Source organism: Amphibalanus amphitrite, unplaced genomic scaffold (genome assembly GCF_019059575.1).
Source record: "Amphibalanus amphitrite isolate SeventyFive unplaced genomic scaffold, NRLGWU_Aamphi_draft 000319F_arrow, whole genome shotgun sequence".
In the NCBI taxonomy this organism is placed as follows: Eukaryota; Metazoa; Arthropoda; class Thecostraca; order Balanomorpha; family Balanidae; genus Amphibalanus; species Amphibalanus amphitrite.
In genome coordinates, this window is record NW_024881814.1 from 511627 (window position 1) to 655805 (window position 144179).

Genomic DNA, 144179 nt, shown 5'->3' on the forward strand with positions numbered 1-144179 from the left:
GTTAACACGTGACTATTTTTGCTAGGCCAAGACCGGTTGAAGGACCCTGGTTCGAAGGAAGACCCTTGGTTCGGAGAGGTCATGACCCCCGTCCCCCGCCGGTTTCTACGCCGACGCCTGTAGCGATATGTCAGTGATTGCGAAGAGACGGAAGAGACAAGACAAGAGACGGTCCCACCGACCATCCGATCGGTATCGGGTCAAATCTGGAGTTCCCGCTGCACTGAACGTAAAATGGTTGGATGGAACCTCAAATTGAAAATTATATAAGCGCCAGCAACGTTGATTGATGACAAGAGTCTGATCAACGATGATTATAGATCTGAGTACACTGACAACCAAAACGATTCTCTATTCCCTTTGATCATGGTGTGTCATGCTCCTATAACTCTGCCGTTTTCCTGGCGGAATGCCCTTAAGATACTCAAATGATTCCTCAAATGATTCCTTTTAAGCATATCAGGGGTTTTGGTCTAAAACAACACCCTGATCATTTTCTTCAAACATACCCAAACTATACCCTCATTCTTAAAATACCTCCCTTGAATTCTTCTAATATACCCTAGTGTACAGTCTCTGCCGCTACTGTCAGATACCGTACCTGTGCCGCTCGGCGCCTCCGGCGGTGACCGGTCGGCGGGCCGGGACTGGCCGGCCGGGCGGGCGAGGAGGACGGGCAGTCGCTCCCTGGACGTGTTGCTGACCACTAACCCGCGCCCCGCTGGGCTATTCAGCCATATGCGCCCTGCTGGGGATAGAACCTTAACCCTCGTTTTGGATGTGTTACGATATATAAAGGGAAATCGGACGAGGGAGCTGAGAGTAATGAGACAGTTTCTGAGCAAGTTCTACGACGAATATACCTAGGGCATTATTATTTTCCCTTCTGGGTCTATGTGGGGTCTAATGCAAGAATACATTGAGATCAGTGATGGAAATCACAGAATAATACGGGAGTGTTACGTGGTATAATGCGAGTATAGTTTGCAAAATATTATTTCCCCTTATACGCTTAGAAGGAATACTAGAGGTTTCGATGTAAGGGTATTTTGGTAGGTTAAAAGGAGTGTACTGTGGGTATCGAAGGGAATAGAACAGGAATCATACTCCTTTCCTCTTCGGTACTTACTAGGGTATATTAGAAGAATTCAAGGAAGCTATTTAAAGAACAAGGGTATAGTTTGGGTATATTCGAAGAAATGATCAGGGTGTTGTTTTAGACCAAAACCCCTAATATGCTCAAAAGGAATCAAAAAGGTTCTCAGTGTAGGGTATATTAGAAGAATTTCAGAGTGATATTCAAAGAAAGTGTATTTGGGGTATATTCGGAGAAATGATCAGGGTGTTGCTTTAGACCAATTCCCCTAATATGCTTAAAAGGAATCAAAACAGCTCTCAGTGTAGCGAATTGATTGAAAATGGGCTCAAAAATAAATTTGAAAGGGAGAAATTCCCCCTTCCCTCCCTAGCCGTTCACGCACAATTTGAAAGGGGGAGCGGAATTTTCGAAGGGGGGAAATTCCCCTTCCCCCCTTTAAAAGTTACCCTGCAGCTACGTGCATCTCATCACCGCTTGGAAACTGATGAATGGCTTTCCATGACCCCTCCATAATTTTAACGGACACTTAACCCTCGCCGGCACAGGCCATTTTGAGTCCTTCGATGGCACAAGGGGGGGGGGGGGTTGGTACGACCCCCCCTCGCGTTTGGCCCCTGATCGAGCTAGAGCTTCGCAGAAAAAACGAGCGTGTTGCCCGTCACGAGACGAAGCCGATGATACCCAATTTTAAGGTCCTAGGTCATCGGGTGACCTTCCAGGTCAGGTCAATGACCCGAAAACCGGGAAAATCGGGACCTGTTAGAAAGTCGTAAAGTGTGGCTGCTATGCGGTTTTTCGGGGTGCTGATCACGAATATCGTGTTAGTTTTGATGAGAGATGATGTCTTTAAGCATTTAGACCAGGTCGGGTCAGGTCAGGTCAGGTCAACCGGTAGGGGTTGTGACGGGTATTCGTAATACGTGTCAACCGCCTCGGACAGCTTCGTAACATGTTACGAAGGCACCAAAACTACTTCGTAAATGTTCAAATGGTTACTAAATTCGAATTCAGCTCCAAAAACTAGCCTAGAAACATGTAAAACTCGAAAAAGTGAACCGAGGTCACACGAGGTCACCAAAGGTCAATGACCTGACCTGACCTTCAGGTGACCTTGACACCCACCCTAATGCATGGGAGCAACATCAAATCACATGTTTGAACATTTGAAACCACGAAAAGCTTGCAAACGCGCGTCTAATGCGAGCCGACAAGCGCCGAACCGCGATTTCGGCCAAACATGGTCACAGAAAAGAGGTCACAGGTCAAAGGTCATTGGGGTCAGGGTCATGAAATTTTCAGGGTAGGTGTAAAATTGATCAATGCGAGGGTACTGAAAGTTTCGTCGCGATCGGCCGCTTTTTACGCGAGTTATTCGCGAAAAACCTTAGGGGGGGTGCATCAACCCCCCCCCCCCCCCTCTGTGCCGGCGAGGGTTAAGGGCGTCACATTTGCCAGTCGCCTCTCGTGTCGCGGATGGCGGCGTGAGGCGCTGATTCTGTATTCGTGTCATGCGATGTGGCTATTATGCTGTGAATGTTGGCGCTCACCCTCGCCCTCTGGCTCGCCGGACCATGACGGTCGCAGCACTGACCTCAGGCCGCCTATTTGGCTATTCATGGACATGTCTGGTGGCATGGCCATGTCCACGGCTCCTTTCTCTTTCCTCCATGGCCGGCGAGGCGGTCAGATTCATTCTGCGCGGTGTGTAATGAACGATGACCTTTCACCGCACAGCGGCTTCATACGCACCCGGCAGCCGCACCATTTAGAGGGACGTAATAATAACTGCACTGCATGGCAGCTGTCAGCGTCTGCAGAGCAGAATGGATTAGGATGAGAAAGTTTTATGCCATTTTCAATTTGTCAGCGATTTTCCAGAACTCTTTGACAGTTCCAGCGTGGTTATATAGGTAAGAAACCTTCATTATATTACACTATATGTATGTGTAAGCCCCATTCATTATATGTAGTGCAGCTATGTAGACCTGCATCGACGCGAGTATCCTCGGCCTTTTTGCAGGCTTAGTTAAATCGACTGTGAAAAGCGTATTTTTGCACCTCATTAGGCATTTACACAACTGCGAAGCGAATACATTTTTGCGTCCGTCACATATTCGGAATTGACCTCATGCGCAAAATGCCCAACTTCAATGGTGTGGCAGCAAAAACACTTGCAGCTTATTCTCGACCATTACCATCAATTTACCAATCTACGCCCATCAGCTTGGCCACTACTGATCTTTCAGCTCGACTCAATCTCTCTTAACTGTCAGGTCGATCCCAAATCGCCGATTCCGCGGACCAGCAGTCGACGTACGTCGCCACCGTCGCCGTCGACGCGACCGTCGCCGTCGCCGACACTCAGCCGTCGGCGACGGGCAAATCCCGCCAAAGTGAAAGTGTAGTGTTATGGTAGCTCGGAACTGGCTCGTAACTTTGCCAACGACCCTTTGCGACCCGGCGCGACTCGCTCAGCTGGCCTCTGCGCCAGATTTGCCACTGAACAGTAAAAATATGCCATGTTTGCCGCTGAAGAGGAGACTGTGACCGTGCTAACTCGTAATGTGGACTGTAAGTGTTTTCTTCGAATAACGATGTTAATAGTATGTAAAGTATGTAATAACAAACCAAATTAGAAGTTTTACCGAACGATGAATGGGATGAGATTAGGTGGAATATTTTACGTGATATTCATATGTAAAAATGTGTATATCGGTGCCCGGGCGCTGACTTTATTAAGCATCATGGAAGAATTGGAGTGACGTGCATCGCTCATTTCCCCGTTTGGCTACACGCACATTGATAAAACATCGCTAGCTGAGATGCTCATCACAAAATTGGAAGCATCTGAACGCTTTTGCAATTATTTGATTTGCCTAGGGTGGCTGCCCTCAACTCTGCGCTAATTAATTAGTGCTTTTCTATTCTTTTCTGCAAAGCTGGCTGAATAACGCTGGTGTGCTTACCACATGTGAAGATCTCACTTCCGACCAAGACAAAATGTCCGTCATGCACGGACCGTGCTGCATAGTGCACACAGCACAATACACTACCGCCCTGTAGGTATTAAAATAGTATAGTTATACAAGGACTCGCCGCTTCACTGCACAGTGTGAAGTGTGCGTGAACAAGCCTGAGGCCGAAGCTCTGTCATGGTTGCAGGCTTCCTGCATAGGATAGCTATACTAGATCTAAGTTAACATTAGGGGTATTGTTTTATTCCGAGGTAAAGACATGATTTTAAATGCGATAAGCACCGGACCAGGCGTACGAACTTGGTATTTCATTGCCATGGGAAGGAACTGCATGCTAACTTCTTGACAAAAATATTGTTATGAGGTACTTCATATTACTGAAGCCTCACAAGTTCTAAGCCGTAAGAATGGCTCCACGGTCCAGTGTTGCCCATAAAACACTCCTTTTCGATTATCCTGCTATCATAACTCCATCCCAACACCGCTCTTGATTACATCATAACGATTATGCTCCACGGTCCTCCCTAGCCTCCCATCACACAGCTGGTGCCTCTCCTCTCCCCTCCCCTCTGTCCCTCGTGGGTGACCCTCCCCTGTCCGTCCAGCCCAGTCATCCATCGCCCTAGGGGCGGAGGGGCGGCAGCCGCGCCGGAGTGGCCCGTCCGACCGGTCTCCCCGAGTCGTTGGACACTTTCTAACGCCCCCGGGCCACAGTAGTCTATCCTCTCGACTAGACAGGTCGGCGAGGGATTCATGAACGGGACAAGAGGTCTGAGCCAACCCGGAGGCCGCCAGGATGGACAGAACAGAGGCGCGACGTGGGGCAGGTCTTGTCCGAATTTCGAATCTTGTCTCGCCTATGTAGACGCGGTGGTGCGAGAAATAGGGTGTTGTAAATGACGTTATAACGTCCAGAGGTGTTGCGTTACGAATGAACCGTGTCTTTAATCAGTGGTTCGGTAGAGGCCAGGCGAAAATGACGTCATGCTGTAAGTGCGCAGGTATATTATGGACAACGTCGCAACGCATTGGTTCCATGGTGATATTTATAAACGTTCATCTTATAAATGCGCCTTTACAAAAAAGCAATTATGCCACAGCAAGTTCAGAACAATAAAGATAACAGTAAATCCCTCCTGCGCCAGGCCAGGACTTAGGACGCGGACGGCCAGAGGGGACAGTTAGGACACCCCCTTCCCCGTCCTGGCGTCTGGCTCATGTGACACTTCAAAACAAGGCGTGCAGTGAAACTCTTCAAAAATCAAAAGGCATTAATTCATGCAATTTACCATCGTTGCACTCTCTACGAAACCTTTCGCAATGTAAAAACGGACGCACACTTTTCTTCCAAAGATGGCACCTATTTGAATCGTTTTACGAACACGCCTCCATAAAAGCACTCATCATAATTCAGCTCGCGAGTGTAGGCACTAGTCGAAGGATCCACCCCCTCGGGCGGCAGAGGATTCGAAGTCTCTTCTCTCACCCACGTGCTAGCGGGCCGTTTTCACCGCTCCTTATGTGCGGAAGAGCGTCAGTTCGTTTACCAGCGTCTGGGAGCGGCCTGGGACGGCTAACCGGACGCGGGAGGTTTTCTAGGCGCCGTCTCCGCACCAACCGGGGGAAGGCGGTCACCAGGTCAGGGGTCAAAGGTGAGAGGTGCACCGCGCCAGCCGACAGGTCACGTGACCGTCTAGGCAGACGCACGGTACTCGGAGTCATCAGCTGTCAGACTGGGAAGGAGAGCGACACTGTATTCTTCTTTTTTGCATGAATTCAGATGTCTGTGTGTTCGCAGAAGGGTGTTGATGTAAATTTTGTTGCTGATGTTGCTGACAAAGCACTAACACCACGGGATTGTTTGAGCCCGTGAAAAGTCATTTCAAAGACCACCTTGTTCGCTTTGTATTGTTCGATGTATTAGTCCAACAGAGGTTTAGATAACACCGATTTCTGATTAGTCGAAAGACAGGCATTGTCTATCATCGCCGCCTCGAACGCACAAACACAGAGCGGTGCCCAAAGAACAGCAGACATTTGTACGCTGCTCTCTCGTGGCCTGTTTGCTCAGCGCTTCGATAATATTGACACAGCGTCAGGTGGGTACGCTGCGAGCCTCCCGGCCGGGGGATAGAGCTGCACCCACGCCACAATAAAGGCGTCGTCCCCACACCCCTCGCCCCACCCTCCTATCCCTCCAACACCGCCTACAGGACCAGGAAACGGTTTACGCCCAGGTAAACATCAAATACAGGCCGGTAATGGGAATCGCTGGGCGTTGTGCGTCTCTGCAAGCCTGAGTGTTGGGTACAATCGATGACTCGGTTCGTCTGAGGGACGGTTTCCGAGGCTGTGGCATACAGAGGGCTGGAAGGGTTGAGTCAGTGGCGGGGTTTGTGCGTGTGTCACGCGCGGTATTTACAGTTGAGGTGGACAGCGTAACTGTATGCTGCCTTTGATGATGTTGGTGTAATTTATGTGATGTTGATAAACCAGAAGTAAATACCAGCTGTATGAGCTTTGCAATCGCTTCAAATTTGTGATAATAATGAACCAATTGTGACGGAAAAGGAGACATAACTGGAAAAGCAGGCTGAAATGCACATATTTGGAACTAGACACACGGAACCGGAGACACGCAGAAACGGAAGCATTGAGATCTGAGACGGTAGAACCGATAAGGACCCAAAGGAGAAAAACTGGGGGACTCCGAGGTGGAGACGGAGCCGGGGATATGAAGACGACATAGAGCAAAAGACACTGAGACGCAGAATGGGAAAAACAAAGGTGCAGTTACATGAAGGTGAAATAACGACGGTGGTGGTCGGTAACAGATGTTGCACTCTTATTTTCCCTACTTTGCACTTTATTATGGTCAATGTATTCTACTGGGACACAACTAAAGCTGAACAGACCATGAGAACAGCCAGTGGCGAGACTGATGAGGATAATCACGCCATCAATCCCACCGCGTCAGCCCTGATTTCCCGCCGGCCATCTGTCCCCGTCCCTATGTCCAGTGCCTTCTCCGTGACCAGTCCAGGACCGCCCCCGTCTGTGCGCCTCTGAACAGCCGCGAGTGGGTGGTCACTCTAACAGGCTCATCAGGAAGATGGATGGCACGCGCGTGGGAGAGCGCTGAGGGAGGCGGGAGGAGGTGGGGAACCTTGGGAGGAACAGCAGAGGAGTGGCTGGAACTGCAGCTGCAGGCCATACTTACAGGAGGTGACTGTTTGCAGCCAGACCAGCGGTGTTTGTCTGGAGTTAGAGTTCGCTTTGTTCTTCGTATAACTATGCATTGAAAAAGTTTCTAATCTTCAGCTCTAAAAAAGCTGAGGCAGGCTTCTAAGAAGGAATTTAATTAGGAGAGTAAACACAAGCTGTGCAGAGGGTAGATACGGGCTTTGTTGTTTTCTTACCACATCCCTATAAATGTCAGCTTGCATCAGCTCTATCAATGTCGAAAATCGCTGAAAACCGCTAAATCCTGACCACTATTTTTACAACTTATCTGAGACGTCATTGCCGTTACCCCTTTCTCTAAGCCCCCTTCGAATCGAAACAAATCCAACAAGACAGCCGTCAGATTCAGTAGCTGAGGATATCAGCCCTCCAGAAAGCCGAGAGACAGCATAAATGTCGACAGCCAGCCGAAAAAGTGCAGTGTGCAGAGGAATAGATTGAGAAGATGTCTGGAATATCATTCCCTTGAACTTGTTCTTTCAGTGTGGGAGTGCCTATTTTATTGATTAATTTCCAAATTATCAATCGAATCTGACGTAAAACTCTACTGAAGCTACACTAACGTTCGCTCCTCTTCACGTCCTAACGGCTCAGGGACCATGTGACTTGGAGGCATGTGTCTCTGTTACGAACGCGGTCCATGGCGTTACGCCACCGATACTGGGCCCAAGACAAATCTACGAACCGGTTCGAACCCCAAACGAATCGTCCTTCGTGCCAGTGTACCCAAGCAGCGAGAGATTGCGCGAGCCGGCCACATAAATCTCCATGAGCGGGCTTCGACCGGCGCGCGGGCCGACCGAAAATGGTTATGCGATGCCCAGGCGGCTTATTTGAAAGATATTGAAACTTATCTCTCAGGAAGAAGCGTAGCCGCCCATCAACTGGCCGGGCTCAATTTATTGCAGATTTCGGCAAAGTATGATGGCATCTGGTCAAGATGAGGTGATTTTTCTCTCTGAGGCTCATGTGAGCTCGGACCTGGGACAATGCTGGTCAATCGAAAAACATTTGCCGGCCCGTTCAACGTCAGCAGAGACCGAATTCTTCTACCCCCCCCCCCCCCCAGCTGCCCCTGGTAGGTACACTGATTAGGATAGCACCATCCTTCTTCAGAGCCCTTACATCGTGGCCTGAATCGCCGCAATAGCTGGCGTGTGTGCGCATTGTGTAAGCATGCGATTCGGGAGCGCAAGCGATCCTACCTGATCGCACATCCCCGTCACGTCAAGGCCACGTGACTGACTGAGGACTTGCCCAAGGAGCGTCTGCCGCCCGCGTCGCCGTCACTAATTGTGACTTGTGACGCAGCTCTGAAAACAATAGCGTCGGCGTGTGAACTGAGCCGAGCGAAAGACGATAGAATGGACCATATGGCTGGTGTTATGCCACACCGGTAAACATTGGTTAACGTGACGTAATCATAAACAGATGTTTGCTGGGATGCGAGCACGTCACGGAAATGCAATGGACGAATGTATCTTTTAGGAGATCTGATGATGGGCTATGCCCGAAACTGTTATCTCTTTCTTCTCGGTCATAATTTAGAATACATTCATTATTATGAGGCTTCGGTTTTCTTTCATCATTATACAATGGAGTTACGTCTTAGTATGAATGAAAGATTTTTTTATACATTTACTTGAAAAGATTTTAAGTTCTCTACGATTAAACTAATCTCTCTCTCTCTCTCTCTCTCTCTCTCTCTCTCTCTCTCTCTCTCTCTCTCTCTCTCTCTCTCTCTCTCTCTCTCTCTCTCTCTCTCTCTCTCTCTCTCTCTCGTCTCTCTTTCTTTCTCTTCTCTCTCTTCCTCCCCCTCTCTCTCTCTCTCCCTCACTCTCTATCTCTATCTCCCTCTCTGAAATACTCTTATTTTTGATAATTTACAATCTATCCCTATTTTCTCATTCGCCGTTTCGTTACCTATCCCAAGGCCCTCCCATTTGCCCGGTGGATAACCTCGTGACCTCTCTGTCTGTGTTCCCCTGTCGTGAACCACGCCCTTGGGGACTCCTTAGACAGACGGTACTGAGAAAGCATGGACCGTCCAGAGTAATACCATCAGGGGTCGGAAGGGATGACCACCCCTACACGCCATCACGGTAGCACGCGCAGCAGGAGACCAACTGGTGGTAGACGGCCGGAGACGTTGCACTTGCGTCTGCCCTGTGAGAAATGAGATTAAATGAATTAACGTAGGTCAAAGCTGGTGCAGCTCTCGCCAGCCAGTGGCAAAATGATTAATTATTGGTTGCGGAGAGTTTCGGTAAGTATGTGCCTGAACCTTTACCTATTGATGAATCTATTGCCGTTGTCATGCGTGGGTTGATATGGAAGAATTAAAAATGTTTCGGTAGCAATGCGGCGAGAAACTGAATTGAGTCACAAACAGCATACGCTTGTCATACCACAACTTGCTTTGAAGAAGGAAGCTGAAGTTATTAGCAAAGCTCTCTGTGAATTAGTTATTACACATTCCACGATCAAAGGCAATTTTTGGTGGAAATTTTGACAGCTCCTTGATTGCTTTATATTGCAACTGTTCTGGTACAAACACGTCAGCACCAGGTAAAGGTACTTACATCATCTGCGTCAATAGTAGAATATAGATTGGGCTATTAGGTTACTGAGTGCCTGAGAGCCGTATTTGTCCGTCTGTCTGCGCGTATTAAATCCGTTAGTATTGCGCTTGCTCTTCCAAATGCAAATGCAGCTCAAACGCTATAAGCCAGACGAGTGTTCACTGGATAAATAGACTGATGATCAAAACTTCTTCTTAAATAAGATAAAACCAAACTTCTATTAGGATGGATTTCACCGATATTGGGAGTTCTCTACCTTGATATGCTAGCATTGAATTTAACCATCGCTATGCATGTGCCGAGGCCATCTGAAGTACGAAAGCTCGAGAACTTCTTTCAGTTTTCATCCCACCTTTGTGTAACAGTCCGAGCACTCATGCGTGTTGTGAAATGACTGCATATTGTTTGAAGCGTCAGTAACTACGTACATTCAATAACCTTAATGGTTTTGTGCACACGCGGAGTGGGCCCAACGAGCTAATTGGAGCACCTCAATAGACTTTTGTTTACTTTCTAGGTTTCTCTTCGATTGCGAAACTTTTGGAAGCCATGGTGATAGGCAGTTTTATTCATTCGAGATGTTGTATGTGCCACCCTCTCCCGTAATGACTAGAGAACGTTTCGTGATCTCTATTCGTGGCGCCCCAAGATTGTCATATTACTCAACTCTCACGAGTTTTGTCCACAATGGAGGCGGGACCTGCACCGGACCCGCAGCACTAGGCCCGGTTCCCATGGCGCTACTGCGCGTCACCCCATATCCCCACCTCGGCACAGAGTTGGCCTCCCCCTTTTACCACCAGCAATGACAATAACGCCACTTCTTGCCGGCTGTGCCGAGTGCGCAAAAACGGCAGAGAAGAATGGCCGTGCTCACTACGGGACAATAGCTGTCGGGGGTGGGCGTTTTTGCTCGTCCAGCTGACCACTTCCCAGTCCTGTGTGAGCTACCGGGTCACGGCTCGTAATTTACGGAGAGCCAGCATGGAGCCGACATCGGGACGCAAGATAGATGGCCATCTCGGGTTACTGCCTCTATAGTATACGGGGTATTCAGTGAACCATGGCGCGATGGCCCCCGATGAGATGTTCTCAAGGTCGTTGACCGATGAATGATGTCGTTATCTTACTCGAGAGGAAGAGAGGGACGCGAGACTGCATCCCGCAGGTCACAGTGCGACCCCAGGCGAGACGAAACGTGTTGAAGTTACTGTTCTGAGCATGAGTTATTGTTTTATCATCCATCTTAATGATTTCACTCGAGGCATCCTTGTCGCCTCTTACAGCACTTGAGGCAGGCTCTGAATTACTCGTAATTAGCAAGTGTTTCAGCTCATCTGCTCATCATTGAAAGTTAGAACCCATTCGAATGCAAAGTTGAAGAGATGGAAACCTGTACCACCAACCGTTTTCATTAGGTGCGATATTAGAACATCGCTCAACGTTATTGTAGCCGTGGTTTTATTTGCTAAACGGTGCTGTAAGTGTACAAGGCTAAATGTTTTAAAGTAATCAGTCCAAAGGACTAAGATGATATAAGGATAAGTAATACTAAAAGGACAGTACACACAGAAAAATATTAACACCGTTAGCGGTGTAATTGCACAGTACATATCTGAGCACTTGAGGAAAGTTAATTTAGTCCCTTCCCCGCTTAAATTACTCGCGCTTCCAAATGAACACCAGGAAGAAGGTAATAGAACACTGTTAGGAGGGTTGGGTGTTTTGCTACATGTAGTAAAACACCCAACCCTCCTAACAGTGTTCTATTACCTTCTTCCTGGTGTTCATTTGGAAGCGCGAGTAATTTAAGCGGGGAAGGGACTAAATTAACTTTCCTCAAGTGCTCAGATATGTACTGTGCAATTACACCGCTAACGGTGTCAATATTTTTCTGTGTGTATAGAAGACCCAGAGAACACCATCAGGAAACACACACGGTCACACACACGCACGAATCGACTATGAGACATGAAATGACTCTGTTACGTCCGGACCGGAACACATTACTGCAGTATTACCGTTATATCCTGGAAGACTGAGGCTGACAAAGGTTCTAAAAGATCGATACATTCGTTCACCATGTCGGATGCGGGGGTGTGAAGTTACATCTCAGAGTGGTACCCAAGTAATTCCGATATTTTTGGGATTATGTTCCTAACGTCAGCGACAAGTTTGGCATTTCCGAGATCTCAAGCTTCGGTGCTTTTGGAAATAGGAATAATGGTTACCCATAGCTTCATTGACGTAAGCCAGAACACATGAATAGCCACGCGAATTTCGGCACCAGTGATAAACGATAGTTCTCTTCGATTTTCTCGCATCATTTGCACACCGGCATTTCCTGAGGTGTAAATCAGCCTCCATGGTTGGCTGCGCTGCTCGCTTTATGATGCCAGTAGCACGCAAGTAACACAGAGCTGCGCTTTAATTGCTGCTTCACCTTTCACTCGGCGCCGCGAATGACGTGCATGTGATACCAAGCGTGTAGATTCCGTTGCCGGCGGGGTACCTGTTACCAAATCGGCACTGGGGGAAATGACGTCATTGGCCCAGTGATGCATCGCCCGGCTGATTATAGCGGCAATGGTGCTGAATGTTCGACATCAAATCTGCCGCTGAAATTTAGCTCAGAGAACTCCGAGTAATCATCGATCAAATGGATCGTCGGAAGGATTTATAAATTGCAGTGCTACTAAAATTGTAAGGACTATGCGAGTAAGTACCTACAAAGGCAGTTACAGGAAGCGTGCACTAGAGCTGCATTTTTTCGACAAAGAAGCAGCACCAGCATCGAATAAAAATGTTTCAAAGTTAATGCTGAAGGATACTGCATTTCGACTTGATTCTTATGGACATGTAGGTACATTGTAATGTACTAAGTCAAACGTCTACGCGCACTCTTACGAATCTATTTGTCGATATATGCATACAGCTTGCATTTGAAAAGGTGCATATATGATATAACTATCATACGCTGATTAGCTGTTCATGACGTGTTAGTAAGCGACAAGCCAGGAGCATGAAAGTGAAAGTTTGTGCACAGCTAATGCATATGATCATGCTACGCCGCACGTAGGTATTTACACAGTGCGCATGACTAATGTACGTTTAGCACATACCTGTTCGATGGATGAGCTGTCCGCACGCATCAGGTCAGGACCGTTAAACACCATTCAATCCACACCATTTAAACACTTAGTATTAGGAAATGACCGCTACCCGTTATATGCATGCGCCCAAACGAGATGATCAGCATTTTCTCTCTTATCTGTCTAACCATCCGCTTGATATCAAGATCTTCTGTGGCCAGTTCTCTGCAGAAATCTCAGCTGATAAGCCGAAAGCCAGTACGATAACGATCAAAACTTTGTCGTACTTACCTAACACTGCCGGCCAAACGGCGTCTGCGAGCAATCTACATACCTGATTGGCGAGCTCCACAGAAGCGCCACAGGTCTCGCTAAGTGCCGGTCCGAAGACCGTTGACCTTTGACATCACACTCGTGTTACCGGTGGTACTGGTGGCTGTGTGTGACGTCATTTGGAGAAATATATCAGTAGAAACCAGCTGGGCCGGCTTCGAGTAGGACTGACCGGACGGAGGGCTAAGTTAAGTTAGGAAAATGTGTCTAGTTGTTGAGTTGGGTTTTGTCTAGTTGACGAGCTGTGCGTCAAGTTCAGTTGAGTCAGGAGTCTAATCATTGAGAGGGATAACGGCTTAAGTGCAATCTCACGAATGTTAGCACCCGACCCAAGCCAGAACCAACATTCAACAACTTCAACCTTCTCCGTCATCATATCCCTCACCCCACCCCTTTAGGCTGCTTGTTGAGTGTGCTTGTAGTTAGTTCTCTCGGGGTCAGGTTGAATACTGCGGCCATGTGATTTGCTCTTTTTGACATTCCTCTTGGCCTAGGGTACCTTTGGTTGAGGTTGGGTTATGTGCATAACCCGGATAACACAGCGGGAGGCTCGATGATGATGCTGTTTTTTTTTTCTCTCCAGTCAGCTTTGTAAACTGTGTTGGCTTTATAATGTACAGCATGTCCCATGCCGTGGTGATGAATGATGTAGGTTTTGAGTCCGTGTTTCCAGCATTATGTGCGCATCCATGCTCGCCAGAGTCCACTCGCATTATGTAACGAAACTGCTGCCATTAACCTCGATGAGTTCCAAATGCGACTGCGCCCGTTATCACTGAAAACGTTTCGTATGAACTTTATGCACATTGCATTTATTTTAGTCACTTCGGGAACGTTTTTAACTTGCCACCTTGTGCAATATTGAACAAAGTGATTGCAATCATCTCGGTTGCACCGAACAGTGTCAATGTCACCTGTGAGCTCCAAGCATTGAAGCTCGTCGTACCATTTTAAATTTTAAACTTTAAATGCTTGGTCTGCCAAATTTATGCACGAGAATTGAAGCCCATGCTTCATGACCACATACATAAATAAAGATAAAACAAAAATGGTTCTGAATTCCTCATAATGAAACTTACTCAAGTGACCTAGCACCAAAAGTTAATGCATGCATGCCATGAAGTGAGGACATCGTATCGTCCATCTACCATCGAACCGACACATCGCTTTCAGCTATGGGGATCGAAAACATTGCTTCATACGGCTGATACATTTTAAAAGAACGAACCTCGTTCACCATTTATGCATTTTAGCCACCGGTTGATACTCATTTCGCGCGAAGTGCATTCCGGAGCAAAGAATGTGTTTCTTCGCAATGCTTCTCAGGAACAAAGGCTTTCTAACTAACGCATGTCTTCGACACTTCATGCAAAATATTATTAATAATTTTGATAAATTATCCATTCACAACTGGGGACAAATGTTTTGCTTGAAAACATAGCCATATGGTAAGCCACTTGAATGTGTTCCCCACAAAGAAAACTGTATATAGAGATGTGTCAGATTTGCCTGACTCGAGACAACGCCAGCAAGATGCACGAGATAGCGCACTGGCCTACACAGGCGGCTCGAGGAGTGGCGCTAGGAGTGGCGCGGCTGTGACCTATCTGGCGCAGCTGCACGGTCAGCTGACGGTCAGGGTCGTGTTGAATGCGTGACGATCTTACAGGGTCACAGTCCGCACTGTGCATTGTGCCCGACGGCCTGGTTTAGATGTACTGAAACGGCATGCTTGAGTTTGTCACGCCGATAGAGTTGTGCGGAGCTCAATAAGTAAATAATCCAGATTCACAACTGATCTTTTATAAAAAGAAGTCAACAGATGCACCTACTGGGCCAGCGCGCATCACCAGCTCGCCTGCTGTCCCGATAACACGGGTTCCGCTTTTCGTCCGCTGCTGTCATCATCCCCCAACGCTGTCCACGACGGTCACCATCATCCCGTCAATCCGCGCGTTGAAGCGCAGCGATCAATCACACCGTTCCATGCTTCCATCCTCAGGAATCTGAAATCCTTCTCCTCCACGCCGCAACCCCCTTCCGGGCTGGACAGGCAACTTTATCTCATGCGGGCTGCTCCCTTGGAGCGGCACCGCTGCTCCCGAGGGAGCGCACCCCGTAGCCGGGTGCAGTGAGTGCCTTGGGGCTGGGTGGCCTGTCCTCTGGACGGGCTCAGCCCCGGCGACTCACTAGGGTGCCTGCCCAGACCAATGTCTACCCCTATATCCTATCATCCTCCCGGCTCTGAAATGGACCGAAAGGGCCTAACCCAACAAAACAAACAAACAAACAAAAGCAGCGATCAATGACCTAATGGGAGACGCTGCCGGCCTCAGTCAACAAACAGCTGACCGCGTGACGTCACAGGTCGGCGGCGTGACGTCACGGGTCATCTGGGCAGGTGAGCGGCGCGTCCGGTACGCACGCGCCGCCGCCGCCACCGCCGCCGCCGGCGCGCAGTCAGTCGGTCGGTGCTGTTCGGAGGGGTACGGTGTGTCGACGGGCGCTCGAGTTGCACGCGCGTGAGACGGACTGGAGCGAGGAGAGACGCACTGAGCCGCCATGACGGCCACCAGCGATCTGGGTGGCGAGTACGTGGGCCAGCTGAGAGCCGAGATCGACTCGCTGGCGGGCACCGGACAGTTCCCGCACGCGCAGCGACTGCTTTATCAAGGTGAGCTGAAAACAGGGGGATGGACAGAGGGAAGTTCGGGGCTGGGGTGATTTGGATTTATACTACCTTCGACGCTGTCTTTGGAGAATAATTGCGGCGAACGATTGACATTGAGTGCAAGTCTAAAACGTGGAGTGGCCAAAACAAATAAAAGTGCAGCCAAGTTTCAAGAATATTTCACAGTCTTGTCACCACTGCGCATGCCTTGCATCAAAAGTTACCTGCCAGGCTAGTTATGATGAGGAAATAACTGCAGTGCAAGCTAAGCAAATGCTTATTTATTTTTTAACTCCAGGCACTTGTGACCTCTTGTGCGTCGCAGCGACCCAGCGCCCCGTCGCGTTGCCGAACAATACCAGGAACGTATTAGCATTGATTCCATCTCAGTGCTCCAGAGACCGGGTCGATCCATATAGACGGACGTGTGCCGATCTCAGGGGGCAGCCAGCTGCTCGGCAGCAAGCCCCCGGAAAATGGCTCAGATGGGGCCGCGATTGTGGATTGGAGATAATTGTGATCACCATGAAATTGTATGATGATGGTCATCATGATTGCACAATATCTCAATGAATGCTGCATCGTCACTAAGCGCCCAAAGCCACTAGAAAGGGATCCGCATAGTGCGCTGGCATTCGATGATGAGTTTCGTTTGCTTGATCGGCATCATCTGTGGTCTACTTCAAAGGCGGTCCCTTACCAGTCATATTTCCCATTTTTGGAAATATGCAAATAACATTTTATGACATTTTCCATTTTTTATGGAAATTATTTTTTTTAAAAAACTGCGATAAATATACACAATTAAGTTAACGACTTTACCCAAATGCAATTCGGAAACGAACAGCAAGTTTCTGATGTAAACTACAAAGAAACAACATAAATACCAACTCCATGTGTCTTGTCAACTGTTTTGGACATCCGGAAAACGTAAATCAGCCGTAGGATGTTGTGGCGGGGCAGTTTCCACTGAACCGGGACAGAACGACAGCAAAACACTGGCGGATCCGCCAAACAGACCCATTCGTCACCGCTCATGGTGAACACGGTAGACCGCTGCCGTCTCTCAACTGTTTGCCTTTTTGTCCACCTCTATTACCTGCCGTTATGTTCTTAAGAAAAACTGTTTCGCCATCCCAGATGCGTTCAAACTGGTCCAGACTAATGCATATTGCCCCAGACTAGCGGAGACTGGGTAGAGTTCGGCCCAGTTTCCCAGACACAGCCTGTTCTGACAACGCGCCGGTATCGTGGGCTCGGGCCGGGGGTCAGTAAAAACCGGCGGTGAGCGAGCCGGGCCGACCCAGACCCGACTCAGAGCGGCTGCCTCCTACCGCCGTGGTGTGAGGGAGCGTTCGGCACGCGGCGAGAGAGCCAGTTCGGCACGCCGAGCATATCTGGGTGATCCGGTTTTTCTCAGAGTACTGACAACGGATCAAGTGGTTGTGCAATCGCAGGTTGGCAAAAACCGACCCATTTTGGGCTGTTCTTTTTATGCCAGGATGATGAAGATGCTAGTTTCAGACCACAGAAAGATGAAACCGTGTTATTATGTGAAGACATGTTGTAATACGATTACGATGGTTAGTGAACAGTTTGGAAATGTTTCACGAAAACTATCCCTGTTGGTAAATACTCTTGAATGTTACTTTTATAGGTAAGCTTCTTCAGTGAATGTTGCTCCCCATGTAGCATTCTGTTGGTAAGAAACAATCTTTGAGTAGGCTACATAAGACGTGAAATGAGATACTTACCACGAGGGAGCATAGGCTAATCAACAGTGATATGAAAGTTCAATGGATTATTTCTTGAGCTCACCTTCGCTTTCAAGTGGTAATAAGCCCATACTTCGTATATTACAAGCGCTCACACAATAAAGCGCTTAATTATTTCCCTATTTAAAAAGAACACTTGAATGCCAGCCGTGTGAATTCATTCTGAGCATATTTTTGTTAGACGGCCCTATTAGTTGTGGTAACTGGCCACGTAGACATAAAGCTGAATAATAGACCTGTAACGATCCGACGCGGATCAGCGCCAACGTAAACTCGGCGAAAATTAGCACCTCGTCACCCCGAGGCTGAGCCCGAACTCGCCTCCACCGCTGCTCGAAATGATTCCGATCTAACATCAGACTGCATACAGCATCTTCACAGCCGCTGGGTCCCTCCATCTCGCTGAAGCGCTTGTTGAATTTCTACATCTACCTGCTGATAGCTTGGTTTATCAGCTCTATTCGACCTCAATCTGATATTTCCCACGTCATAGATGAACTGTTGAGAAAGCTCTGCTTTTCGCCTGTCCTCGTATCCTCTCTATGATTCTCTGTGCCTCTCCACATTTCTCTCTCCCCACATTTCCACTCGCAGCAAGGCTCGATAGTTCATTTTCGGAGAATCCTACAAGTAGGTATCTGGAGATGGGATCAAGTACTATCCTGGACTGGAGAAGAGCAACACTGCGTCTTCATTACAATGATGTGGGAGCCTGTTTTTCTTCTTCTCCCAAAGGCAATGAAATTGTTTCTGGTTAGGTGAACACCGCGCAAAAATCCCTTGAATGCTCTCCCGATGGAGTACGAAAACGAGAGCGTTCGGGCAGGGTTCGTTAGGCTGCCATAAATCTCGGGGAAACGTCAGCTGTTTTGGTCCTAACAGTTCCTCAGCGGCCGAGGCATCATTGATTTGCAATGGGGGCTGGTGGACCTGCCAGCACTCGAGCTAATTGGTATTTATGGCCGGCATGTTATCATCCTCGCTATGGATTTTGTGGAAGAAGCGCGAAATTGGACCGCTGTGTGGAGCTCATCATCCCTGGCGCCCGCCATTCCTTAGCATAAATGATGCATCGTTACCTGCAAACACTAAATATGTGAACGACGCCGATCCATGACCTCGTCGGTCTGTCGGTCTCTACCATGCATAACTTCTTCGTGATATTGAATTGGAGCCTGCAAGGATTCATGGTTCGTTTGCAGCAGCATGATAATGGCTTTGGTGGCACGACCCTGCTGGGAAATCTCGGTCAGTCTGTCCAGTCAGGGTCACCGGAAGCGGTGTCATGAGGCCTCAGACAGCCCAGTGGACAGCTACAATGGCGACCCGAGTCTACCCTGATTGCATTATCATCACCAGGCACGGATATAGTGTGCCACTTGCGCGGATATCGCCCCGCCTTTCATCGTCACATTCGGTGGCTCTCGTGCCAATCAGAGACCGTTTTTGTCGGCGTAATTCCGCAAATAAGAGCGATTGACGATATTTATTCGACCGCACTAACGCGATTTTGTCGCCTCTGCTCATCAGTTTGCCAGTCTGATCACCTTGCTTCCTCATGCTGCCTACAAGACCGCTCCAATGCAGCCCCCATCGCCATATTCTATGCATCTCGCGCCCCGACTCCGAATGCGCCCGGTATTTGTCATTCGACGCCGGTCACAAGAACCGCGCCGTCGCTTTCCCATTTTCCGCCCGGCTGCCGGTGACTGTCCGGTCGTCCGGGGCCCGTCGGGCATCCATTGCCGTCGCCCCCGAAAAACGCGCCGTTTCGACGGACGTCGTGTCGAACGTCAGTCGCCCGCGACAACTGCACGACACGACGGTCAGACCGCGACGGCTGCGACGATCTAACCGCGACGGCTGCGACGGGGTTAAAGATCGACGATACTCAGGGGATCGGCAACGTCACCGATTAACAATTAAAGAAAAAACAGTGTATGTGACAATGTGACATGTGACAATCAATGTCAAAGTGACGACGAATGACGACAAGGCTACAGTTACACCAAGCGGAGGTAACCGATAAAGGATTTCTGACAAGTGACGGCATTGAACGGCTGTGTATGCTATGCATGTCAGGTAGACACCGTCACCTCATGTTGAATTAATCAAGGGCACAGAGGTCAGCATGGTACGGCTGCCGACCGGAATCTATCCTCAAGCGGCGCCGGCCGACGACACGTCGACGGCGACACGACGACACGAAGGGGCGTCGACGGCGACACGACGACACCGGGCGGCGCGTCGTCCCCCGGGACGGCGCGAGCCTTTCACCGCCGTCGGCCGAAGAGCCCCGCGCGGCGCAGTGCGCACTGCGCGGCTACGAGCGGCGCTGTGATGGGCTCGGCCTTGAGGAACCCCGCCAGCTCGCCGGACGGGGTGGCTGTCCCTCGTGGGATTAGCGAGCTGCGCCAAACAAACGAGAGCCGCGGGAGGGTGCGCCGAACGAGACACAGTCCAACGCCGAAGGAGAGTCTAACACTGAGAGAGATATGCTTCGACAATCGACACCGAACGAGATACAGTCCAACACCGACCGAGATACAGTCCAACACCGAAGCAGGTATGTACGGTCCAACACCGGACGAGCGGCGGTGCAACACTGAACAAGACACATCCTTTCCTGGAGCTCTGGCATGAATATTCTCGAATGTTGCATCCATGAGAGGGACCCGACCTTCCTGGGAGCCCAGCAACTTCTGCTCACATTAAGCAATCGTCATTCAGGAGGGCTTCATATTGCATTTCATAATTTACTACGTGACCGGTGTAGATCTTCGGTCAATCCCCTGCGAGTAAAATGAGCCGGAATCCATCTGGAACTCTATCCGGCAGCAGGGGCAATATAGATGATCTTGGTTACTTATCTGGATGTCTATCTATGTCCATTTGGGTGTACCCCTATCGCAATCCCTTCTACGGCGAGAGGAAGAATCCCAGTTCATTGGCCACAGAGCTGTCAGTGGTGCCTCTCCTGAAGATTCCTTCGCTGCGAGCCAGCGGCGAAAGCAGCTCAGAGGGGCTATGACGTAACCTGGCCCACTGATGGCTCCTTCGCCGGCGGCTAATGTGTCTGAATAGCTCTGTCCATCAGCCGTAATACGGTGATCGTTCACGGAGGGCGTAGTATCCTCCCCAAAGCCTATGACGTCATCGGACAGTCGTCAGACGCCCCCGGCAGTATCGCGAGGTTTGTAAACTCTGACTGCGATCAGCTGTCGCCGTGTGTTACGTGTCCAGTCGCCGGTTCAGAGCGCCCGAGAGTGAAAACTGGTCACCGCCGCGCCGCCGGTAGTGAGCACCGGCCAGTGACGTCACAGCCTCTGGTGACGTCGCGGCGGCCAGCTGAGCCGAGGCGGTGACTGGATTTGAGGCCACCCTCAATGTTAGACAGCACAGGTGATCGGATCCAGGTGCTCCTCATTCAGGGCACGTCGTCGCGACTGAGCCTCAGCTCGACGCGCAGAAAGTTATCCGCCTGTTCCATTTGTCAGACTTAGAGCATGATAATGGCGACGATTGTTCCGGCGACACCGTTGGCTTCCTGCATCGAGCGGCGGATGGGAATTAGAGGCAGGTGAGTGAAGGCACGGAGAAAGGAAGGAGAAGGAATTATAAAGGGTAGAGGCATGCGAGCCATTGGGGAAAGAGGAGAGATGAAAGAGCTAGCGAGGACGTTTTCTATCTGGGAAAGGGAGAGAACAAAGAGATTACGAAGATACGAGAGATGAAGAAAGGGAGAGAGAGAGAGAGAGAGAGAGAGAGAGAGAGAGAGAGAGAGAGAGAGAGAGAGAGAGAGAGAGAGAGAGAGAGAGAGAGAGAGAGAGAGAAATAGAGAGAGAGGAGAGACCCGAGATCCTCTCAAGAGACTGAAATGAGTGAAACACATTTTCGACTCCCGAAAGCAGCCTGCCTCGGCTATTTGTTCATTCAAGTGACGCAAGCGGTTTTATTCGAGTGCTGACTGGCCGGTCCCCGAGTGTGTTTGGTCAGCAGAGCTGCCTCAGCCGGGTGAAAGGAGACCGTCTCCGGGGACGGTTTTCTATTTCGCAGAAGGGACACGGCTGCTCCCAGTGGCGGTTCGGAGCGGGTCACGACACGCGTGACGCAGCAAACAGCGCCGCTTTGGCGACAGATCTGAGGTCCGGCGAAACCGAAGGGAGGAGTTTCGTGCATGGGGCTGATTGGTGCCGTTGTGGGTGTGAGCTTTTGCCTGGTTGTTTTGCGTCTTTTTGCTTTCACGGAATAGCTCAAAATAGCATCACGGGACTTCAACTAAATAGGATTTAGTTGCAGCTGCGCAATAGCCGATGTCAAGGCGACTGCGGAAATTGCTTTGCTAAAATAATTGCTAGAATCATAAGCAAAACAAGAAGTACAAGGAAAGCTTAAAGATGTTTTATACAAACTATGTTTGACAAATTACCAAATCTTTTGCATAAGACCACAGATTTACCAGCGTCCTCGTTTTTTCCTGGGCTGTAATCGTCCAAGCACCAAATTTGTTTCTCTAAATGCCTCAGCTTGAAACGCTTCTGACCATATAACTTTTCATGGATACGACAAAACTGGTGACCCGAAGTGCCTTTGGAACGACCGCATATAAATAAACTTTGATCGAATTTCAAGGTCGCATATGGCCGTTGCTGGCTATTCGCGTATCGAAATAGATGTCCGGCTCAACTCGGTAGGACGCGATCCGGAACAGCACTGCCACAATCTGTCTGGGGGCCGTCGCTCCGACCCTCCGAAATAGGTCCGTCTGGCGTCTGTTCTCGGCGGCAGGCGGCGCCGACTCTGTCTGTCTGTCCCGAGTCACGGGTCAGTGGACGGTATCCTCCCGTACCGCGCGGCGAGAGGCGGTCAACTCGACCCCGGCCGGCGTCAGCTGGACTCCAAACTTGCGTTTCCGCCCGACCGCGTCCAGAGAAGGCGGCGTCTTAGCGGCCTGGCGGAGAAGCCTGTTGAATCTCAGCAGAGTTTGGTGCGCCCATCTTCAGCCCCAGTGAGCCAGGGTGCGCCCGTCCACCCCGTCGGCTGCCCGCGGCTCGTGGCCTTGTATCGCGCCAGTCGTGCGCTAGGAGCCCACGTTATTTTTCGACCTTCACCTCCGGAGCCCGGATGACGTGGCGGGGTTTGCAGGGATGAGCTGCACTCCCCATCTCCACACCCAGCATCCTCGCTCACCCGTGACCTCTAAAATACATACGCGCGCGCGCGCGCCCCTGTTGTTGTTGGGATTGTTAGTGATGTGGTGACCCTGATGTTTCCTTGTAGACATTTGTCGGGAGGTGTCGAGCAGTATTTCAGGCGTGACTCAGTAACAGCCGACCGCCTTAGTCCTGTAGCGTCACCCGAGCCCGCAAAAAAGCGTCGCACGTCTTTGGGGGAATAAGGGAACAAGGGGAAGGAAAATAGGGGAAGGTGCGGTCAGCGGTTATCATCGCATGCCATATTTTTCATTATATGGATGCGAGGTGATTTTTTTTTTTTTGCATTCGATCTGGTTAGCACGCGATTGTGATTACATGCATGAAGTGACTCGTGAAAAAAAAAATGCAACCATGGCTTTTAGCTTATTTTGCTCTAAAAAGGTACGATGTGATAATCAAATTAATAGCACCTCTGACTCCACATGAAAACTTACAAAATAAGCCCTCAACGGTATCGTTACTTTAGTTTGCCATCCGACCGAAGAACAGTATGCCTTTTTCCATTTCTTGGGTCTGTGCGGAATACACATCCGCTCCCCATTCGTTCTGCTCGGTTTCTAATTTGTAGCCACGTGTGCCGCTAACGGTCATTAGTAATGAGCGTTGTTAATTAGTACCAACGAGCGCATATCTCGCCGTGCCCGAAATTATCAGACACTCTCACGCTGGTGGGAGGAGCAGGAGAGCACGAGACTCACGCGGAGCCCTTCTGAACCACAATTCAGAACGGTGCACGAGAGCAGCAACGAGGTGCTGCTTCAAATGTGTGCTTAACGTCAACGAAAAAGCTTTGAAAGATTATATCTAGTTAATGCTGAGATTTAACATTACTGGATGAAGATGCGCGAACAAAGCTGAACAGATTTGTTTTTTCAAGAGGGTCCTGCGTGCCACGTTCCTTGGAGACATTTCTTGAATAGTTGCTACACTATGATGACAATTTATCCTCAGAGCGAAACGCTGGACGTTTTATTGGACTATGTAAGCTTTCCGGAACAACGGGAGAAATAAAACACTTAACAAAATGAAATATATTAGTGTAACTGAGCGTAGCTGGCACACAAATTGCAAAGTTATGGCAAAGCTTCATGCATTGTGCGATTTATAAACAACTTCAGTCAGTGTCTGCCATTGCAGAGTCGTTTCTGTGTGCTCAACTCAGCTGTTTGTGGGTTTGATCGATAGATGTATGTATATGGCTCCCCGCTTGGCAATTGAGCCAGTAAATCGACGACAGGCCTAACCGGCGCCTCAATACTGCTGGCCAGCGGAATTAGGCGCCTGTCAGAAATGGCCGGGGTCCAACGGAGTTCTTATGGTCCGAGGTCCAGCCTCCCGACCGACTGATGACTGTTATGTCTGTCAAGGCACTGAAATATCCACCTTTGGACATGAAAGTAGGCTGATATGCTTATTGCCCGATGATTTTCAGTTCATGCTTGCCTTAAATGTTAGTGCTTTGATGTAAAAACGTACTCGACATGGCTACCTAAATAGGAAAAGCATCTTAAACACAATATCCTGCGTGTTCTTTACGTTGAATCTGTTATAGCTGGTGAAATTGGGCCGATACTTGATGAGCTCCGTGTGAGTGATAAGACTAGCTGTTATCTTGCAAGTTGCAGCACCCCATCGCTTAGTAAATGCGCCGCAAAACAGATTCACATCAACCAGGATATCGTTTGCGAAGAGTTCCGTCTTTATCATGCTCCAAATCTGGCACATCAATTAGATCAGAAAACCTGCGTGCCTGCAGCATCATTTTTTCTCCTACATATCCTTCGCCGCGAGACAAAATGCAAATCATGTGAATGTTTATGAGCGTGCACCGTCGAGGCGACTGCTCCCGGCCGGTAATGTCACTTTCTGTGCACACCCGCACCAGCGTGCAGGGCATTGAATGCACCGTGCACACGTGTTGCACCGTGCACGACTCGCACCGCACGGTTTGTCGCGCTCGCGCAGACGGAGCAGACAATGGGCGTAGCGTTGGGCCCGTCTATCTCTTGGCATTACACTGACCTGAATCACGTGTCCGAATCCGGTTCTTCAAGATCCTCGTGCTTGGCTCGTGTTATAAATTTTTGCTGCAGCGTGTGCTGCAATAGCTGGTTTAAAAAAATCTTTACAACTGAGAAAAAGTACGTCCAAATAATATCATCACTGCCCGTGTTTTTATAAACACTTTGGGAATTCCTGGCCTTTTTATTCTTGAATTAAGGAAGTTTGTTTAATTCATTTCATTCAATTCCATTTTACCTCAATGAATTGATGCTTAATTTCATTCGCTATTGAAGTTTTGTTTTCGTTCAGCCAGGCCATCGTACAGGGATGGACTATCTCCCTGACTCTGAGAGCCTCAGGAGCGCTGGGAGGCGGATCTGATCGACCGAAATCGATCTCTGACTGGACCTGGCTCCCGCGGGTCGCCACTGAAATTGACCCGGGGTCGGGACGAAATGAGCCCATCGTTTCGCTGACGCAATACAAGCCCAAACCTCAGCGACAGGAGCAGATTGTCTGAACAGGTTTGATCGTATCTGGTCATTTGATACCAACAAACACAAACAAAAGCTATCGTTCGAATGTATTTTTCAAGCTCTGAAGGAATTGGAGCCTTCAGGTCGTTCCGTTATATGCGAACCAGCCGAGCAGCCGAACATTTTCGACAGATCAGACATCTAACTTCTCTACGGTTTAATATGACGGGTCTCGGCCGGTTCAGACCGGGATAGCCGGTATCGCGGTTCACGCGACTCGGGGCTGGTTCCGTCGCCGGCGCACATCTCATAATCACCATACCGCGGCGTGTCCGACTTTCGCCTGCCGACTGCAGCGGCGCGCCGCGAGGGCAGAGCCCCCGACACTCGCGCCCGGTCCGGCCCGGTTGGTCTGCTCGGCCCGGTCCGGCCCAGTCGGTCTGCTCGGGTCGGGTCGGTCGGATCGGTCGGCCAGACTCGCACGAGGTCGCTCCACGAGGTCCGCGCAGCGTCTCGCGCCGGAGAAAGCGACCCCGGAGCGCTCGGTGCGGCGCGGCGGCGGTAAAGGAATTCCCCCGCGCCGTCCCGTTCCCTCGACCGGTTGGCAGCGCTCAACAGTGCTGCCCCAGGCGCCGCGATGTGGGTCACGATGGCATGAGACTTTCGCTCTTATGCCTGCAGGCCATGCACGCTTGTATGGTCAAAGGTGCTGCGAAGTTGCCGGCGCGGTGGGGTGCTGACGGGGCCAGGGCGAGGGAGTTGATGACTCGATTGTGTGCGGATTGGAGACGGTGTTCTTGGTTGGGGGTAGATGGTGCATTTGTTCCCCGTTTATAAACAGTGGACTGTGATTGGTGGTAAGTCACTGCCTGGGATTCCTGGAAGAGATCTAACTGTCTTTGTTTAGGTCTGACGATCTTGGGAAAGAGTTACAATGAAAGCAACGCGGCATGTTCTTAGCGTGGGTCGTTAGGCTCATAAAGGTCTGAAAGAGTCCAGCATGATGCTGCTTATGTTAAGTAGCACTTACCGTTGCCATGTAACTTCAAATTATGCTGCCGTAACGTTCATGAAAAATAGTTGGATATTGGTGGGATGCTGCACGATAAGAGCGCAGCAGAACAAAACCGCAACCTTGGGAGGTGCTTAGCTCTGTGAGGTCATTCGCGTACTTGAAAGCATTAGATATGTGAGGGGTGTGGTCAAAGCCCCAATTACTCGCTTCGTGACGATGACACCGTGCAACGTTTTGCACAGACATGCTCAAATAACGATCATTGACAGTGCCTTGCAGTCTCGGGGTGCAAGGTTGGTGAAGAGCGTGATGGCTGTTTAGCCCCCATGTCGCACAATTGCCTATCTGAAATTATCTTCTGTGCACCAGGTTCCTGTGTTAGCTCAGCAGCAGGATTAAATATGCAAAGTTAATATATAATCGAATGAGCTCGGGTAAACTGACGATGACGGACGCGATGTTTTGGTCGGTCCTTCTCCGGTTATTTTCCTTTATTTTCAGTTCAGATACCCGTTGAGTATAGCAATAGCTTGTAGCCGATTGCTAAGAAAAACAAGTGAGTGGTCACTTTCCCTCTCGGTGCACTCCGCTCTGTACGGTAGCCACTGCTGTAAATGTATCGCCGATCAGTCGTGCACGGTATCCTCACCATCAGTGGGCCTGCTGATAGATTCAGGTCCCCGCCGCCACGACCGGGCTATGATGGAGCGTTCTCGGCGCGCTGGATACCATCTCGGCATGACGGAGCGACCGCAGTCGGTCGGCCGGGCTGGATCCATCCCTCACTCCTCTCTCTCGGGCTCTCAGCTCCCCCGCCGGCTCCAAATGGCTGATTTATGCTCGCACCAATGATGCGATCCCATCCGTCTGATCATCGGTCGATTCCTTCCGTCCAGTCGTATCTCGGCATCGGCCGGCTTCGATCTCCATTTGTCAGGCCGCTCCGCGACTGCTTGCCTCCCTCAGGGCGGCTGTCGGTTACTCTCATCACGCACTAGATGTGGTAAGATGGATCCCTCCCCGCAGCTCTGCATCCCACCTGCCGATTACCGCCCCACCCCTGCGTGTGATGCGTGAACTCACAGTACACACCAGGATGCCGGAGCTGGTGGCTATGGGACGCCCCAGCCTATACAGATGGAAGGGACGTCGCCCTTCGGTATGCTGCCGTCGAGCCGGGGGCAATTTCGGTCGGCATTGCCGCGCAGAGACAGATCACCGAGCGCATCCGGTCAGCGGAGTATTGAATTCCTGACGAGCTTTGCAAGCTCGTGGTCATTCCGAGAGAGGGACTCATATCAGCCTGCGCTGCTGCGGAGCCGCGGAGGCAGCGGCAGCGGCGGCGGGGGGGGGGGGGGGGGGCGGGGACGGAAGGGCAGCGATCTCACTTTCACACCTCTGGAGGCCGCAAACCGTGATGACTCCGCGGAATGCGACGGCGTGGTCCATGCGTCGACGCTATCTAGCTTTCAATCGTCACCGGCGGACGCGCTCACGCTTCCCGTGACCCAGCGAATATCGCCGGTGACCCGGACCACCTCTTCGTCACCTTCTTCTTCCGCAGCGACAGCAGCGAAGACAGCTGGCGCTCGCCTAGGGCCGTGACGTCTCTGTCTCTGCTACCCAGACCCTCAAGTCGCGTCATGTCTTAGTCGAGGGAGCACGAAAGCGAGAGCGCTCCGGCGCTGGCAGCTCACACGGTCGTTTGGTGTTTTCCGGAGCCGGAGGTTCTCACGGGTAGCGGGGCAGTGGTAATGGCTCTAAGTGACGGCGGAGACTAGCTGTACCCACGCCACGGAATGATGTTCGACGGTCACGTGCGTCTGTGGTTTGCAGTCAACTAGAGACAGTCCCGTATGTGTGTATTTAACGACCGAAATCGGCCGGGTCGTATCCAGACACCAGTCTCACGGCGTTCCGATGGCCGCGACTTTCTCCTGTCTGCCCGGAGCCAGAATGCCTTGGGAGCATGGACCTGTGACACGCACCGGCTCGGTAACAGGAAGGCAGGAATCCACGGCCGGGGGCAGCCGAGGCCACACGGTAATAGGTAATACGAGACTGACGAGCTGCGGCGGCATATCTGCGCCGGTGTCATAGCCTGCTAACCAGAATACTGAGGCCTGAGATAGGCTCAATATGAATATGCGTAGCCAGTGGTGCTTTTCATGGGATTCATTTCATGTGCTACAGCAAATGTCAAGCTAATTGACGCTGTCTGTCTGTCTGTCTGTCTGTCTGTCTGTCTGTCTGTCTGTCTGTCTGTCTGTCTGTCTGTCTGTCTGTATGTATGTCTGTCTGTCTGTCTGTCTGTCTTCCCTTCTCTCCATCTTCCCTTTATCGATGACGTCAGGCCCGGAAATTTCCGTAAAGTCTAAAAAACCAGAAGATGTGGAGCTGTGGAGCTTAAGTATCTGCCTACGTGCTAATAAACGTTGCAAATTTCGGTGCCTTCCCAAGTTTGCCCTTTGTTTGATCTTCTGTATATTTGGATAGGCTAGCAAAACAAACACTGTATATCATTCCTGATTAGTGATTATATAAGGGTGTTGTTCTGGATTTAAACCGTTTGAGCAATCAAGAGAAATGTTAGCTCTCATGCACTGCACTGATTCGCGAAGCCTTTGGGTTTATATAATACCTACAACTTTTGATTCCACGAGCGTGTGCAATTTAAACTTTAAAGGGTTGGTATATTTGATTTTCTTATTGCTGTCATGGAATAATTAACTAATTCAATCCAGACTAGAGCTGTGACGGGAAGGCCTGTCATCTTCGCTTATTTAAATGTTTTGCAGTTGACGTGTGAGACTGTTTTTGTTTGCTTGTTATTTATATAAACAATTTGATAATTTATCTTGGCGTGTAAAACATACTTACTTATCTAGCAGTTACAACTTACAACCATAAATAGATGTGTGAGGCTGTCCATAGTTTTATTGGATAAAGCTGCGAAGCGTAATGAACACAAACTATTTATTACATTACCATAGCTGATAACTTGACATGTCATACGCTTTAAACCAAGCATTGTCAAGTAAGGTATGATGGTCCATGTTGATAACCCCGTGGCGCTTAGACTGGAGGCAACTCTTGGTCACGATATGCAGGCATTCAGTTTTTGTTTCGTCTACAAATTAAAAACAAACAGGTGTCCGGAAGCAAAACATGAAGACGGAAGAGAAAGGGGCTGAGAGCTCGGCAAAAAGGTAGATGGGTGCGCTGTGGAGTGAACAGAGTGAAAAAGGGGAGGAAGAGAGAGAGAGAGAGAGAGAGAGAGAGAGAGAGAGAGAGAGAGCTGACAGGGGTGGGAGGCGAACCACCCAGCGCGCGGCATTGATCCCCGGCCCAATAGTACATTAGCGGATCAGTAATATGATGCTGCGTACACAGCGGCTAAATGGCTGCAGCTCCGTCTTCGCGGGACATTGGCCGGGGACGGCTAATGGAGTGACTGGCTCAACGGCAGGCGATTAAACCCTGCCGGGTACTCTTTTGGACCCAGTCCAGCTGATAAACGGCTTGGAGCCCTCGGGCGTCTAACTGAAGCCAGCGAGCCACGACCGACTAACTGCCAGTAGGATTAGCGATGAGTGATGAATTCAGCTCGAACTTTTTTGGTTTTATGTTTTGGATTTGTAGTTCGGAAATAATGTGAATGTTCATGTAAGATAGGAAAGCACCTGTTAGCAAAATCCCTGGTTTTGGGTAAATGCTCATGATTTTGAAGAAGTTCAATAGTACTATGTGCCGTCCATTTGCATGCATGGCCATGCGTGTTCATTCAGAAACGTCATATGACGTCACTTCCGCGGGCTTAGAGAAGCAAACAGATGATGGCTTTGTGATATAGCTGGCCAAAGGTTCGAGTTGGTGTTTTGCAGTCGATCAGCTCTTCCTCTTAGGACTAATTTTCGAGGACAAAAGCATGCGGTAGCGTGAAACGCTGAGTGTGCGTCGTCTTTAGAAATCGTACCAAGTTATATAAACTCTAAATGAGTTTAAATTCTCTATTGGCAGCTGCAAGCTTCGAGAGTCGATACTGCATCCAGACCGCCATTGAAGCGGCGAATCCAATCACTGCTCCGAAAGTTGGGTTGGAACTGCGACTAGAGTAATACGTTCATCCGTAAAGAGCACATGTTTTCTTAACCCGCGCCCCAGTGGCGGTCTCAACCAACTTCGCCCTAGTGAGGGGGGGCATATGTTACCACCCACCTCTAACTCAAAAACTAAGATGGATAGAAAGACGCGGCAAAAAGCAGTCGATAGCTCTCAATGCGTACGTTTGAAAGTATTTCAGTCATTTTTCATCTTAGAGCAATATTGGGGTCACCAGAGGTCATCAAAGGTCAAAATTTGCCAATGGTCATTATATTTTTCAGAAAACATGTCGTTTACCCCGTTTACATGAGTCATTCAGCCTAAACGGAAATATCCGATTAGCCAGGGAACGGAAAAATGCGTTTCGGTGGCCCCGTTTACATGAGCCTTATCGGAAAAATCCGTTCCGGAACGGATAATTCCCTTTACGCCGGCAGCCCGAAAAATACGGATATTTTGCGCATTTTTACATGTCTGGCGCAGCTCCTATCAAGCATTATTTGTGCTTGTTTTAGGCTTAATTTACTTGATTCTTAGGAGTTTTGTATGTAGAATTGGAAATAATCATGGCACAAGCCATTATTTTACTTGTGTGCTGTAAAAGAAGTGTGATTAACTGTCAGAAAGCAAGTAAACAATTGAGGTCTTGGACAACATTGAAGAGCACATCTATATTGAAAGTCTTTTTGGTTTCAGAAAAAGGCTAAGACAGCTCATAATAGTCATAGCTCATCATGATGGACCTCCAGTAAGTTGACAAAATGAAAATGCATGAAAGGATCACCACAATGGTGCCACACTTCAGAAAACATTGGTATGAAAGTGGGTGGTGCGGGACTGTGTATACATTTTCGGTTGACACATTTGAAGCACTTGAATGTTCCAGCATTTTATTTTCATTTTTTGCTTTTAGCTGCTCAGTTCTTCAAAGACAGGGGTCAGATCAGTACTAGGTGAATTATGGAGTACCTAGATGTGACCTGTGGGTGCATTGCTTGACTGTCGGCCGTCGGGTGCAACACAGTATCCATCATTTCCATGTGTTTTAGTCATAACAGAAATTACATCTACTCACCACCAAACTTTAAGACACTATCAGTGCAATTTTCAAAATGCATAGAATAATCCACTCTCAATCACACCAGGTAAGATGTGAAGATGAAGTCCGAGTGGTGTACCTAATTGTGGTTGGTTGACCTTGCAGATTGGTAGGAAGTAGTTTGGTATAATAGGTTGTAGGCATGTAGGTGTGTTTGTAGGATGGTAGGTTGAAAGTTAGGTTGGTAGGTAAGGTTAGGTATGATTCTACAAATTCCACAAAACTTGCCAGTTGCCTGCTTCCACCATCCGAGATTAACCAAACTTTCAGAGACCTTCCCACCACTGAAGAATCTACTTCTTTGGAATAATAAGGTGAACATTTAAATATTGGTGGGGGGGGGGGGCAGATGGCAGTGTCACTGAGTAAATTTGGCTGTGTGTCTTGTGTATATTTTGGCATGCAGCCAAGTTACTGTCCAACCAGCCTGCGTGCCCTGCCGTCTGGTGGCTGTTCGCTGAAGCATAAGTTATCTGAATCACTGCTAGGAAGTTTGAAGTACCTAGGTGGGGAAAATTTTTGGGAGCATGTACTAAAGCAAAATAAATCAAGCATCATATCCAGTGTACCAAGCACTAAATGGCACTAGCATGCTGTTCCAAGTGGCTATAGGGAGCGACTGGCTGGGAAGGCCATGTTGGTTGCCCTGGAATTGAACCCTGATTGTTGAATCTAAGAAATAAGGAAATTACCCCTAAACTAGAATGCTTCCCTTTTGAAGCATAGGACGTTCCTCTCAACACTTATGTAGGTACTTTATGAATCTGCCACAATGGCGCGAAATCAGGGGTAAAAAGTGGATTTCATTGTCATTAGACCTACCATTCAAGATAAATATGTATTTTGATGTGTAAACTAAAAAATTTCATCTATAAAACATGCATATTCATGTCATTTTCTGCTAGATGCGCAAAAAATCCGTTTAGGCCTGACATCCTAAACGGATATTTCCCATTAATTCATCGGATATTTCCGTTCCGCGTAATCGTCATTTTTGCGCGCCCAAACCAGTTTACATGAGTCGAAACTTGCGCACTTTTCGCTAAACGGAAATATCCGTTCTAAACGTCATTTTCGCTGACTCATGTAAACGGGGTAGTTATCTCAGGAACTATGGTAGGTAGAAAAACGCATGGAACAGCAATCGATAGCTTTTGAACTCTTCTTTTGATAAGGTCATTATTAAAATTGACCTCAGGTCAACGGTTTAGCCTCCAGAGGGCAAAATCTCCAAAAATAGCTGTTTTTACGAAAAGTGTTTTTCGACAATAACTTTCGACTACAAAAAGCCACAACATTTCTATTGCCAGAATCGTGTTCCTCTCGCCAAGACGCGTCGAATGAACTGTAATTTGACCTTGAAAAGTCAACTTGAAAATTTGACCTCAGGTCAAGGTCATGACCTGACCGGAAAAGGTCATGTTGCATATCAGTCGATGCGTCTCGGCAAGACAAACACAATGAGACCATCCCCAGTGTTCTAACTCTTTCCAATCTCGAGTTATTGGCAAAAAACTGTTTGTAGCCTCAAATGACCTCGGATGACCTTTCTAGAGGCTATCAGCAAAAAATGACACCTTGGTCATCACGGGTGGTCCAAATCATTATGATTCTGAAATATTTGGACTGTTCCTATGCGTACACACGGATCTAGAGGCATTTTCATTTTTCTCCATTGACTATTAACTCATTAACGACGATAATTCCGTGGGCAAATTTCGGCAGTTTTTCTTGATGCCCTGTGCTTCTACATGCACTAGAAATGCACATACGGTGTATTGAAAAATAAAAATATTTTTAGCATATATTTCTGGACTGGCAACTATAGTTGCCACTCGGCGTTGGCGTAGTCAAAAATTGCCGCTATCGTAACTTTTCATTAAACAAATACTAATCGCCGGGATGCATTGAATCTATTTATGTCCCAACTTATCCCCCACGAGCCTTAATCCAATTTCCAAACAGAAAAAAGTGGTTACGCCACTTCAATATAAATTTTTAATAAGATAATTACGTCTAAGTAGTGGAATCTACACTATGCCCTATGGTATAAGCCTGTAGCCTGTGCCCAAAGCAGCTGCAGTCCTTGGTATCCAGGAAACACAGTTCATTTATCCATCAATAAGTGTTTTTCTGTACCAAAGCAGATGCTCTTTACCAGTCCTTTTTAACCATTTATCTTGACATGCATAAATAAAATCTGCTCGAAAACAATTCAACAAAGAATGCATATTATCTCATACGTAGTTCTCACCAGATCCCTATTTACTCGTACATGGTTGATGGCAGGTATACCGTCCTATCACAAAACTTTCTACCGGGTATGATACATTTGTAAAAACTCGGGGTACAAAGCAACTCGATTATTCATGCCTATTTGCGAGCACGCTGATTACAGGCCTACCGGAGCCATGGAATTGTATAGTATATTTCTGATTCCAGCATACGTACGTACTTCTGCTGTCCTTACCTAACCAGTAAATCCGTTCGCCTTCGAATGTTTTTTAGACTGTTCGGACGAGAGTCTGGACAAATTGGATCCCTTTCGTGATCACGACTCGAGCACACACTGGCGGTTGTACTTCAGAATAAGAAGGGGGATATGTTGATTGACGAGTAAAAGTGGTGTAAGTACAAGGCGACCACCACTACTTGCACTTGAACACATTCCACGTGTCATTAAAATATAGTTCAATTTCATCTAGTTTAGGACAACTGAACAGGCCCACATATTTTCTACCACCTGAATCCCCATTTCCTCGTTTCCAGCTGGCAGTGCCAGGAATCAGCACTGCCCCAAGTCAGGCGATGTCTCGCCTTTGGTTCACAATTTTCATTCAGTCCCATGAGACAACATCAGCTACGTGATCGTAACCTAAAGTTTCGTGTGCTGTTATCCTCGCACGAAACCCAAAGCACAAAGCCGCCTCCACCGTCTCATTCAGCTGAATCACCAGCATCTGCTGTGAAAGTTCAGATAGCAAGCAGCTTCATCGGAATCAATTCGGTATCACGACTGTGTCAAGGTCATAATCGGCGTCAATGGGAGCTCAGCGGAGGAGGTGGGGGAGCTTTCGTTTATGGGTCCCTGTTTGTAAACGTCATACAGCGTCTTTACGATGCTAAAAACTTAATTTGTTGATGCAAATAGGCTTAATACCTACGTGCCCCTCCAAATTGAAACACGAGCTGGTCACACGATTTAGCATCATGGCACGGTGCCTGCAGATGAGCATGCCTGAGTTTGGTTATGCATACTGCAAGTGGCGCGACTAACGAACGCTAGGAAAAACCAGCAAAGCATAGTCTTCGACATAGAAAGCGAGAGCGACTCTGGTTTATCCAGAAAGGTGATAGGTGATATCACACGCAGCAGGGTTTGAAAATTCTCGTACCTAAACTTCTCGGATTTCGGTTTGTTATAAATGCATTACTGTGCAATCGTAGGCAATCTTTATCGTATAAATGCCGTTTTAGTTCTCTTTCTTTACAAAGAAAACGAAACAAAATCGGGCAAGTCGGACTCTGTGAGCTATGAATGTCCGTAATGTTTCCTGCATCCGCCAGTGGAGGAACAGGGAAAGAGAGCGAGAGAGAGAGAGAGAGAGAGAGAGAGAGAGAGAGAGAGAGAGAGAGAGAGAGAGAGAGAGAGAGAGAGAGAGAGGAAAGAGAAAGCGAGATTGCATCCCATTCCACAAAAATATCTTCAGTAGATGATAAACATAAACAGATTTAACAATGTCGAGAATAGACCAAGAAAACAATGGATGGGGGTAGGGTTCACTATGGTAATGTATAGACATGCATGTATTTTTTAATTAATTTCTGCCTTAATTGTTAATTTATTTGCAAAAGTCCATGTAACTATGTCCCAAGGTATACACGGGGACAGTCTGGTTGAATAACATATGTTTCGTTACAGTATATCCGTAAATACAACTATTTAACTATGAACCGCTCATATTTTTGACTACGCCAACGCCGAGTGGCAACTATAGTTGCCAAGTACAAATCTAGTACAAATAACTACAAATGAGTAGAGTGCTTTCAAGTTTTGAGACACTGGTAGCCTGCCTACATCCTTTCTGGATCAAAATAAGCCGAAAATGCTCGGAAATACCGGACACTCTGGAAAAACAGCGTCGTTTTCTTCGGGACCGTCAAGCCAATATGGCGGCCGTCTCTGCAACGTCTGACTATTTCTTGATTTGTGAAGCATGTTGCGCACAGGACGTGACTAAAACCGTCTGATCATGATGAGAAGGGACTATGCTGATTAGGCATCCCACAAATGCTGTTCTGACGTCATTAACTTGCCTTCAGCAGTAGGTTTTTGTAGATGGCAACTATAGTTGCCACTCGGCGTTAATGAGTTAATGGAAAGGTCACGCCACTGACCTTACCTTAGGTCATGGATATAAAAAATCCGAGATATACAAATTGTAGGGGCCCATAACATCATGCAATCCACCAAGTTTAAAACCTTTCCGACAAACACTGCAGGCTGGACATGATTGCAAACTTTTTTTAGGCTTGGTCAGTTAACTTGACCTGGTGACCTGACCTGACATGGCCTGGGGTCAAAAATTTCACACATTGTCCAAAATTAATGTACCAAAAGCTACCCCAAGCGGCGCGGCGCCACGCGCCGCGGTTTTTTATTTACACGCAAAAAAACGTGACAGGGTGGTAACATATGCCCCCCCCCCCACTGGGGCGAAGGTTAAATGATCTGAGATGCTGTAAGCTACATAAAATGCAATAATAGCTGACTCTTTACAAGAAAACCTGTTGTTTGCCACACGATTTAACTAACAAATAATTCGAAAAAGATGTAAAAACAGGCGAGTTAGGTGTAAAAATACGAAGTCGGGCGCCCGCCGTACCGCTCACAGTCCGTGACCTCTCGTACCCAGATCATTGAATATCGATGCAGATGGCCTGTCGTGGGTCAGTGGCGGTTATTGGTGACTGCTGGCCGATTGGTTGGCAAAGAATGGACCTCGGGCCCGCCGCCAGCACCGATGGCGATGCATTATTCACTGAGAGCGGCGTACAAATTAGCCACGTCCGACAGTCTGGCGCGAATATAATCTGACATCTGAAGAAGGCAACAGTCGGGTCACCGAGACGTGGTGGACAGTCCGTCACAGCTGCGCTCTCAGAGGGAATTGAGAGCTACGAGTGCTGGTACTGTGCTCCGTAGAATGCAACCGACCAGTCCCAAGCATGCGGCATGTGCATTGCGTAATAGAGTTACCTAGTGTTATATAAGAACTCGATACAAAGTGTTAGGAATCTGTTCCCTTATGATCATTTATCTATAAGCATCTTTGTTCAGAATTTCTCTCTTTTTAACATTGTTCTGTCTCATGCGCGGTAATTATTAAGGACCCATTTGTACCTACCCTGTTTGGATCTACGAGATAAGTACGAGTACAGTTCAGCATACCGCTGTTCCTCAGCGCCTATGCCATTACACTGCGAAGAAAACATGCCAAGACGTCCTTAAAAAGCATCATCTCGATCTCATGCATATGCTCATCAGGGTCTCTATCGTGCCCTTCCACTGCTACGGCACACGACAGCGGGCGGGCCGGGACAAAGGGTGGGGAAGGGGACGGCGGATGCTCAGCAGAAGGATCTAATGAATTCCCGATGAGGTGGCACGCTGGAAATGAAGCGCGCCTGCTGAGCACGCATCCACGCCGACACGCGGCCGGAACAATAATTCAATTATCTCTGCCTCATCCTGTCACCGTAGCCACGCCCCGTGACAGGGAAGGGGGCGGTCGGAAGGGGTGGAACCTACCCCTGCCCCGTGCGTTTACTGTCACGTGCTCCAAATGACAGGGAAGGGAGGCGAGACACGCTGACAGGCGTGCGCGCGGAACGCGCATTGATAAAACAATCTACCCTGAACTGACAGACTAATTGAATTAAAGAAAAACCCTGTTACGAAAGTCGAGTGTGGGCCGCCGGCCGTGCGTAGCCTAGCGTGACACGAGGCGCCTCCGTCCGCTGTCGCTGGGCACAAGTTTTCGGGGTTCGTTTCGAGGTCACGTTTCTTTTGGGAGAAGTAGCATGTCGTGTGCGAGGAGACGGTCCTGTCTCGTTTCCTAGGCTCACCCGTTTGTTCTTAACTGGTAGGCTGAAAATATAGTTCGAGTTAAACTAAACCACGATGCAGCCACGACGACGACGACTTTTACTACGATCTGCCTTGATATGTGTTTGGATGGGCGAGTGTGAGGCGATATGTGCAGACAGGGACACCGTTTGTGGACTCAGCCGCCGTGTTTCGCCTAAGGTTGAAACAACCCTGAACCGAGCCTTTCATGGTTTGTCTAGTCTGGCGCGACTGCTGCCTGGGGCGAGCAATCCACCACGTATGCAACGCCAGTGCGGGATGGCTGCTCACCTACTGGGCTGTGACATTTCGCGCTGAAGAACGTTGTTTTAGTCGCTGCTGGTTGATATTTCTAATGGAACGTTTCATACTTGATGGCTTGAATATGGCGTTCAATGTGGCATGCTGCATCCAGCATTGTTAACGCTTTGTAAAGCCTGGTATATTGCAATGAATAATAACATGAATTTTATTGCGTCTAGCGCTATAAGCCTTTCATGAAGCTCACGGGTAATGTATGATCTTGATTTATTCTTAGCCGTCATATAAGCCGCTTTACTCTTACCAGGACTCCAAGGCTTGTTTTGTGAGGCCCTTGGTAGCTTTCACATCCGTCCACCAAGCCCGAAGCGCCACCAGTGTTCTTGGCATTCTCCTTAGGGTTCATGATATGAGGTCATCATTCCGAAGTGCTTCTAACATGGACGTTGATGCTGAATAACACAGAAATTGCAAGGAACAGTTTTGTCAAGCAGTTGTAAATGACGCAGACGTTTCCTGATGTGCGTGTAGCGTAAACGATTTAGCGCAGAAATGTACTATCAATAAATATTGCTCACAAAATAAGCCGTGACGAATAGCTCATAAACTGCGAAATAGCTTTTTCACTACCAAAGGAGCGACAGGACTTAGAGTAGGTAGTGATTGTTGAATTTTAGCAACTTCATCTAGCACCAAGCATGTCAAAGCTGTAACATTTATGACAGTAAGCACTACTTATGACTACGACACACATCACCTTAACCCGCGCCCTGATGGGGGGGGCCATTTTGCCCCCCCCCCTGTGGTTTTTCTTAAATAGCGAGAAAACGGCGGCGCGCAGCGCCGCCAAATTTTGGGTACCTTACCGGGCATCAATTTGACACCTTCACACAAAATTTCAAGTCACAGGTCACCTCAGGTCAGGAGTTATTGAGGTCAAACTGAGGTCATGTTCGAGCAAAAATGAGCAAAAAACATGACATCTTGAAACGCTCACCAATTCTACAGTTAACAAGCAATTTTAAAGTTCTTTATGTGGTTGTGTAGAGAAAAGACGGCGCTACAAAACTGCTATCTCGGATTTTCGAAATTTTGGGATTTTGACCCCCAAAAATCAAAAAAAATTGATTTTTTTTAGAAAAACTCAAAAAATTTCCAGAAAATTTCGAATTTCGAAAAAACCGGAATATATGTGATAGTCCCTGCGCTCTTCGATATACATACCAAATTTTAGATCGATACCTCTTTTTTTGGCCAAGTTATAGGGAAAAAACTGTTAAAAATTGATGACGTCAAATTTTTGAACTCAATTTTTAGCAGTTCTAGACCTCGTAGCGCAAAACGGAGACCACCATTGAACTCCCCGTGACGAGCTGCATCGAATCGATACCCATTTTATGCAAAAATATCAACTTTGAAATTTGACCTAATTTGACCTGACCTTGACCTGACCTTGACCTGACCTTGACCAAAACGTGACCTAAGCTGGCCCTAAAGTCTGTCTGACCCACATAATCGCATTTGTCATGTAAAATGGACCATAAAACATGTATCACACGACACTTTCATATTGTGACCCCCCCAGTGACCTGACCTCTGTGACCTGACCTGGTATCAGTGACCTCAAATAGCAAAATATGTGTTTGAAGAACATTTCTCCATCGATGATTTTCAATGAAATGCATTTTACTCGATTTTACAACGCATTTCTTGAAATGCCTGTAAACGGTGAAAATTCGACCTTTGACCTGACCTGTGACGTCATCGGTTTGACCGAGGTCAATGAAATTGGGTCACAAGGTAGTTCCCCGCTGGGGCTATCCAACACCGTTTACCGCTTGTCGCTATGTTGCGTGGTTCTCGAGATCTGAGGGGGGGGCCAAAATGGCCCCCCCCCCATCAGACCGCGTTGCTCGGCAGACCCCATCTGGGCGCGGGTTAATAAATAAAACTCAACACAATCTACTACGAGCTTCACTACTACTCGCTTTAGCTCACTATTTTCTCACAGCAAGTCATCACACTTCTCACCACACAATACACATTGCATCAACCATAGACCTCTGTATACAAGGTCATAGACCTCTGTATACAGAGGTCTATGCATCAACACAGCTCACACTAAAGTACGACATACAGCTAATTAACAGTTCAACGTGCAACTCACAAATGTTGGCACACAACCTCACCCCAGCTCATCCTAACTCACCGCAGCTCACCAGCCACCTGTCATTTCTAGCCCGGGCAGAAACGAAAGCACTTTCCTCGAGCCATTGGACTCATGATTCGAGATGATGGCCCTTTCATCGCTAACCAGTTGCACTTTTACTTCCTGAGCTTCCTGTGTTTAGCTGGAGTGCGACTTTGCGCTGATTTCTCCATCGGCATGTGGTTTTTCATAGTTCAATGTGAGCAGAGCTGATTTTATGCCATGCCATTTCATATCATCTCATAATTGAACGTAAGTGTGCTGAAAGGATATCAAATTGATAAATAGGCGTCAAATCTACACGAAGGACGCATTGATAGAAAGTCTTTTCTAATTTAACCTGCCAAATAAGTGAGTGCGGCCAAGATGACTTTGCTTGAAGTACGCTTTGAAACAATTAGTCGTGTTTGGAGCTGAGGTCTTGGATGTTGCCGGAGCTGCCTATCCTGTCTGGCGATAAACCACTAGCAGCAGGGCGGCACCCATGTAATGAGTTGTCAGTTGGATGGAGAGGTACCATCTGCGTTATGACATCTTCAAATGGAGGCCTAGCAACGTAATTGCCGGGTAGGTAAATGTCGACTATTATGCACACAGCAATATAGATGACGTCAATTTTAAGAACGAGGAACCTCTGTTTCTGTGTTTCAATTGCTGTAGTTACGAAAGTCTGAATATATTATGTATCCACAGCTAATTGGGCTCTCTAGCCCGAACCTGAAACGAGGCCTCTGGGGTATGGCCCCGCACATGGGCCGAGCCGCCCTTGGCCGAGCCTATAATTCTCGACACTGTCTGAAGCACGTGCGACAGATTTCGCTGAATTCGCCCCTGTGAGAAATGAGCTAAGGAAGGCCAGCTTCTGTTGAATATTACCATGGAAACAACATTTATAATTTACATCAAGCCATAGCCACAACGGCTGCAACGATTTAAATAAAATATTGCATAACTTTTATTTTTGTAGTGTGTCACATCAGGGTTGTTACCATGTCTTTGAATGTCACTAGGTCATCCGTGGTATAGGAAGTGATGCAAGATTACAAAGTTCACATCATTAGATATAGTTCATTTAATGAGAGGTGAGACCTCAGCAATCGGAATAACTGTTCGAATAACAAATGAACAATGGTTTATAGCACTATTGTTCATTAGTCTTATCACGTGTCTGCCTATTCATTCAGTTGCTGCCTCACTCCGCCGCTCTTCCTCTCGCCATCACTTTCCTTCAGAAGAGGCTCATCTGAGATTTTCCTTAGCGAATACCTTCCTCCATACCACCACTCATTGAGCACCGAAAACTCGAGGTCGAGTTTTCTACAGAAAGTTACTAAGGAAACATTTGTTTCACCTCACTAGCTGTTTGCTCCTGCCAACAACGTCAAATATATCAATTAATCCATTGACATTAAAGGGACCCTCCCACCTTAACATTAGATTTGAGTTGAGATAGCCAAAATGGGGTCCCTGGCTCACAATTACCGGTTTCGGCACTCACAACATCGAGAAATGCCTTAAATCGGAAATATTGAATTTCAAAATTGCAGCATTTTGATTCAGAGGGGCTAATGCTTAGGAATACCCCTCTGAATGTGTGACGTCAGCGCAAATATCTACCGATTTTTAAATGTTTGACTAAAACGTTTTGTAGTACACGGTGGTATATGCTATTTGCGCGCAACATCTGCCGCAAACGCCGCACTTCTAAAATAAAGTCGCTAGAAACAGCGGAGATCCCAAAAAAGTAAACAAAAGTAAAAGTCTAATATCTTGAAAACCGGTGAATATTTTTCGGTGAAATTTGGTAGATATTCGTTTTCGCTCTTTCTGAACCGAGCAACATCACTTTCATGCCAATTCATAAACTTTTTTGAAGGTGGGAGGGTCCCTTTAATGTATGCGCTGCCAAAGGTTCGCCAACTAGCGCGGGTAAAGGTTAGTCTAATGATGAAGAGATCGTAGATACCAGAAGCAATTCAGCCCGAAATTCTTTTAGTGCGTTGAGGTAACGGGTGCTTCACTAAGCTCCAAATCCAATATAATAATCCCATTATGTGTAAGCACGTACCACATATTTTCCGTTTGTTCTCACTAAATCCTATCAAGTTTTATGTAAGATAGGAAGGATAAAACATTAATCAAATATGAAATAGTTCCACCTTGAATGTTCCACTATCGGCGAATCAGCTACAAAAGACCGAGCCGCCTCTTCTGAAGCTCTCAGAACCGCTGAGTTTGCATCAAAGCAGCCCAGAAACCATTATGGGCTTCCGCCAGAAATTACTTGAATGAAGAATAGAGAGAAGAATCAGGCCTGTAAGCAAATAAGCGATGTTTTCGAAAACGCCTGCGTATTTTCTCTGACGGGAAAGGAGGCCACATGAGCTGGGGAGGAAGAATGGCGGTGTGTTTTCTGACGACAGCGTCAACAGCTGGCACTGCGGGCTTTTATCGAATATGGATCTAATGCATAAGTGGCATTATTTTGCCAGCCAGTTGTTTGCAGCTGGCCAGGAGGCTTCCCCAGGCTCAGGCGCAATAGTGACGTCAAGGAAAGAATATATCAAATATGTTTTTAAAGCAATAGATAATGTATTGTTGTATTATCTATTCGCCTGCCTCATCCATATCATTATGTTCATCTGTCCTCAAAAATCATATGCTAGCTGATCGTTCGTAAGTACATAATTGTTAGCATCCCAGAGGCACTGATAGGTATAGACAATCAATTCCAAACCATAGGCGGAAGAACGGGGAGGGCACCGGGGCACCGTGCCCCCCTTTGATTTTGGCATTTAACCCGCGCGGGGCTGGGGGGGGGGGTAAATTTTACCCCCCCTCGCGAATTTTTGCGATATCTCAAAAACGGCGGCGCGCAGCGCCGCCAAACTTTCAGTACCTTTTCTTACATCAATTTGACACGTTCCCTGAAAATTTGAGCGAAATCCGTCGGAAAATTTTTGAGAAATTGACGTTTTAGTGACGTCATGTTCGCCATTTTCGCCTCAAAAACGGCAAAAGTTCAAACGCCGCTAACATCTTCATTTTTAAAGGAATCAAGACGTAACAAAAAAAAGGTTATACGTAATTTTACTTTGTCTATCAAATGGCTATCTCGGTTTTTTGAAAATTTTGGATTTTGACCTAAATTTTTTCAAAAAACTGACTTTTTTGGGAAAATCATTATAAAATCCAAAATTTTAAGTCTATCGAAAAAACCGGAATATATGTCAGAGAAGTGGTCTATGTGCACCTACATACCAAATTTTAGAAGAATCGTTTCAAAAATGTGGGAGTTATTCAAAATTTTATGACGTCACGACACACAAAATTTTTGAAAAATGACTTTTTTGGAAGTTCTAGACCTCGTACGGAAACAAAAATAGCACCATTCGATTCGCCGTGAAAAACTGCATCAGATAGACACCTTTTTAGGCCTTAACAACCAACTTCAAAATTTGACCTCACTTGACCTGACCTTGACCTGACCTCGACCTGAAATTCATCCAGAGGTGGTCCATATCACTTATTGAGTGTGCCTATTGAATTCTACGAGTAAAATGACCCATAAAACATGTGTGGCACATGCCCTTTTCTATATTTTGTTTTTTGGTGACCTGACCTGACCTGACCTGACCTTGACCTTGACCTCTGAATGATATTGTATGCAACGAATATTGTCTTGGTAGCCTAAGAACACGTTTTGGGCGATCAGTCTCAGTCCATGACTCCATTCTTCGGCAACTACGGTGCAAGGCCGATACTGTAGAAACTTGCAATTTGTACCCTTGACCTGACCTTGACCTTGACCTCAAACTTTAAATTAAGCACATGTTTTTAGTAGTTCGTGATGAGAGCTTTCGATTGGCGTTTGAATTTTCCAAATCGGACCATTAGTTCGGGAGATAACAGGGGGGGTAAAATTTACCCCCCCCCCCCAGCCCCGCGCGTTTGGCTGGAGACCCCAGCCCCGCGCGGGTTAACATTAGCCCTATGGGCGTTGCATGGAAAGAATGGGACCAAAAGTCGGCAGTGCCCTCCTTTAATTGAAGGTGTTCCGCCGCTACTGTTCCAAACCACTGATTTACCAATCTCAGGCGTTTCTCCGTTCGTCACCTACTACCACACAGCGAGCTCCTACTGCAGCTCAGATCGGCTTCCGCGGAGGCAGACGGCCCGGCGCTATGACGGCCTATCGTGTACACGCTTCATCGCCCCCCATCCAGGCGCCGGTCGCGACGGCTCCAAGCCGGCGCGACGCGCCAGACTCGCCACAGCGCTGCCAAATGCGCGTCAAGATCGCCGCCACGCAGATGGAATTCTGAGCGAGGAAATCGGACTGGCGAGAAATTTGCTCCCCGCGTCCGGGAGGTGATGATGCGTTTTCCGGTTATTGCTGAAGCGATTCAACTCTGAAAATTAGGAAAGTGAGCCATAAGGGCAAACTTTATCTGATTTCTCACCCGAGCTAAACGTCAGCTCCGGAGAAATGACGAGTTTCTAAAAAGACCATTTCTCTGAAGTCACTCAATCCTGGCAGGCTGCGCCGAACCGGAAAGAGCCGCCTTTCGTCAGACGACCTCTGGCTCCTTATTATGCTCAACGTGGGAGCTAGTTTACATGTTGATCAGGTCCGGTGGTGCGGTCTTATTTTAGTGAGCCTCTGAGAGTCCGCTGGGCCGTGCGCTGAAGACATCCGGGCCACCGGGGCGCCGACACGCATTGAATTCGGCGTTATTGGATCACGCATTTGCATCTCAAAGACAGCGGTGAAATTCGTCAACATGCTGTTTGTGGGCGGACGAAAATGCTGAGTGATGGGAAAGTATTTCGGAATGGTTTCGGTTTGGTATCCTTTGGAATCATCTGCGTTGCTCCAAGTTGTTTCAAAATGAAACTTTAGCAGGATTTTACTAGCAGCAGAAAAGTGAGTCATTCCGAGATCTTTCCGAGACGCACCTACAGAACGGCGCACCATGAATTAACGGCTTGAGAGCCCCTGAACTCATTCCTGTGTCCGCAGAGGCCACTTGCCTCTCACGCTGACAGCTCCCGTTCGTTTTCTTTGCTCTACTCAGAGCACGCTTCTTTCTGTGGGCTCCACTCGGTCTACGTCTGACGCCTCATTCGGGACAGAAACCAGGGCGGCTCGTGCGGTGGCGGCGCCGTCAAAACACGTCTCGGTGGGGTCCGCCCGCAGCACAAACAGTCCATTTGGTGCTGAGAGTTCGAGCTGACTCCTCCGAGTGCTGGCCGGGTTTGCAGAACACTTCTCCCTGCCCCAGACGTCCTCCGGCGCCCGCTGAGGCGTCCCGGGCCGGGCGGTTCAACTGGTGTCTTCTGTGACAGATCCGGCGGCTGGGCGGGGGCGGCGGGGGCGGGGGCGGGGGCGGCCAAACTCTCGGCCACTGGCGAGCACACCACCCGCCCACTCCATCGCGCTGATGGGCGCCGTTCGCCATCCGAGGGCGCCGCTCGTCGCACCGTTCCGGGCGAGCCGCCGTTAAATAAGGTGATGTTGTGGCTCGCGGACGAAACGTCACTAAGTAACGGACTGGTTATTTTGTTTTGAACATGGTTGGAGAGGAAGAGAACAGGCTTTCGGGAACAAAATGGATTGGCGGCTGCCAAGACTGAGCGAAAATGAAGTGTTTCATATGCTTTGCTTGAGGCTTTATAAAGCGTCATTTTCACTCACTTTGAATATAATGTTTATTGTATGGACTTAGCGGTTCCTGTCGTTAGTTTGCTAGGTTGTAAGCAGAAAAAAACATTTAAGCTTGATGCAAGCCGTGGCGCTAGCAAATAAACTGATCAACATAGTTATGTGTTACATCATTTTGCGAAGATTCCTTCCACTTCCCGGGCATGAATACCATATTTGAGCGTTCACTTGGTGATGGCTTTCCGATCGCGCACTTGAGCTTGGCGTCAGGTTATGGACTTTGACGGAAGACTGGCTAGACGACTTCGTCGTCATCCAGGGAAACTCGACTGAAACTTAGCGTCACTTTATGGGAGGCAGGGGATAATAAATCACACCTATGGAGGAGAGGATTGTCAAACTTCGCAATGGTCTTGATCGGGAAGTTCCCTATACCCGAGCTGGTAGACTCGATTGCCCAGTGACCAAGAGATGCTGCCTCATTTTCGCCTCGAATGGTGGCCCTGCAAAGATGACTGATGTGCGAATTAGAACATCATTAATCGCGCCATCGCCCGCTGAGATGCCAGAAGATAAATTCACGGCGATTTTGACAGCTGCGAACGGGCTCGGCTGAGCCAGATCGGAGCGGCCCAGCTCGGGCCGGGCGCGCCGTCAGCAGCTAATCTGCGTGGTTGGCCGCCGGTTCCGTCCCGGCGCGCTTCCTGATTCTAATTTAGTCGCCGCGACCTCCCATGCCCGGCGGCGCCCAGCCGACATTGCCCGGGCTGTTTACCTAGCGGATGACTTCAAACGGTCAGAATCACTAATCACGTGACAAACGCCTGTCAGGGCGCCACCGGGAGGCAAACACCGGCACACTGGCCAAATAAACAAGTCGTGTCGGCCCACCGTGCGCCCGTTCAGCAGTAAAATGAGCCTGATTGTCGCAAGTTTAGCGGCGATGACACGATAGCTGCGCGACCACCCCAAAGAACAAACAAGCAGACGCTCGCTAATGGAACGCCAGATATCGTATACAGGGGCAGAGGCAGCCCCGAGTCGTCAAATCCGTACAGAGCATGAGTTCAGAATTTGTCGGTTAACGCTAAAATATACATCAAAGGTCACCACGGTGGCAGATTAAGCGGCATCAGACAAAACGGCAAACGTCTGTCTGTCTGTCTGTCTGCCTGTCTGTCTGTCTGTCTGTCTGTCTGTCCTGTCTGTCTGTCTGTCTGTCTGTCTGTCTGTCTGTCTGTCTGTCTGTCTGTCCGTCTGTCTGTCTGTCTGTCTGTCTGTCTGTCTGTCTGTCTGTCTGTCTGTCTGTCTGTCCGTCTGTCCGTCTGTCCGTCTGTCCGTCTGTCTGTCTGTCTGTCTGTCTGTCTGTCTTTCTGCCTCTCTGTCTGTCTCGCGGCGCCTCTGGAGATGACATTCGATGACCTGGCGTCGATCCAGAGCTTATGTCACCGACCGGCCGCCGTCGGGATGTCTACCTCGACAGGAAATGACGTCGCACCGGCCCTGTTGACATTCGATTCGCGATTATTTTCTATCAACACCCACGTATGCTAATCATAGCTTCCCGCGAATCACCGGCGCTGCTGGCGCCGCAGCGCCGAGGCCGTGTCGCGACCTCGGGCGGGCGGTGTTTGCCTTCGATCGGGCCAATCAGTATGTCCAGGACGAGCGGTGATGTCGTCCTGTCCCGCTCGCTGGCGAACGAGCCACCCTGCGTCGTGGTAATGTTGACTCAGCCCATATTTTTAGGCTCGATCTGCGTGGGCACGGCCGAATGAAAAACAAACGCGAACGATCTCCAGGTGCTAAGCAAGCTCGCGAAATAAATCAAAATGTATAATTCTGATCAGGGCAGCTTTATTTTTATTTTTCATTTGCGTAGTTATTGGTATTTTGTCATTTTTCCACATTGCTTGACACAATTATCATGCTAATAAATTGTGAACGATGATTATGTTTTATCAAATGATATGTCAGTGTTCTAATTTTCGCATTAAAACATTATACTAGGTCGTTCAATAAGTAAGGTAAAATGTACCATAATTCATTTATATGAGGAATTCAAGCAAAATCAAATATGCCATCTGAATCTTTGAACAATTTTCTACACAACCTTCGAAACTGTTTTTGGGAGTTTGGCTCATTATCCGAACACGGTCGATATGAAAACATTGATGCAGCAGAGTTCCGTTCTGAAATTCCCCGGTTTGTCACGCGAGCCAAAATTCACCTCAAAATGAGTGAGTAGACCCTGATGACGCTATTGCCATTAGCAATGCTTGCTGGTGAACAGCTGGTACGATTTCAACAAGAACGCAGCAGTGTAAGAGACAAAGTTCTAGAGCAGGGTAGACTTTTGCCCGCAGGCCTCTCTGGACTTGGCACAATCTGTAAAGTCGGGGAGCTGGTTATGGAGACCCGAAGCATCTGTGTGACTGCTTTCATTAACAGGGTGAAGTGTTATGTCGGAACAGTTCTAGGCATCATCAGATGTAGGCATCATCAGATGATGCCTAGAACTGTTCCGACATAACACTTCACCCTGTTAATGAAAGCAGTCACACAGATGCTTCGGGTCTCCATAATCAGCTCCCCGACTTTACAGATTGTGCCAAGTCCAGAGAGGCCTGCGGGCAAAAGTCTACCCTGCTCTAGAACTTTGTCTCTTACACTGCTGCGTTCTTGTTGAAATCGTACCAGCTGTTCACCAGCAAGCATTGCTAATGGCAATAGCGTCATCAGGGTCTACTCACTCATTTTGAGGTGAATTTTGGCTCGCGTGACAAACCGGGGAATTTCAGAACGGAACTCTGCTGCATCAATGTTTTCATATCGACCGTGTTCGGATAATGAGCCAAACTCCCAAAAACAGTTTCGAAGGTTGTGTAGAAAATTGTTCAAAGATTCAGATGGCATATTTGATTTTGCTTGAATTCCTCATATAAATGAATTATGGTACATTTTACCTTACTTATTGAACGACCTAGTAATTGCAATGTTTATCAAACTGATGAATAGTCTTTAGACCTCAGTACCGTCGCTTCGAATTTAAAGCTCTATCCCGACTCCAGCGCGGTGGCTTGAGCTGTGGACTGAGCGACAGCTTTGATAAGGCGACCGGAAACGGGGGATTCATGGGATCCGTCAAATTCATATTCATATCTGCCGCCGGGGACCGTCGTCTGTTGACGCAGCGACTGGAAGATGACGCTCTCGCTCATCGTCCAGTTCAAATATGTCAGCGCCGGCCGCGACTTTTCCGGCCTGCGGGCAGATCTGTTATTGAAGCGGCTCGCGCGCCGGTCTAAAAAGGTCGCGGGAGGTCAGCGCAGACCGATCGACGGACATCGGCCGGAAATGGAAACTTCTTGGCTATTTCTAAATCGTTGCGGTTTAGTGTGGATTTAGCATCTACAGTTCACAGTCAGTGACTGTTACGCCGAAACAGCCTAAGCCGATAGGCTATCCAGATATGCAAGACTTCGTCGATGTGTTAAATGGCCTCTTTCTTTTTTATCTGTGAGAGAGTATTATGACGATGGGTGTCGTTAAGCTTTTACAGTCACCGCCACGAATGACAAGCAAAGTGTGATTATACGAAACAGCACGACCAAGTCTCACTAATTGACAAAACGTCAATAATAAAGCAACTATGACGTTAACAATGACGCGGCACCGACGCTGAACACTGGCCTCTCGTGTCGTTTCTGCCTGTCCCGTGTACCTTGTTCGATGGGAGGTCTCGTGGACAGCCGGTAGGGCCGCATCGAGAGCCCCCCACTCGTGATAACAGTCCATCCATGCTGGCCGTGGGTCGCCCGTTGTCATTAGCCGGCCTAACTACCGTCCGTAGCCGGTAACATTGACAGGCGTGTCTGGAGCCGGTGATTAGAGTCAGTTTCCCGCCGACACTCGGCCCTTTGAGATCGTGTTTAATTGACCATTGTGTGAGTGTGCGTCGGATAGTCGGGGGACTGCTATTGGACGTCAGGAAATGGGGTGTGTCAGGTACTGAGGTCTCACAGGAACTTCTTGCTACGCGATAGATGGTTGGAACTTGAGTGGTTGGCGATCTTACAACGTTTTACTCAAAGTTAACGACTGTCACGATTGGTATGGTGGTTGACAGCAAAACTTATTCTATTTCAGTGTAGGGATGAATCACTTAAGAAGTTTATAGATTACTGGGTAGTGACAAGGTTTTTGGCCACAGTGATTGGGTATTGTGCCACATCAGCTACTTCTCACGACTGCAGAGTTCGCTCTAGATAGGTTTTGTTAGAGCTTGAAATTCAGGAAGTGTTTAAATGTTATCAGTTAACTGACTCGAATGCTCAAACTAACACCTACCATTGAAAAGAAACAATACCCTCAAGCATCCTATAGCCTCTGTTCCAAAAGATCCTTAGCTGCGGCCTCTATCTCCATCACAATGTTGAAACGGGTTCGCACAAAGCACCGACTATCGAATGTAATGCTGCTTTAGCATAGTAGTCAGGGCTTATCTCCGAATTCGCGGACATTCGGAGTCACTGTTATCCAAATGGCCGCCGCCTATCGATAATGAGATCTCTGGACAGCTTCGGCGTCATCGCCAGAGATCACATCGCGCCCGAGAGGTTCATCTTCCGCGTCCAACGACCGCAGACGGCATGCTCGGGTGCACACGGCACCCTGCAGGCTGCCCAGGGAGGGGCTGTGGGCAGCAGCCCGCTGGGAAACTCAGTGCCAGGGAGTAATCAGCGCTGGGAGCACGGTTCAGTGGGCACAGGGCTGTGCGGAGCCGCGGCCGAGGGCGCCGGGCATGGCGGGCGGAAGCAGAGTGGTTTGTCGTGGGCACTGGGCATGAAGTCTTTGTTCGGTGCACAGCTGACACGCGAATGGGTAGATGGAGTTGCGCACTGTTTGCAAACAGAACTACCTGATTAGATAGCAGAAAGCTGCTTGTTATGGTGGGTTGAATATGTGCTCCGGTTTAGACTCCCTCATCCCGGGTATGTTCAATGTTGCATAGCGTCTGCTGAACTTTCGATGCGAGCATGGAGCGTACTTCCCGCAGTTCGGTGGAGAAAGTCCAGTGGCGCAACAACCACGGACATCCTGGCAACTGGTTGCGTTCACCATCGCCCCCAATAGAGCCTCTACCATTTCGCCAGCCCCTCGCCGCTCTGCGCAGCAGCCCCCTGTCTGTACAGAGGATACTGTGCCGCCGAGCACGGTTGCGAGGCGCACTGGCGGAGACTGCACTGCGGTGTTAGACACTAACACCGGCAGCGCATGGGGACATTTGACAAGTCGGCAAACTGACCTCTGTATGTCGCAGTAGAATGCGGTTTGGGGCAGGTCATGGGTGAATTGACAGGACATTAAATGTCCATTCAGGACATGAAATGTCCATTAGGACATTTCATGATAATTAACTTGTTTGACTGGCTGACACTTTTTATGATGTTATGAAATTTATTTTAACACAGTCTCCAGCAATGTTTTGTTGCATATTTATGACCACACATGACACAGCATACCTATTATGCTCACATTCCAAAAGGATTGCATATTTTCAGGTAAATAAATGACGCCATAGTCCAGAATATTGCACTACACCCTGCCGGATGCATTTGCAGCTTAATATAACGACTACATCATCCGTTCCATTATGCTATGACGTCACAGTCTGGTGAGTGATGTTCTCTTCGGTGAGGTCGCCGGCTGGTACGCAGATGTCTGCGCCATAGGTCGGCCAATCAAAATTTGGCACCGGTTCGACTTCCCCATGAAAACGACGGCCTCATCGTTCCTATTGACAACTCAGCGCGCGGAGGCGGATGACCGAACTAATCGGCGACAAAAGTATCGCCCGGTCGACATTTGAATAATGATGCACGAATCTCTAGCAAATAACGGGTGAATAATAAGAAAGCATTAGCTCATGTCTGATTGTAAGCGTAGTAGTTGTGTGATGTTAGCTCATATGCAATATTCATGAACAGCAAAATTCGTAGGCAAAGAAGTTGCAATACTCATCCACGAGAAGAATTTATTATAGAAATGAAATAAGAATTTACGCAGACCGCACTTATGCTCCACCCAGAGCAGGGTTGTATACCAATCAAGTCGATTGAATTGATTGATTTGATTCAACGCGTATTTTGAGTTGATTGGATTGAGTCGATTGACTTTTGGAGATGACTGGTTGACTGACTCGTTTGACTTTAGCGACTGGTTGACTGATTTGATTCCCGAAAATTAGAGTGACTCGTATGATTGAGTCGATTGAATGGAAAGTTTAAATAAGTTTTAGTTGACGAAAAATAATGACACCAATTGATGACATCAAAGATCACAAAACTACACTGAAAACTGCTTGTCATCACAACTGCAATATGGGGTAGATGACCAAATAAAGAGCAGGGCCTAAACATGAACAGCCAACTTTGACTTTCAACTGCAATAACTGCTCCAATCCTGTGATAGAACCTGGCCATGGATGAGATAATACCTGGCGATGCACCTACCTACCTTTCTGCACTCAGCAGGAAACTTTTTTTTAATCCAGATGATAAAGTGCAAGGCCCTATATACTAATAAAGTGTGATTAATTAATAATTCACATCTCCACATCTCCTCAGAAACAACCCACTGAACTCTATAAATATCTGAAACCCCTACAAAAATAACTGAAACAAAAGCGTCGTTTTCGTCTCGCTAATTACGTTTACGTAAATTAATAGCTAATTTGCTGCATTGTTTAATTTGCAGCAGAACGTTTGTTGATCCTTTTCTCCTGAGAGCCTAAGCATAACATATATTTTTAATATATTTCATTTTCCTTAAAATATTTTACCGAATATTATTAAGTGGTTTTATTTCAAATGAAATAATAATTAAAACGAAATTGGTGTTGTGGTTCCTGTGGTTCCAGAGTCCCTGTCCTTTCCATTTCCTTTTAAATATATTTTTAATGCTCATCCTTATCCCCCAGTCCTAACAGTTTCAAATTGTATTGCAATAAAATGTTTTGAATTCTTCACATATAACCTATCTACCTTCGTTGGTACTGTTGGTAGCCAGTGACACATCTAGGCAGGTAAGTAGGTACCTACCTGCTTTCCTGCTGTCTTCATAAAGCATACCTAATGAAGTTGTCAAATTTGTAGCACATTTTCTACACTTTCATATGGTGTCAGTGTGACATGAAACCTAGCTAGGTTCATTATGTTCAGGGTTCAATTCAGAAGAGCTCCGCATAACTCACATAAGAGACAGACGGGGGCTTTACATGAGGTAGATGGCCTGATGACTTAGCTGGAATATGGCCAAAATTAAATTGACAACTTTTAGGTGAAAGGTGGTGATTTGGGTTAAGGGGCGTTTGTTGAAGTCAACTACTGGGTTATTTTGCACCCATTAAATGAAACTTCTGCTCCAATTCTACCCATTGAACCTCAATATCATGATCCACCTGTCCATCACTAGGTATCCTTCCTTATTACATAGAAACTTTGAATGGCATGGCAATTTATAATTTTAAATGACAATATTTTTATGTTTCTTCTGTAGGTAGGTAGGTAGGTAGGTAGGTACACCAGACTGCTATGGACACTTTTCCAAGTTGGTGGGGCAAAAAACCTAATGTATATCTTGGTTTGAGTCGTTTGATTGAGTTGATTGATTCCTTTCATTGTCGCGTTTGAGTCGATTGAATCAATTCTCGAAAACTGCTCTGACTTGATTGATTTGATTGGTTTCCCAAATTTGTCGTGATTGAATTGATTGCTATTGATTGAGTCGTATACAACCCTGACCCAGAGTCAGCATCAGAAATCATTTCCGGTAAATCCAAACTCGCTGTTTGTATTCCAACTGCCGTGTTCCAAATCCCCTTTGTGGAAATATTAGCCGAATCTGGATAGCGCAGAACAATGACGTAAGGCGCGTGCCTGGAATTCAAATGATCCTCCTCCATCGCGATGCCACGCAACGTTGCCAGGCTAAATCCGCGGAGATTTCGCCCTAAAGAGCTCTCGTCTGTCTCTTCAATTGGTGGCAGCTGAGTTGGTCGGATCCGCCCGCGTCTGACCCGTCGAGCCTCCGGTTCCGCCCGCGTCTGACCCGGCGAGGCCTCCGGTTCCGCCCGCGTCTGACTCTGCAGAGCCCCAGGTTCCGGCCGGTTGACAGTTATGGTTCAGCAGGCCATGCGCAGCCCTAGATGGACTGGAAAGCACGCTACTGGCCTAGCGGAAGCGATTCGTTTCACCGGTAAATCACAGCTCCAGATCTGAGCTCTGAGCCCGGATCGCGGAGCAGCCGCCCGGAAAGCGTTCTTGCCGATTTAGAAACTGTTGCCGAGAGATTAACCCTGATCTAGAGCAGATTGGCGTGATTTACGCGACGCTGACCTGACCTTTGTTGTCGAGTCTGGGCTCTAGGTCAGCGTGTTACACTGGTCCTACCTCCACACAGGCTACCGAAGTTTTGTCACGACTCGTGGCGACTTTTGTCTCTCCACGCGAGGCGCCTACCACTGCGGAAAGTGGTGGGAACTCGGAACTTTCTGCGGGCTTGATCGACCTATTATTGCGACCGGGGTGCCTCGCCACCCTCCACTGCGTCGCAGTGGCGGAGCGCTGGCGGCGGCTGCCGTCGCTTTATTCCCTTCTGGCTACATAACTGACTGCGCTAGGGATTATATTCCATAACACCGCTGGCCACGGATACTAAACCCGATTTTCTTCAGCTGACCACAGGGGCGGGGCTCGGTATCACCTCCCGGGGGATGGGGCTCCCGGGCCGACGCGCCGATCAGTATCCGTCGGCGGCGGCGGGCCGTCGGCGTGCCGTGCCACGCGCTCGTTTGTGCCGCCTGGACCGGCCATGATTTGTCCGGGCAGCGACAATGGCCGTCGCCGGTAATGGGTCGGCTAATGGGCCGGTGACCGGCGCCGCTCGGTACGGCCGGCATGGAACGTCCCGCGATCCGGCGCGATCTGCTCCGATCCGCCGCGATCCATCGCGATCCATCGCGATCAATTGCAATTCACCACAGTCCAACACAATTCACTGAATCTGCCGCGAGCCGGTGTTTTCACCGCGACTCTGAATTCACCGTTGTATCACACACAGTCGTAGCGATCAAAAGCTCGCCAGCGCCGACCAAAATGCATCCCGGAGCCTGGATCCCGGAGCTCGCAGCCCGGAGCGCCGAGCCCGGATCTCAAAGCCCGCGGCCGTCGACGTGCAGACTCCCGCAGCCGTGCGCCGCCACTGTCGGAATCGACGCCATCGACCGGTGAAGTCTTTGTCCTGCATCCGGTCCGGGAAGGCCGGGAGTGCGTCTCGATCGGCGCTCTCTGCGGCCCGCCGCCGGCGGTCAGGACACTTATAGAGAGCTGCGCCAGGGGCTTTTCTTGAGAAGTTGAGGGCGAGTGTGGTAGGGCGTGGGGTAAACCGGACTCAGCTTGGGTGGGATGAAGTTATGAGTAGTGATGGTGGTTTTCTTCTTCCCGTCAGATATTTGACCTTATTTATCTCATACAAACTACAAAAATATCGTAGCCAAAGCATACGAGAAACAACTGTGTCAGTGCTAATTCAAAATGCAACCTCAAACAGCTCACGTCTACAATGCTCCTGCTGGAACTGCACTAAATCACATGGCCCTTCCTGAAAGGCCTTTAGAACCTGGTGACTCACGGTCCAAAATGACTTAATCGAATGGCTCCCGTCACAAAACAGCCTCATTAGCGTCGTTCAGGCGGACCGTTCACAACAAGAAGCCAGGGTGTCACAGCCTAGCACCGCCCAGCAGCCATCCCCCCCCACCCCCCCCCCCCCACCTGACCCAACAACCGTGTCGTGCCTCACGACAGTTATCCATAACTCGCGTGAACCGGCTGTTTACACCCCTGCCACCCGCATGCTATCGCGGCTCGACCGCGCGTGGCCCCGGCCGGCGTGTATTGCTCCCTGGACAGCCATTACGATGCCAGGCACGACCACAATGTCAGGCGGCGTTTTTCACCACCTCGGGCGTAGATTGGACCTGTGTGCGCCGCTCTATTCAATCACCGTACACCACACCGACGGGATGAATCAATGGGGCCTTGTCCAGCCTGTGTTCTGTCTGTCCGAAGTCAGTGACAGCTCTGATTGGTTTCTGCCGGGCGCTAACCGAGTTGTGCTGATTCCGTTTGCAGAGATCGAGCGATTCCAAACGGGCCGCGTCTGGCGCGATGACAGGAAAATGGTCGACGTCACCAAGGAGAAGTCGCTGCGCATCAGCAGCCGTGTGCTCGTCCCCGTCAAGGAGCACCCCAAGGTGAGCACTGAGCACGCGTCACGCGGGATGGTCGGTGTGTGCATGGGAGTGTAGCTCATGAGGCATTAATTGTGTGCATTGTATTGAACATTTGTTTCTAATGCGTTGTGCCCATGTGTGTGGGCAACAAAGTTCAGGGTAGAAAATAACTCATTGTTGCTTCCAATTTGAAATGTGTGATGTATGTGGTTAATTACATATTTCTCGTAATTTGTTAAAATGTTATGCATCTATATGAGCTTAGATTGTCATAAGATTTGGCGAGAAATAATGCAATAAAATGCTTGAAAGTGATCAGTAAGCGCCAAACTCACACTCTGACCTAAGATTCGGTGCAACATCGAACAATGAATCTGCCTCCATCATCTTCCCCAGACACATTGGGGTCTAATTTCCTTCAATTGGCGTCGCTGACCTATCGCTTGAGCGGTCTCTGGCGGCTGTGCCGTTCTTTGAGTCCAGCGGATTCTTTGGTGGCGCCGTACCTCCTCATCGATCATCATTTGGTGCTGGACGATAAATGATTTCCCGCGCTCTGGAAATGGCGTCAAGTCGATCTATCCCGGCCGGGAGGGCGTCAAACTCGCCGGTCGTCGTGTGAACTAGACGGACGGCCAGGGAGGCGGGGAGGATTCAGTGTTCCATGATCCCACTATGGTATTTCACCTCTGTTTGAAGTGAGCTTTCATCAGTCTCAGAGAGAGCTCAAGTGTCGTGTTGCTGCGTACGTTTGAATGTTTAAGGAGTAGGCTTTACGACGATTAAAATATTTTTGTTAGCAGTTGTGCGTGAATAATCAAGGACTCAACCTACTCGATGAGGCAGATAGGAAATAAACCAACTGTGAAATATGCTCATGACTAACTCATTTGCAGGCAGAACCGCGTCCGCAAGAATGAAGCACTACGCTTCAGGACTTATTGCCAAGTCTCGATGTTTTTCAGTTCAACTTTGTGGGGAAGCTGCTCGGCCCCAAGGGCAACTCGCTGAAACGGCTGCAGGAAGAGACGATGACCAAGATGGCCATTCTCGGGCGAGGATCCATGCGAGACAAACAAAAGGTGAGGTGAAACAGGGGAACAAATGCATCAAATTCGTTTGGTCTTGGGAAGGATTGATTAGCATACAATCATCACCTATACCACAGACTTCTCTATATATGGACTGTGCGCTGATCCGAGGAAATCAGCATTGGAGGTCCAAAAATAAGTGCACTTTTATCCATCTTTTTACAATGAAAAGGGTGTCAGAATATTTACAAATTTGGATATAGGATAGCCCATACTTTTATCTACCTGTCGGATTACATTTTTTTTGTTGAATTCAAAATAAATAAGAAATAAATGTATATAAATGAGAACATGTTTTCTCGTTCAGTTAGCGATTTGTTCACGCTGGAGGTATATACTTCACAAATGCAGCCGTACTTTGCGCGCATTTTCTTGCTTTTGAATGTTGGTTGCATTGTTGGTTGTCGTTGCTAATTTGTCGGAACTAGTCATTTACGTTGGTTTTGAAAAGGGTTTTGAGAAATAACGATACATTATATAGGGCCACAAGAAGCAGTAAAAATAAGTGAGAAATAGCTCGAAAAAAATGGTCAAAAAAGGAAAGAATATTATCGATCACTACCTCATCACGACCGGATCAGAAAACGTGTGGTGCGAAGATGTCATTCCGGGTATCAAGCCAGAGTCAGGGCAAGAAAAATGTGAAACGAAACATAATTTCTAGCAAAAAGGCAACTTTTTAGCCTCCCTTATAACTAAAAGGAAAAAAATGTTCACAGACGAAACCATCAATCGAGATAAGAGATAACGCTGAGGACAATCAGATTAAGATTTGCAAGTTTACTTTTGCAAACACTGACTCCTGTGAGACTCACACAGCAAGAAGAAAAACAGGACGCTATCGACGGCGCCAGTCTCAGCATACTTCCTATAATGCCTAGTGCCTTATTTCAATTTTATTCTGGAGAAAAAAAAGGCTCACTGAAAGGAGCTACAAAGACTTAACTTGACCAGCAGTTAATGTGAAAAGAACAACTCGCCATCGCAGTTCGAAGCTACGCCGCGCTAAATAATGCCATACCCATGGCAGTGATACGCCACTACATCCAAAAGAAGTAAGCTTATTCAATCAAACAATGAAGTTTATCCAGTGTATCGTATGGGGTTGTAGTTCATTATGGTCTGGATCAAATCATCTCGGAAGAATGCTCGATGAAATGATGGAATTCGTACCCTTCGCATCAATGTTAAACGATGAGGGTTGCCGCTCTTAAATGTTACCGCAAAACTTGCATCGGGATCGGGAAGCTCAAGAATACGCCAGTCTGCGAAGAACGGACGGGAAAATAGCGGTGGAGCAGAAACAAGATGTATAGGACTGATTGGAGTTATTAGAGTTATTACAGGAACTTCTACTTTATCTCATATCTCAGGTATCTCAGGAAACTGGCAGGTCACCATTTCTAGGCCAGCTGTGGACATTTTTGATGGAGAAGCCAAGAAATGTGCCAAGGGCGAAGAGCATACTGTAACTAACGAGCTACAGAATATGATGGAGGCGCCGGGGGCACTAATCGTTTGGCCGAACGGGGAAGAGCACTTGATCCGCGCCCCGGCAGGTTACCTGTGCTCCAGCTTCCGAGCTGAGATGGTCGCCCTCCGAGCTGCTCTCTCCTAGCTGCTGTAGAACCCGCCGCACGCCGAAGACACCATCGTAGCCTGCACCGACTCGCAGTCCGCCCTCGCCGCCATCCGAGGTGGCTGGGCCGCCCAGCACTCCTCGCTCGGAGTGGACATCTGGAGAGCCCTCTGGGGACTGACAGCTGGAGGCCTGTTGGTCTACCTACAGTGGGTGCCCTCACAATGCAGGTTGGAAGGCAACGAGAGGGCCGACACCATCGCCAAGAAGGCAAACATACTCGACTAAAAACAAATCCTAATAGACGTCCAGAAGGCCCACTGGGCCGCCGCCAGAGTGGCGAGGGCTCGCACCATCGGGGCCTGGCCAGCCGGCTGGTTCCACCAGCTGACGGGGTATCGACTCCCGCCTGCCGTTGCCGGCGGCGACCGGCCAGCGGCGGTGGACATCCACCAGCTCCGCGCCGGCCACTGGACAAGCTCCTCCCAATGGCGCCACAGAGTCGGGTTGGCGCCCTCCTGGCTGTCGGGGTGCAACCAGTGCGACGACCGACAATGCAGAGCCGCACTCTACCCGTCTGCTGAGAGGAGGCGGACAGCCCAAGCATGTCCTCCTGCGGTGCCCGGCTCTAATGGGCACCCGACATCGCCTGATGGCGACCATCAACCCCAAGGCATGGAGGAGGTGCGGAGCGGCAGCATCGTGGTGGCCCTGGGGGCCGCCCACAGGTCCCTTCAGAGCTGCTCGGCTACGTCTCCATGGGACGAAGGGACACAATAAAAGCAACAATAGCTACAGCATGACAACGTGATGGGAACGACCGTCACAAGAGCTATCGCCTTATCATTCAGCAGCGAGTGAAAAACGAGCAGACGGAGGGATACGTTGCAATTGGTGATGCGCATGTGCGAATGTGTGAAAGTGCGACTATGTGTAGATGCGTGGTGCGAACAAGTGCAGGTAGCAGAGAAGAACAGTGAAGACACCGTTGCAGCAGACACACATTTTCCCGTAAAGTCCCCCATCGGCATTACCGCCAACCTTTACCACCAGCGCGGTCGGTGCACTGTCGCGCGAGTTTGTAGCCAGCCATGTCAGAGATGTGAACAATCCAGCACACGGGGGAAGAAGAAAGGGATGATAGCCACCCTTTCTCGCTGGATCCCGCGGTGAAAATGGACTAACGCCATTTTCAAGCCCACTGGTGCAATGTGAGATGAACTTGACATGAGGACATCAATGGGTGTCGATGAACGTGAAATAATGTTCCAATACAGATTCATATCGACCAGAAGCCTTTCTTATTCTGAGCTACGAGCAATAGATAGTACAAAAACAAAATATATTACATAAAATTCAGCCTGTCGACAGGAAACAATAAAAGGGTATTGTGTTACAACATATGGGTTCATATTACGGCTTCAGAAATTTGGGCCTCCAATGCTGATTTCCCAAATCAGCGCACAGTCCATATATAGAGAAGTCTGTGCCTATACCAATCCATCTTCCCCTTTGCACCCCCCCCCCCCCCCACCACCACCACGCTTGACATACTACCCTTCATGTAAGCGTTGACATACTCTAGTGACGGTTGCGGATTTTTCATTATGCGTACTCCTACAGCTGTGCTAATGCTTGTTATGAATCACATAGATTTTCATTAAACTTCACGTATATTTTATGTGGGATATGACACTTGCCTGGACGAAACTTCAAACACGTTTCACTGAATACACGAAAGTTATGTAAGAATCCACTGTCAACCATGCTACAAAATTACAAGCTATTGTGTCGATGGCTATCAACGTCGAAACTCGACGGCAATCAAACTCAAATGTGCTGGTTCAATATTTAACGGATGAAAATTGCCACTCATGTAAAAGCTTTCCGTGACGTATCGGCTATCAGGCTATTACCGGTGAATCGGCGCGAGTTTTGTCGATTGGCAGTTACCGTTATTATGACGTCATTACCCTATGCCTGAAATAGTCCAGTCTGATCGCACATTGGCAGAATCCTTGCTCGAGTTATCCAAATATTTACAGACAAAACAAGCCAGCGGTTAGAGATGCAGGCTCACAGGAAATCAACATAAAACATCAACGTCATCCAAGTGGCTATAGATGCTTCATCCACCAAAGCTGAACGGCATGCGCTCCTCATTCAACTATAACTTCCAGTCCCTCTGCCAGCTCAGTCTCTGACGCGAGCGAAACGAAACCTGTGCCGAACCAAGCCAGCTCCGCCGTGTTTTCGCCTCTGCTCCGAACATGATCGAGCGCTCCAGCCAGCCCCGTTTGAAAGCGGTCGTTATTGAAGTTTGCTGAAACGGTATCGCTCCCGATTCACGCAATGTTTGAGTTGGCGGCGGCGCCGTGGTTTTGGTGCCGGCTCGCCGATGTGCAAACTGAGACCGGCGAATCCAACACGCGGTCCGGAAGGTTCGAGCGGTCCGTGACTTGTCCTCCGGCCGCCGTGAGAAACTAACATTGACTCTGCTCCGTGCACTCACCTTTGAGAAGCCGATGTATGTAAGCAGACGGTGCGGTGCAGCCGGCGCCAACTCTGCTCATTAGACAAGTTCCGCAGACTTGCTCGGCCGCACTCTAATTACTTTGATGTTGGGAGTGGTAGCTGTAGTCCCGGCACGGCTCGGATTTAGGAGGGATTCCAAGTCCTGAGCGGATACGGAATGTGGGAAGCAAAGGCGGATAGCGGCGAAGTAAAGTGTTGTGGATTGATTGAAATGAAACAGGACGACCTTGCAATGATACAATTTTTGGCGTGTAAATCACGTATGCTAAGAAAGACTTCCGGCTCGTGTTTCATTCATAGCCACATTTGTTTCGATGAATTATTGCTGAGGGTTGTTGCAACTTTCTCTTAAGCAAAACCCTACTTTTATGTCACTACATTTGTAAGGATAGTAAAATAAGCGGAACCTATTACTGAAATAAAAGTACAACACGAATAAGAAAATAATTGCACTGAAAAATATTGAATAATCATAATCAACAAGCCATCAAGTACCTGTATAACAGCAAACTCAATTCACGGGGCGACTATAATTCAGGATAACGTTCTCGCCAATAATTCTATACTCGGTTCGATTGATCCGTCGCTTTCCGCCTGCTCTCGATCCCACTGCACGTTGCCATCTGTCTCCCAGAGGGAGGGTTACCGCTCGCAGGCAGACAGCGACCCCGGAGGTGGCTTCATCGACAGGTCACGACTCCTGCGCCCCTCCCGTTCGCTCCCCTCCATTCGATCAGCTATGGAGGGCACTCCGTCACATCTGAACGCTGCTCGTGGGTGAAAGGTGGGCCTGGGGCGGCTGAGACGCTAGCTCAGAGCTCGCAAGAAATTTCATGAAAAGCTTACTACGAAGTTAAAAAGTACTCTGAAAGTCTGCGGAGGGTCAGCAAAGCTTGCAAAATCATGAGCAGCTCAGAAAAGCTGAAGCTTCGATACAGCTCTGGAGACGCAGGAGGAAGCAGGAAGAATGTTGGTTATTTTATCAGGTCGGAAGATTTGCGTAGTCGTGACCGAATGCCATCTATCGCTACCGATCTAACGAGCTTCCAGTTGCTCCAAATCGGCGCAAAGCTGGGGTTGAATGGCCGAATGACCGCCCTATTCTCCTCAGGGGGAAGTTAAACAGATGGGCCGCAAGGGAGAGACCCGACGTCGGTGACCGGGGAGACGGTGAACCCGTTGGAGGGTCCCGGGGGTCGAGAGGTTATGGATATGCGTCATTGATAGGACGGCAGATATGTTGCCTCAGTGGGGCATCAATGTACGTAAATAATTTCTGGCGTGGGTGATCTCACTAATTTTTCTTCCCGTGGCACAATTTCAATGTCACCTGAGATGATACCACGAAGCGAATGTGATGACATGACACATAAATGTATGCATGTCTGTCCGAAAGACCGTGAAGACGATATTTCTGTATGCTGAAGTGGCGCCGTCTGGGACAATATGTAATATATTGCTGCATTTCTGCTATTTTATATTCAGGCTGAGCATCCTGAGCAGAACCCGTAAATCTCAATGGAGCCTATTCAACGTATAACAATGAGGGAATGGAGCATAATTGTGCGGTGAAATTATGCGACCGTCGGTATTTATTCCGTTTCAAGAGACGCTTAAAATGCCGTAGGGAATTTCATGGTCGATTAAACAGAATGAAACTGCTTATAAATTGAGTCTGTTTTCGGTTTCACTATGCCACATCAATGCACACAAAAAGGTAGTTTGTTCCTGGTCCGCTAACCAAAAAATTAAATACGATTTCAAAATAAATGTGATATGAAATTGTGTATGCCTAATACCAAATGTTGTTCAAAAACCTAATGAAAAATTTGCATACGAGTATGAGACAAACTATCGCCATTTTTAAAACGGTGACCTGTCACAAAGCATATACCCAATGTACTCTTAGTTGCAAGGGTATCAATGTAGATGAGGAGCAGAGTGCACCATTCACAGACCTTCCCTACTCGATCCCACAGGAGGAGGAGCTGAGGGCCGCTGGTGACCCAAAGTTCTCACATCTCTCCGAGGACCTTCACGTGGAGGTGACGGCCTTCGCGCCGCCCGCAGAGGCCTACGCACGCATGGCCTACGCTCTGACAGAGGTCCGCCGCTTCCTCGTGCCGGTGAGTGAAGGGTCGGGGGATCGAATCTCAGCGAATGTTTTCTTCTTTTTTGATTTGTTTCAGCCAGCCCATGCTATTTGTAAAATGGAGTCTTGCTCATGATTAGGTGTTACGTTGCGTCGGATGGTTCATTGTTTTTCTGTTAATCCCAGCGAAGTTTTGAAAACTTTACGATACCGAGTATTTAACACCCAGGGTAAGAAAACAGGCTAGAGATTTTGCTTCATTAAATGGAATAGAATGCATCATGCGTAAAATTTAGCATTCGACCGATTGCTTGTAGTCGAGTGGATATCTCGTCTTAAAACTGAGCTCTTGTAGCTGCTCGCAGTCGGCTGCGGGCTAAATGGTTATTGGCCCATCACTGCACGGTACTTTGCAACGGTTTGTGGCAGAGGCAACTCCATAAAAGACTGACTATTGGCAATTCATGAGTGCCGTTAAGTAAGCGGCGAATGGTCAATAATTTGGCTTCTTGGTTTTGGTTAGGGGAAAGCGACAATATCATCGCAATAAACAGAGGTGAATTTGTTTTTGTGTTTTTGCAAATAAAACTTAAAGGAAAAGTGCCACCTTCGTGAAATATGAAGATATCGTTGCTTTTCATTTTGACATTATTATTTTTCATGTTCTTTTTAAATCTGGTGCCAGAAGTGCATAATTCGCAAAAAAGTATGTCAAACTATTTAACATATTGGTACTATGTTTGTACTCTCTACCGCACCTTCTGTATGATGTCATAGCGATGACATCACACTCAAGCCAATCAGCCTTCAGAAGACAGTCTCGTCGGCTTGTGTCAGATTAGCTGATTGGTTAAAGCTGAGCTGATTGGAGCAGAGGCCTCTTGCACCAAACTACCTTCCTAGGTAAATTCCGATTTTACCTAAATTCTCTTGCACCAAACTACCTACCAAAAAACGCTACCGTGAAAATCTACCTAGAAATTCTACCGAGCGGCATCGGAACTTACCAGTTGTTAAACTCCGACCGGCTGTTTTCCTCTTGCACCGAAAGTGCTGCACTTCTGACAGGTTTTATCTTATCGAGAAATAAAACTTGTAATAAAACGCAAGGACGGTTGTAAGTTCATATATCAATAGACGCGTTTACATAGGGTTTGTTGCAAGCTTATATCTCCTACTAACTTCAATTGTTTCCCCAAATGGGAGTTCTTGTTATGCCGTATGTATGTACCTGACTTCCCAGCGACGCACAAAATTCAGACGTTCTGTCCTGCGTAGTCAGCTAGTTTCCTCTGCTACTCGTGTTTCCCTGAACAACTTAGTGATAAGACGACAACGGCTGCGAACAGCGACCGGCGGGACAAACACATTTAATAGCCAAACTTAGCTCCCGAGGAGCTATCACTCTGCGTGGCACGCACATTCCTCGCATTTAGTGGAAAATAACAACGGCTGCCTGATTATAGTGTAACCCTATGAGACACATTCCAGCCAACTTTGACACTGAGCCTCCCCGTCTGCAGGACTATAACGACGAGATCCGGCAGGAACAGATGCGCGAGATGCAGCTCATCAATGAGAGCGGCAGCGGCGGCGTGGTGGGGGGCGGCGGGGGCGGCGGGGGCGGGGGCGGCGACCCGGAGGGGGGCAGCACCAGCAGCGGCAGCCCCCCTCTGCCGGTGACGGCGCGCCCCCCTCCGGCCAACCTGGTGCTGCCCGTGACCGGCCTGCTGCCGCACCCGGCGCTCCGCGGCCTGACACCGCGCTCACATAACGGACTCACGCCCTCAGGTGAGAAGAAAAGGTAGTGAAACAGAACCAAACAAAAAGAACGATAAAAATATGCGAAATCAATTTGCTTGGCATGGAACCTGGTAGTTATTTGTAGGCTACACAAAGATTTACAAGATTTTCTCTTATTTCATAAATGACCCTCGAGCGTGAATCGAGCGTCTTTGAATCTTTGAAAAATAAAAGAAGTCTCTGAACAGGATATAAAAGTGGACGCTTAAAGTTTCACCAAACCATTACAATAAGCGGATAAAAAGCTTATGTCATTTGATAGGAACAAATATGCTATTCTTATTCCTCTTGTATGAATTAATAACCCAAATGCCGACGGATTTTTCGGAATTCCGCAAATGCCGACGAACGAATCACACAAAAAGCTTCCTGCCCTCTATCTGACCCTCCTCAGCCGTCAGAACGCGACCGGCTCGCCTCTAACCTCGCGTTCAGCCTCTGGGGACTTCTCTACTATCAATCCTCTGAGTCGCGGCGGCCGACCCACGGCACTGTGCGGGTCGGAGCCGGAGCGACAGTTCGGTCGGATCGGTCGTCGTTCGTCGGAGTCGACGGCACGGCGGTTTCTGAAGATCCGGCACGGACCGACTCCGAGGCATTTGTGTCGATTTAGGCACATCGGCAAGGCTGCCGGCATTCTGAGTCGACCACGGAGGGTTTGCAGCGGTCCCAGCCGGCCTAAGGCGATTTGTGATGATTGGGGGTGTTGCGGAGCTGTGGAAGAGCGGATGCAGAGACGATGCGGAACAAGGAATGATTCACACAAAAGCGACGCAGTATTATTAGTTTCTTTGCCGGAAGACGGTGTCAGCCAAGTCCAATGTCGGTGGGTAGGAATACTGCGGCACTGAGAAGAAAACGGGACCGGCGCAAAATGCATTTTTATTAATTCGACACTGTTTCCCGGATACGTGCCACGTAGTAGCCCCGGAAGCTAGTTCAACTTCACTCACAATAGTTGGCGCATAATTCCATATTTCTTCAATTCCAGCGTTCTGGAGAAACTTCGTACTTCCATAACATCCTTCCCGAGAACTCTGGTAGATGCCACTGATCTTTTGTAAGGCTCTGAACCAAGATTTATAAGTGTCCTTGATTTTAAGAGCCCGAGCAACGGTCTGAATATATCTCCGCTCGCCGCATCGTACGGAAAATCGAGACCTGTTTCCCTCGAGACGAAATATTTATCGATTTTACGATTTATTAAAGCGTTCCATTGAACTTCTCGAGGCAAGCTCAGCAGTTCGCACAAAGCTGGTGGGTGATTCACTGTAGTGAGTAATACGCTTAGTTTTCAACCAGAGGGGACGACATTGTTATATTCTCATTTCAGTCTCTCTCTCTGTTAATGCTTCGCAATAACACACAATTTTGAAGGTCCAGTGAGATATTTTTAGACTGAAGTTGGTCCTAATACCGCAATAAAAACATCTTCATCAAAGTTTCATCATAAAAGACAGACTGCCGTGCCGAATCGCCCATAGCCGCTCTAAGTGGACACAAAGCGACGCGATGACTCCTATCGCATGTCTGGGGATGCTAAACCCAAACGAACTGGAAAGAACCATCCACTTCTCGAAAAGTTGCACAATGCAGGTTGTCGGGTCACTCGCATATTACCGTCAATTATCCGCGCTGAAATGGAATTACTGGGAATTACGAGCCGAGGGCAGTCATTTCCTTGTTAACTTTCGCTATCATTATTTGCGCAAGCTTGTCCGGGCGGCATCATTTCCATGGTGTGTTGACGGCGCCTGGGTGGACTTAACGACTGTTGTGGAGCTGAACTTGTGTTCCCGAGACTGTCTTTGAGCCAGGCTGTTACACTTCCGGTCTGCAATGTTGTGCACTTGTGCAGGAAGTCTGGTTTGTGAGGTTTGTCTGAAGGTCATTTGTCGGCTTCGGTCTGTCCAAGGCACCCTTGCTGGTCTGGCATGCTCATCAGTTCAGTGCAACCCGGCCTGGTCTGTCAGGCTCGCCAGGAGTCTGTCGACCAAACAGGCTGTCATGGGCTTGTTTGATCTGTCTGAGCCGTCTTGGCCTATCTGGTCTGTAGGAAAACTTTGCGGACCGTCATGGATCTGTTTGGTCTGTCGTTAACCCATAATATCATAGACCGCGGGTTCAAGGGCACGTTGTATGCGCAGGTCACGGTGGAACTCGGTGACAGGACGCATCGATACCGATTTTGCCATCTTACTCCATCGTGTTGTCCGCTGACCAGTTTCCATGAAATCCGAGGCAGACAGACGGCGTCGTCATTTTGTGTCACAGATAGATGGGGAGATGCAACAAGCCGGTTTTTGCATGGCGGCATGCGTTCAGTAGACGGAGTCATAAAGTTAAACGATTGATTTGAATAAGTCCACATGTATAGGTACTCACTCGGTGTCATTATAGAAATGATTTGAAAGAAAAGGCCAACAATCAGCATTGGCATCACTGGAATCGCTGTGGAGAACTTAATGCCACAGGTTTGAGCCAAAGCTGTTGTTCTTGGTAAAGTTGCCGTGGCGCAACGAACAGCGCCGCAATGTTATAATACCTAGAAATGACGGGACTGATTAACGACACTGCCGCGGATCACAGACAAATCCAATCAATGAACATGGAACAACAAAGGCTCAAACGGAGATTAGATGCTCGTTTCGGGCGTCGTTGTTGTAATAGTGAAAGGCACATAGAGCTGCTGCTGCCGACACTTTGGCGCGATATGCAGCTGAATCGCATAACTCATAACTGCATTTAACCGAATCGCAGTTTTGTAGGTAATGTAGAATATCCAAGACAGTTAGGATAAATGATAACAATAACACGTTTTAAATATATGTTTGTAGGTAATGTTTTCAAAGTTAGAACAGCAGGGAAATAAGATAGGTTTCATAACAAGTAAAATCCGAACGTCAATTGAGAAATATCGTGATTTTTATTCATTTCAAGTAGTAATGCACATTACACCCACAATCCACATGTATTGCGGCTGTGCAGTTGATATGAATGAGAAAGAAACATGGCAGCTGGGATGTCAAACTTTAATTAAATTCCCAATCCCCAACAATGGTGGCTAAACTATACCAGACCGGCGCTCCCAGCCAATGGCCTCAATTGGCCGCCGCCGATGGCTCCTAATGGGAGTTCGATTGAACCGGCAGTCCTTGAAAGGTCGCTGATTACACTAATTCGAGCGGCTCAGACTATCAGTCGGGCAGCACCTTGGCTGCCAGCAGGGACGGCAGCTGGAAAGAGGAATTGTAATGGCGGTGCTGCCTTAAATGGTCCCCCGGTACCAATATGTCTGACGGTAATAGTGTGAGTGCACACAGATGGCGTCAAAGATAAATGGACGGCTTTCCCATCTCGGAGCACGTTTAGACAATTTTTTTCTCACCTTAATTACTGCAATGTTTTTGCATTGTTGTCTGGATGCATGCTTATTCATGCTGACGACAGCTGCTATTTTTTCTCCATTGCACGTTATGTAGATAAGTTTTACTATGAATAATAGAAGAAAGCTGCGTTTAGAAGGGAAAATTAGCAATGAATCTGCAGCATAAGTTTGAGCATAAGTACAAAGTTACGGGTGTTTACATAATAATGTAATGAAACACCCGCTAAACTGTGCATCTAATTCATGGTTAATTTTCTTCCCAAATCATTGAGCGAAAGCCGGCTCTAAGTTGCGAAACGTTTTCTCGGAAACATTATCCCGCAACTATGAAGTCCTTGCTGGCCGGGCAAAGTCTCTGTCGGCACCTTGAAAGGCTTCCCACCGGATGTGCCGGTTCCGGTTCCCATTAATTAATGGCGGCGGGCCACTCACCTGCAAGATGCAGAAGGCGGCCGCGACAATAAATAGCATCAGCAGACGCGTTGGACGAGTCAGGTGCCATGGAGCATGCAGTGCACTGTGCGGTGATCCCGATTCTGAATTGAATGAGGAAACGTAGAGTCAGGACTGGCCTTTATGTTTTAATATGCTATTTATTTGTTATATCATACTGTTGCGTCTTGCGTTAAAGTGTCCAGTTTAAGTCAAATAAAAATACGATTGTTGGTTATTATCAATTGATGCACTGCATACTCGTCTGACACACAACTGCTATACGAGCATTAGCGTTCGGCGTGTGTGCGAGTAAACTTCGAAAAAGACACTCAGAAGTGACAGTACAACGACGGCGCCTTTGAGCACCAACATCCCCAACAGTCTGGTAGAGGATTTCCGGTCTAAGCCATAATCCCATTCTGATCGCCATTTTCGACCGGCTCCGAGGCAGCTTTGCGTCCGGCGCTCGGGCGCTGCGGTGGCTTTTGTGTCAACTTTTCTTTCCCGGTCGCCTCAGCCTGATTTATTGTCCAAATCTCTTCGGGTGATGGTCGGGTGTTTCGAGGCCCACACTGGAGGCAAAAAAGTCAGTAATGACGTCGCTACTGTCCAATAAAATCGACCCCAGGGGCTTAATGGCCCGAGGAAGACGGCCCGAGGATCCTGGGCGAAACAGGCACTGAATTATATAAAAGGGCTCAATCGTGGAAAATTTCTTGTAAGCTTCCCGATTTACTCATCATTGCAACAGACACAGGCATTGTTAATTGGCAGGACCAGCTCGTCACTGAGAAAACTCGCTGAGAGAACAGTCACGAAAAGCTGCTTTACACTTATGGTTTGTGTAGCAATCAAATGTTTGTAGAGAAATTATCAGCATGCCTACATTACTTAGTTACAACGTTCCGGATGCCTTCATGAAGCTTACAAGTTTTGCCGGTCGAACAATTTAAAACCCAGTCTTATAGCCTGTTACATTTTGTGCACCGTGAGCAAAAGGACCCATAGACCTCAATCAGCTCTGCAATGTGACAGTTTGAAGTTATCCGTACTCGTAGAGGTTCGAACAGCTAGACAGACGTCGTATGTCACCCCAACTCTTGAAATGGTACCCTAGGGGCGCGGTTAGATTGAAAGCCACGGCTCCCTCCATCCCTTCCGGCCACGGGTCCACGACCACGGGCATCACCGCGGCCGCGCGCGGGTGACTGCGCGATCTGCGACCGGAATTGCTTGTCGCACGAGATCTCAGTGGCCATCATTTACCGCCCCAGTGCTGCCGGAACCAAAGTCCACTCCGGCCGCGGGGTGATTTAAATTCTGGGGACGCGTCGGCGCATCCCCACTGGCGGATGTTATAAGAGGAGCGAGCTTACCAAGCGAGAAGCGGCTGAAATCGCCGCATCAGCAACAGGGTGTAGAATGGGGGAGACTGGGACTGGAGCACGGGGATGAAATGGTGGGCGATGATGGGAACAGCGCCCTAAATTCATCCTCTCGGGTTGATGGAGAAAGACGAGGTGATATAAAACGGATGATATAAATATACACTAACATGATTGAAAATATGAGTTTTTGGATAGGTCAGAGACATCAGTGCATACGGTTGTATAACATTATAATATCAAAGTCGTAGGTAACGTAAAGAAAATGCCTGAAACTTTCGAATTAAATATCCTCGAAGATTCTGCCCACTGAGCTAAAACTCTATCGATGCTGAAAGTCCCGAAAAGTCCGATTTCCAGCCATAACTTTTGGATATGACTGACACAGCTGCGTTCCTCTTTCAAAGTCCGCTAAATAATCATAGCGCTCAGACTCTGTCCAACTTTGGTAGCTTCCCGTCGGAAAATCGATTTTCAATTTTCATTTGATAAACGCCCAACTCATTAAATCCTTCGCGGGAGCCCTGAGGGGGAGCTAGTGTGCGGCGGCGACCATTCGTGTTCCCAGGCGGGCCGAATGGGAAGACCGAGTCGAAACGAATGGGCGCCATTGGTGTGACTAATGCGGTGGGCTCGCCCGTAGTCCGATGGCATTTAGCACTGTCCACCTCTGAAGGAACGGAGATACCGGTATGGCCGCGCGGAGCATATCAGGGAGTGCATCATGTAGTGTGTCTCTAGGAACGTGTCTATGGGAAAGGTCATTGGAAGTTGTGCTCCTCATTTCTGTGAATACAGGAACTATTTTAATTTGCCACTTTACAGAACACTGCAACGAAGATAGCTTCTACGGGTGATAGTAAACATGTAGTTCAGCTGCCTGTTAATCAAACTTTTATGGTAAAACTAGCAAAATTTGAGGTAACGTCGATTGATTACATTTTCGGTGTTTTATGGCACGGATTATTGACATGGCTGCCAAGGAAGATATCCGAGTTGAACCATGAAAGTGATGGCTTAAGAACATCGAGGGGTTGGATTGACTCATGGCGATATTTGTCATTGGTGACAACTGTGAAAGTGATAGCCAGTCAGTCCTGTGCATACGAGTATCAGTAGAAAATATGATCGCCACCCCAGATAAACTTACCAAAAGTTGTGTTTAAGCTATCTTAATAAAACATTTATACAAAAGATTACTATCCTATTTACTCTGTGTTGTCTGCATCGTGTATCGTCCGCATCATCATCTTTATGTACCATACATTTTATGTGATTCGTTTGGCACTAGCCAAGATAAATGCGGCACTTGTCCAGGCTAAACGCTGGCACTCTTTGAGAGCAAAATCAGTAAGCGGTTACCTTCACCGACAGAAACTAGTGAAGGTAATCAGACCGGAGCATCCTTGTTTGGACGGCGTCTGCGTTCGTGCTCAGTGCTTCTCCCTGGGGATCTGCGGGTGTGGGATCGGACCGCGTCTGAGGCTCAGGGTGAAGATTGAGTGGGGTACCGCTCCACACCTGAGCGACGCAGAAGTTATCCAAATGGTCCCAGAGCGGGAGTAGCAATACCAGCTCAATACGAGGACACGCCGTAAACTTAGTTGTTTTTCTGAGGAGATTTTGTTCTGCAGCGGTCAGTGGTGCTGCTGTTTCACTAGCTCGTACTTACAAAACAAAACTGGATATAGCTACGATTGGAATAATATTTCAACATCACTCAAATCGTGTGAAATGCTGGAGTAACACATTTACCATCAATCAATTTATTACCGATTCGATTCTTCATTAATGCGTTAAAGTTAACAACAAGTGCGAAGTGCAATCATCAAAGTTGAAAAACACATCTTGCCATTTCATCACGACAGCCTTGATCACAATGCCAGTGTTCACTAACACCATTTTCGTCTATTCCCAGTGGAGCAGGGACCAGCCATGAGCCGGCTGCGGAGCGCCGGCCTCCTCCCCCTGCCGGCCGCTCCACAGACGGCTGACCTCACCAAACAGCTGACCTCACTCGGCGGTGACGTCACAGACGAGGCCGCCGCGCATGCGCAGCACCAGTTCCTCGAGCTCTGCAACAGCATGAACGGCATGAACGGCATGAGCGGCTACGATCTGTCGGGGTGAGGATCCGGACTATTTTGTCAATTAGACTGCCAAGTTACAACTGAACGCATCACGAACTGCGCTATGAATTATGGGTACTTACAAGCATTGGTAAAAAAGTTATCCAGCGTCATTCATAATTAAGTGGCCAACAACATCAAGGTTCTCTGTCTCAGCTTCGCCCAATGCCGAGCTGTGAGTCATGCGGCACAGCATGCGCCAGGCGCTACTGGTGCTGCCATCTAGGTACATAGTCCTTAACTAGGCGCCCGGTTACCTAAGCGTTATTTGTCGGAATGTAAACAGTTACTGAGTTTATAAAAAAAGAGAAAATGGTGGCCGCTATTTTCTAATGTACGGTCCTCCAGATATTTAGTGGTTGGTTGCCAACATCACAATAAGCGATCTGCATTGATGAATACGTCTAATGGCTGTTGAAAACCACTGCCGAAGTGTGTGTACGAACACTCTTCTCATTTCTATTGAGTCATTTTACAGGAGTGTCTCTGTCATTCAAACTTATTACACCAAAAGCATATAAGCTAACCAACCACTCTTTTGCTGGAGAGCCGTACCCATTAACCATGATCCGGTTCTTATTCTATGGAAGCCTACGTTGGTACCGTTTACTGAACTCTGAACACTGACAACTGATCCCGTCTGTTTTCAGACTCGGTCTTCTGGACATCACGCGCATCACCACCCTTCCCGTGAGCCAGTTCGCTGACTTCTACGCCGCAGCGCCCAACCCGGAGCCAGGTAACCATGACAACCGTTCAATGCGTGCCTGCGTCCACTAACCGCTGTATTTACCGTAACGGTCTCCATGACAACAAGCCGTCAAAACTGATTTGGTTACTTTGACTCAGGGAGCCTCCGACGGCTACGGGCTAAATCAGCTCACAGTTGGGTCGCCATGGAAACCATTCGGATATGACGGCCAAGCTAATGCGTCTTTAAATATAGCATAATTGACGTGTCTTTGAATAGTTTCTGCCAAAGAACAGGCCTTTTAAACTCATTGGTTGATTGCTAGCCACCCACTGCACGTCTTTACCCTCCAAGCCAAAATGGCCTCCCTGCTCTCGTGCCGCTGACCTCTGGGGCAAACAATCGACCTCTCGGCGTTTGATCGGCTGGGCGAACAATCGACCGTTCTCTGTGGCCACCGGCCGCCGCGGGACACCGCCAAAGACTTATTTCCGACCCCATTCACCGTGGCTCGGGCCGCCAGCCGGCAACTGATTTACGCCTCCTCTTCGATAGCATCCGATTACGTTATCCCCCATATTTTGGCTGGCTCGTTTCGTGGGTCACACGGCTCGCGTTCGTTGCTTCCCTGAGGTTTGTGACCTGCCTGCGGCCGGCACGGCGCTGCGAGGCCGGTCCCTCCCTGGCGCGGAGGCCCTCTTGACAAATCGTCGGGGTGTAAAAGCTCGTCAAGCGCGGGGCGTTCTTTGAATGCGGCGGAAGAGGTGGGGGGGGGGGGTGCGTCGAAGGGGGATGGTAACACGCCCCGGGGCTGTCGGCGCCGACAGCAGATGGTGTCACTCCATTAGCTAGGTGACGGGTCCCGCTGTGACTGTCGGACACGACTCGGGCTCCCACGATGAATGGACTCTGCATACGCTGGGCAGACGGAGAGCACATTCAGATAGCGGGCCCACTGAAAGGACGCTCCGTATAGAGACAATCAGCGGTGGGGTGTAATGCTGTTTGTGCGTAGTAACTTGTGGATGTGCGTAATGCGAATGCCCTGCTCCATATCACGTCACGTTAAAGTGAAAATAAGTAAATTGAAATCAGTGAAACAGTGAACGTAAATTAAATTAAATATTTTTTTCATTTGTTATTTCCAAAATAAGTCCCGCAGAACGTTGATCGGGTTTACCAGGCGAGTAAATGCCTACTCCATCACTCTTCAATTTCCATTAGGAATGTAGCAGCCGGCGTCCTGGAAAATGGCAGCTGCGTTTGCTTACATAACAATCTGTGTAGACTATACTAATGTCCTGACCAGGGCTGCGGAGTCGGAGTCGGAGTCGGAGTCGGTCGGAGTCGACAATTGTGACCGGAGTCGGAGTCGGAGTCGGAGTCGATTTTAGAAACCCGAGCCGGAGTCGGAGTCGGAGTCACCGAAAATCTGTCGACTCCGCAGCCCTGCTAGGTCTGCGGAGTCGGAGTCGGGAGTTGGAGTCGGTCGGAGTCGACAATTCTGCCCGGAGTCGGAGTCGGAGTCGGAGCTGGTTTTTGAAAGCCGGAGTCGGAGTCGAAGTCGGAGTCGCCGAAAATCCGTCGACTCCGCAGCCCTGGTCCTGACGGAGTCCAGTGCACACAAATTTGTCTTTGGAAGTACTGAGTCTCATGCTGGATTGGCAGACAAATCGAGCAAATACAGACAAATGTCATGCAAATCGAATGTCAAATCTCGACGAATCTAGCCGCGTTCCTGACTGACATTGTGCGATATTCTATCGAGCACCCGCCTGTGACCTTGTTCGTTGAACTATGACCAGGAGTGGAGGATTGTGCCGACTCGGCGTAGCACGGGCGCAGCAAATCTGCCGCCGCCTTAGCGGTGACCTTGACTCCCGCCGTCTGTTGCAACTCCAAAGCCAAGCCGGCGTGGAATTGGCAAAGCTCGTGCTACCCAACTCGGCAAAGTTATTCACCCCTGCCTATTGACCGACGCCTGTCTGTGACCTTGTTCGTTGACCTCTGACCTCTGTTCGCAGACGCTTCCCTCTGCCGGCCCGGTGACCTCTCTCTAAAGATGGCCGCACACCACAACAAGCTGCACGTGCGCCATGACCCGTATGGACGCTTGCTGATGAAAACTTCCTAAGCGCCAGAGCCACCCCTGCACCGATCTGGCCAGAAAACATCAGTGTCCGTCTGTGACCCGAGAGTCACAACTTACGTGTCGCGCCGCGATCGAAAAGTGTTACATACGTGACGCAAATGGACAAAAGTGTCACCTTTGGCAGGCGACTTGATCACTTGCTTAGACTGTGGAAATACTATGTGAATATGTGAGCGGGCTGAGCGAGCCCAGTGAACGCGCACAGTGTGAAAATGTTGTGGACGCTGTGTGGACTCGGTGTGGACATTTACAAACGCTGTGGACAGCGCTGGAATTTGTGGACGCGACGCCACGGCCGGTCACAGTCGCGTGCTGGAGCCCGGGAGAACGGATGGTTGTAGTTGTTGTTTTGTACCTGTGATAAGCAGTGTAGCAGCTCTGTCCAAAATCGATGAATAAACCGGCACGTAGAGGTAGACTCACCAGACAGACGGCGTTTTCTGTTAGATGTTGAGGCGCTTACATGACGTGCTGATTGCTGAAGATGTTTTCTAAAACACTAAATCAAATCCACATTACGGCTGCATGACAGATTCACTTTACCAATCACACATATAACTAAGCACCATGAGGTTAGACTTGCGCCCTGAAGCAATGAATAGAGCGAGCATAATACCCGTGCGTATGTTCAAGATATGCCCGAAGCGGGCTGACGATTTCAATTTCGGACGGCATGTTTTCTCACAACGTCAACGTGCTAGGTAGTTTACTAAAGACATCCTTGTCCTATAAAGAAGAAGTAGAAAACAAGATGTGATGATTCCATTAGGTCGGCTCCATTGAAGAACAATATTTATACTCCAAACACACGACTCTAGTGATATTTATGGTAGCGCCCCTGAAGGCACTGCTGTTTTTGTCGACTTCTTTACGGCGCGATCGGAGAGAGTAATATATGGCAGGATTTAAGCTGATGTGATATAGGGCGAGACTGATGCAGCGAATCATAGAGCACTGAACTTCGTCCTCTTCCACAGTCTCCAACAACATTAATATCTTGTGATATATCGTTCGATTGATATGTGATGCTCATAAACTAGATTGGGTCAATACACACTGCACAGGGTCCAAGAATGGAGATCAGATGTGAAAGGAACTAGGGAGAAAGGATTATAATGCATAGGATCGGCTTGAAACTTGCACACAACAGAGATTCTGAAAAGAACGCGTGACCCAAACCATTCAGCGGCACATCCACAGACATTGGATTCCATAGACATTTGAACATAGAGAAGTCAGCAAGGGTCACAGTGCCGAATTTCACCAAGCAGATTGTGGCCCATCCATAGGTGAGCCTGAAACGCCGAAAAACAAACGACTTTCCGTGACCTGAAGCAACTTTCCTAGCTCTACTGGGTGGGTTGCAAGCTGCTGTGCAGCTTGGGGGTCGTGACCTCTCTGTTGGTCAAACAGCGAGGGGTCACGCCAAATACGGTTTACTTAATTGTGGTTATGTGCACATTGCACAATGTTCTTATCTAATTTCAATTAGCATGGAAACCGATAGATATCTTTATTGCAGCGAGCTGAAGCGCACATATACCAGTCAAGTCCGTAATTTCGCGGTATTTGTAGTAGTAGTGAGTGAGAGAGAGAGAGAGAGAGAGAGAGAGAGAGAGAGAGAGAGAGAGAGAGAGAGAGAGAGAGAGAGAGAGAGAGAGGGAGAGGGAGAGAGAGAGAGAGAGAGAGAGAGAGAGAGAGAGAGAGAGAGAGAGAGAGAGAGAGAGAGAGAGAGAGAGAGAGAGAGAGAGAGAGAGAGAGAGAGAGAGAGCAAGAAAGAGGAGAGTTTTATTTATTTACAGACACATTCTCAAAAGTACACACTACACATGCACCCTAGGTATGCACTCAATACTTATAACGTATGTATGTAAGAGCACCGCAAAAGGGCCAAAGCGATAGCCATGGGCCAACGTTAGCGTCGTACTTACCTACTGGGTTTGGCGCGGCTCCTGGGCTGTTGTTATTTGTTGCTGTCGCTTGCATGATTCAGAAACGCATCAGTCTTTCCGCAAGATTTCCTTCTTTGGGGATGGACGTGGGTCAGACAGCTCAGCGCTGAAGTCCACGAATATCAGTCACTTGCAGCCAGTGAATGTGCAGCAAGCGTGCTCCGAGATGTCCAATGTCCATCGAAAAGAGTTATACGACACATGCATATATGCAAATTTGATTACCTTACCTTACACCAATTATAACTTCGATTACAGCTCAAATACTAAAAGCCCTTGGAGGTTATAATTATGATGTAATTAAATAGGTGACACTCTTTTAAAAAAAGGGATAAAAAAGCTTCAAAAATCATTCGACTTTGTTACACCGTTTGTCACGATACTCCGTTTTCGTGCCGTTTCTTTTCTGACTTTTTTTAATCAAACACGGGCTTTCTCATTCTCATTTCATGCCGAGGCACCAGCTGACGTTCGCGTAATTAAAATTCTTGTCAGACTTCATCACGACTTAGCAAGCGAGAGAGCACTTTTGATTTACTGTCGACACGCTGCTTCACAAATCAAGATTCAAGGAGGTGTTCGCACCTCTAATTTTGAGCAAAAGTAGCCAAAAATGTGCTGTCCAGTATCCAATGTTCCTAGCACATAGCACATATTACACAAAGTGATGACAACATGCAGGGTAGTGATGACAAGTGATGACAACAAAAATATGCAAAAATAGAGGACACAACTAGCATTGAGCCTTTAGCATTATTTGACATTGAAGATAGGTATCTTCCTTAAAAACATGTCATTCTGTCTGATAAAGACTACTTAAAACTGGACTTAAGTAGTGAAAAAGCACTACCTCCATAAGATATTCCAGCATCAGAGCAACATTAGTTGACTTAGCGCACAGCAATATCAGTGCAAGTATGCTATCGATATAATCGCTAACCAGTGCAGAGGTGTTATCGATCAGCATTGAACTCTACATCGCCACCTCGCCTCTAAAGACAGCAGTCATTTCCCCGTAATCAGAACAGTACACGAAGAGATCTCTCAGGATTTGAAAGGATGAAATAACATTCACTCCTCGAGCGACTGAAATTTAAATGAGACGCAATTTCCTCCGCGCTGGTTCTGTTTAGGCGTCAGCTCTTGCCGCTGCTCTGAGCTGCACATTCAGCATGTAGGAGACTGTAGGTACGCATACTAAAGCGTTCAGGAAGCCAAAAGCCCTGCTTTCTTGTTGTCAACAGAAACCTATGCGCATTATACATAGAGTAACGGTTTGATAATAAACATTACTGTATGCCTGGCCTATTCAAATACATTAGCCTGAGGGGTGTGGTAATAACTGGTGTAAGCAAATTGACCACGGTCAAAAATGCATTACCAGAATGCACTAAAGCCAACATTTTGGGATGGTCTCGTTCCTAAGTCGGCTAAGAGCTTCGGTCCAGAAAATAAATTTATCGTTGGCATACAGTAAAATACATACCAAACTCGGCCGGTGATAAATTTTCAAGACCTCAGTCCTTACTGATTTTTGAACTCGGCCTTCGGCCTCGTTCAAAAATCCAGTAAGGACCTCGGTCTTGAAAATTTATTTACACCGGCCTCGTTCAGTATTATATATAACATTCTTGTCATTTATGTTCGTGAGAATAGCCTAACCAGCCGTTAAAGCATCACTATTTGTGATAACATGAATAATAAACCACATGTGATGCTTAAAAATATGAATTATAAAATGGATGGATGCATTTATGAAAAAATTATCTAACAACATCCAGAGAAGTGTTCAATTTGATATGTAACTTCCCACACGAAAGTCGGAACAGAGGTCCAGTCCAGTCGATACAACTGCCAGCGATGTGCTTGAATGTTGATTTAAACAGTTTCACAAAGCATTTATCTAGCATATTGTTGAATATGTAAGATTAATTATCTGCGCTGAACATTTTCTCGTCCAACGCTACTCCACGAAGCTGGGTGATATGCGCCTCACTGGAGGTTAGACTGTCCCGCCGCACACCGGTGCTTGCGGCACAGTCTACATACAGGCAGTACGGCCGGACCGCTGCCTGCTGCGGTTGTGTCCTGCAAATGGATCCCTGTGTAACACCACCTCCGACCAAGACCTGTGCTCAGCAACAAACCAACGAATGTCACTCGTCCAGGCATCCAATGTTACGCTTCAACAAAGGTTATGTTCAGTGACGCACAAGCTTTGTTGTGGAACCTCTGTTGTGCCACCTTTGTTGTGCACAACCAATGCACAACCTTGCTGCCTGTTCTGTCATATTTTTTTTTAAACAAAACTGTCAATTATCTGCGAATTCAGCTCCCTGCTTGCTCTTCCTACTTCACTAAATGAAGGCGTGTGGATAGCCTCATAACATTTTATTAAAATTTCAACACAGTTCCGTCATTTTCTATCTTTAAGCCAGTCAAATCCTTCTCCTCCACGCCTCAAACTGATCAAGGGTTAACGGTCACCTTTATCCCATGCGAGTCGCTCCTCAGGAGCAGGTCTATCGTGTGGCGGGGTGACCATTAGCGGGGCTGGGTGGGCTGAATGCTCAACGCCCAACGGGCTCAGCCCCGGTGATGCACCACGGTGACCGCCCAGCTCAATGTCTCCCCCTTATTCCTAGTACCCATCCGGCTAAGGCTTCCAAGACAAAGGTCCCTGTCAAATAAGGTCACTTACAAAAAATCAAATTATTGCTTTCAAGCTATTCATAACTAATTCAAAACAATATTGATAACAAGGGGTGTCTGCATAGAAATGGAAACAATAATCAATGTCATTAGATATTTAAAGTCACACCAATGCATTATTTGCACAATAATTTATGGAGCAGCTTTCCTGTATGCTTCCCGCGATCATCTTTTAAATATTCCTTGACGTCACAAACAGCACAAAAGAATAGCGGCCGGCAGACACCGGGTTTTTCAGCTCGGCTTCCGACAGCAGTATTTCAGCGGTCCTGTGGCGCCCGCGTTCGATTATTTAAATCCCAGCGACGCCCGGCCGCAGCAGAAGTCAGGAGCCTTATCTCTACCACGCAAACTGATTACAGGGCAGGCGACGCCGACCGACACGGCACGACAACGCGCTCTCGGCACCGGTTAATAAAATCCGCTCATTTCGTGCGAGACGAACACGGCGCGCTGGTGGCGTGATGCGGCGCGCGTATTGATTGCCGAGCACCGCGCCGCGCGGGACGGTCCTCTTCGTGACCAGGTCGCGTTCGGGAGGCGCCGTTACAGGCGCGGGTTTTAGTCCAAACCGGTCGGAAACGCAGCCTGATTGGAGGCGCGTGCATGCCGGCGGTTCAGCGATCGGCCTGTGTTTATCCTGGATGGTGGACAGTCTCTGCTATTGAGCTGCCAGCTAATGATGGCAGTCGTGAAAAAGTTTTTAGTGCGATATTATGGTCTGTGAGATTTTAAGGGAAGCTGCTGAATGAAAGTTGTCGCTCCTAAAATGTGATAAAAAAATAAACTGTTACATGCTTTGACCCTTTATAAAGTATTTAGGTTTAAACTTATGAATGTCGGCAGCTTTCGGCACAAGACGGCTAAGGAAGAAAACTCATTTTACCAAGGAAGTTAAATAAACTGGGCTTGCTATATTTGGTCCAGTTTGGATGTAATCGGAAATTCGAAATGTCCACAGCTGTTCATATTCAAAAGGAGCGAAATGTAAAGGTAACATAGCATATATAATTAATATCAAATAATGCCGCAAGTGGTCCATCCCTTCAAAGTCAACTCACTCGCCAACAGCAACAGCACTAGCCTTATTAGATCTTCCGTCAGGTCAATGCACGACATTATTTTACTCAGGAAACGGGCTGTGTCGATGTCTTTGATCTGCCGCGAGACCCCACTGTTCCACAGATGAGTTACGTCTAACGCAGGAAGATGTCTCTGAACACGCGGACACTGGGTGCACCAACAGGACACGATGAGGAGACGATAGAGCCTCGCAGCGAGGATGGATATTGAATACATCAAACGAGCGACGCCGCTCATAACGAGGAGGCCAGAGAGCCAGAGACCGCGCCGAATGAGCTGCTTCAGTAGGTTCAGAAGGCCCTGCGTCTTTGTTGCTGGGTTGTCACCAGAAAGAGGCGCCTACAACAGACTAAAATAAAAAACTGAAGACACTCCAGTTTCCGCCAAATAATTAAGAAACTTCATAGTAAAATGGCTTAAGCATTTCAGAATGTCTTCCTGAAGGCACGCTTCATCAAGATGACAAGGTAGATTCACGTCGAGCGAATAAAGAAAAGTGAAAGCAAACAAAAGTTTCACCAGCATCTTCACTGGTCAGGTTAAAAAAATACACTTACGGAGGCAACAACCTTGACATCAGGAATCACATTGTACTCTCCCAATAAAAATGCGATTGGAACTCAAGGCCTCCCTTTTAACCCGCGCGGGGCTGGGGTCTCCAGCCGAACGCGCGGGGCTGGGGGGATAAATTTTACCCCCCCCCCCCTGTTATCTCCCGAACTAATGGTCCGATTTGGAAAAATCAAACGCCAATCGAAAGATCTCATCACGAACTACTTAAAACATGTACTTAATTTTAAGTTTGAGGTCAAGGTCAAGGTCAGGTCGAGGGTACAAATTGCAAGTTTCTACAGTATCGGCCTTGCACCGTAGTTGCCGAAGAATGGAGTCATCGACTGAGACTGATTGCCCAAAACGTGTTCTTAGGCTACCAAGACAATATTCGTTGCATATAATATCATTCAGTGGTCAAGGTCAAGGTCAGGTCATGTCATGTCAGGTCACCAAAAATCAAAATATGGAAAAGGGCATGTGCGACACATGTTTTATGGATCATTACTCATATAATTCAATAGGCACACTCAATAAGTGATATGGACCACCTCTGGATGAATTTCAGGTCGAGGTCAGGTCAAGGTCAGGTCAAGTGAGGTCAAATTTTGAAGTTGGTTGTTAAGGCCTCAAAAGGTGTCTATCTGATGCAGTTTTTCACGTAGAATCGAATGGTGCTATTTTTGTTTCCGTACGAGGTCTAGAACTTCCAAAAAAAATCATTTTTCAAAAATTTTGTGTGTCGTGACGTCATAAAATCTTGAATAACTCCCACATTTTTGAACCGATTCTTCTAAAAATTGGTAAAATTGGTATTCACAAATCAAGGAGGTATTCGCACCTCTAATTTTGAGCAAAAGTAGCCAAAAATGTGTTGTCCAGTATCCAATGTTCCTAGCACATAGTACATATTACATAAAGTGATGACAACATGCAGGGTAGTGATGACAAGTGATGGCAGCAAAAATATGTAAAAATAGACGACACAACTAGCATTGAGCCCTTAGCATTATTTGACATTGAAGATAGCCGATAGGTATCTTCCAAAAACATGTCATTCTGTCTGATAACGTCTGCCTAAACTGGACTTAAGTAGTGAAAAAGCACTACCTTCATAAGATATTCCAGCATCAGAGCAACATAAGCTGACTTAGCGAACAGCAATATCAGTGTAAGTATGCAATCGATATAATCGCTAACCAGTGCAGAGGTGTTATCGATCTGCAGCATTGCACTCTACAACGCCACCTCGCCTCTAAAGACAGCAGTCATTTCCCCGTAATCAGAACAGTACACGAAGATCTCTCTCAGGCTTTGAAAGGATAAATAAAATTCACTCGTCCAGCGACTGAAATTTAAATGAGACGCAATTTCCTCTGCGCTGGTTCTGTTTAGGCGTCAGCTCTTGCCGCTGCTCTGAGCTGCACATTCAGCATGTAGGAGGCTGTAGGTTCGCATACTAAAGCGTTCAGAAGGCCAAAAGCCCTGTTTTCTTGTTGTCAACAGAAAACTTTGCGCATTATAGAGTAACGGTTTGATAATAAACATTCTTGCCATTTATGTTCGTGGGAATAGTCTAATCAGCCGTTAAAGCATCACTATTTGTGATAAGATGAATAATTAACTACATGCGCTACTGAAAAAAAAGAATTATAAAATGATGGATGGATGCATTTATGAAAATGTTATCTAGGGGAAGCGGGGGGAACACCGCCACTGTGCGAAACACCGCCACCCCATCTGGCGGCGAAAGTATGAACTATAAAGTGTAAAAATCCGTTATTTCCTATTAACCGCACGAAGGTAAGCGTCTTCTGATTTGTGATCCGGTGATTCAGTGTAATCGAAGCTCATTGTGGGCATTTAAAGAAAAATGCACATTCTCTTATAAAAATTCGATGAGTTGGGAGCACTTTTGAATGTCTTTAAGTAGAGACTCATTTTGATTTACTTTATTACATCGAAAAATAACTGATCGGCTTTGTCCAGTAAGATAGGTTTGCTTGAACCGTGTAGTACATTCTTGCCGCTGGCGATATTTGCTTGTGATCACTTATTGGGGAACACCGTCACCCCGTGGCGGTGGTACCCCAATTGAGGTTGCGGTGTTTCCTGTTCGTAGCGTGATAAGTGATGAAATTCCAAAGACACGCTTTATTTATGTTCGTAGATGTTCCTAAGTCGGGAATAAGCAGCTTATTTGACTTTTTACTTTATATTTTTCATGCATCCCGACCAAGCACTTGCCAGCTGTATAAAACTGGCAAACAGCTGATGAACCTATACCTATTTAGGTGTCCATTACCGATTATTTGCGAAAATTACCACTTACCGACAGGAAACTCATCGCACGCGATCTCTGAACAATTAAAAGCTTTCGTAGGGATGGGTTGGGTTAACATCAACACCGGTGGCGGGGTTACCCACACAATTTGTAGGCGGCAAATATGCAAGGTATTTTTAAAAGTCGTGATACATGAAAACCTTTTAGGAGCATGCAAAATAAGTACCTAAAACACGTGAGCAAATGTTTAAATATTGTAACCAAGACAATAACTACCAAGAGACTTCACACATATTCTCTCATTTTGGCGAAAAGCTTAGGGGGGCGGTGTTACCCCCGCTTACCCTAACAACATCTAGAGAAGTGTTCAATTTGATGCGTAACTTCACAGACGGAAGTCGGAACAGAACAATTTCAAATTTTCATTCCGGTCCAGTCGATACAACTGCCAGCGATGTGCTTGAATGTTGATTTAACCTTCCAGGCGGTGGGGGGGGGGCAATTTTTTGCCCCCCCTTTAGTTTTTTCGATATATCTCGAGAACCGCTGCGCCGATCGTCACCAAACTTTCAGTACCCTCCCGGGAGCAGCTAGCGCACATAATGACAAAAACATTTTCCAAAGGCTATGATAGGTTGGCCGCTAATGACGTCAGAGTGACGTCATTTTTGCCGTTTTCGACCCAAAAAAAGGTTTCGCGGGAAGAGCTGTCAGGCCTACAGCTTTAGAGATACAGAAAAATGTTTCAGACATAAAAGGTGTGGAATTCAAAGGGCTACAAAACTGCTATTTCGGTTTTTCGAATTTTTTGGTTTTTGACCCCCAAAAATCAAAAAAATAGATTTTTTGAATATAATAGCCAAAAAATCCAAAAAGTTTTTTGAATTTCGAAAAACCCGGAATATATGTGATAGCCCCTACCACCTTCTATCTACATACCAAATTTGAGATCGATACCTCTTTTTTTGGCCAAGTTATAGCGAAAAAACTGTTCAAAATTGATGACGTCAAATTTTCAAACTCAATTTTTAGCAATTCTAGACCTCGTAGCGCAAAACAAAGACCACCATTAGACTCCCCGTGACGAGCTGCATCGAATCGATACCCATTTTATGCAAAAATATCAACTTTGAAATTTGACCTTTTTTGACCTGACCTTGACCTAACCTCCACCAGAAAGTGACCTAAACCGTATCTGATGGTCTTATAACCAACACCATTGAGTTGGGAATGAAAAACTGGCCATAAAACATGCATCGCATAACCCTAGTAAAGTTGGGCTCATGTGGTGACCCTTGGTGACCTTTGGTGACCTGACCTGTGACCTGACCTGGTATGACCAGTGACCTCTAATAGCAACATATGTACTAGACAAATGACGCCTTATCGCTGATTTTCGACAAAATGCGTTTTACTCGGTGTTATAGCGCTTTCCCTAGAAGCCCCGTGAACGGTGAAACATTTTATCTTTGACCTGACCTGTGACGTCATCGGTGACCCCGAGGTCAATAAAATTTGGTTTCCCTCGACAAATTTGACAGGGCTATCGAACGCCGTTTGAATTTTCCGGATCCGTCCAGTAGTTTCGGAGATACGGGGGGGGGGGCAAAAAATTGCCCCCCCCCCCCCCACCGCGCGGAAGGTGGCTGGTAGGCCCACCGCCTGCCGGGTTAAACAGTTTCACAAAGCATATATCTAGCATATTGTTGTATACTCGTAAGTAAGATTATATGCGCTGAACATTTTCTCGTCCAACGCTACTCCACGAAGCTGGGTGATTGCGCCTCACTGGAGGTTAGGCTGCCCCGCCGCACACCGGTGCTTGCGGCACAGTCTACATACAGGCAGTACGGCCGGACTGCTGCTGCGGTTGTGTCCTGCAAATGGATCCCTGTGTAACACCACCTCCGACCAAGACCTGTGCTCAGCAACAAACCAACGAATGTCACTCGTCCAGAGATCCAATGTTGTTATGATTCAACAAAGGTTATGTTCAGTGACGCACAATCTTTGCTGTGAAACCTTTGTTGTGCCACTTTTGTTGTGCACAACCAATGCACAACCTTGCTGCCTGTTCTGTCATAATATTTTTTTTTTTCAAACAAAAACTGTCAATTATCTGCGCATTTAGCCTCATCCTACTTCACTAAAAGAAGGCGTGTGGATAGCCTCAGAAAATTTTATGAAAATTTCAACACCGTTCCGTCATTTTCGATCTTTAGGCCAGTCAAATCCTTCTCCTCCACGCCTCTGCTCCAGGCTTAACCCTCGCCGGCCGAGGGGGGGGGGCGGGTGCCGCCCCCCCCCCATAGGGTTTTTTCGCGATAGCTCCGAACACGCTGGCGATAGAGAGCTGAAACTTGGCATACCTGACCTTTGATCCAAGCCAGATCTTTTGACACCAACCGCATTTTTGGGTCAGGTCAGGTCACTGACCTATGACGTCATAAGTGAACCTCTGCACGGTCTTCAGATGTCGCAACTTCGCAACGCCCTCACTGCCAGAGGAGATGTCACAGGGAAATGAAACTTGCAGGATCTAGTATCCATTATGAGTCCCACAACTTGTATATCTCGGATTTTTCCTAAAGGTCATATGAGGTCAGGTCATTTTCGTGACCTCACCATTATAAGTCAATGCAATGGGGAAAAATTCAAACTGCTATTCTGGCGCCGGGAACGATCTCCAACTATCTCAAGCACACAGAATCGTGATTTGATGCACTCCTTGCAAGGTTAGATGCGTCACTTTTGCAATGTTGACCTTGCGTGACGTCATTTATGACGTCATCAAGGTCAAATTAGTTTTTCGTCAATAACTCTTGATCAAATTGAGCTAGCGAGTTGGGAAAGGCACCAATGGACTCAGGAAGGCCTGCCGAATCGAATGATATGCGACATGACCTCTTTCGACCAACTTCGTGACCTGGGGGTGCTGACCTGACCTTGACCTGAGGTCAAACCCCAAGTTGACCTGACCCGGACAAAAAGTATATCATTCGACGCGCCTGAGCGAGGCGAACACGATGCTGCCAAAATCGGCGCTCTGCGGCCGTTTTTTGCGAAGCTATTCACCAAAAACTGAACTGTACCCTGGGGCACTTGACCTGACCTCAGAGGTCACCGGTTGACCTAGGGCCTTAAAATCGGGTACCAATCTCTGCGTCTCGTAACGGCGCACACGCTCGTTTTTTCCGCGACGCGCTAGCTCCACCAGGGGCGAAACGGCGAGGGGGGGGGTCGTACCCGCCCCCCCCCCTCGGCCGGCGCGTATGTAGAAAACCAATAGGTCCGGCGAGGGTTAACGGTCACCTAAATATCCCATGCAGGTCGCTTCTCAGGAGCAGGCCTATCGTGTGGCGGGGTGACCACTAGCGGGGCTGGGTTAGCGGGTCTACGTGATGAGCTCAGCTCCAGCGAAGCACCATGGTGACCGCCCAGACCAATGTCTCCCCTTATTCCTAACATACATCCGGCTTCGAAGACATGGGTCTGACCCTACAAAAAATAACATAATTGCCTTCAAGCTATGCATAGCTGATTTTAAACAATATGAATAACAACGGGTGTCTGCATAAAAATTGAAAAGAGAATTAATTCCATTTGTCATAAGTCACACCAATGCATGATTTGCATGATAATTTATGGAGCAGCTTTCCTGTATGCTTCCTGCGATCATCTTTTAAATATTCCTTGACGTCACAAACAGCACAAAAGAACAGCGGCAGGCAGACACCGGGTTTTTCAGCTCGGCTTCCGACAGCAGTATTTCAGCGGTCCTGCGGCGTCCGCGCTCGATTATTTAAATCCCAGTGACGCCCAGCCGCGGCAGAAGTCAGGAGCCTGATCTCTACCACGCAAACTGATTACAGGGCAGGCGACGCCGACCGACACGGCACGACAACGCGCTCTCGGCGCCGGTTAATAAAATCCGCTCATTTCGTGCGAGACGAACACGGCGCGCCGGTGGCGTGATGCGGCGCGCGTATTGATTGCCGAGCTCCGCGCCACGCGGGACGGCCCTCTGCGTGTCCAGGTCGCGTTCGGGAGGCGCCGTTACAGACGCGGGTTTTAGACCAAACCGGTCGGAAACGCGGCCTGATTGGAGGCGCGTGCAGCGATCGGACTGTGTTTATCCTGGATGGTGGACAGTCTCTGCTATTGAGCTGCCGGCTAATGATGGCAGTCGTGAAAAAGTTTTTAGTGCGATATTATGATCTGTGAGATTTTAAGGGAAGTTGCTGAATAAAAGATGTCGCTCCTAAAATGTGATAACAAAAATAAACTGTTGCATGCTTTGACCCTTTATAGAGTATATAGCAAGGCCATATATAGTGTATATAGGTTCAAACTCATGAATGTCGGCAGCTTTCGGCACAAGACGGCCAAGGAAGAAAAGTCATTTTACCAAGGAAGCAAAATGAAGCGGGCTTGCTATATTTGGTCCAGTTCGTGTGTAATTGGAAATTCGGAATGTCCACAGCTGCTCATATTCAAAAGAAACGAAATGTAAAGGTAACATAATTAATATCAAATAATGCCGCAAATGGTCCATCCCTTCAAAGTTAACCTACTCGCCAACAGCACTCAAAGCAACTAGCCTTATTAGATCTTCCGTCAGGTCAATGCACGACATTACTTTACTCAAGAAACAGGCTGTGTCGATGTCTTTGATCTGCGTGAGACCCCCACTGTTCCACAGATGAGTTACGTCTAACGCAGGAAGATGTCTCTGAACACGCGGACGCTGGGCGCACCAACAGGACACGAGGAGGAGACGACAGAGCCTCGCAGCGAGGATGGATATTGAATACATCAAACGAGCGACGTCGCTCATAACGAGGAAGCCAGAGAGGCAGAGACCGCGCCGAATGAGCTTCTTCAGCGAGCTCAGAAGGCTGTGCGTCTTTGTTGATGGGTTGTCACCAGAAAGAGGCGCCTACAACAGACTAAAATAAAAAAAAATGACGACACTCTAGTTTCCGCCAAATAATTAAGAAACTTCGTAATAAAATGCCTCCAGCATTTCAGAATTTCTTCCTGAAGGCATGCTCCATCAAGATGAAAAGGTACATTCACGTCGAGCGAATAAAGAAAAGTGAAAGCAAACAAAAGTTTCACCACTGGTCAGGTTAAAAAAATACACTTACGGAGGCAACAACCTTGATATCAGGAATCACACTGTACTCTCCCAAGAAGAATGCGATTGGAAATCAAGGCCTCTTTTTAGCTGTCAAAAGGAGCCTATGTGACGCAGCACTGCCATGAAGGGCAAAACACAGCTAAAGCTAGCATCTCCACAAATATCCTGATTATCAGCTGATGCGCGTTTCCCTCGTATTGCAGACCTAGGTGCAGTGGCGGTGTCCCCGATATCGACCGACCTGGCCACAATATCCTGTCACCGGGGACGATCGGCCGAGCCGGGTAGCTTCATCGGTCACAGACACTCCCCAAGGCGAGACAGGTTTCCCCGGGGGCAGATCGGAGATGCCCTGGGGGTGGACTTGCCTGGATCGGGTACAGGGGTAGAACGCGTCCCGTACAGGAGCGGATCGGTGGAGAGGAGAAGGGCCGCAGAGAGCACGCACAGTCACCAATACCATGGTTGTTGCCATCAAAACGATAACCGAAGTTGACTCGGTGGGTGGGTACCGACAGCTTTACATAGTGCACTCGCTGCTACAATCAGTGTTATTTGCCTCATCACTATTTGTAGTCACACCAGCACAACTACACACTGCCACTACCGTCAGTGCGTCAAGGTAATCACCACAATCCCAATCCCAATCCACCTTAACCATCATCACCATTACCAAATCCGACCATCATCACCATACCATCATTATAGTCCAATCACCATCAATCATCATACACCTAACCATCATGGTAGTCACTACCGTCGCTCCCGTCAATCCCGCGCTGTTACTGCTGTCAGGGCAGACACCACAGCTATCACTGCCACCGGAGCCGTCACCGCTGCCGCTGACGTGCTGTGACGGTAACCGATATGGCCAGTCGGAGGGTACAGACAGCATCTGGTAAGGCGGTTACAGGCGCAATGCCAACAGATTTACATGGATAGTGCCTATATTGTCTGCAGTAGAACTGTGGGCTGTCGGCGCTTAGATTTGTTGATGTAAGTTAAAAACAATAATAATATTTAATGTGTGACGGGGATCTTCTTATCAAATGGCTGGCGTGTTCCGAGAGTTTGACTTATTGTTGAATCCGAATCATTTAGCCTTCAGCAAAAACTTTGAGTCTTATTCACCCAAAACAGCAATGCATTTTGGGTGCATGTGAATGACATTGGCATAGCAGTAGCAAGTTAAACATTCATCACAGCGCAACAAATGTTTCCTGATTCGCAAATAAAACTGTCGAACCCATTACGGCCTCCTTCGGGTTAAATAATAAACGGTCGGAGCTTCACGAGGCCCTCGAGAGCCGACATAACTTGGGGAATGGCCTCATCGCGGCGGTAATTGTGCAGGAAAATTGACGCCCTGTGTCACTGCTGTGGCGAGCACGGCTCTGAGACGGAGGCGGGAAGGGATTTGGTTGGCTCATCCGCTTAGATATGACTGTGACGAATTGACTCATCACCCATCTGCAGAGTGAGTTAACAAGTGTAGGCCCGAAACTGGTACTCGCATAAATCACCAGCCAGTTGAGTCCAACAGCAGACCGTTTTTTTTTTACATCGACGTATTCATGAGAAATACAACACGCAATCAAATATCAGCAATCCCTTTGAAGCCAAATGTGACACCTTCGACCACAAAAATACCGCCTTCCTGTTCCTTTTCTCGCCGCCTCCGTCGCGGCAGAGGCGCCGGGCCGGCTGATCGTCGTCCGCGACGACCATCGGAACCGACGGCCCGTCAGAGCTATAATTACGGCTGGTGTTTATGAGGGAGGCCGCGAACCAGTCGGGGCGCCGCCGTCCGAGCGTCAAAATATTTACCGCCGACCTGGCGTCGTCACCGCCAACAGAGCGGCACGGTCATTTAGTGCCCCCGGCTGTCAGCCTCCCCCGCAGACGGTGACACGAGGGTTGGGTTACCGGTGGGGTGGGGGGGGGGGGAGAGAAGAGCAGGGTTTGGCTAGCGGTGATTTGGTCGATTCCGCTTGTGTTTGTTGTGTGCTTGGATAATGACTGCGCGCAATGATTGATCAGCATTGAGCAAGCTGAGAAAACGCACGTCGCACGTGTTGCTGATAATGATGATTGGGTGTTTCGGAGTGTTCAGGCTGGAAAGTGAGCGGTACATAAGCGCACATATTCAAATATCGAGCATATCATCGCCAAAGAGTCCTAATCGTTCCTATCAACTTTGAGGCAGCGTGCAGCCCCAACGCACACCACGGCTCTCTCGAGACGGAGGTTGCGGGATATGGTGCCTCGTTAGCCAAAGCACGTCCGGATGAGCAGTCGAAGTGGCTACGTGTTCGCCTGAATTGTTCATTTGAGACAAAATCTTGAACAGATAAGACAAGATCCAGCTGATGAAAGCGCTTGCAATCCAAAGCCATGGAATTCGGCAGCCGTTTCCCAATCTATATTATGATTTTCTTCTTCAATGACAGGGCGACGGCGACGGATAGATGGAAAGTGAGGAGTGGAAAGGCACGGTGGGCCAAGCACAACACACGATCTGAATAGTTTGAGGTTCCCAATGTTCCACTTTCGTCATAAAATGTAGCGACAGATACCTAAAACTAAGTAATTTGCTAGTTTCGTCAATACCACGTTACATTTTGAGAGTGTTCGTTGGCTGGCGGGTAGGTATTGAAGATATCATTCTGTTATAGCGGATTATCGCAAGTAAGCACGATCCTTTTTTTTCCCCGATGGGGTGAGCCACTGAACATTTTGTGACTAGATACACAGTACGCAGTATACAGTGGCAGCTCAGTAGAGTACCTAGGGCAATCAAGTTTGGTGTTACTTCACATCAGCTTTGAAAATACGTTTGCACCCATGGACGGTATAGGTATGGTTTTAACCATCATCTCTACGCTTGATCGACGTCGGGCGCACGCTGTCTAGTCGCAATTCTCACGTTGGGTGATAACTGGTCACAGAACTCGCATGTTTCATAAAACCTTCATTGACCTCTAGTGTCGCTGTCTCCACTTAATGTAATCCTTGAGCCGACCCTGGTGGCCTGACGCTAACTTTCGTCACAACATCCGCTAATCAACTTCAAAGAACGTCCTAATGTTTCAGCCGCCCAGAAGTTCCAAAGTTTTAGCAAACTGTCCATGAACTACGATCGCAAGTCATGCCGTCGGTTGAATTCGCTTCCGGCTCGGAACAGAGTTTGTACTGCATAATGAACAGGATAAGACTTACCTACTCGAGTAAAGCCGTAGTCTTTCGAAAGGCATGCGAGTAATTTTGGATTGGATGAAGGGATGAATAATATAACTAGATTAGTTCGTAACACAATGACGAGTGTAGTGGAGCGTCTGACAGCCTCAAGCCCTGAGAGCGCCTTTACTGAGCGAAGATGGAGCTGGGCTCAACAATGGCCGCCTGGCGATAGCAATGTTCGGATAACGCAGCCTCTCCGTCTCCGGCGACTGTGTGCGCTGTTCCAGCGAAATGGCGCTTTCGCAAACAGACGGCGGATCCTCCATTGAAGCGTGAAAGCCTTCAATGCGTGGCAGAAGCAGCGTCGTTTTCGCACATTACGTCCCATATGCAAGGCGTCCGGTTAGAAACAAAACTAATTTGGCAATGTCGTGTCGGAGATAAAACATAAGTGCTGAAATGGATTTCAGCATAGCAACAGCTACGACAAACCACAAAGTGCGTGGTGTTTGCCGCACAAAGATTTGGCGATGATATCGCTCTTTTACCTACCAATGTACATCTAACGGGAATGAAAACAACTCGAGCAAAGACCCTAGATCTGTAGATTTCAAAAGACCCCAAAACCTATGTATACCTAAGTTAAGTGGTGAAAATGATATAATTCATAAACCATATTTTTCAGCAATCTTTTGTAGCTTTCATCCGATGGTTATCATACTTGGCACGCCAACGACTGTATCATCTTTTTGGTGCAGCAAGGTTTCATTCATCAAGCCCAGATGAGTTATCTGTCTAGGAGAGACGCACGCCACGACATTCAAAAGAAACTATGGATACAAGTTAGCGTAACGACCCGGACACTGACAACACCCTCCAACCCCCGTTGTTTAACAAAAAAGTATTTAACTATCCACACTTCGGTCGCAAGAAAATATTGCAGCTTTTAAGTGTTGTTCCAGCAAATTATCTGCCACCAATACTTTTTATCTGGTGCCAGAATCAAACGATTTGTTTTCCTGGAAATCTAGCCCAGCCATTCCGAGCAATCCTGAGTAGTCACACCGGTACTAGAGGCAGTCGACAATAAAAAAGAGAGCAGCAGACGATTGTTTTTATTTGGTTAACGTAGCTAATCATCCGCACACATTCATCATCGTTTCACCCATGCCGCTGTCATCTTTCATTCCCAAAAAACAGCGGACTTTTGTATGCTAGCAGTTAACCACAAACAATAAAACAATGCTCAGTAGGTACTCACTGCTGGATCCCCACACATACGATACGAACGCCTTACAATCATGCAGCCACCATTTCAGACGACCTTTGACGATCGCCAGCCATCGTTCACGCACAATCACAAACACCTAAACTCTCCGCGTCAGCCCCTGCCGGAGTACAGGCCACGTCTCCAGACGCCGCCACGCCGCACGAAAACTCCCGCGAGCGGCTACGAGCGGAAATACTCGCTCATGACGGGGTCTTTGACTCGCCACACCTGTTTATCGGTGAGATTGACCAGCCAGCCGGGCTCGAGGCCGAAGAAGATCTGCCGCGGGTCCTTGCGCTCCGTCAGAGGTCCCTCCTGGCGGAACAAGAAGGGTGGGGTCAGCTCAGGGCTCTGTGGGGGGACACACACCTGATGACGGGATGGGGTCAGCTAAGGGCTCTGTTGGACACACGCTTGTTCTTGTTCAAGTTGAACTGACCCCGCCCCTAGGCTTTGAGTGACGGAAAGATGTTGGTCCAGCGTTCCACCGGGTGGCCGTGCAGGGTTAAACGAACGGTGGCAGCAGAAGGGAACTAAAAGGACACTAGCTCCCAGCACCGGCCTTCTCAGGGTGATATCGCACCGCTGATCGATTATTATACACACGAGAGCCGTCGATGCCAGGTTGGATCTATTTATCTGCGAACCACGACATCGACCGCTGCCCATCCGCATTAGTGTATTTAACGTCAGTTATGTCGTCTCAAGACGCGGTTGCTAGAATGCACACGCCCCTTCCGTGTCCTGTGTCACGCTAGATCACGGCACCCGGAGGCCGGCGGGCGCCAATTACACGCTTCCTAACTTCGGCGTCCGAAGGATGATGCGGCCTACATGGTTCTTAACTTTGCCTCCGAGCAGAAGATGTCCATCACATGCCTTCCAAACTCAGTCTCCCTGAGGAGCGCACCCGCTGGCGGAATAAGTTTACCGGTGCAAGAGTTCATATAAAACACCACCCCACTCCTACATGCTTCGATGCCAGATGGCGCTCGCTGGCTGCTCATCAGTGTCATAATGAAAAACGAATTGTCGTTCATTCCATGACGCCATTCGTTTATATCATAGCTATGATATGCTTAATTTACATTGTTTTTAGCACACCTCACAATAGTTGAGTCTAGCCATATAAAAAACAAGGCTTTGTGCGAGCTGAAGGTAATCTTCTCACTGATGAAAAAATAACTCGCCTCATAACGCCACTACCGGCTCTTTCAAACTCTTACCAAAGTGGGGCGGCCCGAGTCAACAACGCGGCTCTCTCGCCCAAAAACAGCCGTCAGCTCCCCTGGGTCCGGCCGCAGACCGCGCTCCGCCACCCGTCACACAGGCCGCAGCTCTGCGGCCGGCCGGCCGAGCCAGTCGGCAGCGGCGCGCCATAATTTGATGGCGCCAAATCCGTTTAGGGCGCGCGCGTTACGGCCCGGTAAACAGAGGGCACATCACCACCCGACGGACGGAGCGGCGCCCGAGACCAGGCCGAGGATGGCTGCCGCGTGTTGCCGGCTCCCCACCCCGTCCGTCCCGGGCCTGCATCGGCATCACAAAGTCGGATACCGAGCAGGAAAAGTTACAGAACTCAAACAATGTTTGGATTTGTCGTTTGACTTCTTAACAAACTTGTTGAATGTAGCTACAATCCTTTACTTACTTTAGGGAATAAATGTTGGGAAGACATCCCTCGGCGCGGAAACTTTTGCCATACTTTTCAGACAAAGCAAAACAAACAAATTTTCGACAAGTTAAACATCTACCGGCCTCACGCAGTCAGATCAGACCTATTTGCTTTTCTCTGAGCAGTATTGTTACCCAACGATGGTCCAGAGGACTGGCTAGCGATCGCGATGAACGACGCACAATCGTCGCAATCGACGGGGTTCGACGGCGCCCGCGGTTCCTCGGAGACGGATAAACGCCGTCATCTCGGGACGGCCGCCAGAGACGAGGCCGATTTACTGACTTGTTTTGGGGCTTCGGAATGAACCGGCGGCCGGCACCACAGCTGGAAAGTCGCCCGGGCCGCGACGATGGACAGATGGAAGCACTAGCAGAGCGTTATCGGCCACGAACGTGAAAGACAGCAGTGTTCTGCCATGTCTGCGATGCCTCAGAGCGTGAACTTCGCGTGCTCGTAAAACTTCCTCCATGCCAAAGGACAGAGGATCATTCAAATCAAATCCCCGACAAAGCTGTGCCACTCCATGACATGGCGTTTTACGACGCCGGACTTTTGACACTTCCCGGAAGCCCTTGATCCCGCTCCGCGACCACAAAGTTCTCGGCAGACGGTAAAGGTCAGCGGCTGTGTAGAACATCCGCCCGGCGGACCGTGCCGTGTGTAGCACGTCGTCTGCCCGGGGTGTGAGTGCCTGTCCCCCGTCTGATACAGCCTGTAGTCGGCCGTAATACTTTTCGGCAGATCGACAGGCGCCACGCCACGTCGCCGACACGCCATGGATGATCCGGTCATGAAGAGTGTCACGGACAAACGTGATGAGTCGGTTTCCACAGAAAACGCCAAATGTTCGATCAGCCTACAGTCCACAGGAACTGGCGATGCGTGTGAATACTTGTCACAGCGGACATGGGTGAAATTTTGGGTGCTCTGCGTTAAACATCACGCCTGACCCGTAATATTGTGCGACACTGCTTACATTCAGCGTTTCTTCCATCGAAGACACAGATAATGGCTGCCTGACACCCATCGTCTCCACCGCTGCCAGAGACATACACGTAGGTTGTCTTCCAACGCTGTCAGGGACGCAGCTCTCTCCGCCCGCGGCCAGAAACACTATACCTGTCTTTGCCGCTGGAGACACCGGCTCTCTCCACCGCGGCCAGAAACACTATACAGTTACACTATGTAGTTGTCTCCGTCCGCGGTTACAGACACTATAGTTATCTCCGTCCGCGGTTAGAGATACCAGTTGCCTCCATTCCGCGGTTAGAGACACTATAGTTGTCTCCGTCGGCGGTCAGAGACACTATAGTTGTCTCCGTCCGCGGTTAGAGATACCAGTTGTCTCCGTCCGCGCCCGCCGCCCTCCATTGATCGCATGGATTGGCGGTGGCCGTTTTTACAGCGGCCTCCATCCCAGATTGGCGTCGATCGGCAGTGTTTGCTGGCATCTCCAGACGACCAAGAAACGCCGCGCTGCCATCGCTTCACAGGCTGGGTGGAGGGCTGAGCTAGACAACTAGGAGGCCGGATAACCCAGACAGCCCGCCTGCTAACCCAGACACAGGCCGCCGCACCGGTCGGCAAGGGCACGAGTCAGTTTCCGCGAACAAGTGATTACATTTTGGATGCTCTTCACGCGGTGGGGGATTTCACCAAGCGCGGTATTTCGGATGAAAAGAGCAGCGATGGATATGTCTGGATGTTATTACATTACTTACGTCAGTGGCCAGCGGGCGCTGTTGAATCATTGTGATAGATACGTACGAAGCGAATTTTTATTAAAAATGGTTTTACATCTTTACAAACTAGATGAGTTTGAAACTGAAAGCAAGGAAACGGCAGCATAGAAAATATACAATACTGCTGTGATTTGCAAGTGCCGAAAATGCCCGGTCCACGTAGCCCCGAGTCGATCATATTCTACGAAGCTGGTACGACACCATCCCATCCCCCAAAGCTGACCGTTGTCCACCTGGGCCCACTCGGCGGGGAAAGTCACCTAACCAGAAGTTGAGCGCGCGAGCTGCACACTCCATCGATCATAGCTGGCCGGTGCTGGAGTCCTGCACCAGCCGCGAGTGCTCAGAAGTCGCCGGTCAGGGGGCACCTCTGGCCGGCACCAGAGCGCCGTCTGCTCAGAAGTCGTCGGTCGCCGTCCCGGAAGCCGTGAGGTCCGCCGGTGGAGATATCACTCCATCCGGGAGGGCGGCCCGGGGAGCTTAAGATTCGCCGAGCGCCAACCGATTGAGGGATCGTATCAATGAAATTCCACTCGGCCGCCACAGCTCACTCTAAGCGGTACAGAGCGCCGAGCCCGGATGTGACTTCCAGATAGCTCAAGGCGACACTACAAACGTGCAAAGCCCTTAGCTAGAATTATTTGGCCAGTGAAACCAGTATTGAAAACACAGAAATGGGTGGTAGGAATGTAAGATCAATATCATAAATTGTATATTTATCATGAATTCAAAGCATCATTTTTTTTAAATCCATTACAAGTGAGTCTTGGCTGTTAAAAGATGAAACTTTACTCAATTTCTCTACGCAGCTAACGCCTAACGGCTACCATATTCTAACACGGCTCGAGAGTCTGGTGCTGGAGAACAGCCCTGACAGTAGGTATTATCTGCTCCCACCCGACTGCGAAACCGGGTCTATTTTCTCCCTGGTCAAACAGAGTCTCGGGGGAGACTCAGACGCCATTCTCACCGCTGACAGGACGGCCTGTGCGTGAACAAAGGCGTGTTTTTCCGTCACCGCCGAGTGACGAGTCAATAGCCAGGTGGTTACAACGTATGGCTGGAAGGGGATAGGGCGGGCCTGAGGTGCCGGCGCCGCTGCCGAGCTGATAGCGGCAGAGCCTATTATCACTATTTTTTGAGTGCGAGGAAGGCTCAGAGAGGAGATGTGGACAGTGCTCAGGCCAGGGTCGGGGATGTAACGGGACACGGGTGAGCCGCGGGCGGGCGGGGATGGGCTTTGAATAAAACGATGCATTTCATTTAGCATAATATTGTGAATGCGTAGAAATAGGTCAAAATGATTTCTTACCAAAACCATAAGACTGCCTTGTAGTGTAAACCGGAAGTCTCACTCAACACTCGCGATACCCTATCAACTCAAATTCATTGAGCAAGCATATAGAGCGCCGCACTTTTGCATATCACTCTACCGAGCAGGACACAACGGGACAAAAACGCACACGCGTCATATCACGCTCCGTAATATTAATCGCGGTCATCACAGCGCCCACGAAATTCGTTTTTTAAAACGGCTCGTCGCCGGGCTAGTGCCCTGTTATGACATTACAGTGCAAAACCCCAAACAGTTCCATCAGACCAAACGTTGCGTGAAAGGAGAACCCATCAGGGAGGAGCGACGTCACCCGAGAACGGCAAAACAGCTCATACGTGCGGCGTAACATCCCTAAATTTCATTTTGTCGCTGATTGCAGGACGCTCGTTGCATGGAAATGTCGTTAACGAGTCGCCCCAACACGTGTTCACGGTCAACTAAACCATTTAGTAGGCGTTTGGGGAAATGTCCACCGTGAGGTATTTGGCGACCATTTCAGCATCAGACTGGATGGTGATGCGAAGTTATAAGATACCACCTACGTCCTACGCGGTCTGCTTATGCATTGCAAGAGAGCTTTGGACGCCAGCGACCACCTCCTTCAGCTCGGAAAACGTGCCACAGCATATCCGCGCTGATTTACGTGTATTCAATGGGATGCGAGGAGCTCTCGCCAAAATGAATATCGTATCGCAAGTGAGGATGTGAACGAAACTACCTCTTTTCATGCCTATTCTTTTGCCCATAATATCTTAAATTCTAATAACAATTCATCATCCATAGAGCTGAATGTGAATTTGAATATGAATGACATTTCAGAGTAGCAGACGAAATATACATACAGGAAGGAAAGAGGAGGCTGTTGAAAAGTCAATGGCCCACATTTCAGAAACAAGGAAACGTTCAGTTTGCATAAAAGTGCGATAGTGAGGCTTTACGCATTACATGTATCTGATGTATCAATAAATCACGAAGCCTGATCGGTAAAGCGCAGTAGATGCACTCTAAGATCAATAACAACTATAATGGATAATTGACTTCAGCAGCCCCACAACCCCCTCCCCTAGAATTCAGTTCGTACCTTGACCTCGGGCAGTTCGTAGCCGTACTTCTGCGCCAGTGTGAGTCTGTGCCTAGCGACCTGTTCGGGGTCGGCCAGGTAGCCGCGTGTACTCGGATCCGTGTAGTAGCCGACGGCGTCCTGGGGCGGCAGCGCGCGCCGAGGGATCGGCACTCCTGGAGAGGGGGTACCACGTCAGATACAACACCAGATACCAACTCAGATACAATAAGGCATTGAGTGATTGACCTCAGCTGGGTGGGGTTAAGGCCGACGAAGTGTGGGTTTGGAAGCTTCTTGTGTAGTCAGATGTAGGTAAGGTGCGGTTAGAGCAAGGGATTACTCCCCCGTCCACCGTTCAGTCTGCCACTTCACCAGAGGCAGGCAGAGTGAAACAAACACCCATTACGTAGAGTAGACCGGTGGCGAGCTCAGAGGGCCGTGTTGAAACCCGGCGGAAATGTTCGGAGCTGGGAGGATGGCACAGCAGATTTCATCACACCACACCAGACACAGCGACAGAGGCGGCGCCAACAGCGACATGACATTTCACAGAGCTGCGCTGACATTTAACTACCCTGCTGCCATGCACATTGCATGATGTCGTTACTCCTCCGGCCAATACCGGGCAATGCAAATGTCTAATTACGCAAACAAATCACGGTAATGGTGGCAGACTTTAAGCATGATATAAATGTAACAAACAACGACAAAACAGCCAACATCAACTACAGCAACTAACGTCGTAAGAAGTGCAGGCCGTGCAGTGTAATCTGGCATTGTATGCCGCTCAGAAGACAACGCATCTGGGCTGCATTCGCTGTTGCCAAGGCAACAGATGCACTCCGACTGGGCAGAGGTATTGAGTGGGCGCCGGTGAAGTACTGACAGGAAATAATGGACAGAGCAGCACTTTGATCACAGGACCTGTCACTTACATCATAGTAACAGTCCGAGCAGCACTACTTGCCGGAAACGTCACTAAATAAACTAATCTAGACATGAAAGCTTTAAGCTAACCTAGCTTAGTCAGTGCGGCACAACAGATCACAACGAAAATTGTCAAAAGAAATCGCTCAGTATGTTTCCAGGGCGTCCAGCATTACTCTAGAAAACGCCCAGAGACAATGCGACGGAAATACGTTTGACAATTAGCTGAAAATGTTGTGACAGGCTGCAGCAGATGGGCGGAAACTATAAAGGTAAGACAAATGAGACTCGACAGCGGCGAAACTGGCGCTCCGCGGCTTTCAAGGCCGTCACTTCCATCACTCCCCGGGCCGCCATAAAATGAGTCAATCAGACCCATTAGTCAAGTTCGGCCGGCGCCGTCGACCAGATTATAACCTGGGCCTAAGTGATTGGTCATAAATTTCCAATCTTTCTCCAGCTGTCCATTCACGCGTGTGCGCTGGCAGCCATCGCCGGCAGCGCCAGCTCGCCCCAGCGTAAAGTCGCCGTCACAAATTCGCCAACTTCGTCAATCAGGGCCTCTCGAAAATCATCACCTCCTCCCAAGTCCCAGCCCTCATCCCCAGCTGATCGCGCATTAAAAACACACGCACGGCCTCACTAAATCGCCAGCCGGCCGCGGCCAAATCATCACCGCGCTGCCAAAATCGGCCGCACGCCGCCGAAAAACCGCATCGAGGACGGCTCGTCTGCGATAACAACGTCCACCAACGCTGCGGGAGGCAGTCCGGTGCACGCAGTCTCGTCCCACAGCACAACACACCATTGGTCGATCGGACGCGAGCGAACGCAGCGTCAACAGGAAGCCAGCAGCCGCCGAACAGGGACCGTCGGCGCTCGGACAGGGCGAGGTCTGAGGAAGACTGAGAGAGGCGGTCGACGGCCCGCAGCGCGGCTGACACAAACGGCCCCCACCAGACGCACCGCCGGCCAAGCGTGTCACTGATATGCTGGCAGTTAAAAGGAAAATATGGCGCCGACGGTTCACTGCTGAAGAAATTTAGAGCTGGTGTGCGTAGAAGAAAAACGGGGAAATCAAAAAGCATTATCTTCCAGGGACTCTCTTTTAAGCTTCTTTATGTTCTTTCTTTTGTTCTCCCTCCCTCCCCTCTCTCTCTCTCTCTCTCTCCACATCTCTCTCTCTCTCTCTCTCTCTCTCTCTCTCTCTCTCTCTCTCTCTCTCTCTCTCTCTCTCTCTCTCTCTCTCTCTCTCTCTCTCTCTCTCTCTCTCCCTCTCCCTCTCTCTCCTTTTTCTCTCTCTCCCTCGTTCTCTCTCTGTATTCGTTTCCCTCAATTATGTCGTATTTCTACGAAAAAAAAAACAACTTACGATTGGATACCACAATCGACCGACGCATCGATAGTCTCCAACAAAATGTTCTATTGCGTATGCTTTCATGTTCTACAGAGATATGAGTGCAATGCCTGCCTTCTAACGTTACACAATGTCCGCCATAACGGATTTGCCAATTGGGTGATGTGAAATCTGAAGACGCAGAGAGACAGAGTATTATGGCGGTCCGAGAAGAGGCGATTTCCGGGTTCATGGGGCACGCCTCCTGGAGCGCCGGCTTTCTGAATTAGCCGGTAAGTGTTTCACATTTGTCAGGACTCATCACATGTCAGGAATTCCGCAAACGTTCGCCCGGAGTGCAACACCTCTTGGCGCAGGGCAGTGGGAGGTTTTTCACTTGGGGTGCGTGTTTTTACGGTCAGACAGCCAGCGGTGTCAAAAGAACCTGAGCTACGGCAAGATCTGCGTACAAAATAATTATTAGCAGCATCTATAAAAGTAGAAGAGCAGAAAAGGAAGCCTAAAGCATTAACGCTACTTTAATTGCGCATCGGAGTGCACACAATCATAAATGGCATATGATAGAAAACAGCAACTAGCAAAATTAACCACCCCAAAATTCCATTATCTCACACACAGGCCAACATTTTTTTACTTCTCTTGCAGTTTAGCGGAAATCGCGTACCACGTAGGTAGCTACTAAATCCTTGTTTTTCAGCTCCCAGTTCCTACATTACACAATTGGATAATCTCGCTTTGCGCTGCAGGCGCAACCAGTTGTAAAACGTTTACACGCGTGAACACACAGCAATAAGCAAGAACTACGCCTCTGCATACCAAATAGCGTTGTTGTGTGTGAGAGTAACAACTGTTCTCCGATATAATTAAACTGTGATGTTTTACGTTGCAGTGCATCGAAATATATGGTAAATAATTCTGCAAAAAAGGGGCATTTCTTTACAAGTCATATACCTATCGGTGACTTGTAACTTTATATATTGGCGAATATTCGCAAAAAAAGAAAAATACGAGTATTTAAGTCAGCAAAACCTGGACACAAACATTTCCATCCGATATCAACCATCCTATGGCCACTTATTGAGTTCACTTCCTACACGAAATCGCTGAGAATAATTCTCATGTCCAAACCTATTTAGAAGTAAGCATTTTGTCCAAAACAGACGTGTACAGAACGAACGCCTGGTCTCGGCGAGCTGTCAAGTCTGATGAAAAACCCGTACTGCAAGTCAGCGACTCATAATTCCGAAAAGTGTTTGTGAAAACCAGAGGTAGTTGAATTACGGGCAAAATTGTAAAAGAATGAAAGTTGAAAACAAACAAAAGCAGTAGCTAACGACGCAGCAATGTTTTGATTTGTTTCGAATCCAGCAATTTAAATTGTAAATAAGATTTAGCTATAAAACAGTTGACTTGATTTCAAATAAGACTTTCTTGAATGTTTCTTTACTGTAATACATCATTATAACATGAAAACAGATGAAACTTAACTGGCCCGGTGAAAAGTCAACAGTGGTTCGGACTCCGGTTTCAGCAGTTGGACCTAAAATCTCAACTCTAGTCCACAATTCATTAACTTCCACAGAATGATAAAAGCCTTTCGATGTTTTACATTTCGGAGCCCCGTCTGACATCGGCTTTGCACTCGGCCACTGCGAATCGTTCGCGGGGACAGCCCAAACAATGGCGCACGACCGGCCGGCTCAGCGCCCAGCGCCACGCATGTAGTCCGCCCAGCACACGTTCTACGTGCTGGATCAGAGAGGCAGTTGGGTATAGCCAGCTCCATTGGTATGTCAGGTGGGATCAGCACCAGACGCGCGGATCAGCTCAGGATACCATGGAATCAGCTCAGCACCTGGCCAGCTCTGACGCTATCAGATACAACACCCTCTCCAGGGAGCGTGTCAATTCAGCCTCATGATTTCCACCAGAACCACATCAATGTCACAAAGCTGCTTTCGAAATAAGCCGAGGAGCAATATTGCCATGGCCTGCCAATACAATCCAGGCCGTTCAGAGCGCCCGCTTCTGCAATTCACTCAGCTGGAATCCCAAGGTGATGTAACATCTTGATGGACCATCCCCAGGAGCGATCGCGAATCGACCATATTTCAGTGGCGGTGATCAGTATTGGATTTTCTAGCGCTTTTCAGAAGCCAGCCTTTACCATACCGTGTTCCGGGATTTGGCTGAATGAAAATTGAGACGCCACAAGCAATGAGTTTCACCAGAGAGGGCAGAAGCCTGAGTCAAGTCAACCAGTTCTGATCATTGAAAATCTTATTACGGACTGGGCGCCAATAACGCGAGAAAAATTCCTGTTCAAGCTTCCGCTAATTGGAAGCCCACTTACCCTCAATTAACGTTTCTGAAGGGTGCAATGCTGTCGTCCATGCAACCGAAATAATGGCAATTGTGACGACAATTAAAGCCGACTCCAAATAAGGCAACATTAATCATCTAAGCACGATCACTCTAAACGTGATTAGTATTACGAATCTTGTAACAGTTGCCGATTCATCCTCCAATGATCAAAGCCACGGCCTCTCTTAGCAGAGGAGAGGCTTCCTCTCTTCAGATAATATCCCACAGCGACACTCTGCCGAGCAGACCTGCACATCCGGTTATTCAGGCGTGCTCAGCTCTATTATCTGAGAGTGCTGGTCGCTGGCAAACCGGGGCGATACCGGCCGAGTACAAATGGAAATCGACCACTGGAAATCGGCGCGGCTGCGACGGCTGCTGAGCCCCGACGGGCCCGATGAGCCGAGGGGATTAGCAGCGTTTATAGACGGCCGCTGTCGGGTGGGCCAATCGACAGGCGCCCGATGACCACGGCTGCTAACGGTAATGTTAGTGTTGGGAAAGTGATAGCAGAGCTGTTAGTGTTAGTATAGCGACAGCAGAGCGGGGCAGCGGACTGTGGGTCGCCGGACGGGAATGATCACACTGGTGAACGTTGAACTGAGGACGGTGGACGGAGGTGACGGTTTGAAGGTGGCACTGCACGACTGAAAGTAGTGGTGCCGTTCGAAGCTGTTAGGAGTGAAATGCCGTTTGTGAGTTATTGCGGCAAACCATCCGACAGATAACCGACCACCGACGCCGCCGCAGGCTGCACCGGCATGCTGACTGAATACCTCAGCCTTTGAACGTCTGTGGACGTATCGAGACCGAAACACAGAGATGTCACACTATACGAGATCTGACATCAGTAACTGACCCAGCTGACACTTGGTGACACTCGGTGACAGTTCGGGCGAGGGATGGCCGCAAGCGGTCCAGCAGACATTCACTGACTGGTCGACCTTAGCTGAGAAGCCGCTGAAAGGACACAATACCAGTGGCATTTACAGCGATTAGTGGACACTCAGTGCCCGAAATCATTTTTGATACCATTTTTGATACCTCTCCCCCTCGTCCTCCAGCCGTGCGCCTCATTAAACATGTCATGCCTTGCAAACTTACTAACCACCTACCATTGCAAGTTCTACAGATTTCAGTCATTTCTGTCAATGTCGCCCATTCAAACCAAACCACACGCACCGCCGCTCCTTCATTGTTTACCGCGACCCTGGGCGCCCGCTCTCCACGCCAAGATTAAGAACGCGATCGATTCCAATTACCGAGCGCCCACCAATAGCTTCACGAGCTGATTCCAATGCACGAGCTGTCTGAATGCGCGGCACCTCATCACTGGGGAGAGGAGCACGGGCGGTCCCTCGGCAACAGTCCGCTGCCGGGAACAAGGCCTCAGCAACAGCCTCAGCAACAACTCCCAGACAGGTCCAACCGCGATCCACTCAGCAACGCTATATTCGCTCCACGAACCATGAAACCTCTCCGCCTCAGCAGCTGGGGTCGAAAAATAGATCAAATTGTTGTTACCTTGTTATCAGGCTGCGCTCAGTGTTAGTGAGATTATCGTCCCTGACAGGTGCGTCTGTCCAGTCCTGACAGCGGCTGACAGTCGAGGACAGGTGATAATTGTACGTGACGGTGATATACAGTGAGCTGACAGTCACTAACGAACCTAACCGACACCTGTCGACTGGTGATGTCCACGTCAAACGCATTATCACATGGTGATGTGATAACACAGTCACAGACTGGCACACACACAGTCACGTATTGTGGCACACGCTGATACTTTCTGACGCGAGCTAACGCCTTCCTGTCTGCACGCCCTATCATGAATCAATCAGTTGACCAAGAAGACAAAAAAAAAAAAAATGAAACGATATAGAAAAGACATGGAATAGACGCAAACATGTGAGAAATGAATAAGACACCGAAGAGAAGCAGTACCCAACTCTCTAGCCGCCAACTTTCCGTGCCCCGTTTACCCGGGACGGTTCAGCGCAGCCGACAACAGGTGAGGTCACGGTCTCATTTAGCGTCGCGTGGTACCGGTGCTCATTACGGCATCTAATTAGGCGCGGCTCCGGTGACAGAGGGGTCCCGGCGAGCCAGAAGACCGGGTCACGACACTGGATGTGCCGCCGGGCATGGCATCACGTGAAACGAGATACCGCGCGGCATGGACAGGCGGCGGATGGCATGAGTCCAATATGCCGGGGTAAAGAGAAGACAAACGAGATATTTCACGTATACATTGTGAACACGATGCCAAAGATGGACATATACGGAAGTGATTGTGTATTCAAGTAAACTAGTGAAATTATTGGTACAAAAAATTGCAGCGTTTCGAAAAACCATAACATGGCTAGCAAATGTGCTCATTTTATCATGCCAATTATCAGGGTAGTTGGTTGAAGTTTAAACAGGTTATTAAAACAGAACCCATGTAAAAGCCATGCAGAAGACCGTACCACCAGTCACCACCACCTGTGGCACTTCCTCTCAAATGGTTTCCTCCTCAGTATTTTAGCCGCCCGGCCCGGCGATGAAGTCAGACCACCGCTACCGGCAGCCGCTCTAATTCAGTCCCTCGACACGGAGCCCACTCAACCGTGCGCAGAATTCTGACGGTTCCACTGCCTCCATCTTAACCACCGCGCCGCCGCACCGTCGCGGCGTGCCCACGTCTCAGGGCGGGCGCGTCCCGCCTCTCCCGGTCGTCGCCTGAAGAGGCTCTCCAGAAGGACGGCCGGCCGTGCCGAGCATCGGCTATGCATTGGACGCGCTCCGACCAAGGGGGGGGGGGCGTGCCTGGGGGAGGGGGGATTGTGGACGCGTGTGGAGTGGGTGGACTGTGTGGACGCGTGTGGCCGACGAGGTAGAGCTCTTGGACGAGTGAGTGTGTTTGAAGTGGTGGCCGGTCTTGACAGCAGAGCGCCTCGGGTCCGAGTACGACCAGCATCTCGGACTGATTAAATGACGGGAGCCGGTGCCGGAACGCTGCATCAGCGACTCTGAACTAAATGGCTGGCGCCGCTGTACAGAATACAAAGCACACGCGAAAAAAGGAAGGTAAGTAGGGGAAAGGTCAAATAGTGAACAGTATCATACGTGGTAAAAATGTAAGTATTCCATAAAAGTACCCACTGACATTAGCTTACCCTAAAATGATAAAAATCAACCAATGCCAGAAGGTTCCGAAACAAGTTTCTAAAAGAAAATGTGCCTCTAAGGCGAGTCCGTCGAGGGGTAGCAGGCTACAAAACAGAGTGCTTTATGCACTCCAACATGGTCACCCTTCCAAGCTGTGCACCTCTACCGCATCTGGTTAGCCAGCCTCCCCCCCCCCCCACCAGGAGAAGAGTGGTAGGACAGCCTCATTCGGATGCATGAGGTCGAATTAGTTGCGCGCGGTCCAGGATCAGCACCTGGGGTCGGAGCGGTAGGGAGAGGGGAGGGACATATTAACCGATAACTGTGTGGTAGCGGACCCTAACATCTACCTCCCCTACCCACCGTTCTACGAGCGGACGAAAGGCGTATAAACCGAAAAAAAGGACGTAGGTGGCAGCAGCTACTGACATGATCATTGATCACCGATCAGTCAGTGTATTATCTGAGTCTCAAGGAGGCCGAGTTCAAAGACGAGTTTGTCGCAACACAATGCCTTCGCTTTCCCAGTGCGTGGCTTAATTCATTGAAAGCCTTGGGCGTCTCCAGAGAAAGCACTACACGCTTTCTATTCACTCTGCTTTACCCTAGCCTGTACGCACGCAACCCCTCCCCCCCCCGTGAAAACAACACGCATCGCTTTATTCCTGTTGATAAAATGAATAGAGTAGGCAACAGTACTGATCCAATCGAGCAATAAATGGAAAAGGCTCGGCAGACTTAATTGGCCGAAGAAGAAAAAATATCCAGTTGAAGAGCAGTTTAATGAAAGGAGCTATGTATAAAAAAGCAATTAAAATACGAAAAGTAATTAAAATACGCACTTCCAGGTCGGCAGTGAAAAGACACAAGCGTTAAGTGATAGAAACTTGCAACTCAAGCGATGGAAATTCCATTCTTAATCCAACCCTACATACCAATTAGTTATCACATGGCACCGGATGTCCAGCTAAATCGCTAATAAATGCGGAAGAAGCCTAAGCACTGCCCTTTGTCTACCGCTCCAAAAGCTCGTTCGACACCATTCACCGGCCTTAATTGACCAGAATTACCCCCAATCACAGCCTGGACTCTTAGGCTTCAGTTCCGGCTGGTTCAGCTTAAAGCGACTTTAGTCACTCGACAAACGCCTTCTGCGCCACAAAGGCGCGGCTGCTACGGCCCGATAACACCCCATTTCAGCCATTAATTCACGACAATCCACAGTCTGCCATGACAAATTTCATTATATATCCGTAACCTCATCTGTCCACGACATAGCCAGTGCCGTGTCGCGACCAGCATTTTCGCTGCTGTAAGCAGTCTTTGATCGCGGCTAGTGGGAGGCGTTACTAACATCTCTCGCCCAGTCTCGGAGACAAATATGAATGATCAATACCAAGACGTGCCACTGGGCTCCGCGACAGCCGAACGCAACAGCCGCGCGACGACAACGCACTCGAGCGCACCGATAAGGCGAGACTGCGCCCAGAACTGAGGAGGTAAACTGGGGAGGATTCGGGAGCGAGGGGACGACAATAGCGGACTGGTTAGATTGGACGAGATCGGTCCGTCAGAGGGACTAGGGTGTAGAAAAGGGGGACTTGGGATGGGTGTGGTTTCGGTAACCCGCGCCCCGTTGGGCTCTGCCGAGCAACGCGCCCCGTTGGGGTGGGGGGGGGGCATTTTGGCCCCCCCCCCCTAAGATCTCGAGAACCACGCAACGTAGCGACAAGCGGCAAACGGTGTTGGATAGCCCTATCAGGGAACTACCTTGTGACCCAATTTCATTGACCTCGGTCAAACCGATGACGTCACAGGTCAGGTCAAAGGTCCAATTTTCACCGTTTACAGGCATTTCAAGAAATGCGTTGTAAAATCGAGTAAAATGCATTTCATTGAAAATCATCGATGGGGAAATGTTCTTCAAACACATATTTTGCTAGTTGAGGTCACTGATACCAGGTCAGGTCACTGAGATCAGGTCACTGGGGGGTCACAATATGAAAGTGTCGTGTGATACATGTTTTATGGTCCATTTTACATGACAAATGCGATTATGTGGGTCAGGCAGCCTTTGGGGCCAGCTTAGGTCACGTTTTGGTCAAGGTCAGGTCAAGGTCAGGTCAAGGTCAGGTCAAATAAGGTCAAATTTCAAAGTTGATATTTTTGCATAAAATGGGTATCGAATCGATGCAGCTCGTCACGGGGAGTTCAATGGTGGTCTTTGTTTTGCCGTACAAGGTCTAGAATCGCTAAAAATTGAGTTCAAAAATTTGACGTCATCATTTTTGAACAGTTTTTTCGCTATAACTTGGCCAAAAAACGAGATATCGATCTGAAATTTGGTATGTATATAGAAGAGCGCAGGGACTATCACATATATTCCGGTTTTTTCGAAATTCGGAAAATTTTTGGATTTTTTTTTTAGTTTTTCTAAAAAATGAATTTTTTTTGAAATTTTTTGGGTCAAAAACCCAAAATTTTGAAAATCCGAGATAGCAGTTTTGTAGCGCCGCTTTTTGTCTATTAGACCATATAAAGAACTTTGAAATTGCTTGATAACTGTAGATTTGGTGAGCGTTTCAAGATTGCATGTTTTTTGCTCATTTTTGCTCGAACATGACCTCAGTTTGACCTCAATAACTCCTGACCTAAGGTGACCTAAGACTTGAAATTTGGTGTGAAGGTGTCAAATTGATGCCCGGAAAGGTACTGAAAATTTGGCGGCGCTGCGCGCCGCCGTTTTCTTGCTATTCAGGAAAAACCACAGGGGGGGGGGCCAAAATGGCCCCCCCCCCAACGGGGCGAGGGTTAAAAAGTCCAGCTTTTGGTCTTCAGCCTCTCGCATAAATATTGACACCGGTAGAAGTCATGCCGGGTTAAACGATTGCAAGACGGAACTCAATGTCCATCAGCAACATTTCCAGTGACAAACTACACTTTCTTGATTATTGCTTCAGCCATCAACTCTGACTATCAGCGACAATGCAACGATTCACGGGCTAAAACACAACCCCATTCGCACGAATAATGTGAAAACCAATAAATCTTCTTCGCTCAGTTCCACCAATCAACACGGAGAATCCACATCCGCACCTACCCTTCGTCCTAGCCCGTTCCAAGCAGCAATCTTCAAACCGCTGACTGACGGTCTTGTAGCACAACAATCCCTCCCCTCCCTCATCCCGCCGTCCCCACGGCCCACGGACCATGACCAGCTAATCGGGGCGGCCGTCGGGCCGCCCAGGTCAATCGATATCCCACACAATGCCCGGCACCGTCAACGCGAGAGCGCAACAATTCCAACTAGTTTGGGAGCGCGCTCTGGTCCACTGAGCCGCGAAAATCACAACCAGCGCCGAAAACACAGCCCGTTGGACTGAAGAAGCATAGCAAGCAAACAGAAAGGTGTTACAGACAACCAGCAACTTTCACAAACGCCTTCAAAAACTCTTCACCTTTCGGGAGAATACGAAATGACTAACAATAATATATCAGCTTCATTGTAAAACATGTTACAAAAGCACGGTTTCTCAATACTCTGTGAAAGGGATATTACATTCATGGATGTTCTATAAGGATATTAATTATTTAACGCTCTTGATCATTCACAGACTAATAAAAACACATACAAGCATAACTCGTCCCGGAACCATGTCTCTGCCCTCTCGCGCCCCATCCCTCACCTCGTTTGAAGAATCTCTCGGGGTCGACCATGGCCTGCAGACTGGCCATGTCGTAGAAGGCGGTGGTGATGGTGCCTCCCGCTCTCTCCACAGCGGCGATTACCCGCTCCGAGGCCCACTGCACCTCCAGGTTCACCGGCGTCACAAACTCGTCCATACCCTGTGTGATGGAGAGGGGAGGGGTCAGAGGGGGGGGAGTGAAGGGGAGGGGAAGGGTGGGGTGACCAAGATGAAGACCAAAGCAACACATTTTTACAGCAGTAAATGCAGAGTACAAAATAATCTTCTCAAGTTCTGTGTTAAATAAGTCGCATCTAATGGCATGAACATTAACAAAGGAGACTTTGAGCAAGGCGCAGCGGCTCACAAGGAAGATACAGTGGCGAATGCAAGCTGAGCGCAACGCCTTTTCCACTCGCTCCATCCGTCGTCAGAGTGGCACAAAGATGTGACATATTATTATTGGCACAAAGATACTTGGATGGGCACCGGTCAAATACCCATCCCTGGGTACATTCACCGAACGATAGCAGACGACAGCTTCCAGCGGTCCCGAGCCGGGAACTACACCAATCAGTCCCGGAGGAGCATTCAGAGCATATGACTGTCGAATACCCAGTTTTGTTTGTTTGTTTTGTTGGGTTAGGCCCTTTCGGTCGACAAGACCATTGCAGAGCCGGAAGGATGATAGGAATTAGGGGGAGACATTGGTCTGGGCAGGCACCCTAGTGAGTCGCCGGGGCTGAGCCCGTCCAGAGGACAGGCCACCCAGCCCCAAGGCACTCACTGCACCCGGCTACGGGGTGCGCTCCCTCGGGAGCAGCGGTGCCGCTCCAAGGGAGCAGCCCGTATGAGATAAAGTTGCCTGTCCAGCCCGGAGGGGGGTTGCGGCGTGGAGGAGAAGGATTTCAGTATCCTGAGGATAGAAGCACGGATAGGTGGAATACCCAGTACCTTATGAACGGTGGCATAAGCTAGCGGCTGGTGCCTACGCTCCATGCGCATAAGCGACAGTAAGAACATTTGCTATCACAAAATACTTCACTTCATTCACTTTCAGACCACTTCATCTTGGTCTGATCACAAAATAGCATTCACATTCCACCAAGCTTTCCATAAAATCTGCAAAACAAAGCGTCAAAACTCGGCGAAGTGTTCGCAGATGTATTGCGGTACAGCATAACTTCAGGTTACGATCGCCTGCGCCATCTATCGAGAGCTACGTAAGTGGGCGATGTGAGCACAAACGCACCAACCGAACAGGCGCATCGCCTGTCGCTTCCCTGACCGCTAGGAAAGGCGGAAAGTTTCGGTTTGAAATCCGTACACAATACACATGCTGTGGTACTGAAACTTCGAACAGCCCCATTCGCATAGCCTTACGTGGCTGATGGCCCACTGCTCTGAACGACTTCATCTGGCCTGTATCACAGCCACTGTCGCTGAGAACGCACGCCATCGCTGTAGAAGCGAAGAGCAAACGCCGAAGCGGCTCAAAACGGCCTCACAACACTTTTCCCTCAGCTGTTGGAGCAAAGAGGGAGACAGATATACATGAATGGAGCGACAGTTAAAAAGAAAAAAAAAAAACATTCGACGAATCGTATGTTCTCAATGTTCTGTGAGCTGTCACATTGCAACATAAAAAAGAACATTACGATTAAGCAAATGACAAGTATGTTCATATTTCAGATTGCATGAATAAACTATCTAGGATTAATCTAAGACTAAGATCATCAATTATGTCAGCTCCAAGCTGATGAAAGCGAATGCGATCTGCAAAGACGCGGTGACCAGCATTCGTGATAGATGCTTAGACAATCAGATCACAAGCCTGCCAGACTACAGTGAAACTGCATCCGCGAGGGACACATTGTTTGGATGAGTTGCCAACGGTGCTTAGCGCTAAAAAGAAGTTCCTAAAGAAAAGGATCTCAGCTGGAATTGCAGCCGGAACTTCACTCGGAGCTTTCCGGGCTGGAGGACATTCATTAGCGAATCGCTGAGAAAAACTACAGATATGGGGCGGGAAGAGTGAGCTCGCTAATTACTGAACTCCGCATGGATAAAGTTACAGTGAACATTTCTCTGGGAACATCAGCATAATATACTATCGAAATAAGATGGATAAAAACACAAAAATGTGCTCAAAATTTGAAGTTTGTGGAGGGTATTAGATTGTGCAACGTTTACGAAAGTGTAGGTATTATTCTCAAAACGACGTAGCTAATCAATATTCAATATTGCTTTTTTATGAAAACAAAACAACAAATAAAGTAAGATCTATTCAGCGCATCACTAGAAATATCATACAGTAAGTTACGTGTCATTGTCATACCTTTAAATCATTTTGAGAACAAAAAATGCGCTTGAAAAGAGGGTTCTGGAAAAGCAATAAGAATTCCTTAACATCGAAAAGCCGCAGCTTCCCTTCCGAGAATGCATGACACATTCTAAATGGCACTTGCTAATTCCACAGATTAAAACCAGTGATGAATTTAACGTCAGAGTCCGACCCGCGAACTGATTGCACAAACTCCGCGCCTGGTTTCAATTACCACCGTCAAAGTTCTAAGCATGACAAATAACCCGACAATGAAAGCATATATTGCGTGATTAGTCTCGCGAATGGCGTTTCTTCAGTTGATATTTCATTTTCCTTCTCTCGCCACCTGCTGCTCGAACAAAATTAATCACTTGGTAGGCGCTATGACGAAGCTCGGCAAAAACACCGCTAAGGAGGCGAAGACCGACTAGCACAACCAACCCCTCCCTTCCTACCCCAGTGGGTTCCACCACTCCGCCCCATCCCAAAATACCGCCCCAGCAGCGGTGCAGACACCAGAGAGGTGCCCGAAGCGGGGCAAAAACCGCCTCTCTTTGAAGGTGAGCCCTCTGGAAGACGTTTGGCGCGAAATGGGAGGACCCGTTCTGACATTTCAGCGTGAAAACACGTTCCGTGGACTGTTTTGCCGTCGTTTACGGCCGCTCAGGCCCAGAAGACAGCACTTAATGATCTGAAAACACCCCACAACGCCTGGCAACACACCATGCAGCTAACGCAGCCGCCCGCCGCGAGCTGCGAGACAAATACGCAAGCTAGCTACCAAATAGTTTCTTTCAACAAAGTTTAACTAATTTTGTTTGAACTTCACTAAATATAATGTAATGGTTTTCCATTGCATTTGATGTTTGTGCTTTAAAGAAGCAAATGTAAAGCATAAAAGTTTATTTTAACTGGTAACACAATATTTTTGTTTATTTGTTCAATATATTTAACATTATTTTTCCTTTAAATGCGTAACCTCAAATAGTCACGCACGTCTGTGAAAATGAGCGCGGTTTCGCCAGTATTAAAAATAGGTACTTCGGGATATAGCCTCAATACAGGTGCAGTCGCCAACAGCCTTTTTCATTCGCCCATACTCCGTTAGAAATTTACCTTTGCAACAACAAAAAAAAATCTATCGAAAGGTGTCTGAAACCCGTATGTAGCCTAGAGCTGTTCTGTCCGAACAAAGTCCATATTAGAACGATGGCGCGAGACAAAAGGCGCATGAAAAATGAAATGTGTTACACTGATGAAGAATGTGAAGAAATGATAACTGGGGAAAAAGGAATTTGAAATTTGGCTCAAAACTTGGTTCATTGTAGTATTGTTATTGCTGGCTCGACGAATGAATGAAATGTTTGCTTGCGTTTCCATTTTTTCTTGATTGGAATGATCCGGCACTTTTGTTTAATGTTGCAGACACAACATTATGGTCCTCCGGGCCGGATGCAGAATTAACGTAACGCACTTAAGCATTTGAACTCAGAACTTGCATCAGTATTTAGATTTTGAAACATATGCGCATAACGTTGTAACGAACTAACGTAACCAATGCAGAACTATTATTTTAAGGTTTGAGGACTTTTAACGAGTTTCATATTTTCGTAACGTAAAAATGAGCGGAGATACGAGTACGTCGGAGCAGGCACGTAGCTAGGATTTGGCCAAGGGAGGGGCGGAGGAATCCCGGGGGCCTCCTTTCTACAGGGGGCCTCCTCCCTAAAGGGGCCTCCTTTCTACAGAGGGTCTCATGCCTACACAATTACATATACAACATAATGCATTCACTTTTGATCAGCTTTCATATGGCCAGCGCACTGGTATGTTTCTTTATTCTTACCGCTGCAGGCTGCAGCGGTAAGAAACATACGCATATCACAAGTCTCCGAGTGGCATGATAACGGGCAAAAAAAAAACTCGGGCGCCGGCGGCGGCCGAACCGCAGCAGGAGGGGGAGGATCTGCGAGGAATGGGAGGATACTGGATGACGGTCAGAGTAACACTTGGTGCATTATCATATATCGTTCAAGCGCTTAACCGTATTCCGGGCGGGCTCTGAAAGACTCTGAATCGGGCGGGGGCCTTTTTTGGCCCCCGTCAGAACTCGAAAAGCACAAATCATAGCGACAAACGGCAAGGGCGTTTGATAGTTCGTTGAACGACTTACAACTTTTGTAAACAACTTTTTTGGGTCAGGTCAATATTGAGGTCGCCAGAGGTCATAACAAATAGCATGGTTTATAACGACCTACATAGATAGGTCAACTTCAAAATCTAACCTAGGAAAGTCACGCTGGGTACCAATCGACGCGTCATGACCAGGCGAACGGTTTGGTACACTAACAACTATTTAGCCCCATCATGTCGTGATTTATTGGCTAAAAGCTGTTGATGACCTCACCTCACCTCAGATGATCCTTCCCGGTGCTCCTGTCAGTAAATGCCACCTGGGTGCTTACAGATCAGATAATCTGACGTAATTCAGAAAGAATTGGGTGGTTTTGACTCGTTTTCTCGAAGCAGGACACAGTTCATTATATTTTCCAATAGGCTTGTCACGATTCTGACCTTACTGACGTCTGCAAGATTGAAACTATACGGTTATCAATTCTTTCTGTGTGAATGATGCCACGTTTACTTGCTGTAAGTAAAACATGGTTTCGTTAGTAAATTTTCCTAGGTCCAGGTGGTTTGCTTCATTTACGCCGTAGATACAATCGATGGATAGGTATAGGTATATTAATTTCCCGGTCAAATAAATTATTATGAGTTGTGCGAAGCATGGCTATGGGAATATCACCACGGTCTATTAAATGGTTTGGGTAATTGCATCCATCGTAAAAATACCAAAACAGCCACAGGTATCTATTACAGAAATGGGCTGCTGTGTTCATGCATTAACCCGCGCCCTGCCGGGGGGTGTTAAACACCCCCCTACACCCCCCTGCAGTTTTCCGTGAATATCTCAAAAACGGCGACGCGGCACACTTAATCCTACATCATTACGGAGCGAGCGAAGCGAGCGTAGTCTTTCCTTAGATTAACGGAAATTTCTGAGTATGAGCGGCCGGCCGGCCGTGGTCACGCTTTTGCGAGGCTTATATCTCAGCAACCACTTGGCCGATTTACACGCGGTAATTTTTGTAGGGTAGCTTCATTCTTTCTACCAAGTATTGGACTATTGCCGATGCATGTGGGTGACCCCTTATGCACGTGTCACGTGCAAAACGAAGAGATGTCACTTTTGTAATTGTTGCAATATCTCGGTAACTACTTGGCCGATTGCGCTGAAAGTTGGCATGTAGGTAGGCACCCACTAGGCAATGCATATCCATGTGCCAGAGTTGGGGTGCTGCTGCACGTGCGCACGTGCAGGGGTCGATTCCAAATCTCGAGAACGGCTGGACCGATGGCGCTCAAATTTGGCACATGGTTAGGGACCGGTTAGTAGGGTGCCGTGCAAAAGTCAGTTGGGACCCATTTTGCACGTGCGCACGTGCATGGTGCCGATTCCAGATCTCGAGAACGGCTGGGCCGATTGTGCTCAAATTTGGCACATCGCTAGAGACCGGTTAGTAGGGTGCCGTGCACAAGTCAGCTGGAGGTACCCCTCGAAATTTCGCACGTGCAAGGCTCACCCTCTCGCTCGCTCCGTTAGTCGCCCATAAGGCGTTATACTGGTTTCTACACATGTGAAAATTTCAGACCCTGGTCACTTAAGGTCAGGTCACCAGGTCAGGTCAAATTACCTCACTACATAAAAAGTTTCAATGTCTGCCAAAGGTACACGGAGTGACCAAACGCTTTGAAACTTTCAGAGATGCAAATGCACAAGAGCGACAAAATGCAAAAAATGTATGTCTTGGAATTTTGATATCGATGACATAAGGTCAGGTCAATTTTTGCGACCTTAAATTGAAAGTCGCCTTTTTAGACGGAAGTCATTATAAACACTCTAAAACACTGAATTACTAGTATCTTTGACACATTGAACATGAAAATGGCACCCGTGACCTTTTTTATAACCCTGAGGTCATCTCAGGTCACGAATGGTATCTGACTGTTTTTCGCGAATAACTTTTGATAGAGGTATGCTAGAGCGATGAATACACCTTAGTTGTGTTTGGCTCGACGATACGGATGGACTGATATGGATCTTAGCCCTTATCGGTCAGGTCATGACCTTGACCTGAGGCCAAATTTTCAAGTTGACCTTTCAAGGTCAATTCATAGTTCATTCCACACGTCTGGACGAGAGGAACACGATGCTGGTAAAGGGAAGTTCGTGCAAATTTTGAGACGAAAGTTATTGCGGAAAACTGGTTTCCGAAAATATCGGCTATTTTGGCAGTTTTTGCGGCCACTGCAGGTAAAACCGTTGACGGCAAAACCGTTGACGGCACCCGGCATGATTTCTCTGAGCGCATTTATACAAATAATTTGTCTACATAGAATAGGGCCTTCTGTTTACAGAGGACCTCCTCCCCTGTCCCTTCCTACAGTGGGCGGCGACGCGGTTGGGAGTCTATTCTGTACAGTTTCCTGAGTTCTCAGTTTTCACTATAGTGAGAACTGATAACTCTCTATAGAGAGTAGCAGGGACCAGAAGCCAGAAGGTAATTTGCTTACAGTGGGCCTCCACTCTATGTACTTAATATACGACGCTGTCTTTGACTACCGGGGGCCTCCTGCCCACAGAGGGCCTCTTATCTACAGAGGGCTTCCTCTCTACAGATTGCCTCTTATCTACAGAGGGCCTCCTCTCTGCTGAGGGTGTCTCTCTCTCTCTCCAGAGGGCCTCCTTTACAGAGGGTATCCTCTCTACAGAGGGCCTCCTCTCTAGTCTCTACAGGGACCTCCTCTCTACAGAGGGCTTCCTATCTATGTATGTAGGGCCTCCTCTCTTCAGAGTCTCGTCTCTACACAGGACCTCCTCTATACAGAGGACCTCATCTCTGCAAAGGGCCTCCTCTCTTCAGAGGGCCTTCACTCTACAGAGGGCCTCCTACCTACAGAGGACCTCCTTTCTACTAAGGGAATCCTCCTCTACAGAGGGCCTCCTCTCTTCAGACGATCTCCTCTCTACAGAGGGCCTCCTCTCTTCAAAGGGCCTTCTGATTTCAGACGGTTTTTCTTTACAGAGGGCCTGCTCTCTACAGAGGGCCTCCTTTTTTACAGAGGGCCTCCTTTTTACAGAGGGCCTCTTTTTTACAGAGGGCCTCCTTTTTGCAGAGGGCCTCCTCTCTACAGGGGGTCTCCTCTCTAAGGGGGCCTCCTCTCTACAGAGGGCCTCCTACCCACAGAGGGCCTCCTGTCTACTGAGGAGTCAGAGGGGCCCTAGCGGTCAGACACAGACACTAGTGGTTATTCACAGGGGATGAGAAGGGCCCTAGCTGTCACTTGTCAGGCTGGTCAGAGGGCCCTGATTGTTCTGACGTCATTTTTTAGATTCCCGCGTGAATTTCGTTCGCCTCCGACGTGATTTTGGCCAACGTGGGCCTTCGGCCCACGTTGGATTCAGGCCGAAAGGATTCAGGCCAACGTGGGCCTTCGGCCCACGTTGGCCTGAATCCTTTCGGGGGGCCTCCTGAAAACCCCAAGGGAGGGGCGGGCGCCCCCTCCGCCCCCCCCCCTTGGCTACGTCCCTGCGTCGGAGGCCAGCCTGAAGACGAGGAGTGAGGCTGGAACCAGCACCTCAACAGCCAGTGCCAAGCGCAGGAAGGCTCAGGTGTCCCAGTTGAAGGCGCTGCAGGCCAGACGAGCGGCTGATGAAGCTGAACGAGCGCTGGAGTCACGAAGACGGGCGGCCACCGCTGCCGCCGCCGCTGCTGAGGCTGAGGCCCAACTCGTGATACAGGAGGCCCGGGCAGAGGCTCAGAGGGCTGCTGACGCCGCCGAAATCGATGCTTTAGAATTGCGGCTCATGGAAGACGACGATTTGAAGTCCCAGTCCCCGAACGATTTGGTATTTGAAGATAGAGACAGAGAGGGAAATGGAGCGCCGGCAGATCCTAGGCCGCCCTCCGGTGTCATATCAAGACACGGTCAGATGCAGCAGTTAACCGATGTGAATCAGATACGATCTCAGTCCGCTGCAGGGCCCCAGCGAGCTCACCTGCCTGAACAAAATGCAAATGCTGACGCCCGGGAGCGCACGGAGCGCTGGCTGAGTGAGCTGCCGTGCGGTGACGGCCAGCGTCGGACCTCATCACTGCCCAAGATAACGCTGGACGAGTTTGATGGCTCTCCACTCGAATGGCCACGGTGGAGCGGACTTTTCCGGGCTCTGGTGCATGATAACGGCGCTCTCTCAGACACCGAACGTTTGACCTACCTGCAGTCTTGTCTGACAGGCGAAGCGAGAGAAGCAGTGCGTGGGCTCTTATGTGACGGCAACATGTATGAAGAGGCACTGAAAGAGCTGGATATGCAATTTGGGGACCCTCGCGCGGTTGTAACAGCTACTCTTGATGGTGTCCTCAAGCATCACTCCATAAAGGAAAATGATGTCGAGAGCCTGATGCAGTTCTCTCGCGCCCTCCACGCCGCCGTCAGTGTTCTGTCCGCCAGAGGTTTCGAAGCTGACCTCGCTGCAGTAACAAACCTGGACCAGGTCCTAGAAAAGCTGCCAAGGTCACTGGCTTGGCAGTGGGGCCAGGTGGAGCTGAAGATGGCACCACGTCGTCCCACGCTGGGAGACGTTGACCAGTGGCTGAGACCGCTGGTGCTGGCTGGTCGCCGCGCGCTCAGTGTCTCTAGACAGCGGGAGGTGATGATGCCCAGAACGCAGCGGGTGGCTCCGGCAGAGCAAGCCGGTCGACGGAGAGGCAGCAGCCAGCGCACCACTCTGGCTACAGCGACGGCAACAGAGCCCGCTCCATGTCCGGCCTGCGATGGAGAGGCGCACAATCTGGATTGCTGTCCAGTTTTCAAAGCCATGGCGCCAGTCGACCGCCTGCAGCTCGCGCGTGACAACAGACGCTGTTATCGCTGTCTCGGCGAGTCACACTGGGCCAGCCGGTGTCGAAAGAAGTTGATCTGTGGAGAGAACGGCTGTCGTGGGAAGCATCACCCACTGCTGCATGTGCCCGATCACTCGAGTCGGCGCTCAGAGGAGCAGGATGCTCCAGCACTAGCTGCTGACCAGCCGAGAAGTGTGATGGCGACAGCCTTGGATGCAACGAGCGGGCCACGTAAAGCACTGCTGCAAGTGGTTCCCGTGAGAGTACTCGGCCCAGCTGGGAAGTTCGTCGACACGCACGCGCTGCTCGACTCGGGAGCGGACACATCATTATGCATTGAGAGCGTGCTTCGGGATCTTTCGGTGACTGGGTCGACGGAGAAGCTCACGCTCGGTAACGTTGAGGGTACCGGCATGACCCGGCCTACAATGAAGGTGTCACTGCAGGTGGCTCCGCTGTCGGCAGACGGGCAATGTGAGCCTGTAAAGGTGCCCGAAGTCTTTTCCGTTCCCCAGCTCAATATCCGGCCGCAGAGAGTCGATTGGTCAAAAAGGGCTCAGTGGAAACACCTGGAAGGCATCTCGATTCCAGACACCAACGGACGGAAGATCGAATTACTCTTAGGTGCTAATGTGCTGGAGGCGATTCTCCAGCGGGAGGCCCGAGTAGGTGGGCCAGGCCAGCCGGCAGCCATCCGGACGTATTTTGGGTGGTGTCTGACGGGCAGCGTGGCACAGCTTCTACCGGTCGGCTCCCGAGAAGTGCTGCATGTGGCCCACCGCTGTGAAGGCGAAGAGAAGCTGCAAGCTCTAGTGAGAGACTTCTGGTCTACCGAAGCTTTTGGAACAAGGTACAATATGAAGCAGCCTCGCTCTCATGAAGATCGACTGGCGGAAGAGATGATGGAGTCCACCACCAAGTGGAGAGGTGACAGGTATGAAACCGGCCTTCTGTGGAAACCTGATTGCGCCCCCCTGCCCAATGACCGTAGCATGGCCCTGCGCCGCCTCGAATCTACGGAGAAGGCGCTCCGACGAGCACCAGAAAAGGCTGCAGCTTACCGCGACACTATGAGAGAGTATCTGGATAAAGGCTACGCCCGTCTGCTGACCGAAGAGGAACTACAGAAGCATCATCAGAGGTGCTGGTATTTGCCGCACCACGCGGTAACCAGCGCGAGCAAACCTGGTAAATTCCGGGTGGTGTTTGACGCAGCGGCGAAGTTTGCAGGCACATCTCTCAACGAGAATTTGCTAACGGGCCCAGACCTGCTGAAACAAATCCCAGGAGTGCTGCTTCGCTTCCGCCAGCAGCCAGTGGCTCTTATCGCCGATATTGAGCAGATGTTCCTGCAGGTGGCGGTCCGAGAAGAGGATCAGCCGGCACTCCGGTTCCTGTGGCGGGATCTAGAGACAGACAGACCCCCGAGCACCTATCAAATGGACCGGGTCATCTTCGGAGCTCGCTCGTCACCCGCCTCAGCGAGTTTCGTATTGAAGAAGACCGCAGAAGAGAGGGCTGAAGACACTCCCGAGGGTCGTAAAGCAGCAGCCATCGTGGTAGAAGACTTCTACATGGACGACATGGTAACTTCAATCAACAGCCCCGACCAGGCGAAAACTATCGTAATTGAGGTGACAAAGCTGATTTCAAGAGGCGGGTTCCGGCTGCGAAAATGGCTCAGCAATGATAAGTCTGTCCTCGCCGGAATTCCTGTGCAGGAGCGGGCTCCCAGTACAGCTGACTTAGAGAAGACACTGCCAACTGAGAAGGTGTTGGGTGTCACCTGGGATGCCGAGCAGGATGAGATTAGCAGCACGGCGCCCAGTGAGCTGGCTAATGTGCGGCAGCCGGCAACGAAGCGAGAAATACTGCGCGTCGTGGCGTCTATTTTTCACCCACTCGGATTCACCTCGCCGTTTGTGCTTCTAGCCAAACTGCAGCTGCAAGCACTCTGGTCTTGCCAGCAGGGCTGGGATGACCCACTCACCACAGAGGAATCTGATCGATGGGCGGCATGGATGGAGGAGCTGCCCCAGCTGAGTGACACCAAGCTGCCACGATGGTATGGCGTTCAGGAAGAAGCCCCTCTGAGAAGAGATCTCCACGTCTTCTGTGACGGATCTGAAAAGGCTTTTGGAGCCGTGGCGTACCTGCGTCACGAGTACTCAGACGGAACCATTCACTGTGCGTTTGTCATGGGCAAGTGCAGAGTCGCACCGCTCAAGAAACTATCTATCGTACGCCTGGAAACTCAGGCAGCCGTGCTGGCTGTGCGTCTGGCAGCGTCGGTTGTCCAAGAGCTCACTGAAGAGGTGCACCGGGTGGTGTTTTGGAGTGACAGCCAGGTGGTTTTGAGCTACATAGCCAACGACAGCAAGAGATTCCACACATTTGTGGCAAACCGGATTGCTGAAATCCGTGACTTGACCGAGCCCAGCCAGTGGCGACACGTTCCTGGTGAGGTCAACCCAGCTGATGACTGCTCTTGCGGGCTAACGGCCTCTGCGCTCACTAAGGACAGCCGTTGGATCCGTGGGCCCGATTTCCTGTGGAGGCCAGAAACCTGCTGGCCGGCTGGTAGTGAGCAGCATAAGCTACCTGATGAGGATCCTGAAGTTAGAGTGGTGTTAGCTACTCAACACAAAGCCAGAGAGACAACCGCGGTCATTCCTGACCCAGAGCGATTCTCAAGCTGGCTGCGCTACAGGCGTGTAGTCGGCTGGACGCAGCGATTCCTGATCAACTTCGTGGCATCTCACTCGTTCGAAGATCGCCGGAACGACTTGAGAAGTGGTCCACTGTCGGCTGATGAGCTGCAAGACGCGCAGAATCTTGTCATTCGGGAGGTGCAGCGTGGGGAGTTCACTCAAGAGCTTGCAGCGCTGAGAAGCGGAAGGTCCATCAGCACGAGTAGCTGTCTACTTATGCTCTCTCCAGTTCTTGATGAAGACGGCCTGCTTCGAGTCGGTGGGCGGCTGGTGAACGCCCCTCTGCCTGAGTCCGCCCGCCATCCGGTCATCCTGCCGCGGGACAGCCGCGTGACAGCTCTGATCGTGAAGGACGTCCACCAGAAGCTACTGCACGCCGGAGTCGAGCAGACACTGAACGATCTGCGACAGCTGTTCTGGATACCCAGAGGGAGAGCAATGGTGAGGAGAGTCCTGCACAGCTGTCCGGTGTGTCGCCGGCGCCGCGCAAAACCGTGCCAGCCGAAGATGGCAGATCTGCCCCAGGCGCGGTTCGACACGCGGCACGTGTTCAGCAGCGTCGGTCTCGATTTTTTTGGTCCTATGCTCGTCAAGACGGGAGGACGGCATGAGAAGACGTACGGACTGTTAGTGACGTGCCTCGCCACCCGGGCAGTGCACCTCGAGCTGTGCCACTCGCTCAGCACCGATAGCTTCCTCATGGCGTTCCGCAGATTCGTCTCAAGGCGAGGCAGACCGAAAGAGGTGTTCTCTGATAACGGGACGAATCTGCGAGCAGGAGAGAGGGAGATGCGTCGGCAGATCCAAGCATGGAACGTCCACGCCATCAGTGACCGCCTCGCACAAGATGGCATTAAGTGGCATTTTAACCCGCCAGGTGCGTGTCACATGGGAGGCGCCTGGGAGCGGCTAATATCCTCCGTTAAGCGTGCTCTGAGAGCAGTGCTGAGCCAGCTGACTGTCACGGACGAAGCGCTACAGACCGTGCTGACAGAAGTTGAGGCGGTGGTCAACGGTCGACGATCTGACCCATGTGTCCACAGAAGTGGATGATTTGGAGGCGATTACGCCGAACCATCTTCTGCTCGGCCGACGGGTAACTTGTCTGCCACCTGGCGTCTTCGACAACGGCGAGTCTGCGAGCAGGAGGATCTGGCGACAAACACAAGCTCTGACAGACCAGTTCTGGACCAGATGGCTGAAGGAATATGTCCCCAGCCTGACCTGTCGCCGCAAGTGGACAAGAGACATGCGGAACTTGGCGCCCGGCGACCTGGTTTTGATCGCAGAAGATAACGTGCCGCGGGGTCAGTGGCCCCTCGGCAGAGTGATCGAAGTGATGCCCGGCCCTGACGGCCGGGTGAGGTCAGCTCGTCTGCGCGCTCGTGGTGGTACAGTGCACCGACCGGCCACCAAGATATGCCTTCTCGAGGAGGCGAGATAACTGCTGACGGTGTCCAGTGATACCGGCGTCTCACGCGCGCGTGCGCGTGGAGGGGGGAGGATGTTCTGTCCGAACAAAGTCCATATTAGAACGATGGCGCGAGACAAAAGGCGCATGAAAAATGAAATGTGTTACACTGATGAAGAATGTGAAGAAATGATAACTGGGGAAAAAGGAATTTGAAATTTGGCTCAAAACTTGGTTCATTGTAGTATTGTTATTGCTGGCTCGACGAATGAATGAAATGTTTGCTTGCGTTTCCGTTTTTTCTTGATTGGAATGATCCGGCACTTTTGTTTAATGTTGCAGACACAACAAGAGCTATAAGTAACTGGATCAGGGACGTAGCCAAGGGGGGGGGCACACAGACCATGCCCCCCCCCCCCAGAAAGCGAAAAATAAAACAAAATTTAATAAAGAATAAAAATAAATAACAACAGCTGCACCACACCTAAAAAAAAAATAGTGAGCAAATCCGAGGAGTTTTCCTTTTTTGGAGGGGGTACGACACTAGGCCGCGACCTGTGGTCCCTCCCTGAGCAAAATCCTGGCTACGTGCCTGAACTGGACACATCTAAACACAAGGCAAGGCATTACATGCTACATGTGTCAATGCATTACACAGTACACATATACGCAGTTAACAATATCCGGATACATAATTTCCTAAATAACAAACTGACTGATCTGACAAGCTTCTATCACGCTATATTCACCCGTGAACATGGCGCTGATCTAATAAGGTACCGCTGTGTCTTCGAAAGGACGCACTAATTGCTGTAGAGCCCCATTCAGCTGACCCCGAGTCAATCTAGGGGATCGATCGCCTCAGAAAGCCGAGTGCCTCAACAAAAGAAATTAATGGTGCTCCAGCTATTGATGGTGATCAGATTTTCTGGCATAATTAAAAAGCCACGCGCTCCGGAAAACGAATTTGGTCTACGGAAGTGAAAAATTCACAGAGCTTCGTGTGGCGCCGAGAATGGCAAAAGGGCCTCTCTTTGAACAATCTGTGCTCCATTTGCACCATTCTGAAAGTTTTGACGAAAAGACAAAACGACATTCGTTAAGCAATGTTACTAAGATGACCGCAGATATGTTTTGAACCCACGAGAAGAGACAGCATAGTCAGCATTAGCGAACAGCTCATGCACAGACATCTGCACGCTAAATCAGATCCGACCCTCATGAAAATTGAAATCGCCTGACCTGTGACATTCTCTCCATACGCTAATGAATCGCATGATCATCAAAATCAAAATCACAAACCCGGCGGCCTAATTTATCACAGCGATGCGGCTGGCGTGAAAAATCATCATTAGCTGATGACATTAACGCTGATGACATTAACCAATATCTGACAAGTCTGCAGCAGAAGTTCGCAGGTCTCAGGCTGACCGCTGCACGCGAGTGGCATCGTAATCAGCAATCAGCTAATGCCATGCGGTCGAGAAGGCACCCTGATCCCGGCCTGGAGCCGCAAGCCGACGCGCCATTTATACTGGCGCCAAAACCGTCATGAGAGGTGACGATCGGTTCCGCCCGGTGTCAGAGGCTCAAAATAGTTTGTCTATAAAACTATAAAATAGTGGGTCGAAAGACACATCCAAACGGATGTGCTTATGAAAATGGTTAATGGAGCAACATTGTACCATTCAAACTGTAAGCTACACAAGATTTCGAGACAGGAAAGACCATATGTGTAGGAAAGGCAAGGCTCATATAAATGCCAGCGCAAAATAAGTTCCCGTTTTCTGTTCTCATCTACGAAAAAAAAAAATCCATAATTCCGCTTTACGCCAGCCACGGTCCACGGTCCATTTTCCCAAGTCGTCTAAATTTCTTTCACTGATATCTAATGATATATTTTTGGCATAGTGCTATGTTTCAGCACATGTGAAAGCCGCGCCCCTCTAGGCCCGGTATTGGATATTGTAGGGAGGCAGGCTGCCAAAGAGACTCTCAAAGCGCTTCGGCAACAACACTTCACGCTGAGGAAGCCTGCACTTGAGTTTATAATTGCAAGACTGATTACATACTATGCAAAGCCATCACGCGAAAGCCTGGAAAACACTCGACATAATCTTCAAAGACGCTACATTTTAAATAATAAAAAATGAAGGCAGGCCGCTGCTATTATATAAGAGGAAGCCATAGCGGAGGGGCATACACTAGCCACATTGGCACTAACTTTTGGCCCACGTCGACTTAAAACGCACCAATGACTGGCGTGAACCTCCGCTTGGCCACGGTCCGTACTCGAAGCAGGATGAAATCAGTTCGTAGGACGGAACGTGCCCGCTGTACAACCACGCGCGGTTCCGTGCTCTAAAATATGCACAATTCTCCAAAGTCTGAAGGCTCGGCAGAGGAGGCAGGTCAGGCCCAGTTACTATAGACTAGACTATCTACATAGACTGGCCAGCTCAGGGTAGGCAGGTTGCCTTATCACGTTTCACTACACCGTGTTTGACTAGCCCTGTCTGACGAAATCGTGCTTGACTAACCCGTGTCTGATTAAACCGTGTTTGACTAGCCCCAGTTCGACTAACCAAACTGTGTTGACTAACCCGAGTTTGACTAGTACCTAACTGACCAGTCCCGGACCGACTAGTCATACCGGGGACCCCACCACTGACCACTCCCGCCGCCGACTGGCGGTCAAACCCACCTCATCAGTGATCTGGAACCCAAACTGTCTGCGGAGAGGCTCCAGTCGGAACAGGCCCGAGTTGCAGATCTGGGTGAGGTCGATCTGCCGGCCGGCGTCCACACGGTCCGTGTCCACCATAAGCTGTGGAGGCAGGAGTGGAGTTAGAGTGGAGTTAGTGGAGTTACGTCCACGCGGTCCGTGTCCACCATCAGCTGTGGAACGAGGAGTGGAGTTAGAGTGGAGTTAGCGGAGTTAGGTTGAGTTCCACGGTTCATATTTGCCACGCATAGGCCACATCAGACTTTGTAGGTTGTAGGCCGTAAGTTGTTACTAGGTTGTTGGGTTGTAGGTTGATTGTTGAAGGTGAGGTTACGTCAGGTTAGATTATGTTTTGTTCTATATTTACCGTGAAAAGACCTATGCGACGCATCGTGAAGCATGGAGGTTGATATGATACCCCCCCCCCCACACACACACAAAAGGTTCATGCCCAACATCAGCTGTTGGAGGGAGGAGTGGAGTTGGTGCATTTAGAAGAGTTCGATACACTTGGACCGTGTCGGGTATTGACTGTCAACTGAGAGGCTGCATTGTATTTAGTGCGTAAGCTGCGTTGGAGGCGTTTTGTCAATTCAGTCAGAGATAACAGTCAGATTTTGAGTGAGATGTGAGAGGAAAGAGTTAGCGGAATTTGAGGAGGTACAGTGTTCGCCCCGTCGTATCATTACACAAGAGCACGCTCATGAAACTCCACGAACCCTTATCATTTGCCATTTGTTGTCATAACCATCCGTTACTTTATGAAGGGCATCGCACAATCCTACCTTCACAAGCTTTTTCACACCTTTAAACCCTCACCTACCCTGTCCCTCGTCGTCACTCTCACCTGCAGCTGGTGGAGGGAGACGGGCGGATATTCCCACCTCAGGTGGTGCCCCTTGTACGGGTCCTCGCGCGGGATGCGTATGTAGAACGGCGTCTGGCCGCCCTCAAACCCGGCGCGCGCGAAATGCTGGCGCGCTTTGGAGCCCTTGTCGCCGGCGCCGTGCGTATCGCCTCCGTGGGCTCCGCGCTTCCGGCGGCTCTGTAAGACAGAGGGATGTGTTAGGTGGGAGTCGAGGCGGGGGGGGGGGGGGTCATCACGGATTTAGCGCTGCTAAATGAATGGAACAGTCACTAGTCAATGAAGTGAGACAGAAAGAACTGAGAAGACAGATGCTCCAAGAGCGTTGGTATGCGATCGGGTGTTCACACAAGACGTTGAGCTATCTTTCCAAATTACTTTAAGCACGCTGTTTGGGGAGGCTTAAAAAGATATTCCATTTAAAACATTTCTGCCATATCACTTGACCTACATCATCCTTCATCAACATTAGGCTCCAAAAAGCCCGACTAATGTCCCCTCTTCTGTGGCCCGGTGCCATCCGGAGTCCATATCACACCACTGAGTCGCCAGCTAACGGCTGTCCGGCAGCTGTCGGTTCCGGCCGTTCACAGTCTGAACTGCTCATTAGCTCCCATTATCACACCGCTCGGCCCGGCCAGTCCTACAGTGGCCACTTAAGCGCGGGTTACACCACCCGGAGCCGCCGACACAAACAGGGCGGTTACGCGGCGGGGGTTCGGCGGTGACCCTGTCGCAATGGGAGCAATCAATCAATCAATCAATCAATCATGTATTGAGTCCTCCATGTGAATGGTTTTTCAGTGCTCTCGTCATACAATCATTCACAATCTATAAAACTACAAGTGGGTATAAAACACACATCAATAAGAATGACGCACAGTATAAAAGTAAAGAGAATTGTCTGTACCAGTAAGATACTCAGATGGCAAAATGTGAAGTTAAGAAAGCACAATACGCGGGTAAAAAGTAGACAAAGTAAATAAAAGTGAGCAGCGCAAAAAAAAAAATCATCACAAAATACATCACAGCTTGTTTGCCAGAAAGCTAACGATGGAGACCGTTCCACGACTTTACTGCTCTAAAATGAAAAGTACGCCTAGCTCGCTCTGTTCTAATTTTAGGCAGGTCCAGCTGATCCCCACATGTGCCGCGAGTGAGCCTCCTATTCACATCAGAGCGACGCATCACGAGTCCAGCTAGAGATGGCGGCGCATCCGACGAGATAATCCTACGCAGCATCGCTATGTCTCGGTCCTCCAACATCTTGTCAAACTTCGGCCATTCGAGAGCTTCCAGAGCTGCGGTAATGTGGTCGCGTTTAGACAGTCCTGTTACAATGCGCGCCGCGAAGTTAATGGCCTTCTGCACACGTCGCCTCTGGGTTGCGCAGCAGCCTCCCCAGACGGTACAGCAGTACATTATGTGGGGGAATACAAGGGCCTCGATAAGCATCTTTTTTACTTCATACGGTAGCTTATGTCTCAACTTAGATAGGCCGACTAGTACATGGTAGCAGCGGCGGGTCACCAACGACACCTGCTTCTCCCAGGTCAGTGAAGAGTCAAAGAACACGCCTAAAATTTTGATCTCGTGACTAGGTTTAATTTCGCAAATGCCAAAGTTAATAGTAAAATTTGCACTACATATTTTTCTCTGCGGCTTTACTAGCAAAAGTTCAGTCTTAGTTGGGTTGATTTTTAGCCTGTTCTGGGTGTACCATCGGAGAGCCACCTCCAAAGTACACTCCATACGCCGTTTTAGGTCGTCCAAATTAGAAACCGTATCAGAGTCAATAAACTGAATGTCATCGGCGTACATGACCTGCTTGCCACTGGGTAAATGAGACATAAGGTCGTTAGTAAAAAGTAAAAACAATTTTGGACCCATTAGTGACCCCTGTATCACGCCGTGTGTCACCGGTAGTGCCCCAGCGCTGCTACCCTGCATCCTCTGACTTCTGCCGTACAACCAGTCACGAAACCAGTGATCGCTCACGCCGTACCAGCCTAGCTTTACAAGCAACCGCTCATGTTCAACGCTATCAAATGCACGAGACGTGTCTGCGGCAAGTAATGCACATACGCAGTTATTTTCCAAACAAGCTGATATGTAACTAAGTGAATCGATTAAAGCAGTTTCAGTTGAATGCCCGTTACGAAACCCATGCTGATTATCACATAAAACATGATGTTGGTTTAGATAAGATGAAAGTTGATTGCTAACACATTTTTCACAAAGTTTGCCAGGTACGCTGTTGATGGATAGAGGCCTATAATTGCCGGGGTCACATCGGTCACCTTTCTTGTGCAGCGGCACGACACACGCCTCCTTCCATTTCTCTGGTACCTCTCCTGTTTGCAGCGAACTGTTTATCACGTGGAGCAGATGTGGCCCCGTCACGGCGAAGGTGGCCCTCAGCATCTGCACTGTCACTCCGTCCACCCCACATGCCCGCGAGCTGTAAGTCCAAGGGTTTAAAGTTACGAAAGGCCGGACCTAAGTGACACATTCAACATGTAAAATCGACACGAGTGAGGCCCAGTAGCGGAAGGGTAGGGACTAAGGAATACATGAACGACGGGAGGATAGAATTTGATTTGGCGAGTCAAGGTTCCACACGGCACACATTGATGTGTGTTGTTCTACACAAATCCAGGCACCTACAGATGGCCCGCCTTTCGGAGGCATCCAAACATAAATTCACATATGGGCACGCCGCACACATACCACGTTCGGTCACGCCTTTCAGAACACTGACATTACTGTACTTATTCAAGACAGGACAATATCAACGAATAAGCCTTCTGTTGTGTGACAGAATGTGCCTTCATTCCCGTTTGCCGGCAATTCCCTGTTCATTCAATCATTCCCCGTTCCTGGTTCGCTCACCGCCGGCTTGGGGTTCGGGTGGTCGATGTTGTTGAGCGCCACGCGCGGTAGGTGGCGCAGCAGGCGCAGTGCCTTCTCCTGGCCGGCTCGGCTCGCCATCTCAGGCAGTCTGTGGGCAGGGGCGACCAGACATGTCAGAAAGGCACTGGCGGATAACGGGGGGGGGGGAGGACATTTGGGGCATTTACCCAGATCCATCAAACTACAATGGGAACACAAGGTCAAATACACAGCACATACACATACTACCCACCGTGCTTGCATAAGGATTGTTTAGAGCACACAAAGGTTTGGAGACTGCATCGTCCGTGCTATCAGTAGCCAGCATGAGGTATGAGGGGCTATATGCTCTTTCCTCATGCCATCGGAGCTCCTCCACGTAAATCCCCGTCTAAGCAAAACCCTATCTACGCAGCTCTTCATCCACATTTCCTCGTCGGCGCAGGTCTACTTCCACAACTATGCATCTAAACCACCATATTACGATATTTCCGAGCTCACCACACGTCACACCTGCACCCCTGAACCGGCTCTCCACAATAGCGTCGAAAGACAACCGAAAACCGCAAACATGGACCCAGTCCCGGACCTTACCCAGCTACTCCTCGGACCGCATCAACCAGCGAATAACCAGCGAATAACCAGCGAATAACCAGCGTTAAGTGCCTATATGTCGGACTCGGGCCGATGGTAGCTGGTGCCGACAATTCAACAAAGCGTCGGTGACAATTGGGGTGGGACAGGGTGGGAACGGGCGGAAGCTGGGTGCAGGACAAGCCTCACCCTACCACCTGTTTAGGAAACATCTTTCAGTCTAAGGCGTTCAGTCATAGAAAGATACCACCTTTAGCAGAGATCCCAACTATTAGGATGCTGGGAGTGTAGTTCCCCTTTCCTAACAAAGGGATTCCCATTCCCTGGAAGTTCTGGTGAGGTGGGATGGATGAAGTTGAAGAATGTCGCAAAGAAATGGGGAGACAAAATTAACGCTCACAAATGCTGCAGAGACAGAGACGGTTCCGGGTTCACAGACAAAGACTTAAGACATGAATGAGCAAAGATTCAAAAATGAGCATTTGCAAAGATTTGAGGCTGACATTTGTGTTTAATGAAGATCAGATCATGTGAACGAAATGCCTGTGGCCTGTGGGGAGGGGGAGAGAGAGAGAGAGAGGGAGAGGGAGAGGGGAGGGAGAGGAAGAGGGAGAGAGAGGGAGAGGGAGAGGGAGAGGGAGACGGAGAGGGAGAGGGGGAGAGAGAGGAGAGAGAGAGAGAGAGAGAGAGAGAGAGAGAGAGAGAGAGAGACAGAGAGAGAGAGAGAGACAGAGAGATACAGAGACGGAGACGGAGACGGAGACGGAGACGGAGACGGAGACGGAGACGGAGACGGAGACGGAGACGGAGACGGAGACGGAGACGGAGACGGAGACGGAGACGGAGACGGAGACGGAGACGGAGACGGAGACGGAGACGGAGACGGAGACGGAGACGGAGACGGAGACGGAGACGGAGACGGAGACGGAGACGGAGACGGAGACGGAGACGGAGACGGAGACGGAGACGGAGACGGAGACGGAGACGGAGACGGAGACGGAGACGGAGACGGAGACGGAGACGGAGACGGAGACGGAGACGGAGACGGAGACGGAGACGGAGACGGAGACGGAGACGGAGACGGAGACGGAGACGGAGACGGAGACGGAGACGGAGACGGAGACGGAGACGGAGACGGAGACGGAGACGGAGACGGAGACGGAGACGGAGACGGAGACGGAGACGGAGACGAGACAGAGACAGAGACAGAGACAGAGACAGAGACAGAGACAGAGACAGAGAGAGAGAGAGAGAGAGAGAGAGAGAGAGAGAGAGAGAGAGAGAGAGAGAGAGAGAGAGAGAGAGAGAGAGAGAGAGAGAGAGAGAGAGAGAGAGAGAGAGAGAGAGAGAGAGAGAGAGAGAGAGAGGTTACCTACTGTTGCTGGCTGGCTTCCCCTCAAGTTTGTCACACGGACACGACTAAGGCCATATAAGACAACTTCTTGCAATTCATATGCACACCCGGCACACTTGCACACACGGTCAACTTGCACACTTGCATGCACTGCAATATGCAACAAGATTTCGCCGATTTTGACTGTCTCTCTTCAGAATTGTCTATAGAAATTACTACCAAATCCTTTTCTGGAAAGGAACATAGAAAAATATGGAGGAAAACCTGGTCAAGGAAACTTTATATAAAACAAATCAACTGATAAATTTCATGTGTAATTTGCAACGAATCACTTTATTTTCCAGCGTAAGAACTCTTTTGGCCAGATTTATTGTGGAAGTAAGCATTCTGCCTGAAACCGAGAAAACTCCCTCAATGATAGCAAAAGTTGGTAGCAAATTCGGGTAGGCAGAAATGACGCACCAACCCGGCTCATAAATTTGTGTTCTTTGTTTCTCAAATAACTGCCAGTCACATAGCAACCTGCTGCAGCAGTTGAATAAACGTTTTTTGGCGGCGAGTTGCTAGGCAATGTGAAATTATACACCAATCAATAAGCATCTGATACCATTAAGAACACATGGCCTTAGCTTGGCTGGCTTACACTGATTGCATTGCAGCGTGCGCACGAGGGTCAACCTTTTCCCATTTTTCAACATATTGGGCCATCTGGTTGGAAGAATCGCCGTATAAAAGACAATTTAAGAAGCACTAACAATGGCTTCTAGGTCAAGGAAAGGAGGAGATAATGATTCTCAAATCACCCACGTCCAAATAGATGGTCTGGTAAGTTCGCAGTTTTACTTACGTGCCTATGAAGCATGGAATTGAAATACCGTTGTAGGTACCTGCCTACCTATGTTAATGCTGTCAGTAAAAGCTGTCATATTTCATTTCTCTATGCAATCCAGACTTCCAAGCATGGCGACACCAACAGGGCTGAAACCCAGTCTGCAAAGTATGGCTATTTCGACAAGATCCTCCTGACAGGTATGGTTGCGGTTGGTGGCAGGCCGTAGCCAGGCGAAGTCAGCGAGAGGACCGGCCGTGCGCGGCTTTGTGCGCACGTTAAACTTTGGACTCTAAATTCTGCCATAGAATTGGAATTGCGCGATCGGAGGGTAGAGGGCAGGGTCATCGCAACAAGCTTTGCTTAGCGGTGGCTCTGTCCTTGTGAATCCTTCCCATCAAAATGTTCGGACTAAATTTATAAAAAAAAAATCCTGTCTGTGCGGACTTGTTCGGCTGGTGCAGTGTTATGCTGATTTGGCTTGGTGTGATGTGGATTTAGTGTGTGGTATGGATACTGAGGCGTCCATGCTCAATCCCATCTGGCATGCCATTCTGGAAGGTATTTAATTTAGGATTTAGGAACACTGCTCAACAAGAATTTAAGGGGCTGACCCCCTGATAATTGTCACAAGTGAGGTTGAGCCCTTCCAACTTTGGAAGATTTCTGCATTTCTGATAGTAGGCAGCAGGGTTACCAGCAAATTCATCTAGCCATTGACATGTGTGTGTTCTGTTTCAGGCCATGATGAAGATCATCAAGCACTGCCACCAGGATGCTTCTACCCCTGCCGATGATGCCCAGGGTGTGCTGCTTGGCCTCATCATGGAGAACAAGCTGGAGGTGACCAACTGCTTCCCGTTCCCCAGGAGCATCGACGGTGTAGATGATGGTGAGTTCTTCCTTCTTCGGCAGGGCTGGGAAGGTGGCACTGGTGCCTGGTGGTAGAGGTGGGTGCTGATACTAGGATTTTGATCCTTCTTATTCTGAAAAAAATGACCACATCACTTTACAACAACCTGAGCATGCTATCCAATTCCAGAACCCTCATTGTGGCTCAGGTTATACCTAAATTGTAAGGTAAAATTTGTGAATAGGACGATTATTGGTTATGGATCTGTGTGGTAACTGCTGGTTGCAACTTACGATTGCTGCTGGCTGGGCTCGTCCTCTGCCATATTTGAAACCATTTAGAATAGGAGCATTTTTTAATTTCAACTAAGCTTTCCCTCTGACAATACCTCTGCCGCGTTTCTCATCACGTTTCCTCACGTCATGTCTACGTTTTCGCCATGGTTTCTCTCCCTACCATATCTCCCCTCCCTTTTCCCTTTTCCTCTCCTGGCCTCTCCTTTGGACACATCCTCTCCTCTCCGTGGTGTGACCCCTTTTTAACGCTCTCCTGCCTCTCCCGCCGACAGACCGGTACCAGCTGGACATGATGCGCCTGCTGCGGCCGGTGAAAATGTCTCCTCTCCGTGTCCCCCTTCTAACGCTCCCCGGTGTCTTTCCGTTCAGACCGGTACCAGCTGGACATGATGCGCCTGCTGCGGCCGGTGAAAATGTTCCCTCTCCGTGTCCCCCTTCTAACGCTCCCCTGCCTCTCCCGCCGTTCAGACCGTTACCAGCTGGACATGATGCGCCTGCTGCGGCCGGTGAACGTCGACTACCTGTCGGTGGGCTGGTACCAGAGCGCCTCCAGCGGCAACTACATCAGCCGGCAGCTGCTCGAGTCGCAGCAACAGTACCAGGAGTCCATCGAGGAGTCGTTCGTCATCATCTACGGTACGGGAACTTACGCACATAGGCTGGTGGGAGAGGATGAGGGTCGGTATCCACGGTACTTCCGTTAGCTGACTTACACTGGTGGGGGAGGGTGAAGGGCGTCATCTACGGTATGTGAACCGACTGACGGAAAGGGAAAGGAGAGATGACAAGTGGGAAAGGGAGGATAAGAGGCATTGACTGTTGTGACTGTGGCGGGGAACATGCGAGAGTATCATCGTCTGTGGCATGTTCGGTAAGCTAACTAATGGAAAATGGGGAAGGGAGAATTAGTTACGCTATCATCTGCGATATATGAGCGGACTGACGGGAAAGGAAGGGAGAAAGGAATTAGGAAAGGAAGAGGGTGGCGCGGACTATGTGTGGGCGGTATCATCTTCATCTTCACCTTCGTGTTATGGGGGCAAGAGGCACGATGTCTTGTAGGGCCCGTTCTCGCCGATTTCCATTACTTCACTTAGTACTCAGTCTGTTACAATTTATGGAACATGAGTTGGCAGACGCTGCTGTGAAGTTTCAAATGTCGTACAGCGGTGTCCAGTCTCATTTCACGTGCCATTACCCCCACCGCGCCCGACAGACCCGGTGAAGACGGCGGCCGGCGCGCTGTCGCTCAAGGCCTACCGGCTCACTAAGCAGGCCATGGAACTGGTTAAGGACAAGGGCTACTTCAACTTCGACATGCTGCGCAACCTCAAAGTCGGCCACGAGAACATGTTCCAGGAACTGAAGGTGAGAAAATGTGCCTGAAGAGAGGGTGGGGAGGTAGTTATATCATGTCGTTATCACTCTGCTCTCATCATTTTGTGTATTTTTAAAGCTCATATTTTTGGAAGATTGTCTCCACCCACCACTGAACTATGCCGACGTCTCTTTGACCTTTGGTGACCTCTGGTGACCCCTACAGGTGATGATCCGGAACTCCCATCTCCCACTACGCCCTCTGTGACCTCTTCTGGTCTCTGATGACCTTTAATAACCTCTCATTGACCCCTGGTGACCTCTGCAGGTGGTGATCTCCAACCCCCCCCCCCACCCCCCACCCCCACTGACCTCTGGTGACCTCTCACTGACCCCTGGTGACTGACCTCTACAGGTGGTGATTCGGAACTCCCACCTGGTAAACGCCCTGCTCTCCGAGCTCAGCGAGGTCTTCCCGGAGACACTCAACCTCGAGGCCATGGACCTCGGCACAGCGTGAGTGTCGAGACCGGGGGGAGTTGCAGAACTCTGGTCTTGCTTGTCTTGGGGAAATGGTAGGACAGGTGGTAGGTCTTTGAGCTTTAAAGTTGAAGTTTCTAGTTGATGCGGTACGTTGATAGGAACTCAACTTAGGAGAGAGAGGACTGATAGATGTTAGATTGTAAAAGAGGGGAATTCTTTAAATGGAGATGTCATCGTACTCATTTGCTGAGTATACAGAGTACCTATACATAAGTTTCTTCAACGGGTCGATGTTCTTCTGTTTGTCTCCAGAAGAGCCAATGATTTCGGTTGTAATCTTGTGTTGTTGTTAAATGCATACAGGTAATATTCACTTTGTCTTACGTATTTGAAATATTAAGTCGCGGAAAACAATCATTTGACGGAACTGACGTAAGCACAATACGATGTCATCTGCCTAGAACATCTGACTGTCATTTCTACCGGCTCTGGTACCGCCGTTTCACCTGTGGCCTGTCGCTTCTACCGGCTCCTGTACCGCCGTCTCACCGTTGTCCCGCCCCGCCTCCAGTCCGGTGTTGCAGCGTCACCTGCGCAGCATCATGGACTGCACGGACGAGATGTCGCAGTTCCACCAGTTCCAGAAGCAGACCGTCAAACAGCAGCTCGAGAAGACACGCTACCAGCAGCGACGGGTGAGAGCGACAGGAGGGCGTGTAGCGCCTAGGGAAGGGTGGGGGAGGGGGTACACGAGACACGAAAAAAGATGTGAGGAGGGTAGGGGCTAAAAATGTAAAGCAATGTTATCAAGAGGGTACTTGATACAGGTATTATCGGTGCAATCCGTATGGTAAGAGATAGTAAATGGATTTTGGTACCATTACCTGTTGTGTGAATTTCCTGCGTAAGTCTCACTGCTATATAATTTTGCTAGATTTATGCCAAGGACAAAATGCTCGTATGTCTGGTTGAACTTATTTACTGGTGCTAGCAAAGTGATCAGGTGTGGGAAACTGGATATGACTGGCGATAATTTGTCGCATTGCTCTCCCTAGGATGACATTTTTCGACATTTTTTTATCATTTCACACCATTCATGTACCCATGCACCAATGCTTACCTCCTTCCCATCCCGCTGTTCTCCTTCAGAACGTGGAGAACGCAGCGCGGAAGGCGCGGGGCGAGCCGCCGCTGCCCGACGAGGACTTCAACTTCAAGCCGATCCAGCCGCCGCGCGACCTCGAGCCGGGCGTTATCGTCGGCGGCCAGATGGCCATCTACTGCCAGCAGATCAACAACTTCTGCTCGCAGGCGCTGGCCAAACTGTTCCTGGTCGACTCGCTGCACCAAAACTCACCGCAGCGGCCACTCGGTCAGTAGTGGCGCCGCCGCGCGGAGAAATGTGCAACTACAGTTTGTGCTATCGACGCCCGATGGAGCCACGTGGGTAAATGCGTGGAACGGGTGTCTGCCAGGTTTTTCATCCAATGTGTAGGCGATTCCAAAATACAGGTGGTCCGGTTATTTGCTGGTTTCTATTTATTTTATCGGCTCACATGAACACTGAGCATTTCCGAGCGGATGGAATGGTTTCTGTGATGTCACAGAGGAAAGCGTTTATTGACACGCATTCACCTGAGATGCGTGCAATGATTTATGCGTGTGCGTTTCCTTCAAGATACAGTCGGCGTATGCTAGCTGTGAGATGTGAACTCAGTGAATGTTTGTAAATTAAGCTCACAGTGAGCCTCAATCCAGCTGAATTGCATTTTGAGCTGAAGTTCGAAAACGTCAAAAACGTAAACAAACCAGCTGCCGTTAATGGTGGCTATCGCACGTTTAAATTAATTCAAGTTATTTCAACACAAATTTTCAGCTAATCATCTACTGTGGCCGTAAGAGATTACTTTTGGGATGGTAGAAACGAGACAAGTGATTCACCCATCGCTAAGCCCGGCAGGCGGGGGGCCTCCTAGCCACCTTCCGCGCGGTGGGGGAGGGGTGGGGGTACGTTTTTGTTCCCCTCGTATCTCCAAAACTGCTGGATAGATCCGTAAAAATCAAACGGCCTTTGATAGCCCTGTCAAATTTGTCGACAGAAATCTAATTTTATGGACCTCGGGGTCACCAATGACGTCACAGGTCAGTTCAAAGATAAAATGTTTCACAGTTCACGGATCTTCTAGAAAATGCGCTATAACATCGAGTAAAACACATTTTATCGAAAATCAGTGATAGGGCGTCAGTTGCCTAGTACATATGTTGCTATTAGAGGTCACTGATAATACCAGTATAACGCCTTTTGGGGCGACTAACGGAGCGAGCGAGAGGGTGAGCCTTGCACGTGCGAAATTGCGAGGGGGTACCTCCAACTGAGTTGGGCACGGCACCCTACTAACCGGTCTCTAGCGATATGCCAAATTTGGGTGCACAATCGGCCCAGCCGTTCTCGAGATCTGGAAGCGGCACCCTGCACGTGCGCACGTGCAAAATGGGTCCCAACTGACTTGTGCACGGCACCCTACTAACCGGTCCCTAACTGTGTATCAAATTCGAGAGCAATCGGTCGAGCCGTTCTCGAGATCTGGAAACGACCCCTGCACGTGCGCACGTGCAACAGCACCCCAACTTTGGCACATGGATATGCAGTGCCTAGTGGGTGCCTACCTTCATGCCAACTTTCAGCGCAATCGGCCAAGTAGTTACCGAGATATTGCAACAATTACAAAACTGACACCTCTTCGTTTTGCACGTGGCACGTGCATAAGGGGTCACCCACATGCATCGGGAATAGTCCAATACTTGGTAGAAGGAATGAAGCTACCCTACAAAAATTACCGCATGTAAATCGGTCAAGTGGTTGCTGAGATATAAGCCTCGCAAAAGCGTGACCACGGCCGGCCGGCCGGCCGGCCGCTCATACTCAGAAATTTCCGTTAATCTAAGGAAAGACTACGCTCGCTTCGCTCGCTCCGTAACCAGGTCGGGTCACAAGTCAGGTCAACAAGGGTCAGCACATGAACCCAACTTTCCTAGGGCTGTGCAGTGCATGTTATAAGGCCAATTTTTCATTTCCAACTCAATGTTGTTGGATTTAGTACCATCAGGAACGGTTTAGGTCACTTCCTGGTGGAGGTCAGGTCAAAAAGTCAAATTTCAAAGTTGATATTTTTACATGAAATGGGTATTGATTCGATGCGGCTCGTCACGGTGAGTCTAACCCGCGCCCCGCTGGGGGGGGGGGGCAGAATCTGTCCCCCCCCCTCCCGTTTTTCGCCAATAACTTCTAAACGCGTTACGCCAGCGACGTCAAACTTTCAGCACCTTATCATACATCAATTTGACACGTTCCCTGAAAATTTGAGCGAAATCCGTCGGAAAATTTTTGAGAAATTGACGTTTTAGTGACGTCATGTTCGCCATTTTCGCCTCAAAAACGGCAAAATTTCAAACGCCGCTAACATCTTCATTTTTAAAGGAATCAACACGTAACAAAAAAGGTTATACGTGATTCTACTTTGTCTATCAAATGGCTATCTCGGTTTTTTGAAAAGTTTTGATTTTGGCCAAAAATTTTCCAAAAAACTGACTTTTTTGGGAAAACATTTATAAAATCCAAAATTTTGAGTTTATCGAAAAAAACCGGAATATATGTCAAAGAAGTGGTCTATGTGCACCTACATACCAATTTTTAGAAGAATCGGTTCAAAAATGTGGGAGTTATTCAAAATTTTATGACGTCACGACACACAAAAATTTTGAAAAATGATTTTTTGGAAGTTCTAGACCTCGTACGGAAACAAAAATAGCACCATTCGATTCGCCGTGAAAAACTGTATCGGATAGACACCTTTTTAGGCATTAACAACCAACTTCAAAATTTGACCTCACTTGACCTGACCTTGACCTGACCTCGACCTGAAATTCATCCAGAGGTGGTCCATATCACTTATTGAGTGTGCCTATTGAATTCCATGAGTAAAATGACCCATAAAACATGTGTCGCACATGCCCTTTTCTATATTTTGTTTTTGGTGACCTGACCTGACCTGACCTGACCTTGACCTTGACCTTTGAATGACATTGTGTGCAACAAATATTGTTTTGGTAGTCTAAGAACACGTTTTGGGCAATCAGTCTCAGTCCATTCTTCGGCAACTACGGTGCAAGGCCGATACTGTAGAAACTTGCATTTTGTACCCTTGACCTGACCTTGACCTGACCTCTGACCTACTTAAGCAAAAAAATTTGGGCTCTTAAGATCCGTCTTGTTGAGAGCTTTCGATTGCCGTTTTCCCCGTCTTTCTACGACCATCGGTTCGGAAGTTAGACAGGGGGGGGGCAGAATCTGCCCCCCCCCCCCCAGCAGGGCGCGTATGGCTGAATAGCCCAGCGGGGCGCGGGTGTTGGTCTTTGTTTTGTTCTACGTGGTCTAGAATTGCTAAAAATTGGGTTTGAAAATTTGACCTAATAAATTTTGAAGTTTTTTATTCGCTATAGCTTGGCCAAAAAAAGATGTATCGATCTGAAATTTCCCATGTGAATATAAGCCAATAGGGGCTATTACATATGTTTCCGTTTCGGCAGTGGTAACTACGCGTTCGTCCTGCCAATAGATGTCGGAACCGCTTCGGGATCCTCAAATTCTCTTATTTCCTTGTTGACTTATTTTAGCCGTTTTTTTATTTTGCCGTCCTCTGGAACACTTACTTTGAGATCACTACACATTTGCCGTTTTTCGCCTTTGACCTTGACCTTTTACCTTGAAAATTAACCTTAGATAAAAAAAAACTACGGGTGCATTAGAATCGTCTCGTAGCGACCTTTCGTATAATGTCGCCTTTATTTCCGCAGCTCCCTTATTTACGGTTTTAGACAGGACAACAAAAAAAAAAAAAAAAACGGAGTTAGACAGGTAAAAACGCCCCTCCCGGCTGCGGTGGTTGCATTACTTCCCGGGCCAGGCCAGGCTAAAGTACCGTTTAATTGGTGATTGACCCAACACCGACTAGGACGGCAATGCCACATTTTGATACAACCTTCGCCCGTATAGAGAGGGTCAGGGCTGCGGAGTCGGAGTCGGAGTCGGAGTCGCCAGTCGGTCGGAGTCGACAGTTGTGACCGGAGTCGGAGTCGAAGTCGGAGTCGATTTTAGAAACCCGAGCCGGAGTCGGAGTCGGAGTCACCGAAAATCTGTCGATTCCGCAGCCCTGCTAGGTCTGCGGAGTCGGAGTCGGGAGTTGGAGTCGGTCGGAGTCGACAATTCTGCCCGGAGGGAGTCGGAGTCGGAGCTGGTTTTTGAAAGCCCGAGCCGGAGTCGGAGTCGGAGTCGCCGAAAATCCATCGACTCCGCAGCCCTGGAGAGGGTCGAATGGACCTCCCCCTCTCGGTTTTTCGTGAATAACTCTCGTAAAAAGCGGCCGATCGCGGCGAAAATTTCAGTACCCTCGAGTTACTCAATTTTACACCTACCCTAAAAATTGCATGAACCTGACCTAAATTAACTTTGACCTGTCACCTATTTCTCGAGACCATGTTTGGCCGGAATTGCGATTCGGCGTACGTCGGCTCACATTAGCAGCGCGTTCGCCGAGTCTTTTTTGTGGTTTGAAACGTTCAAACGTGTGATATGATGCTGGTCCCTCGCATCATGGTGGATGTCAACTGTCAAGGTCGCCTGAATGTCAGTCTAGGTCATTGACCTATAATGGCCTCGGTTCAATTTTTCAAGCTTTAGGTACATGTTCTTAGGCTAGTTTTTGTAGCTGATTTCGAATTTAGCAACCATTTGAACATTTCAGAATTTGGTGCCTTCGTAACATGTTATGGAACTTCAGTGGTGGTTAACACCTATTATGCCTGCCCGGCAGGACTCCTACTGGGTGACCTGGCCTGACCTGTTCCGACCTGGCCTAAATGCATGAAGACATCACCTGTGATCAACAAAACTAACATGAAGCTCGTAATCAGCACCCCGAAACCCCCATTGCAGCCTTACATTCCGATTTCCGGAGTTCCGACTGCCATTAGCGTCGCCACGGGGGGGGGGGCAAGCGGGGCAGCTTGCCCCCCCCCCAACCTCGGACCGGGCACCCCCTGAGATCGATACAGATCCGATGAGATTTTGGAGTCGGGAAAAATGGGGGTACCTTTCTGAGAATGCCTGTGAGGTCAGACTCGGTTGGAGCGTGCAGTTCAAACCAGAGTCTGAGTCGCAGTCGCCAAAATCTTCAAGACTCCGAGTCCAGACTCGGAAATGTCAATGTTGTGATTCATTTCATGTTCCTAGTTGGTTCTTTATTACATTTTACAGCTGATTTTCATAAGTTTTGGAGTGCTGACACCATTTGCGTTCAAAGCGTGAAACGAAATCTTCGTGGCCTTTCTCAACTCTCGTCAAATGTCTGCGACAGGCTCAAGTACCGTGCAAGTGTCGCAGGGCTCATGAGCTTGCCTTTCACACAGGCTCCTAAGGAGCTCCACTGAGCCCTAAGAAGCTTTCAGAGAGCCCAAACCGGCCTCTGAAAGTCCCACTGGTGTCCATGCTCTCTGAGGGCCCATAAAGGGATCTTTGAGTTTGAGCCTTCGATCATTTCTGAGAACCTTAACTGGCCTCTGATAGTTCAGTCAAACTTTTGAGGCGACAGACTTTGCGAACCCCAAGCCGGCATCTGAGGGGTCACAGCTCACGTGTCCCTCTGAGGGCCGCAACGCAACACATGTTTCTTATGTCCCTACGTAGGGTCCTTAGGGATTCGACACAGACCCCGAGGGCTCACACTGTTATCCGAGGGCTCCAGGCTCGCCCTGGGCCTAGTCTCTAGTCCCAAGCCTATCTGGGGATCTCCTGCCGCTATGCCGTGCGTAACTTTTGGTTCCGTTTAACAGTTTTTGTTCGCGTTTGCAGCGCTTCCCTTCACACGTAAAACGTGAAACTTTTGTTCACATTCGAGTGAACACACTCTCACTGCAGCAAAGATGAATTACTTCCGATTCACACTTCCGACATTCACTCTCCGCCGAACGCCCAACTTAGCTACGAGCAGCGGCTGGGATATGCCCTATGCATTTCACGTAAAACCTCTGCATCAGACATGTGCTTGGATCCGGAAAAATGGATCTGAGATCCGATCCCATGGATCCCGATCCGAGATCCATCCAGATCATTGATCCAACCCCTCAATTTTGTCGAGAGATCTACTGGGATCATAGATCTGACCCTTCAATTTTGTCGCTAGATCCACTCGGATCATAGATCTGGCTCCCCAATTTTGTCGTGAGATCCATTGGGATCATAGCTCATAGGTGCTCAAAATGTTAACAACTTTCTTTCATAAGAAGTTATGAATACCAAAGTATGGTTAGAAACAATCTTGTACAAAGGCCATATCAGTAAAGGCATCCAGTTACATTATACAGAATACAAAATAAAGGAGGCTCATGACGGTCACAACTTGAGAGAATTGAGTGACATGAAGATTGTTCACAGTTCACATACCAACAGAAAAGTTTGCATTAACAATTAACATAGAGGTAAGTCAAAGTAATGA

The 144179-nt window shown here is 48.8% G+C and overlaps 3 protein-coding genes across 4 annotated transcripts; 2 read left to right on the forward strand and 1 right to left on the reverse strand.

Annotated features, from left to right (window-relative positions):
• The first annotated feature begins 15782 nt into the window (after positions 1–15782).
• On the forward strand, positions 15783–75955 carry LOC122388365 (KH domain-containing, RNA-binding, signal transduction-associated protein 2-like). Its single transcript, XM_043379398.1, has 8 exons — positions 15783–15998; positions 56146–56267; positions 57212–57328; positions 63431–63577; positions 65067–65334; positions 72473–72680; positions 73334–73422; positions 75399–75955. Exons 1-8 carry the CDS (start codon positions 15887–15889, stop codon positions 75506–75508), a joined length of 1173 nt encoding a protein of 390 aa, XP_043235333.1. The 5' UTR covers positions 15783–15886; the 3' UTR covers positions 75509–75955.
• A 17573-nt stretch (positions 75956–93528) lies between these two features.
• On the reverse strand, positions 93529–133267 carry LOC122388366 (39S ribosomal protein L15, mitochondrial-like). 2 transcript variants are annotated; one of them, XM_043379399.1, is made up of 7 exons: positions 132874–133267; positions 130904–131012; positions 127994–128191; positions 127126–127248; positions 111006–111165; positions 99540–99694; positions 93529–94017 (listed from the first exon to the last, which is right to left on the reverse strand). In XM_043379399.1, exons 2-7 carry the CDS (start codon positions 131000–131002, stop codon positions 93883–93885), a joined length of 870 nt encoding a protein of 289 aa, XP_043235334.1. In that variant the 5' UTR covers positions 131003–131012; positions 132874–133267; the 3' UTR covers positions 93529–93882. The 2 variants fall into 2 exon arrangements, with proteins under 2 accessions (XP_043235334.1, XP_043235335.1); XM_043379400.1 differs by having other exon boundaries at positions 132870–133058.
• Positions 133268–133292: 25 nt separating this feature from the next.
• LOC122388367 (eukaryotic translation initiation factor 3 subunit H-like) lies at positions 133293–138153 on the forward strand. The gene is made up of 7 exons (XM_043379401.1): positions 133293–133676; positions 134422–134572; positions 135298–135465; positions 136046–136197; positions 136562–136662; positions 137201–137324; positions 137779–138153. The coding sequence occupies exons 1-7, from the start codon at positions 133608–133610 to the stop codon at positions 138007–138009; spliced, it is 996 nt and encodes a 331-aa protein (XP_043235336.1). The 5' UTR covers positions 133293–133607; the 3' UTR covers positions 138010–138153.
• The last annotated feature ends 6026 nt before the right edge of the window (positions 138154–144179 follow it).

Coding starts and splice junctions, on each gene's coding strand:
- LOC122388367 (XM_043379401.1), top strand. CDS start 133,608: ATGGCTTCTAGGTCAAGGAAAGGAGGAGATAATGATTCTCAAATCACC. Junction 134,573..135,297: donor CATCGACGGTGTAGATGATG/GTGAGTTCTTCC, acceptor CCCGCCGTTCAG/ACCGTTACCAGCTGGACATG. Junction 136,663..137,200: donor GCCATGGACCTCGGCACAGC/GTGAGTGTCGAG, acceptor CCCCGCCTCCAG/TCCGGTGTTGCAGCGTCACC.
- LOC122388366 (XM_043379399.1), bottom strand. CDS start 131,002: ATGGCGAGCCGAGCCGGCCAGGAGAAGGCACTGCGCCTGCTGCGCCAC. Junction 128,192..130,903: donor ACCCGAACCCCAAGCCGGCG/GTGAGCGAACCA, acceptor TCTGTCTTACAG/AGCCGCCGGAAGCGCGGAGC. Junction 94,018..99,539: donor ACGAACTGCCCGAGGTCAAG/GTACGAACTGAA, acceptor TTGTTCCGCCAG/GAGGGACCTCTGACGGAGCG.
- LOC122388365 (XM_043379398.1), top strand. CDS start 15,887: ATGACGGCCACCAGCGATCTGGGTGGCGAGTACGTGGGCCAGCTGAGA. Junction 15,999..56,145: donor GCAGCGACTGCTTTATCAAG/GTGAGCTGAAAA, acceptor TTCCGTTTGCAG/AGATCGAGCGATTCCAAACG. Junction 63,578..65,066: donor TCCGCCGCTTCCTCGTGCCG/GTGAGTGAAGGG, acceptor CCCCGTCTGCAG/GACTATAACGACGAGATCCG.